We start from the raw sequence: 144,179 nt of genomic DNA, 5'->3' as shown, positions 1-144,179 counted from the left end.
GCGTGTGTGCACACTTTTCATCCTATTTATCACATGTCTGTCATTTATTTCTATCTGACTATAAATATCAAATAACTCTTGTTTGAAGCGATTTGGCTTACCCACCATCTCCAATTCGTGTCATTTATGCTTCACTCGCTGATATTTGCTCACGTGCTCATAACTTTCTGGCCTGCGTCATTTGTCAATAAAACTGTAGTTGCCGCTTCTCTTAGCCTTCTGATTTTACGCACCGTTAAGATTTGTATTATAACAGTTATCGAGGTGAACGATTGGCAAGGCACGGCACTACAAAGCATCAAAGTTTAGGGGGCTGTCTGAACTAGCTCAGAATACCCATGGATTTTGTTCCATTCCATTAGGACTGAAATGAGTTCTGCATTTTCTTAGGAATTGTTCACGGTTATTATCAACTACTGTATGTCGATAATACTTTACCAGTTATTGAGTATGATCCATCTCTGTTTTGGTAAAAGTTTCTAAGGTTGTTGATTGTACTCATTTCTTTATACACTAATTCCTCGCGCATTTTTACGCTCTCGTAAAGTTTTGCTAGGATCAATCTAACAAATTATATTTTACCATGGTCATGAAGGACTCATGTGAGCGATCGGGGTGTCATGTTGCCGTCACCTGTGGTAAGATGTATGACAAATTCAAAGGTTGGTTCCAGGAAGCACACACAAACCTCACAGAAACTGCCTACAATAGACTTGGAAGGTCAGATGGTTGATTGAGGTCGAGTGTAGGCAGGTTTAACTGAACGCATTGCGTTTGTAAGCTTACTCATGTAAGAGTTTAGTTCTATGTTCAATGAAGAAGACGAAGGATCCACGAATTCTCCTGGAAGTCGGAGTGTCGTTCCGTAAACGAGTTGAGATGCCGTGTATCCAATGTCATCTTTCACTGCATTGCGGATACCTAGCAAGATGAGTGGAAGAGCGTCTGTCCACTGTGAAACGTTTGAAGCTGATGATGAAGCTTTTAGTCGTCGATGAAAACGTTCTACCAACCCGTTTGCTTGTGGGTGAGAGGCGGTCGTTTGGAAGCGAGTGATTCCTAATAGTGAGGTCAGACAACGGGAAAGTCCAGATTCGAACTGGCGTCCGCGGTCTGTAGTGATTGTGGAAGGGCAGCCGAAATTTGCTACCCATCGTTCGACGAAAGCACGGGCCACGGTTTCAGCAGTAATGTCCTTAATCGGTACTGCTTCTGGCCATCGAGTAAATTGGTTTACGCATGTTAGGAGATATGAGTATCCGTTTGAATCGGGTAAGGGTCCTGCCAAATCTAGATGGACGTGGTCGAAACAAGCGTCAGGGGTTTTGAAAGAGCCTAAGGGACATTTGTTGTGTCTTATGACCTTAGATTTCTGACAGCTTACACAGGAGCGTGCCCACTCCCTCACGTCTTTATTCATGCCAGGCCAGCAAAAGCGTTCGGCTATAAGTTCGATTGTTGCACGAGCACCTGGATGAGAAAGATTGTGAAACGTATTGAAGACGTTGCGTCGATAATGTTTTGGTACTATTGGACGATCCCTACCTGTAGATGTGTCGCAAAGTAAGGTTTCCTTACCTGTTCCCATCTGCTTAATACTTAGTTTTAGAGTTGTCGAGGATAACTCATGCTGAAGATCAATGTCTTCTTTTTGAAGCTGAGCGAGTTTAAGAAGGTCGATTCCTTGGAAACTGTTCAAGGAACTTAATAATAATAATAATAATTTATTCTCCAATAACAGATTGTTACATGAGGCATGCCAGTTTACAGGCAAGATCAAGTTGTTAAAGAAGTTACAATTTTCACTGTTGAAAATTACTCAGCTGGGTTGATATTTCATAAGATATGAATGTAAATGGATTTCGTAAGAAACACATCAATATCACACTTGGCGCACTTTATGGAGGTAGCGTTGCAACATACAACTGATGGTCGAGAATAGGTACATGCGAAGTTTCGAACTTATATCCCTCCGGAATGTTATTTGAGAATAAATTATTATTAATGTCTGAGGCTTTAATAACGGTGTAGGACGAAGTCACCCATGCCATTTCTGTTTTCGGTGGAGTATCTGCAGGAGGCTGAAAAAGGTGTAAGAAAAAGGAAGGACGAAAAGCAGAGCACACAATTTTCATGGAGGAATAGTTAAGGTATGACCACTTAGTCTATTTGTCTGTTACTGAAGTATTTATTAGGTAAGAACATACTAATGTGTTTGATGATGCAACGGATATTCTAGTTTTACAACTGGATACCAGTAGCACCTTCTATGTTCGGTCGTTCCCAGTCAGATAGAAATCAGAAGTCAGACGAGAGGAGGCAGGAAAGATATATTTGATTCGTTACCAATATATCGAGGACCTTTTCTATGAGCTGGCTAATGAAACGTAGGAGCTGTGTCCCACGCCGAGTCGAAACGTGATCTGGTGCGGATGCATGACCGAAAGCCTTCAGCTAAACAAGTCCACTTAAACAACGTGGTCAGCATCCAATGTCGAACACTTAATGAGCTATTGATTTTGGGGAATTATTTACAGCTACAGATCACTCCCCCCCTAGTGAGGTAGTGATGCCCCTAAGACGTGACCAGCCAGAAGTTTAAACCCAACGAGTTTGTCGTTGGTAAACACTCTTCTGATAGCTTGCTTCGTTTAGCAGCGTCTGGTCGTCTTTCCTTAAACTATGGGACCAAAATGTACAACGTAGCAATAAAGAAATATAGTACAATGAAAATTTCGGTTCCTTGCGAAACTTCGTCGTTCTTTTCCAGCCGTCCTGGAAAAGAGGAAAAATAAAACGTGTGAGTGCATGTCGAAAATACACTCGTACTTGCGTAAGGACACAAGATGAGCGGAAAAAAATAAACTGATACACTTACAAACAGCGTAAAAGCGATCGGGAAAAAAAAGGTTTTCTTTTGGGTTTTTTTTATGTATAAAAATATATATATACGCTCAAAAAAAAAATAAAAATGTTTTTTTTTTATATAAATAAAAAAATGAGCATATTAAAAAAAATTTTATGATGAACTATGAAAGGGTAATTCAAGATAAAGCTTATGTCCTACGTGCAATATTCGTTAAGATGTTCTGGAAATCTTACTCGTCTTCCAGAACGCGTTGTTTTAGGTTTTTCTATCGACGTTGACGAAGTATCAAGTTGTGTGTCGGTTGTCGTGTAGGGTACTACGAGTGTAGTAGCTGTGTCGTTTGCTTGTACCGAAGGAAAATCGACGTAGCTAGGGTTTCCTTCTAGGTACGCAGCTTTGAGTCGATCGATACTGATGCTATCTTTCGTACCGTTCTTATCGATTACATAGTACTTAGGTTCGCGTTGAAGAACTTTGAAGGGTCCTTCGTATGCTGATTCGAGGGGTCGTCGATGTGAGTCTCGACGAACGAAGACGTGTGTACTATGTCGTAATTCGGGTTGAACGAAAACATCAGTTGATTGAGGTCGAGTGTGAGCAGGTTTAACTGAACGCATAGCGTTTGTAAGCCTACTCGTGTAAGAGTTTAGATCCATGTTCAATGAAGAAGCTGAAGGATCCACGAATTCTCCTGGGAGTCGGAGTGTCGTTCCGTAAACGAGTTGAGATGCCGTGTATCCAAAGTCATCTTTCACTGCATTGCGGATACCTAGCAAGATGAGTGGAAGAGCGTCTGTCCACTGTGAAACGTTTGCGGCTGATAATGAAGCTTTTAGTTGTCGATGAAAACGTTCTACCAACCCGTTTGCTTGTGGGTGGTAGGCGGTCGTTCGGAAGCGCGTGATTCCTAATAGTGAGGTCAGACAACGGAAAAGTCCAGATTCGAACTGGCGTCCGCGGTCTGTAGTGATTGTGGAAGGGCAGCCGAAATTTGCTACCCATCGTTCGACGAAAGCACGGGCCACGGTTTCAGCAGTAATGTCCTTAATCGGTACTGCTTCTGGCCATCGAGTAAATTGGTTTACGCATGTTAGGAGATATGAGTATCCGTTCGAGTCGGGTAAGGGTCCTACTAAATCTATATGGACGTGGTCGAATCGAGCGTCAGGGGTTTTGAAAGAGCCTAAGGGACATTTGTTGTGTCTGATCACCTTAGATTTCTGACAGCTTACACAGGAGCGTGCCCACTCCCTCACGTCTTTATTCATGCCAGGCCAACAAAAGCGTTCGGCTATAAGTTCGATTGTTGCACGAGCACCTGGATGAGAAAGATTGTGCAACGTATTGAAGACGTTGCGGCGATAATGTTTTGGTACAATTGGACGATCCCTACCTGTAGATGTGTCACAGAGTAAGGTTTCCTTACCTGTTCCCATCTGCTTAATACTTAGTTTTAGAGTTGTCGAGGATAACTCATGCTGAAGATCAATGTCTTCTTTTTGAAGCTGAGCGAGTTTAAGAAGGTCGATTCCTTGGAAACTGTTCAAGGAACTTATTCGAGACAAGGCGTCTGCGACTACATTGTTTGCTCCAGAAATATGTTGTATGTCTGAAGTAAACTGCGAAATGTAGTCGAGTTGTCGAGACTCTCGCGGTGAGTACTTGTCTGAAGATGAACTTAAAGAGAAGGTAAGAGGTTTATGATCGGTAAAAAGCGTGAATTCTCTTCCTTCGATGGAATGTTGGAAATGCCATACAGCACAATACATAGCTAGGAGTTCTCTACCGAACGTACTGTACCTAGATTCCGTGTCTAACAACCGTCTCGAGAAAAATCCTAAAGGTTGCCATGAGTTGTTAACCCGTTGTTGTAAGACTCCTCCGATTGCTGAGTCAGATGCGTCTACTGCGATACTAATGGGTGCTTGAGTGTCCTGATGAGCAAGCAAGGTTGCTTTAGCGATGTGTTCCTTAACTGTGGAGAATGCTTTACGGGCTATGTCGTCTAAACTAATTGATTTTGCATTTCCACGAAGTTGATCGGTTAACGGTTTCATTAGGGATGCGCATTTGGGTATGAACCGTCTATAGAAACTTACGAGTCCGTTAAAAGTTCGTAAGTGCTTGATCGTGGTCGGTTCTGGGTAATCCAGAATGGCCGCCACTTTGCTCCTAAGGGGTCGGATGCCTTGGGCATCAATAGTGTGTCCTAAAAAGTCTAAGGAGTTAGTTGCGATTTGGCATTTCTGAATGTTGACAGTAATGCCATGCCTTTGGAGTCGATCGAAAACTATGTCCAGATGCTTGAGATGTGATTCTCTGTCCGGACTTGCTATTAGACAGTCATCAACGTACGCATGTACTAAGTTGAGACCTCGGAAGACGTCGTCTATAAACCTTTGGAAGGTTTGAGCCGCATTTCTTAAACCAAAAGGCATTCGTAGAAATTCGTAAAGACCGAAGGGAGTGATGATGGCGGTTTTAGGAATGTCGTCAGGTGCCATCGGTATTTGGTTATAAGCTTTAACCAAGTCGGTTTTCGAAAAGACAGTTGTACCTTTCAAGGTAGCTGTCAAATCGTGAATATGAGGCAGCGGGTAACGATCGGGAATGGTTTTAGCATTCAGACGCCGATAATCACCAGTTGGCCGCCAATCATTGCTGTCCTTTTTAGGGACCATGTGCAATGGGGATGCCAATGGACTATTCGATGGTCGAATTATCCCTAGGTCCATCATGTGGTTGAATTCGTTTTTAGCTAACCTAAGCTTTTCGGGAGCGAGTCTTCGGGCTTTCGAAAATACAGGTGGTCCTGTAGTCGAGATGTGATGTGTAACATTGCTGGTTACACAACTTAATTTCGATTGCGATTGGTATATCCCGGGGTATTTGTCGAGTACTGCTTGGTACAAGGGGTCTATGGCGTGCTTAATCGTGACTGGGGATAACCTGCAACCAGAACAAGGAGTTACGCAAACGGATAACTTAGTGTTTCCGTCTATTAACCTTCGTGCGCGTGTGTCGATGAGTAGATTATGGTGTTGTAACAGGTCTATACCAATGATTGGCATAGAGACATCTGCAACCACGAAAATCCAGTGTATGGGTTTGCGTAAACCCACGTTAAGGTAGACGTACCTTTTACCGTAAGTAGCGGTCGGCTTTCCGTTTGCCGCCTGTAAACTTAAAACAGACTCGCGAAGTCTGTCGTCGGGATTTGCTGGAAGAACGCTAACTTCTGCGCCAGTGTCGACGAGGTAGCGAACTTTCGTAGTCACATCCGTGACATATAAGAGGCGGCTGTGTTCGCCGGCTACGGTTGCCGTTAATGCGTGCCGGCTGGGAAGTTTCCCGAACTGTTTTTCGTGTCACTCGATTTTGGGGTCGGATAATTGCAAGGTTTCCTGCAGTTTCTGGAAAACTTACCGTACTGGTTATGATACAAGCACCAGTCGGGATTGTCTGTCTCTCGTGGTCGAGAGCCAGATTACCTTACGTGAGGCACTTCTACGCGGGGTTTTGACCGAACTACGGTCATCGCGAACTCTAAGATATCGTGTAAGCGTGTGACATAGTTCGGCCATGTCCAGTCGAGGTCGATTGGGGTTTTTCTTTGGCGGAAAAAAACCTCGGCCTTAGAAGATCTAGTGATTTCCAAGATTCGATCGGCAGATGCAGCTAGTTCATCTATGGCATTGTTTTGAAATGAAACAAGCACTGCCTGCACCTGTTGAGGGAGTTTAGACAAGAAAAGTTGTCTAAATAGGCCATCATCGAAAGTTCGTTGGCCGATGACTTCTCTCATTCTAAGCAACATGTCCGTCGCAGAACCATGTTGCAAGTCGATATTGTTAAGGAGTTGGTCTAACCATTGTCGATCAGTTAGGTCTCCTCGTTTTAAAATCGATAGCTTAAGCGATTCGTAAGGTTCGGAAACATCACTAGTAAACATACTAGGTGTTACGTACCTGTTAAACTCGCGCGGTAACGCCTTAACTACCGCGAGGAAACGTGTGCGCGAGTCCGTGATTCCGTGCATGCAAAAATCGGCTTCTGCATAGCAGAACCAGGACTCGATATTGTCGGGCCAAAATGGCGTTAACTGAATCGAAATAGGGGGAATAGAAAAAAAAAATTCGCGAAAAAACAGTATATCACAATATATAAAATTCAAATAAAGAATAACAATGAATAATAATATTCCAAAATGGAACAGACTCACAGTATATTGACTTGGTGTACCAGATCACGTCGGTCTCAACAATGAGGATGCAACGGATATTCTAGTTTTACAACTGGATACCAGTAGCACCTTCTATGTTCGGTCGTTCCCAGTCAGATAGAAATCAGAAGTCAGACGAGAGGAGGCAGGAAAGATATATTTGATTCGTTACCAATATATCGAGGACCTTTTCTATGAGCTGGCTAAGGAAACGTAGGAGCTGTGTCCCACGCCGAGTCGAAACGTGATCTGGTGCGGATGCATGACCGAAAGCCTTCAGCTAAACAAGTCCACTTAAACAACGTGGTCAGCATCCAATGTCGAACACTTAATGAGCTATTGATTTTGGGGAATTATTTACAGCTACATGTTAAAGAAAAATAAGTGTGGGCAAGGTATGAGTGGGTAAGGAACTGTATAAATGAAGGTAGTTCAGAAGGAAGTATGGAATTGTGTAATTATAAAATAAAGTGCTGAGAACAGTATTCCGATACAAATGGCTGTCTCCCTTTTTTTTCGAAGCTGTTTGAACTCTCTTTTTTTTGTTTACAGATTTTATAGGGTATAGAGTGGGCTTCGCTTTTAGCCAATTGTCTAGTTTGCTTGTATTAGGATTACTTGGTAGGAAGTGGAACCAATTCAGATTTTTTTTTAACATGATTCAAAGTGGTATTTTGCATGAATAATTTCTCATCAATACCGTTGGTTCGTGACATTCCACTAGACATAAGGAGCCGTAATTAATATGTTCTGCCCTACAGACACGGATGGATTGAAGTTATCTCCCCACCATCATGTTTGCTGGTCAGTAACGCCACCCTCCCTCCTTTTATGATGTTGGGCTCTCTTACGTTTGTGGTCAGTATGAATATTGCTTTAATCAAGGACCATATTTGGAATACACTGTCTCTACAAGTTCCATGTTACAAGCGAATCAAATGGTAATAGCATTTGTATTATGGGTTAGATATCCATTTAATATATCGTACTACTATGAAGATAACTAATGGTAAAGGTTATAAGAGACAAGTCAGATTATATGTGGTTATGAGATGGTAAGGACTAATAGCAAACCAGAGGATATGAAAGAGGATATTGTAAAATTTTCAGGGTAAGGAAAACAAAACATTGAACAACTCACAAGAATTTAGGACATTTGAGCTTCTTTTGATCGGCCTTAGTTGGTCAGCATCCATAAGATTAGTGAGTTATCTGTCTACTTGTAATAAGAGAAATAAAAGGACATGACACTTAGGAAGAATAATTAGGACTTATTCGAGACAAAGCGTCTGAGACTACATTGTTTGCTCCAGAAATGTGTTGTATATCTGAAGTAAACTGCGAAATGTAGTCTAGTTGTCGAGACTCTCGCAGTGAGTACTTGTCTGAAAATGAACTTAAGGAGAAGGTAAGAGGTTTATGATCGGTAAAAAACGTGAATTCTCTTCCTTCGATGGAATGTTGGAAATGCTGTACGGCACAATACATAGCTAGGAGTTCCCTACCGAACGTGCTGTACCTAGATTCCGCGTCCAGCAACCGTCTCGAGAAAAATCCTAAAGGTTGCCATGAGTTGTTAACCCGTTGTTTTAAGACTCCTCCGATTGATGAGCCGGATGCGTCTACGGCGATACTAATGAGTGTTTGATTGTCTAGATCGCAAGCAGGGTTGCCTGAGCGATATGTTCCTTAACTGTGGAGAATGCTTTTCGAGCGGTGTCGTCTAAACTAATTGATTTTGCATTTACACGAAGTTAGTCGGCTAACGGTTTCATAAGGGTTGCGCATTTGGGTATGAACCATCTGCATAAACTTACAAGTCCGTTGAAAGTTCGAAACTGCTTGATCGTGGTCGGTTCTGGGTAATCCAGAATGGCCGCCACTTTGCTTCTAAGGGGTCGGATGCCTTGGGCATCAATAGTGTGTCCTAAAAAGTCTAAAGATTTTGTTCCGATTTGGCATTTCCGAATGTTGACAATAATGCCATGCCTTTGGAGTCGATCGAAAACAATGTCCAGATGCTTGAGATGTGATTCTCTGTCCGGACTTGCTATTAGACAGTCATCAACGTACGCATGTACGAAGTTGAGACCTCGGAAGACGTCGTCTATAAAACTTTGGAAGGTGTGAGCGCATTTCTTAGTCCGAAAGGCATTCGTAAGAATTCGTAAAGGCCGAAAGGAGTTATAATGGCGGTTTTAGGAATGTCGTCAGGTGCCATCGGTATTTGGTTGTAAGCCTTAACGAAGTCGATTTTTGAAAAGACAGTTGTACCTTTCAAGGTAGCTGTCAAATCGTGAATGTGAGGCAACGGGTAACGATCGGGAATGGTTTTAGCATTCAGACGCCGATAATCACCTGTTGGACGCCAATCATTGCTGTCCTTTTTAGGGACCATATGCAAAAGAGATGACTATGGGTTATTTGACAGTGGAATTATTCCTTATTCTATCATGTGGTCAACTTTGATTTTAGCCAACCTCAGCTTTTCGGGAGCCAGTCGGCATGCTTTCGAAAATAGAGGTGGTCCTGTAGTCGAGATGTGATGTGTAACATTGCTGGTTACACAAGGCAATTTCGGTTGCGGTTGATATATCCCGGAGTATTTGTCGAGTAATGATTGATATAAGGGGTCTATGGTGTGCTTAATTGTGACTGGGGATAATTTGCAACCAGAACAAGGAGTTACGCAAACAGATAACCTAGTGTTTCCGTCTATTAACCTTCGTGAGCGTGTGTCGATGAGTAGATTGTGGTATTGTAGGAGGTCTATACCAATGATTGGCATAGAAACATCTGCAACAACGAAGATCATGTGTATGGGTTTGCGTAAACCCACGTTAAGGTCAACGTAACATTCACCGTATGTAGCGATCGGTTTTCCGTTCTCCACCTGTAAACTTAAAACAGACTCGCGAGGTCTGTCGTTGAGGTTTGCAGGAGGAACGCTAACTTCTGCGCCGGTGTCGACGAGGTAGCGAACTTTTGTGGTCACATTCATGACGTATAAGAGGCGGCTGTGTTCGCCGGCTACGGTTGCCGTTAACGCGTGCCGGCTGGGAAGTTTCCCGAAATCTTATTCGTGTCAGTCGATTTTGAAGTCGGATACTTGCAGGGTTTTCTGCAATTTCTGGAAGATTTACCATACTGGTTATGATACCAGCACCAGTCGGGATTATCTGTCTCTCGAACACGAGATACAGATCGCTTACGTGAAATACTTCTACGTGGGGTTTTTGACCGACTACGGTCATCGCGAACTCTAAGGTATCGTGTAAGCGTGTGACATAGTTCGGCTATGTCAGCCGGGGTCGATTTAGGTTTTTCCGTGACGGAAAAAACCTCAGAGCTAGTCGGTTTTGTTATTTCTAAGATTCGATCGGCAGATGTGGCTAGTTCGTCTACGGCGTTGTTTTGAAATGAAACAAGCACTGTCTGCACCTGTTTTGGGAGTTTGGATAAGAAAAGTTGTTCGAATAGGTCTTCGTCGAAAGTTCTTTGACCTATTACTTCTCTCATCCTTAACAACATGTCCGTCGCGGAACCATGTTACAGGTTGATATTGTTAAGGAGTTGGTCTAACCGTTGTCAATCAGTTAGATCTCCGCGTTTTAGAATCGACCGTTTGAGAGTTTCGTAAGGTTCCGGAACATCACTAGTAAGCATACTAGGTGTTACGTACCTGTTGAATTCGCGCTGTAACGCTTAACTGCCGCGAGCAATCGTGAGCGTGAGTCTGTAATGCTGTGGCCGTTAAAATCGGCTTCTGCGTAGCAGAACCAGGATATTGTCAGGCCAGAAGGGAGTTAACTGAATCGATGACAGGAGAGTAGCCCTTAGCTTAAATACTTAAGGCGACTGTTCCGTCATAGTAATGTAAAGAACGAAAAATGTCTAATTAAAATATATCCGGAAAAACTAGAGAAAAAAAGTATATCACAATATATATAAATCAAATAAAGAATAACAATGAATAATAGTATTCCAAAAAGGAACAGACTCACAGTTTATTGGCTTGGTGTACCAGATCACGTCGGTTTCACCATTGAAGATACGACTAGTATTCTAGTTTGACAGCTAATGACCAGTAGCACCTTCTATATTCGAAGCTTTTACCGCCCAATGGAAATCAGAGGTTATACGAGAAGTAGGAAAGATATATTTGATTCGTTGTCAATATATCAGGAAGCGTTTGTTCTTAGCTAGCTAGCGAACGTAGGAGCTGTGTCCCACGGCGACTCGAAACGTGACTTGGTACGGATGCAGGACCGAAAGCCTTCAGTTAATCAAGTCCACTTAAACAACGTGGTAAGCATCCAATGTCGAACACTTAGAAAGCTATTGATTTTGGGGAATTATTTACAGCCGGTTATGTATAATCAAGTCATTGACATCTAGAATCCGCACCATAGATTTTCCAACATTCTTCACCACAATCACCGTCGCTGGTCGAAGATCATTCCCACGATAATATATAACTTCTGCAGACTCCAAACACCTCATATTCGAACGAAGAATTCTTCCTTTTAATAGCTTTGATGAAGTCTCTTTCGTCAAAGAGTGTTTAGCATTTCTATATAGAAGTAGAAATGTATCTACTCCCCTCTCCAGTTCATTAAATGTTGAAGCAGCAATAGAATCAATAGCAGTTTTCAATATCCTGACAAAATTTTCTGCCTGACCATTAGAACAAGGGTGCCTGGGAGCAGTAAACAGATTTCTGCACCCTATACCATTCAACCAATTAGTGACTGCATCCGCAGCGAAATGAGAGCCATTATCAGTCACTAACATCATAGGAACCCCTTCTCGACTAAATACCTTCCTTAATACTTGGATTGTGAAGTCAAAATTTGATGAAGTTGTGAAAAAGACTTCAGGCCACTTAGAAAAAGAATCAAGTGCATAGTGTTTGCCAAGAAATGAACCACAATAGTCTTCATGAATTCTCTGCTAAGCCTCAAACGATGCTGGCCATGAAGTCCACTTCGAAGGCTGACTTTCCAACTTATGACATTTTTCACAATTGTTTGCTGTACGATATATATCTGCATTTATCTCTGGCCACCAACATGAGTCTTGTCAAGGACTTCATTTTCTCAACACCTAAATGTCCACTATGAGATCTTCAACGACAGATTTACGTCATGATGGAGGAATAACAACATGATCATCAGGAATAGTGGATAACTCATCCCACTTTGAATAATAGACAAGAAATCTACGTTTCTGATTAGCATTCCAACCTTTCCGTATAGCACTGAGTATACATCTAAAGTATTTACGAGTTTCTCTAATGAGCTCTGGACGTCTCACCAGTAAAGGTTGTACTAACGAACAGTGTGAAGTATTAACAGGTCTGTCTTGCAATAATTGTCGAGATATGTAGTCAACGTGTTGAATTTGTTTGTTACTCCTGTGCTGAACCATATAGTCATAGGTACTAGATGAACACGAACGAACGTATTGTATTTGGAACTCAAAATTAAGCAGTCATCATCATACAGACACCACACCATATCAAATATTTAATGTTTTTATTATATAACTAAATCTTGAATATTGTTTTTGTCGATAATAATTATAACATTCCATTTCTTCACACGTCAATCAACTTCGAATTTCTGCTTCGTCTTATCGAAGGTTTTGCCGATTAAAGATTTGTTGAGGTCTCAGCGTCAGATTATTCATCATAGGGTGTACATCTGTTACCCATACATATATTTTCTTCAGTACCATTTAAGACCAACATTTATCTTGAGGAGGAAGATGATATGTTGTCAACTTTAATATATAGCCGGATATAAGCAATAAATGGTGCAAAGATGAGTTATGAGGTCAAAATATTCAGCGATCTTTGAACGTAGCTCAGGCCATTATCTCATTTCTCTGATAATTGTGGTTAGTATCTAGGCTTTTTATAACCCGCGGACACGATTCATGTGTCAAGAAAGAACACTGATTCTGTAAAACCGCTTATAAGTCTTCATAATTTATGTTTGGACCACAACTTAAAAAAAGTTCTGATGGAACCTGGATGCTGAGACTAGTGGGAAATGGATTATGCGGAAACGCAAAAGAGACGGAAAAATACCCGAAGAAAGCGCGCGTATGGTCGATAAGTCCTCGTTGGACTCACGTCCTGAGCATCAGGCAACTCCGCTCAAGTCCAAATGTAAGAAAATATTTAAAACTGTTATCGATGGGAACAGTTTAACTTCACCAAATGTTGTTGTGAGTCACTCGCTCGACCCACATGACACTGTTGTAAAGAAAGCTAACAGTAAGAAGCCGGTAGCTAACCGGCAGGATCTGACATCACGGTCGAAGGCCGTGAACACGACTTTTAAGGAAGTTAAACAGGTACCTAGTGTAATCATCTGGAACTTGGAAGAATCGAAAGACACCGATCCCGCTAAGAGACATGCCCACGACCTGCAGTTAGTGGGATCTCTCATCAGAAATATACTGCCCAATGAGGTCCCAAGGGTACATATCTCGAAAGTCATCAGACTCGGTAAATATGTTGGAGGCGAAACCCAACAGAGAAGGATCCTCAAATTAGTACTCGGTAATTTTGAGGAAAGGGACGTATTACTAAATAACGCACGCAAAATTCGTGACTCAAACATTCGTATTCGACCTGACTGGCCACTTGAGGATCGGATCAAGTGGAAGAATGCCCTAACAGAGTTAAAAAGTCGAAAGCTAAACGGTGAAGCGAACCTTACGATTAAGGGTTTTCGGGTAGTCAGGTCTCGGAAGCATTGGCTTCCAAGACCTGTGTGGGTAGAACGTATGTCTCCAAAAACACCTTAAATATGTGTTGCACGAATGCCCGTAGTCTTCGGAATAAGATGTCTGAGTTAAGTTTGATGGTAGACAAATTAAATCTGGATATAATTGTTATCACCGAAACTTGGCTCACTGTAGATATAGACTGTTCTCCAGTCATTCCAGGCTACATCTGTGTCAGAAGTGATAGAGTTAGAAGTTGCAAGGGAGGAGGCATAATATTATATGTTAGGGACCACTTCTGCATAAACTCGATCAAATCGGAGGCGCATGTAAGTGGTACGTGTGAGGCAGTATGTTGTATAATTAGGTCTAGAAACGGGTTAGTGACTATAGGAGGAATATATCGTAGTCCGTGTTGTCTCGTTGAAGACTTCGTCCTAAGACACGTCTGTTCTTGGAGTAAGGCAGAATGTTGTCTCATCGTTGGAGACTTCAATGCACCCCATATCAACTGGATAGAGCTCAGAGCTCCATGTGGGGGTTTCGATAGCGTCCTTCTGTCATCAATTATTCAGTGTGCACTTGTACAATGTATCGTTAAGCCGACGCATATAGACTTGGAACATAATCCGTCATTGATAGACCCTGTCCTCACACACCACTGTGAAGATATCGTCGACATTCAACACCTTCCCCCACTGGTGAATAGTGACCATGTCGTACTTTCCTTTAAGTTCCGGATACATGGTATAGAATTTGCATCTGCTCCACCCCGTCCTAATATCTGGAGAGCTAATATTCCGGCAATCAGGGACTATGCGAACTCGGTTGACTGGTCGGTCGATGCTGATGGATCGATCGATCATGCATGGAATAGGTTTAAGTCTACGTTCGAATCCGTAACTCAACCGTTTATCCCATGGTCAGCACATAAGCTATCACATTGCCCTCCATTGATTAATAAGGAAACCCGGAAGCTGTTGAAGCGTAGGAAACACTTCTGGGATTTATTCTTGTCAACAGGTCAGGCATCATTTAAGTGCGAATATAAAAAAATCCGGAATATATGTAAAAAGACCATAGCTAAATCCCGCACGGCTTACGAACGACAGTTGGCATACGATAGCCGTACCTGTCCGAAGCGACTGTTTTCGTACGTCAAAAGGCGGACGAAACGTAGTGATGGTATCCCCTCATTACTGTTAAGCGAAAATTCAGCTTTATTGGTTGAATCTGATCTGGCAAAAGCGGAGACATTTGCTAACTATTTCAGTGAAGTCTACTCTACGTGTAGTGTTACAACTACTTGTCCCGTTGACAATGAGATACCAGCCATAGGACCTTTACACGTGACAGAGGATATTGTTCTTCGTTCGATAACTAACCTCAAACATTGTGAGATACCGGGCTCCGATGAGTTACGCCCACGTTTGCTGTCATCGCTTGCGGACATTATCTCAAGATCGCTCACGATGCTCTTCAACATGTCCCTTTCACAGTCTCAACTACCTAGAGACTGGAAAGGCGCCATAGTTAGTCCTATGTTTAAGGATGGTCAGAGACGGATCGTATCTAACTACCGGCCTGTTAGCCTGACCAGCAAAGTAGTTAAGATACTTGAAAAATTAATTCGGGCTAAGCTACTGAGTCACAGTGATTCGTACAATCTGTTAACTCCCGAACATCTCTTCCACGCGTTCAAGAGCATAAAGACTTAGGAGTAACTATAGGTCACAACGTGAAAACTACTACGCACTGCAATGCGGTTGCTTCCAAAGGCTATCGTGAGTTATGGTCGCTTCGCAGAGCATTTAAATGCTTCGACGAGGATATGTTTCGAATTTTATATCCCACCTATGTAAGGCCACACTTAGAATACTGTATCCAAGCAGCTAGCCCTTGTCTGATAAAGGGTACTAACTCACTTGAGCGTGTCCAGCGTGTGAGGACGAAATTAGTAAAGGGTCTTTCTAAACTTCCTTACGATGAGCGTTTGAAACGTCTAAACCTTTTCCCCTTATCTTATCGTAGGACACGAGGTGACCTTATACTTACTTACTTACTTACTTACGCCTGTTACCCCTCATGGAGGAGCATAGGCCGCTCACCAGCATTCTCCATCCAACTCCCTCCTGAGCCTTCCTTTCCAGTTCTTCCCAGTTGCTATTCATCCTTTTCATATCTGCTTCTATTTCCCGGCATAGTGTGTTCTTTGGCCTTCCTCTTTTCCGCTTCCCTTCCGGATTCCAAGTTAGGGATTGAGTCGTGATGCACATTGGTGATTTCCTCAATGTATGTCCGATCCACTTCCAACGTCTTTTCCTAATTTCCTCATCAGCTAGAAGCTGGTTTATCCTCTCCCATAAAACGCTATTGCTGATAGTATCCGGCCAATGGATATTGAGTATTTTGCGTAGACAAATGTTTATAAATACTTCTACCTTCCTGATGATGGTCGTAGTAGTTCTCCACGTTTCAGCTCCATACAGTAGGACTGTCTTGACGTTCGTATTAAAGATTCTGACCTTGAAATTGGTTGAGAGTTGTTTTGAGTTCCATATGTTCTTCAATTGTAAAAATGCTGCCCTTGCTTTGCCAATCCTCGCCTTTACATCTGCATCCGATCCTCCTTGTTTATCAACGATGCTCCCCAGGTACTTGAATGTTTCCACCTCTTCCAGAGTTTCGCCATCAAGTGTGATTGGGTTGGTGTTCTCCGTGTTGCATTTGAGAATCTTGCTTTTTCCTTTGTGAATGTGGAGCCCTATCGATGCAGAGGCTGATGATACATTTGCGGTCTTCATCTGCATTTGTTCGTGTGTATGGGAGAGGAGGGCTAGGTCATCTGCGAAGTCCAAATCATCTAATTGATTCTGAGCTGTCCATTGTATTCCGTATTTCCCGTCATGTTACGTCCTTGAATCTTTCTACCCACTTTGTGCCGAGTATGACTTGTCTAATGTAGATTAAGACCTTGACCCGATAGGCTGACTGGCTTAACCCTGGGGCTAATATGCGTGAGTTCGAAGTGGGGGTAGAGAGACGAAAACTATTCTATCCCTGATTGGCTGGCAAGCACGCGCGCGCGAGAGAGAGAGAAGACAAAGACAACTGGAACGCTAATCACTTCATCCCAACCCCGATCTAGCACTCGAATTCCCAATTCAGATTAGGGTGAAAAGTTACATGAATAAATAGATGACTAAGCTGACCACAACGTACAATAATTAGAAAATACAATTATGTCCAAAACTGGGGGATTATAGTAGAAAATAGGGTACAAAAGATTGCGTCTAAACGACAATAGCTTTAGAACAGAAAATGCTATGGCAATGAATTATGCATCAAACGAAAGCTTATGATCTGTAGAATAGGCTAGGGGCAAAAGTAAATGTTACAGTTTTACAAGCTTTGAATTAAATGAATTAACGTCCCCAAAAATAGCTTCCGTAATTTGTTAAGGCTTCTTGTTTTGCGGTTCACATCACGTCAGTTGTCAAATTCTTCATAATCCAGTCAATCACTAGAAGCAAGAGGAATGGGGAGAGTAGACAGCCTTGTCTGACTCCGGTCCTTACTGGAAATGCATCTGTCAGCTGTCCTCCATGCACGACTTCGCACTGTAGTCCATCGTATGAGTTTTGGATAATGTTGACAATCTTTTCAGGAACTCCATAGTGTCGAAGAAGTTTCCATAATGTTCTCCTGTCCACGCTGTCAAACGCCTTCTCATAGTCGATGAAGTTGACGTATAGTGATGAGTTCCACTCAACTGATTGTTCAACGATGATCCGTAGTGTCGCAATCTGGTCTGTGCACGACCGATCCTTACGGAATCCAGCCTGATGATCCCGAAGTTCGGCGTCTACTGCGTCTTTCATCCGATTCAGCAGCACTCTGTTGAAAACTTTTCCTGACACTGATAACAAACTGATGCCTCTGTAGTTTTCACATTGGCTCAGATCTCCTTTCTTTGGTATCTTGATGAGATATCCTTCTTTCCAGTCCATTGGCACTTGTTCCTCTTCCCAAATCTTCTTGAATAGAAGGTGAAGCATATTTGCAGTTATTTTAGTGTCTGACTTCAGTGCTTCTGCTGGTATATTGTCAGGTCCTGCCACCTTCCCACTTTTGATTTGTATGATGGCCATCTTGACTTCTTCGATCGTTGGTGGAGTGACATCTATTGGAAGGTCAGTGTGTGCTGCTTCGATGTCCAGTGGATTCAATGGGGCTGGTCTGTTCAGCAGTTCCCCGAAGTATTCTGCCCATCTTTTCCTCTGTTCTTGAATCTCAGTGATTGTCTTTCCTTCTTTGTCCTTGACTGGTCTCTCTAGTTTGCTATATCTCCCTGCCAATTTCTTCGTTGTATCATATAGCTGTCTCATATTTCCTTCTCTTGCAGCTTTTTCCGCCGCCGTTGCTAGTTCTCCCATGTATTTCTGCTTGTCGACCTTAATGCTTTTCTTCACTTCCCTGTTTGCTTCTGCGTAGTCTGCTTGTGCTTTGACTTTCTCTGCTCATGTTCGGCTGTTGTTAATTGCTAGTTTCTTCTTCTTCCTTTCTTGAATTTTGTCCAGGGTTCCCATAGAGATCCATTCCTTGTGATGATGCTTCTTAGGACCAAGAACCTCCTGACACATTGAAGTTAGTGCTTCTTTTATCCCTTTCCAGTTGTCCTCCAAAGTAGTTTCTTGTTCATTCAGTAGATCCTGTAGAGCTTGGAACCTGTTGTTGAGAGTTATCTTGAATTCGTGGAGCTTGTCAATATCTCGAAGGAAGGCTGTATTGAACCTTTGCAATGCTGTTTGTCCAGTTTTCCAGTGTTTCTTAAGCTTCAGTCTCATCTTGGCCACAACCAGGTGGTGATCTGAAGCTATGTCAACTCCTCTCCGGGTTCTCACATCTTCCATTGATCTTCGGAATTTTTTGTTGATACAGATGTGATCTATCTGGTTCTCTGTGGTGTGGTCCGGTGAGATCCATGTAGCTTTGTGTATGCGCTTGTGTGGGAATATTGTGCCGCCTATAACCAATTTGTTGAATGCACATAGGTTTGCAAGTCTCTCCCCATTTTCATTTCTCTCTCCTAATCCATGTCGTCCAATTACATCTTCATATCCTGTGTTGTCCACTCCAACTTTAGCATTTAGATCTCCCATCAGGATGGTCAGGTCCTTTCGTGAGCACTTCTCTATAATTGATTGCAGCCTTTCATAGAACTGATCTTTATCATCGTCGTTGCTATCATTGGTGGGTGCATAACATTGGATAACGTTCATTGCGATCCCTTGCTTCTTTGTTCTGAATGATGCTTTGATTATCCTGGGTCCATGAGATTCCCATCCAACAAGTGCATTTCGTGCTTCTTTGGACAGCATTAGAGCAACTCCCTGAGTGTGTGGAGCATTTTCCCCTTCGTGACCGGAGTACAGCAGCATTTCTTCTGTACCTAGCCTTTGTTGTCCAGTTTGTGTCCAATGGGTTTCGCTGATTCCGAGTAATGCCAAGTTGTATCTCCTCATTTCCATTGCTATTTGGCTGGTCTTTCCTGTCTCCCACATTGTCCGGACGTTCCATGTACCTATAAAGAATGTTGCTCTGGTTGTTAGAAGGTGCATCGGTCTCGTGACTTCCGAAGAATCTCGGCTTTCATCATGAGACGTCATAATTATTCCTTCAACTCCCAGGGCAGAGTTCAAATGGTTTGAATTATTTTTTCTGGTAAGCGTTTTTTAGCGAGTTATCTTTTCTACGGGATGGGGTCGCTAACCCCATGCCCAAGCCTCCTCCTTTACCCGGGCTTGGAATCGGCAGTAACTCTAGAAGAGCTACAGACGGAGTTGACCTTATACTGGCATTTCGTATCTTTAATTATGATCTGGGTGTTAATATGTCTTATCTTTTTGCTCCCTCCAGCACTAATAATCTCCGAAGTCATAGCAAGGAGGTTCTGAAACCGCGATCTAATAAACTAAAGGTGGGGTCCCGTTTTTATCATCGAGTGGTTAATGACTGGAACGCCTTATCCGAACAAGCGGTATCACCCCTATCAGTGAACATTTTCAGGGAGAATCTGGACCTTCACTGGAAGGAAATCTGTCAGGATTAACACAGGTTCATCAACCTACTATCCTTATTGCTGAAGACTGAAGACTGGAACCGTTGTTGTTCAGTTTACGCATAGTCGTCAAATTGTCACTTGATAATGAAAACTGCAAATTCAATGATGATGAGTTAACAGTGATTTATTATGATTTCAATATTTTAATATTTCAAAAACTATAAGAAATGGTTTTTTCAGTGTTTTAACAATGCACAAAGTGTCTTTTTTCCTCGTGTTTATTTGAGTTTTTCAAGGTCACTGTTGGCTACGTAGTCATTGCTACTTTTCTTCCTTAGGATATGTTGCATCACAGTCTTCCTCAGTCTAACACTCTTTCATTTTCGTTTTTATTTGAAAGAGAAGTATTATTGTTTACGGAATAATAACAACAACAGTTAATTTATATTTTATTGGCGACCTTTGAGCGACGCTAGAGTGACCTTGAGTGTCCACCTGATAACTAGGACCAAAGGTGGTTATAAATTAGCGTGAGGAATTAGAATAAGGATTTTCAGTTGATGGATAGGTTTAAGAATTAGACTTATGGTTTTTATCACGAATTGATATCAACTACTGTCCCAAATATCTGCCGAATTGATGAGTGAATTAAGAGCCGAATTCCGAGACTTGTTATTCTATACCTGATTGGTTCGTCCATAAATTATAGTCTCTTTGCATTTCAACTATTTAAATCAACATTTTTTTGGCTTTACAGGAAATGGTTCATTCGCCGAGTCAAATCGACATATATCACCATATAAATAATTCAATAATTAGTTTACGGTCCTGTGTAACTCTTAGAAATTGTACTCAAACTTCTTAGAAAAGCGTCAAAGGATAATATACCTGCATGTATAAATATAGATATATATAAAGTATTGGACGTAAATTTAAATTAGATACCATAATGTCATTTTTAGTTTAGTTCCTTTATTCATGTAAATGCGAAGTTTATTCTTCAGATAAGCTCTATCACATAAGTCTCAAGATATTATAAGGAAGTGATCATTTTATTTCACAATTATCGTTGCTTAACACAGTTACTTTAATATTTTCGGTTTTCTAATGTTTCTTGTTATTGATAGCTCTCAAATAGATATAAAAGTATCTATCGGTATAAAAAGTCTGTCCTTTTAACCATCTGGTTGATTGTCTTATATTCTTATAAAGACTTTGCTATTTCTTGCCTCATTTTAATTATTCTGGGAATAGTCTTAGTTTCTTCGTTGTACTTCATATTTACGTTAAGCTTTCTACTGAACACTTCACAGTTTCTGAAAGCTTTTTGCTTATAAAACCAGATGTACAAGATAAAAAATAGCTATTTGAAGTGGGCATTTCTCGTAGATTGACTAAAGACGGAAAAAAGTTCGAAATCACCTCACAGAGTCAGAGATAAGTGTAATTTTGTAAATTCTCTCGAATTGATGTTCTTCAAATTGTATGTTTTGTAAACCTTCATATCTACTTTTAATGGTTGTAAAAATGGTATTCTGTTGATCGTTTTTATTAGTTGCTTGTGTACAATGAGCAAAAAGGTCATTTGCCTATTTGACGTTGATGGGACACTTACAAAGCCACGCAATATTATATCCGATCATATGTCTGGATTTTTGCTTAAATTGTGCTCTAATGTTCCCTTGGCTGTGGTTAGTGGTTCGGATTTCCAGAAAGTTTCGTCACAGATTGGGACATTAGGTAGGAATGTTTATCAATAAAGCTTTTTATTTACGCATGAAGCTACCGAAAAATTTCCATATATATTCTCTGAAAATGGTTTAGTAGTACACAATTATGGTCAGAAAATTAAAAGTACGGTATGTAAGCGAGTGTTCTTCAACGTACTTTTATTTCAGAATATTGTTGAGCATGTTAGTGAAGACACCCTTCAACGTTTCATCAACTTTTGCCTCCAGTATATGTCGAACCTCTGGCTTCCGAGGAAAAGAGGAAATTTTATTGAATTCAGAAATGGTTTGATAAATGTTTGTCCAGTTGGACGAAGCTGTAGTCAAGAAGAACGAGATGAATTTGCTGAATATGATGCGGTAAGGATGATTCATATTCACTGAAAAAGTGGGTCTTCTTTGTATACCTACTGCAAAATAAGCGTTTCACGATCGGCTGTCCAACAGTTTTCCCTTGAGTGTTATTGTCAAATTTTAAAATCGACGAAAATATCGTAATTTGTCCATTTGTTTCGCAGATTATTGTACATTTTACGGGGGCACGTGTGTTGCTTTAAATTTTCAGGTGATCCGTATTTCTTATCGATACATAATATATTACAGCTGCGCCCTGGTAACATGAGAAAAGTTTAGCTGCTATTGCTTGTCTCCTGAAACATTGTAGTAAAATAAAATTATGTTATTATGTACTTTATTCAGGGATTCCAGTCTTGTAACATCTATGGAACGATAGTTACAAGTCATTTTTTAAGATGGTCTTTCTTATACCTCATTATGAAAATATCCCGAACGTTGCTGCTGCCTTGACGTGGTGGTCGGGCTTGCGCATTGTGATGAACCAGTCAAGCTATACTGGCTGGAACAATCGTTCCTCAAGGTCCTACTATGCTAGACAGGTCAGTTGAAGAGCTGTAAGACTAAAAGCAGCAAACCCAAGGTTGGAAGGCGAAGTCGTACTGCTGACTGTATAGAGGTGTGACGGCAGTAAGATGTTTCCTTCAGACAACTAGCATAACAGCGATGCTGCCTTCCCACAAGGAGGGGTGGTTTAGAAAAGGTCCACCCTAAAAATGCACACCTCTCCTTATCCCGTGGGTATCCGTCTCCGACGGTGATATCCCAACAAGTGCAGAGCTAACACAGAAATTACCCACACAAAGGTCGCGTGTGACCGACCTCAAGTAGTTGTCCATCGGGCACTGCAGTCACCTCGCCAAAATAGACAGCCGACGAACTACACCCTCCGTGTATCTGGCGACTCGATGGCTAGTTCTCATGAACTTGCAGGTGTAGGCTTAGCACTTAGTACGAGGGCAGAACAAGCACTATTAGAATAGATCCCCGTTAATAGTCACCTTTGTGCTGTCCGGCTAAACGGCTCCGTAAGAACTCGGAAAGATAAAGACACACGTCGTTGCATTTTCGTCTTTTCTGGCTACGCTCCCACTGACTGCAACCCGGATAAAGTGAAAGATGACTTGTACAGAAAGCTCTCTGAACTTCTTAAAAAAGCTAAGCAAGTGACTTTAATGCTCAGTTAGGCAGTTGCATCTCAAAACAATTAGCAATATAAGTTTACATGTGAATCTGGTACATGCACTACGTTTTATTGGTGATACTAACTGCTTCTGGTTTTAGTACATTCAAATTAGTTTCCGTGATTTGTAAGAGCACTTAAGAACCAAATGTCCAAACCAGCTTAGCACTACTGAATCGTCAATTTAGACAAACTTTGTCCCCAACCCAAAGTACCATTCATGATCAGAACATTTCTATTCAATCATATGAATGAATTCTTGATAATGGATATCATCTAATCTTTTTAGTGCTTATTAACATTGTTTTCACATGAACTTATGTGAACAATATCTGTGCAATTACGAGTGTAATCTCTCAATATTTTGGTCTTTTTGTCTAAGTACATTTACATCATCACCTATCAATGATATGGTAATAGAATAAATGTTTTTTGACGGTTCTATATTTTTTTACTTTAGAAACATAAAATTCGCGAAGATTTTGTCATGAAAATGCGTTCGGAATTTGATTCAAGTCCTTTACAATTCGCTATAGGTAAGCTAATTCATACAGTCAGATGGTTATATAGAAAGTAAAAACCTGGGATAAACATGTATCGGGACACGTTTCTAATCTACACAGTATGTATAGTGGTAAAAAAAGGGTAACTATAGTCGCCTAATGTACAAATGTTTTTAAGCGCAGGGTATGGCTTAAAGTTGGGGCTACAGAACGACGAGTCAGTGATGAATGTTTCGAGCTAATTATTAGGCCTCAGGTCCAAATTCTGCTACTTATGAGACAAATATCCCTTATGATAGTGGATGATTATCATCCTATACCATGAATTGACTGAAGTGGAAAATGTCAACCATTAATTAGTTGTTTAAGGATGACATCCGCACCTCAACGCCTAAACACTAACCGTGTCTTATATATACTAAAGTCTTAGGTACGCACCGCCACCGAATCTCATCTTCTCATTGCTTTCTAGTTCTCAATTTTCTGTAACTAAAACTATGTCGAAATCGAAGTAGGTGAAAAAGGATTTGACCTTGTGTTTTGACACTTTAGAGCTAAATGCCTTGTTATCATCTAAGCCACTGATCGCTCAATATATTTCAGTATTGTTGTTATAACGTGTGACCTGTGTGCCCTGTTAATATATAGCGTGACGATGCCGCCAATTAGAAAGCATTGAATTTATCGATCGGACCAGTGACACATAAAATCCGTACTAGCAGTTGTCGGTCCTGCCATCTTCCTAGCCCAGCCAGTTAAGTCCAGGAAACTAATAACAGCCTCTGCAATATGAATCATTATATTTAAAATATACTGAGTTTACATAACAATCAAAAAGACCACATCGTACCATAAAATAAAAAAGAACATTTGTACGAGATTCAGCCAAATGTGGCTGTGGATGTGGGAGGCAGTAATTTATAGACTGGGGATAACTGAAGAGTCAAGACAACGCTTATAATAAGAGGGATATAGATATGAATAGTTTAGTTAGTTAATCATTATACAGTAAAAATATGCACATAGTATTGGTCCATAAATAGTTTTCATAAGTTACCATTCATAATTCTCTTCAGAATATAACAATTATATTACATTATTTTATGATGTTAATGTACGGTTGTAATCATATGGTTTGTTTACTTTTCTTTTGTAGGTGGACAAATTAGTATTGATGTTTTTCCAAAAGGTTGGGACAAACGATACTGTTTACAATTCTTGGAAGATTACGATACTATACATTTTTTTGGCGACAAAACAGAGGAGGTAAAAGCATTAAAATTAATGGATGTTTACATATTTCATGTCTTCGTATTTTTGTGTACGACTGTCACAGTTAAACAAATTTGTATACAATTAGTAATTACGTTTTTATTATCCTTTTTATTTGTCCATTGTTTGAAAATACACGAGTGAATACTTTTACATTCTGTATCTATCCAAATATAATGTATACTCGAACAAAGTTGTTGGTCAAACTAGATTGAAATGTAAAAATAGGAGGATAATAGTATAATCAGTAGTTTTCATACTGATGACACAGTACATGGGCTGAAATGCTCATTAAGGAATTCTAACCAAGTCTGAGAATATTTTCCATATGTTTTTTCCAATGAATGACCAACGAAGAACCAGATAACGCAAATAATAATAATATTTTTGTGATATTCTAATAAGTTTAAAATCGTATTTCTGACTGATTTAATATCAGTCACTTAATTCTGTATAAGTGACTTACATTAAGTCGCAGAACATCAGAAATACAATTTTCTACTCATTGGGATATCGCAAAAATATGTTTATCATCAACCTTCTAACCAATCCTCAGTTTCTTTGAAACTGTCAAGTTTAACCTCGGTATTGATACCTACAAATAACTCAATGGTAACCTCTACAGCTGACAATGAATGACACGTTTTTAAACTTTGTAAGGGTAATCATTTTCCCTCAAGATAGTAGATACAGATTGCTGATAAATACCAACTAGCATGCGTATAAGGTTAAACAGGGCTTCTTGTCATTATGTTGACCAATCATCTTACATATGTCTTTGGTTTACCTATCATTATACAGTGTATTATTACTTTTTACTTTTATTATTTCTGTATTCTCAGGGTGGAAATGATTACGAAATATTCAGTGACCCACGAACTATTGGACATACTGTCACATCACCGGAAAATACAGAAGCTCAACTCAAAGCGTTATTCCCTGAATATTGTTAATCATGTATATAAATAAACACATAGCAATAAGAAATGACAGCGTTTGGAAAAGAAAAATATAAGTGCAAATCTATTTCTAAATCGTTTTTGTAAACAGAATTTTAGTTTACACTAGGCACAGTTTTGTTTGTTCATTTGTTACTTTGACTTCTTGTTTATACTTAAATATTACTATTGTTTGATGATTGATTATTCCAGTTTGTGCGCGATGATGGTATTTTATAGAACAATAGTTATTACTTTTTAATATTGCCATATCTTATCTTATTTTGTCCTTTTTTTAATTCATTAGGTTACTTTTCCTGTAGAAACTATAATATGTTATTGTATTTGTAATTAGATATTAGTTAGTTGAGGTTTTCTTTTGCCTACAGATTTATGAAGTGAGTGGTGTGATATTGAGATTGTGAACCCGACTCGGTAGTTTTGTCCGACCAACACTGCTCATTCCGTCAATCAGTGAATTCAAAAACTCATTCCACTTTCTAGTTTGACCGCCTCTTAGCTTCCTTCCAATCTATTTTTAGCACTAATAAGCATGGCATGTTGAGGTAGGCGGTAGTTTGACCCACGTTCCATACATCGTAACCACCTCGTTCGGCAGATATTCAGTCTCATCAACCGATTCGCCACCTTTACTTAGAACCCCATAATTAGCCTCAACATTTTTCACTCTGTCGTTTCGTAAAACGCCAGAAATGATTCGAAAACACCCATAATGAAAAGATTTTAGCTTATACATATCTTCTATTTTCGTAGACCATGTTTTACCACTATAAAAGTAGGCTACCGCTCAGTATACTCGTCCTCTAAATGGTAAACGGACATCTCACTTTTGCCAAAAGTGACGCATGATTTCAAAAGCTAGTTGAGCTTTTTGATAGTGTCCCCAGACTTCGTCAGACCGCAACCCACCAGGGCTGACAAAGCTTTCAGGATAAATAAAGCGATCAAAATGTTTAACTTCTCAATTTTCTATTATTAATCTTGTGATAAACAGAGATCAGCTATGAAGCAACGTCTTACATTCAAGGATGGAGAAACGTGCTTGTATTATTGCTCAAGGTGATCAGAAGACTTTTGCATTTTCTCAGAGTTTTCATCAAACAAATTATTTGCCTGAGAGTAGGACGAAAACTACCATATTGAATAAATTTCAAATCGGTAAAGAAAATTCGTCTATGTTCGCTGCGAATTTGCAGAAAGCCTCATATAGGAGATTTCGACGGCTGAAAACAGACAGTCAAATTTACAGTTAAAAAGTAAGTGGTAGAGATAATATACGAAGAGTTAAATCTTCCAAAGACTTGATATTGCGCAAAATATATATCCCAAGAGTTTTAGTCAGTCGTTTCTAGCTTAATATAAGTTTTAATGGACCGTAATGTTAAAAACCTCAGAAACGCATTACCAAATAATGTAAGCAATTTTCGAATAATTAATTTTGAATCCTTTATAATTCTCAATAAAGAGCTGTATACGATCATTGACACTAGAGTTCTAATAATATTAAAAGAAGCCTTAAAACTTGATCTGGCAACTTGTCTTTTCGACATGTGGTTACCATCAGTCCTAGTTAGAAAAGTAGATAAGTGGCTTTAAATAAATATGATCGTAGGTTTCAATGTTTAAAATTTAGTATTTTCAAACTGTCTAGTGATCGGAAAATAAAATTTTTTAGCTATCCAATAATTTTTTCTTTCTAACTCTGGTCGTATTAGATATGACTTATATTGAAAGATATTAAGAAACCGTAAAATGAAATGAAAAGCTCCAGAGTTCTTGCTCACTTCTACTTAAAATTAAAATACTTTAGCTCGATTATGTTGCTTTGACAACGATACATTTATGTTTAACATTATCAGCTCAGTTGAATTTTCATAATCTGTTTCCCTGTTTAGAATGATAAGAAAAATATCATTTAAATGATTAGTGAGATGTATAACTTTCTGTAGAAATATGACCGACGAACTGATAACATTTGAATGAGTTATATATAAAGTTGTGAAATATCCTCATAATGTTTTGCTTATTAGCTAACTCCAGTGATATAATTTTAACGAATCCAAGAACAAAGGCATATTCCAATGATTCCCATAAGAAGAACTTATTGTTCACCCTTTTTGATTGGCACAGAAATCAATGTATCCAGGCATTTCCATGAACTTTGTCGGTTTACGCTCATAACGTTAATTGGTCCTCTATCAGATCACTGTTTCCTTCGTAGTGTTGGTCGCCTTGGTAGCGAGCACTTCCTTTTTGACCCTGAATAAGAAGACTGAAGTGATGATCAGTGTATAACCCCTAACAACTGTGTTTGTGGTGTCAACTTATGACCACATCCTTAATGGGCTCCTCAATAGTAGCCCATTCAGAGGCTTGAGTTGTCACTCTACATAAAACATTGAGTTGAACTTTAAAGATAAATAAGATCTATTCTCTTTGTGCTATTTTTACAGACTGTTATGATGATACTAATTTATATATAATTCCCGCCTTTTATTTCTTGATTAAATTGTCATTAATTCTTACGTAACTCTGTTTTTTGTCAACCGAAAGTAAAATGCAGGATATTACAATTTGAATGATGACTTAGTTTTGTTGATTTATTTTTCAATATTCAAATTTATATTGTTTATCTACAGTGAATCACTTTTACTTCAAACCAAATATTTTATTGAATGGAATAGAGCACAGTAAAAAATGTATTATTTATATTGAAATAATAGTATCAATGAAGTACCTTTTGTTGTGACTCATAATCTAAGGTAGAAATATGATATAATTTCATTAAACACAGTACGAAGACTTGTACAATGTTAATGAGTAATTTGGATGTTAGCTGGTTGATATTATCATATATAGGTCATACTAAATAATTACTTGTTAGCCGAGATAAATGTCCTTGACCTCATAGAATCGCATTCGACTATGAACGCATGTGTTTGTGGCTTTTATGAGTCGTGATAAGTCATTGGAATATGGAGTACATCTACGCTAATACTAAGTAGTTATTTATTGGTAATAACCAGTGTTTTGTCCACTAGGTATGGGTGGTGATCGATTCTAAGCCATATCGTTCAGTCACTGACCGACGTTATCACGCGAGTTTCAACCATGTAATCTGTATCTATCAATATCAATTAGAGTGACAGTAAGCGACTTCACAGACTGATACCATGTTTGGCTGCCCCTGACATTCTTAAAACTTAACTCCCATACCAGCTGACATAAGTTGAGGTAGTCGGCGGTTAGCCATTGATGAAATGTCTAACTTCAACCAATCCACGAAATTGAGCTTCAATTGACTCATAATTTCAACTATATAAAAATACTAAAATCTCCACAAAACACCCTTCTGATAATGATCATATACTCACTAGTGACTGGCTCCATGAGGTATTTCCTGGCGTTCTAGTGAGAAGCAGTAACCAGTGGAGATCAACCAGGTCTGTTGGGAGATATCAACTCACTGAAGACATTGGTGAATGATTGCTCAATTTTGTGGATTGGTTGAAGTTAGACCACAACACCGTTGGATGCCGGCCGGCTCAGTGGTCTATCGGTTGAGTGCTCTGGCGCGAGACTGGTAGGTCCTGGGTTGGAATCTCGCGAGGTGGGATTGTAGTATCGGTTTATATGTTAAGCCCATATACTTTATTCTAGCTTCTGGCCGAGCCAATTCACCTATACATTGAGTCGTATTTTGATCTTGTTCATTATTCGCTTATTAACCTTGACTACTTTTTTATATGAGCGTATATGTATGCACACTTCGTATCTTATTCATCATATGTCTGTCATTCATTTTTGTCTGGCTATAAATATTAATGAACGCTTGCTTAAAGTGAGTTGGCTTCCCAGCCATCTTCAATGCATGTCGTTTATGCTTCGCTCGCTAACATTTGCTCATATGATTACAACCATCTGGTCTGCATCATTTACCAATAAAAATGTAGTTGCCGCTTCCTTTTGCCTTCTGATATTATGCACCGTTAAGATCGGTATTATAACGGTTATCAGGGTGAACGATTAATGAAGCACGGCACTGCAGGATCGTGGATGCGCACTGCTGAGGAGTCCCACAATAGGACGAAACGGCCGTCCAGTGCTTCCAGGTTTTCCACGGTGGTCTAGCTTCAATAAACTCATGATCTCAACTATAAAATTATTTAAAATTATCTAGTCAATCCTTGGTGATGATAATTGCAATACTCATACGGAATTATCATTCATCATTGATGTACTGTTTAATTTGCTGAACCTTTTTCTTTCTTTTTTTCTATTGAATCAGTGTTATGTTACAAAGATCAAAATAGGACATGCTAGTGAATTAAACAAAGTTAAATGTTAAAAATGATGATCTCTTCCATCTATTACGGTATACTTTAACATCGTGTCTTTTTGTTAATTTAGATAGGTCATTTACTAAAGGTCAAAATAATTCGTCAAGTTATAATCAATATAACAGAAATTAAAAAAATCGTGTAAAGAGAAGACATAGAAGTAGTATGCCTTATTTTCGCCCTTGTGAAATAACATAATACTATGTACAAATGTTTGTCAATAGTAGAACGAATAGTTTGACAAAAATTGGGCTTCCAGTATAGAGAAGTCATCATATCTGAAAATTTTATTTGAAATAATCTCAGTTATTGAAATATAAATAATCCCAACGTTTCGTCCAGCACACTTATCTGGACTTCTTCAGAGTAATAATCAAAATCACAGCAGAAATAAATAGCGTTTAACAATCAAATCAAGTCTGTACTGTGTTAATCTAACCATATTTAAATGTTGACTTTGGTAAATAGAATAACTTTAGAATAGCGAAAATCCCCATTCTGAAATTATATATATATGGTAGTAATGATAGTAGTAATTACGTCACATGGATTACTAAATAATATTGAATAACTGGAAGACAGTGTATTATAATATTCAAGATTACTATTCGGAAAGTCAAACAGTTGCTACACTGCATAATATATAATGAGAGCAAAGTATTTTAGTGAAAGGTCAGTATTATTTGAATTATCTAAGAATAAAGAGACGGATGTTGAGAATATGTAAAATACACAGGTGGAAGAAATTAGAAAATAGTTTGATTATTTTTGAAGGGAACAGTTTAACCAAAGTTCAGTTAAAAAAATCATTCCTATTCCGATGACTATGATAGTAAAAGTGGTTGTACAAGCTTCTTTTGAATTCGAAGGTTAGGCTTGTGAATGTGAATTCAAACAGCTTCGGTAATACGAAATAAACAAACTCGTGAACCATGTGGTTAATTTGATGGGATATAGTAGATAACGTTGAAAGCTTTATTTAAATCAACTTAATGTCCTGTGTCCTTCAACTGAGCGAGAATAGAGCTTTTAATCACTCATACCTGTAGTCTGATAATGATGTTATTGAAAACAACTGTTCACTCAAATACTCTTTGTTTTCGAATTTTTCATAAATCTTACTACAGAAATTCTGTAGGATTGACTTAAGCAATCAGCTATCGACATCTAAATAAGTATGTCTACTCGAAAGTATGTCACTTCAATTACTCATAATCTAATTAGTCGTCAATCTTATTGTGTATTGAGATTTCCGATTTTAAACATATCAAAAATATTCTAGGAATTATCACTCCGGTATCCAATCAGCGTATTTCACGATATGAAGACCATAGGACTGCACATATTAATATTTACATATAAGTACCCAATATATCAGTTTGCTTATATTATTACCTGTTTATGTAGTAATGAAACCTTTTAAGTGTTCAGGCATTCATTTTCATAATTAATAGTAGACATTTTGTTAGCTTTAATAAAAGTGTATATTTATCTATGGTGATAAATGTCTGCGTTAAATGAACAAGCATAAATTGGCCTAAGTTGTATATTCTGTTTACTCCATTCAAGAGAACGTCTCACACATCAAATATTAGGTCAAGTGAAATTTTTGTACTATAACTGTACTGTTCATTGGCAACCACTTTATCATACAGTTTTTAACTCATGTTTCATTGCTTAATCGTTCTCTTATTTGTCAGCACATTTATTCGCAGTTTACATCAATAAATCATCTTAGTTAAACAACCATTGCAAACCGAGAAGTAGTGAATAGTTGTTTCGTTATAATACGAGATTCCTCAGTAGTGAGCAAAAACGACCCCACAGAGGATAGAAATCAGGATCTCCAGTCGCGTGCGCCTAACTCCTAGGCTACTATAATAAGTCGGAACCGAACGGTTCATATGTCTAACTACAATCAACTGGCGATATTGACGTAAAACATAGGTATTTAACAATCTTCACAAAACACTTAAACCAGTACATTTTCTGTGTCCAGCCATATTGAACTAATTGTTTTCGTGCTAGTCTACCGTGAGAATCAACTGTTATTGTGGTTAGGTTCATGATCTTGAATGAAAGTTTCTAAGCTAAAACCAATTATTTATTATACAACCATTTGTTATTTATATACATTGATATAGAATCATTCCGGGAAGTCAAGATAGTCTTTTGATTTTAACCGACCTCCATTACGTTATCATAGTGAATCTAACAAACAACATAAGCCGCATAATGATATGAAACTACTTTACCAACTTATCAATATTAAACGAAAGACATTGTTTAATAAGAAGCATATGAAGCAACCACTTAGCAATCAAAGAACTTGAATTTCAAGACACTATTGTAAGTTTTATACAAAATTTGAACAGCTGGGTAGTAATACTAATCCTCATATCCAACACAGCTCAAAAACGAATGCATGGATCTGTACTTTGTAAATAAATCACATTAAAAATATTCTAAGCCAACTAATCACCTGGAAGCGTTATGCTAGGCGGTATAGTGTATATAAGACTGATTTGATCCTTACAGTCTACGTTTCGATAGGCTTTTCTGATTACATTTATCTGTTTTCAAAACATTGACTACATAGGTTCTGTTTTTCCATTCATTGTGCAGTTTGTGACTTCTTGGTTGTCATACTAAACATGAATATTGTTCTTATTTTTGGTCAAATATCCACCTTGTAATAAAATGCTACATAAGAATTTGATCATTTATAGTCTAAAATTGCACTTAATGCTCATTATATATTTGTGGAAAACATCTACAGCAACCTGTTTCCAATAAAAGTTTCTAAATAGGTAAAAATTACTTATTCAGAAGAAAATATCAACACATTAAAATGTAAAATTAACTTTTTGCTCTAAGTTCAATACACAGTGTACCTATAATGAAACAGTTTACCACTGACTAACTAAAAACAAGTATACTTGGAAACTAAAATATCTGAATTTAACCCACAACGGGTAACGATATTATGTAATTTTGAATGCTAAGACATAACACAGGAAGTTTAAGTCAATGATTTAATGATAAGCCGTACTGGCACCATGAGACGAATGCTTAAGATGGAAGTATTAAGAATAAATGAAAAGCAAACGAAATTCGCAGCATATAATTGACTAGTATTTTTATTACTAGTTGTAATGATATTTTTTTAAACATAACTACCATTTATATAATATGTACAAATAAAAAAAACACCCGTTTTTTTTGGGGGGGGGGAATACATATCCCCTTTAGTTGGGTAAACATACAAGTTTAATCGTTCAATCATCTTACCGACTGACTGTCATTAACTAAAGAAGACTATGCAAAGATGGTAAGCAAAGAATTTCCAATACTTTTGTAATTTGAAAAGTGCTCTCAACACAAAGGGGAGGCATTTTTAAAATAATAAATACAACCATAAGGAATAGAATGTCACACGAAATGAAGTTGGATTTTAACAAAAAAATGGGGTATAAAAGTAAGTGAATAATAAATAATACATTAAATAATAATAACAAAAGACTAATGGTGGTAATTTAGAACAATTACACACACACACACACGTATAACACTTGAGATAAAATAATACAGCATCCTCATTTTCCGTTGTTGTTGTTCTTCTTTTTCTTAGAAAATATGAATTAAATTTCGTTAATGGTTACAAAGTTCACTATCAAAAGTATTGATGTGGCTGCTTTTAATTAAATAAATACTACTAATGACTAAAGTTACACTTGCATAACCGAGAAACCACAGAAAACGTACAAACATTCAACTTAACAAAGAGTAAATGAATGAAATTCAAATCGACATTTGAAGATGAACATAAAATTAAGAAATGCATTAACTAATCAAAACATACAAACACCTTTGCATGAACCATATGTGTACATTTATTAAGTGGAGTAATGAATTGAGAGTACATAGGAAAACACGTACAATGTGAAATACAATACGAGTTTCAAAAAAAACATCATCATCACCTTCAGTTATCAGTGCTGACATCATGTAAATATGCTTGTTTGCATCTCTTTCTCCACTGTGATTCTTCTTCTTAACGTAAATGAAACTAATACAGAGTAAAACTTATTTTTACACAAACATTTTTGAAAAAAAGTCAAGCTTTCCGAATTTTTTTTTTCTACACATGTTATTCTGTGTACTTGTATATTCATGGAATATATGTATATATTTACACAAAAATATAGACGAAATAGTTTTTATTAGCCAGATAAACTATGAAAAAATAGTACAGCATTTTACTGAATAATTTTTCGAGCTGTTTTAAATTGCATATTAAGCATAACTACAGTACAAGGCTAGTGGATATCCAGTGAAATATATCAAGAGCGAGCAAGTGAACGAAAGAGAGAGACAGATAGCCAAGCAGAGAATAAGACAGGGAAAGTTGGAAACACATTGGGCTATAAGATACTCAATTTAAATAAAACTACAGGCATTTATATATTCACATTTCACCAGAACTAAATACTAAGAAACATGTAGGCAGACAATAGTTAATTTATTATTATTATTTTCGAAATGCATTACTGCCAGCACCACCGACTTGTTGTCCAGATGGCAAAATCATAGGTGTTGAGGTGAAATTCTCATTATTATTAATATTACTTGTCTGCCCACTAGCTGTTGCAGGCACATAAAATGTTTCCGGATGAAGACGTAAATGATATAAATTATGCGGATGATTACCAAATGTTGTAGATGCATTTAACTGTTGTTGATGATGATGAATTTGATGATTTGTTGTACCGCTACTATTCCCACCACCACCAATTACTTGGCCGATTGAATTTTGTTGAGTTAATAAATATGAATTTTGTTGTGGATGATGTGAAATACCTTGGACAATTTGACGCGATGTAACAACTTGTTGATTATTATTATTATTATTCGTACTGGATTGAGGTTGTGATTGTACTGGAAGACAACAAGTATTTTGTGACTGTTGTTGGGATGGGTGTTGAATAGTACAATTTGAGTCAATAGAGGGGTATAAATTGGTATTAGGTTGTTGTTGTTGTTGTAGGCCACCAGTCATTGATATTGGATTGTTTGCACTACTATTATTATGATTATTATTTATAAGAAACATGTTAGAAGGACAGGTGGGGCTAGCGAATTGTGATGTACCTAATTGAGGAGACTGTGAAATATTCTGTTGTTGTTGTACCGTTTGATTATAATATCCAGTTAGTGAATTTGAGATTGGATGCGATTGAATGTGTTGTGCATGATGATGAGCGACAGTATTAGATGACATTTGATTAGGTTGTGGCTGAAGACTCATTACCTGTAATGACTGAGCGACCATATTTTGTGCAGCTGGTAGACATGATGGTGGCATACCACGTGGATAAGCAGTCACTGCGCCCAAACCTTGTTGTGTAAAACCTGAACGAGAATTCATCACTGCTGCAGTTGATGAATTATGAGCTAATGGTGTATTTGCCTGTTGAGCAGTATAACCCGGATTACCAGACGTTCCTTTGTTACGAGCTGTAAGGTGATTTTTTTAGAAAACGTTAAGTAAAAAAAGACCTCTTCATGTAGTTACAATCACAAAAAAACACTAACAATGAAACTGATGAGATTTTACAACACACGATGAACTATTTGAAACGATCAATATCTTTATCGCAAACTAAACAATATACGTATAAAACACTATATTCAAACTATAAAACAAGGAAGACAAGAAGTGAATGGATTCGCGCTATTAAAAACTAATTATCAGCAACATCACCCAAAGTTTAAAACCACAGATCCATGTTGCCGAGTCGAACTCAACCAAGTAGTTTGTATCTACAAGCATGGATTTAAAAAATCAATCAATGCCCTAATGGAATGATGTCACATTTTAGGTTCGAACCGATCCCAGCTTTCTCTCGGTATATACCTATACCAGTTAACATTGCACATTTGGGTAGGTAGTGGCTTGGCATTACGAAATACTTGCTATAATCTACTTAAAAGATGAATATTCACAAACGAATTGTCAACTTTCCCCAGCACTTTAGGATAGAAGCGTCCTTAAAACGCCTCTGAATTATTAGGAGTTCAAAAAACCATTATTCAGGCGTTTTCATCAAACAAGGTTATGCTATCTGTGTAACTAATGTCCATATTAGTAAGTTTTCAGAAAGGAGATTAAACTCTGAATGATAATAAAGGAAAACTGGAAAATTATTTACTATGACGAACACCAGCTGAGATTAACAGTGCTTTAAAAAAATACTATTTTTTAGATTTCTACATTCGATCAATTCTATCCCTATAAAACAACTATATTTCAGTAGTACATACATAACAGAAAAAAAAAGAATAAGGCATACATTTAACTTTTTCATCATGATGATGACCACGACGAGAAGACTGCACAAGTTGTTGTTGTTGTTGGGATGATTGTTGATTTGTAATTAAATGATCGTTACCATTATTATTATTATTGTTATTATTATTATTAACAGCACCAGTAGTATTATTCATGGAATTTTGATCGTTTCCAGAAAATTTTAATAGATTCCAATCAAAAATAAAATCATAAGTAAATCCTTCACGTTGAAATAAACCACGAAACAAATTTCTTAAATAAGAATAATTCGGTTCGTTATCAAAACGCATCCCACGACAGTAATTAAGGTAGACAGCCATTTCAACTGTAGAAAATATAAAAAGGACCAACAAGAAGGTTAAATTGAAAATAATAAACAGTTTAACAAATAAAAGAGTTTATTCAATCATATGAGGAAGCAGTTCAATAAATGGAAGTAGTATAATATACGTTTGCATATAACGGGATGTATAAACTTCTAGAGTAGTCAAACACAACATTTATAGTAAGTAAATGAAAAAAAAGATAACTGCGACTGGCAGGATAATTTTATCAGCACATTTTTCCGAAGCTAAATCCAACCCACACCTTCCAGTGATACTACAGAGGTCGTGAAGTTTGCCTCATGAATGGTCGATGAACATCGAACTCACCACCTACTCCGTCACAAAAGCCGGATTAACTGATACTGGGCAATCGACTGTGTCCATGTATATGAGTAAGTTCAAAGGACATATGTTGTTTTGATCTGTGAATCTTAACCATGCGTGTAACGCGTACTTGCACCAAAAACCTAAGAGGCACTATTCATGATCATATACATGCTATGGAATGTTAAACTCATAACAAAACGAATGGATAGAAAGTTGCTCATTATTTAACAGGAAATAGATAAGTGTATCCTAGATGTTGATATTAAGTACTGTTGGCAGACGCGTGCCAAAATATGCCCTACATTTGGACGTTGCTTGAACTTCATATATGAATTCTTACAAATTATAACAAATATCACGACTGTTAAGAAGACTGATAATTATTGAAATTTGGTAGCTCAGTAAAAAGAATGTACTAGCATTTTAATAAAGGATGGCAATGAGTCCCAGTTGAAATGAGGATAATAACGTACAACAAACAAGCCGCAAATACTGAGAAGTGTGTAACTACGACTCCACTCCTATTCATTATTCGAAATATGATAAAATCTTGTGTTCTTATTTTGATAAGTACCCCACTGACGATCATTAGATCGACTAAAACTTATTGTACATTAGCTATTAGGGAGACTCAAATGTAACTGCTACCTAGACGTTGTAGTCAGCTTTGTTTATTATAATAACTCAATAAAGCTATATTAGCTGCAAAGCCTGTACCTTTAGGTCCTACTATGCCAAATAGATTGGCTGGAGAATAGTCAAACTGGAAATGGTAAAATAAAGTCGACGACAAAGAGATAATGCTAACTGTCTAGAGATATTTCCCTCACAGAATCAATGACTGTAGGAATGCTGTCTTCCCACAATAGAAGAGGGTTAGAAAAGGTCGATCTTAAAAATATCACAACTCACCTTGCTACATAGAATTCCGTCGCCTGCGGTAATCTCGTAAAATTACGGAGTTAACTCAAAGGGAACTACTTAAAAAAGGTCATGTGTGACCAGCTTCTTACAGCTGTCTTTGAACATTGAGCTCATGGTCTCAGATCACCAAGACCACTCCCCGAAAAAGGAATATCCTTCCATAGTGTGAGCAACCACCAATTAAAAATTTCCCTTATACTTCTAACAGCAATGGAGATAATTTCATTCGCAATAAAACCACGTCATTAAAAAGCTAATGTCATTTATTTGTTAAACTAATCTTTTTAACAATTAAAATATGAACTTATTCAGACAGGTGAATTAAAAAAAAAGCAACTTCTAAATAATGTACCTGGATAACCTTCACATAAAACTTCCACGGGTGTTTGCATTTTCTTTTCGCTAATACGTTCATATTTTTGACGTTTGGTCCCAGCCTTTAAGCCTTGCCATGGAAGACTACCACGTAAGAAATACATTAACACATAACCAAGTGATTCCATATCATCTCGACGAGCTTGTTCTGGAGTTATAGAGTAAATAATAGACATAATATTGATACAGATAGACAATTTAACAAGAATAAGCAATAGCTAAGTTATAGTAATTATTAACTTAATGGAACATATCGTTTATAAAACTCTTCTTTACAGTGACTTAAACTACGAACGCCATTAAATGAGTCTTTAAAACTCAAATTAAATACCTGACAACCAGTCATAAGTGTTCATAGTATTCTCAAGATACTAATGAAGTTCAACTGTAAGTATTCACTTTACTGTATCTGCGTTACACGGAGAATTGTTTGAACTCATCCTATATGTGTAAATTGGTTTAAAAGGTAAGTTGTGTGAACTTAAATAATAAGGTAGAAAGTATACTTTTTGAAAGGATTTTGGCTAACCAAATAAGTCAGTAAGAATACAAAACACTTAAGAAATAGCGAAGTACATAATGTAGTCTCTAAGTGTATATTTAATTCACCAACAATCAGGGATGATTTTTTATTAAAATTCATCAGTTGAACTCTAACAAACGAACGGCTATATTCTTTATAACTTCTTCTTACTATAAGAAAGCGAATATGTTAAACCAAGCAGGAAAATGTCATAAAAAACATTATTATTCCAAACCGAAAAGCCAATAACAGTGATCACAATGTTAAGAATGGCTCAGAATACAATGAAAAAATGTTAGTATAACATTCCTCAGGACTTAACAATGCCCTACAGTTAAGTCAGTCAGTCAGCTACAACGTAGGACCAGGCACATTTATGCATCGGTCCAAGTTGCCATACCTCGTTAGCACAATAAGATGAACACCGAATTCATAAAAGTAGTTAATTTAGTGGTGTTAATAAGGATATAGTATCGGAAGACAGATATGAAGCTATTTTATTCTCAAGGTTTAAGGAAAGATAAAGAGTGTATACACCTAAGCCATTGTGATCGACTCTGAGCCATGTCACCCACAGTCTCCAACCATTGGTTACGATAGTCACACGGACCCCGACCAATCAGTCTATATCTACCAACATGGCTCACACTGGAAGTTAGTAACTTCAAGCTCTGATGCCACGTTTTGGTTTGGCCACCCCTAACTCTCTTCCAACCATCCCCAATACTAGTAAGCATAGCACGTCGTGGTAATCGGTGTTCAGGCATACGTAACACGTGGCCTAACCATCTCAGTCGATGAAGATTCATGACCTCATCAACTGATTTACCATCATTCCTTAATACCCTGTGTCTAACCTCACTATTACTTACCCGGTGATCCCAGCAGATGAGAGTAATATTTCTAAAATATCTGTGATCAAATACTAGTAACTTACGAGTATCTTCTACTCTTAATGCTACAGTTAAGTTCACGTTTCCTATTATTAAACTCCAACATGAATGTAAAATTGATATCATTCAAAGTTTATTGAACTAGGTTTAATAAAACATTTAATTTTTGTTTTTCATTAACAGACAAAACTAATAATAAAATGAATTAGTGATTATGAAAATGCATTAGGTAAGGCAACTAAGATAAATACATCAGAATTTCTATTCCATATACTTGAATAAGTTCAGACAATCAGATAAGGAAGAAAAAAAAGATGAAAGATTTAAAATAATGACACTAATAAGAAACTTTATAAGTCAAGAACTAAATTCAAGTCAAATTTACTATCAAAACGAAACTTGTACAAGATCGGTTTTTGTTCTTTCTATCTTTTAAGGTGATGGATAAATAAATAATAACAAGAAAAATATTGTAATGGTGGATACATATACTACATCTATATGTTAATTGTTTACCACATAAGTCATTATTAAATAGACTGGCTCTATTCATAATAATAACAACATTCAATAATACAGAAGTATTATGAAGGGAATTTTACTCTATAAATAAAATTTATTATAATTTATATGAATGTTTCTAATAGTTTGGTTTTATTTTATAAACAATTTTTTCCAGTAGAAATGACGTATGACATATTTGATTTGTCATTGTAAATATGCATATTATTTGAGTGTAATAGAGTGTAATAGAAAAATTTGCCCCCAAATGCCCTGGTATGGTCGAGAGTGGGGAGAGTCCGCTCCCTCTCTCGAAATGCTCTCATATGGACACGCGTATACAGCCTCTGCCACAGAAGTCCTACTCACTGCCTTCTCGTGGCGGGGGTGTTATTTACGAAATTGAGAGAACGAAAAGCGAATGTCCGGCGCTTTAACCGGGTTGGTGGACACGGAAAGTCCACCTAGGGGAGTTGGAAAACTCTGATTCCAAACCAATGGTGCACATGGGCTCCAGTATCCTGATGGAACAAATGGCGTATGAACCAATCGTTGGTCACCGGCTACCACGGAACTGCATCTCCTCTTGATGCTCCAATGCCTTGTGGATCAGATCTTTAGGTCAAAGGCTCCGGGAGTGGTCCCTTAAGAAAACCATTTGCTTAGATATGGGCACCAAAGAAGTATCACTACCCACATATAAATCAAGTGACTAATGTGGCACATATGTATTCAGTACCGCTTTGTACCAATATTTATGTGTTAAAATAAATAAATAAATAAACGTTCAAAATATTACCCTTTACAAATGAAGAATTACATAGCTATCAGGTAACACATAATAGGGTTTGTTTTCTTTCAATTATATTATCCAACCCAAAGTAGCCAAGCGGATGACGTGTTGGTGTTTGAAGCGAATGGTACTGTGGTGCGAGCCCCGGAATGAACATCAACTCTGGGATGCCAGTACATCCAGCTGACGAGTCCCAAATAGGACGAGACATGCTTCCTGGATTCCACTGCTAGCCACCATCTATCTCCGCTTATAATGCTTGTGATTCAAGGCAATATCGAGGCAATCCGCATAGGATGCACATATGCCAGTAACAACGTAGAACTTCGTACGTACGCACCTACATCAGTTCGAGTTTCCATACCACATTAGCACAAAGATTCAATTGTCGATTTAAATCCCCTGATTGTCGTAAGAGGACTTTTATCCTTTCTTATAGACTGGTACAATCAGTGATTGAGACCAGTTAGGTGGGATTACATCCAGTTCCAGACCTAAGACCTCGGTCAATCTCACTGCTAATACTGGACCGTCATCCTTAAAAATCTCAGGAGTAAACCTGCAGGACCTGTAGCCCTCCCTAGCCTCAGATATCCTATAGCTTTTTCAAATTCGTAAAGAGTTGGAGGACTTACATTAACTTGTCATTCAGGTCGACTGAGGGTCGTAGGAAACCGAAGTGTGGCTGAAGGCCAGCTAAACTAATCCCTAAAGTGTTCTGCACATAGATCCAATCTCTTGGATTGAGAGTGAATAATATGTCAGTAAGAGACTGATCAATTGCAATCCTAAACATCGATGGGAAGATTGGAACAAATAATGCAAAAATGAAGGGACTTAATTAGGTTATGCACAGAAATATACATACGTTGAGCACAGATAATCCTGTTCAATATGTTGTTGTAACTGGAGTTAACTTTAAAAAAGAATATGTATATATGTGTAAACAAGTGAACATAATTTCAAGATGAAATAGTAATAATGTAATAAGAAGACGAAGATTATCAGAACTATGTGATATATTAGCGCAATACATTTCGAACAATCTGATCGTTTAAGGAGACCTTTTATTTTTATATATAAATGTTCTTAACAAGTATATGTGTGATCAGATTGTTCGAAATGTATTGCGCTAATATATCACATAGTTCTGATAATCTTCGTCTTCTTATTACATTATCGAAATAATAATAATTTATAATGGGACTATGTTGACAGAAAGAAGAAAATATGTGAGGTATGTACAGTATTTTTGCTTTGACAGAAGAAAACAACAGCAAAAGAACTTGTGACATGATAATTAGGTCTCTTGTTTTATATGAGATAAACTGAAAATAATAAGACAAATAATTAGCATAATTTACAAACCAATTAATGTGATGAGATCCACATGAAATTGACCGCAGAGGGAGATGATGATGAAAATTATTATAATGTTGGGCAATAATAAATTAAGACTTTAAAAAAGCCTGATAACCCATGATAATAATGATTTCTAGAAATAAATATAATTTAAATCCACAAATAGTCAGTGAAAAGTAACGTGACAAAAGCTGAGTCAAGTGTATATCAGTCAATCAAAAGCAACGTAGAACCCAGAATACACGTGAGCGGTTTAAAGTTGCCAGAGACAATATCAGCTAATAAAGAGAAAATCAAAAGCAAAGGAATGGAAAATAATAATGTTTATATCAGTGAAAAGCCATGTTGTGTTAAAGGTGTGTAGGTGACAGTCACTTTCTGCATAAACTATGAACAGATACTTCTTCAGGTATCTGAACAGAAATCTGGATCAGCGGTGATTTTGAAGACCTGAGAGCGTGACTGCAGAGCCCAAAAGGTATCTATTTAAAGCTGTTCGTACGGCCTTATTGAGAATATTTCTTGGTGTGTTAGCTCCACCATTTGAAATCCTTACAGTTATCGGCAGAAATGTGTGAGGTAAAGTGAAGTGTGCTATTTTTCTAATTTCCCCCCTTTTATTGTGAGAAGAGAGGATTGCAATAAATGCTGGATATTTGAGACAAACACCCTAATGTTGTCACAGAATTGTACAATTAGCAGTACGAAAGCCCTCCGATGATGAGTTTGCTGTATTTAGTCCTGAAAATCTCCAACAAACCTGCCTGATACGGTACGATCTAAAGAAACAGATGTTACAGCCAATATTGCTCAATTGGTCTGACTATCATATCAAAGTGGTACCTAAGATCAGTTAGTGAGAACGTAACTATAAGAAACAGTTCAGGGACAGACAAATCCCATCAAAGAATAAGAATGGAATAGAAATAAGTACAACATTAGAAGAAGTTGAGTTATGACTGTATCGCACGCCAGCAAACGTCTTCACCAACTATTAAGGCCGGATATTTTGTGGACCCAAACCTACGAGTCTGAACTCTCCAATATAGTTCAGAACCACTGCTTTGTGGGTCAGACCTTCAGGTCAAAGGCTCGAAATGTGGCCCCCTAGGAAAACCACCTGCTTCGGTTTTGGCACCCAGGCAGTGTCATAGCCCTCACACAATTGTGTGGCGTATGTATATCTGGTGCTCCCTCGTACCAATATTTAGGTGTTCAAATAAATAAATAAAAATTTAAACTGATGCAATATAATGACCTCATCGTTATTCATTTTCTAGCCTAACTCCATCTAGGCTCACACCGTATGTTGGAGAAAGCGGTATAACCACCAGCATAACCAAACATCAACATTAGGCTCTATGTTCATTATAACTGTCTGGTTAACAGAAATCCAGTAATCACTGATTTAATCATTACAATAAATTATAAATTAATACTATACTGACTTACAGGAAGTTCTTAATAAGTTACGTTAGTGAGTAAAATAGTGTTGGGTAAATATACTGGACTAAAATTTAGAAAAAATTCAAGCACACCTTTTTCTTCTCTCCGAGTAATTAATATCACCCCATAAATTCTTGCGTAATGAACACTTATTTTATTTATAGTTCATTGAAAAGGAATGTAAAAGTGAGTGAAGAAAGTAAGAAAGAAAGCGAGGGAGGGGAAGAGAACGAGAAAAATCTCAACAGATCTGAAATATTGTGTTTGCATTCTCTACAGTTAATTACTTTTATTCGTTATTTCAATTTGCCAACAGAAAACTTGGTTTTCGAGTTATTTTATCCCTACTCGTAAACCTATTCATTCTATAAAATAATCAACTACATAACAAACAAATAACTATTAGACATGACATTTTTATATCTCTTAGTCTTTATTACTCTATTTTCTGATTGATTACATAATCATCCATTTTTATAAATAATACTATATAGTACAGGTACTGTGGAGTAATGCTTCTTATGTTGACAGATATAAGTAGTATGTAGCACCAACAAGAAGAGGAATGCCTGCCATCAGAATTTTAAATTGAGGAGAACAGGAAGGGAAACAGAAAGCAATTATAATAACAATAGAATTGAAAGAATCATTAAGCATGTAGAAGATGACTGAAGGAAAATGTGCAAATAATGCATTTAATGTATGGTTTTTATATTTTATGAAAGCACTCTGTAGTTTTATATTAGACAATAAACTGGTTTCCTGACTAAGTCTTTGTTCACTACAGATACGAGGACATTATGTACATTCTTTAATTTGTCCCGTAAATAACTGAAATAACCCTTTAAGATTGTACATAATTATAGTTAAATTACAAAATAAATGACAAATGATGCTATTATTCTCTTTTTAGATTTTTTTATTTTACGAATAGTTACAAAACAGTAATCGCTGTACATTAACTCAACAATGTCAGTGGTGACGATAAGCATAACAAGAGCAAACGTCATGTTTGTAACTTGGATAAGTTCTCTTTCTTTCACTTTAGATGTGTCCTTTTAACCCAACCTAAATACATAAATTTTGTCTAACATAAATGTAACAGACAAGTAATTGATAACATAGTAACGACTGATTCACGACGATCATATGAGTCATTTGAGCTAGAATACTCTTTGACTAAGAATCCTTCAAACGCTAAAATTAATAACTATGTCAATTAAAAAAACCATAAATGTTAATTACAAAAGAAATACGTCCAAAGAGTTTCAGACCTTTGAGTTATTGACTGAAATTTGATCCGTTTATTCACTGAACTGCAGCTTCGCTATAAGCTATCACTATGCAACGGATACATATTTCTAAATTCAGTCAATTAGCAATACTATATGATCATTATCTAATCTCACTGATGATATTCGTCTCACTACATTAAATATGGCTCAGTCATGAACCCAGACTGCTATCGAAAGAGTTTCAAGTTAAGATGAAATAACAAGACAAAAAAAGTTCCTTAACTGTTTTAAAACAATTTTTAATTGAATTTAATTTGTCATGTCAACAAAATTAAAATCGTATTTCATTAAATAAAGTCATTCTTAGCCTACAAGCTTTCATCGGTCAAAAAATTTACTTCTCCATTTTTATACAACTACCAATTGAGGTAAACACAGAGACATGGGCTTAATCTATCAATAATATTGATATTGAACAATAAAAGTATTAACGATAATAAAGTGATTATTACCATTATTATTATTCTATTGTGTATTATATGTGATTAGTCATTTAACTTAACAGCAAAGAAGAAATGATAAATTAATGTGATACACCGCCATATGATAGATAGAACATGAATCTAAAAAAAACGGGGACTTAAAATATATGTATACTTGCATGGAACATATAATTTTTGGATAGTTGTGTTCACTTGTTTGTTATAAATACACACACAGATGGTGCAATACATATGGCAATATTGTAGTATTCATTATACTCCATTACATGGATACATCATCACCAAATGTTATTATACAAAAAAATGAGGACAATTGAATAAATTTATTGATTATTGTTATTATTATTATTTTATTTTCTTTACAAAAACAATAAGACTTTTCTTGATTTGATCAGTAGTAAAATTTACCTAAATGATCTCAGTAGAAAGCATATAACATACCTCTATTTAATAAGGTTATACCTTTCTGATAAATTTAAGATTGAACTTTATTAATTTATGCATTCGTTTACCAGATAAATTTATTAGTAGGAAATTCAGATAATAATAAACATATAATACTTGTATAACATTCTAATTGTTTTTCAGTAGTAAACAAATAAAATATGATAATTTAAAATGAAAAGTGACATGACTATTGCCCTGGTACGGCAGAGAGTGGAGGGAGTCCACTCTGCCTCTCCAAATGCTCTCACATGGCCACGCGAATATATAGCCTCTGCCAGGGAAGTCCTATTCACTGCCTTCTCGTGGCATTACTGTTGTTTACGAAATTGGGAGGAAGAAAAGCGAATGTCCAGCGCTTCAACCGGAATGGTGGACACGGAAAGTCCACCTAGGGGAGTTGGAAAACGCTGATTCAAAACTAATGGTGCACATGGGCTCCTGTATCCTGAGGGAACAAATGGCGTATGAATCAATCGTTGGTCACAGGCCTCCATGGGACTGCATCTCATTACGATGTTCCACTGCCTTGTTGATCAGACCTTAAGGTCGTAGGTTCGGGGTACGGCCCCCTAAGAAAACCACCTGCTTCGGCCTGGGCACCCGGGCAGTATCACAGCCCTCACACAATTTTTTGTGTGGCGCATATATATCTGGTGCCCCTTTGTATCAATATTTATGTGTTTAAATAAATAAATAAATAATAAGATAGCAGAACATAATTATGCCTAGTTAGAAGATCAATGCTGGGATGAGTTTATTGGCATATTAAATGTGAAATAAATTATGAAAACTTTATAAAGTGAGAAGAAGAAAAAAACAAACAATAAAGTAATAAGAAATAATTATCAGAGAAAATCTTATTCATCTCATAAGTTAATTTCATTTGAACACATATATGATGACGACAACGGCAATGAATCGTCCTGTTAAAAGTAATATAAAAAAACCTGAAACAAAAGTGTGCATTTGTTCACATTTTGCCAGATCAAATCATTACAATAGGATGAAATTAACAAGATAAATATCAGAAAAGTATAAATGAAGTGAATGAACACTAAGTTGTAGACAACCAGTTTACTGTTTGATACAAAATTACAAAGTTCTCTCGTAAAATGTGAAAACCATATTATAAACACTTCATTTGCAAATCTTTCATCATTCGTCCTTCACATCCTTCATGATTTATCGAACTAACGATTTCGTTCTGTTTTCTTTAGTGCAATCTTCTCAACCTTCTTTTGACAGTCATTCAACTTTTGATTGGTGCTATATACTACTTATGTCTGTCAACATAAATAGCAAACACTACAGAAGTAGTGACAGTATTAATCGTAGCAAAAAAGACGATGCATAGACAATAGGATTCGAGAAGGAAAAATGAACTTAAAAAATAAAATTATCCTAAAGTTAGGATCTAAGAGAAGAAAAAAGAGTAAGTGAATCTGCTTCATTCCAACTGATTCTCAACCATGTCACCATCAATGTCTTTAAACACTGATCCCAGTTATCGCACAGAACCTAACCAGGTAATCTGTGTGCATTAACAGAGGAGAGACTGACAGTTTATGACTTCGCAAATTGATATAACCTTTTCGTTTTGGCCAGCCCTTAGCTTACCTCCAAACAAATGTGATACAAAGCTTTCTGAAGATATCTACTGGGGCTAGAAATAGACTCAAATATTTGCTTTCTTCGAAACGGAAAAAGCGTAGCTCATAACTATGTATATGAAAGTGAATTATTATGTAGACAGGCAGAAATATACCCTCGCGAAAAACAACGCCTATTTAATGTATGAATGAATTGAAAAGGCAACAAACTGTTCGAAAACGTGACATATATATCAAATAATTTTCCCGCAACTAATCGTTTACAACATCAAGTCAAATTTTATTTATCTGTTTATTTTCTATTTAAATTTTCAAAGGTAAACAGTCTGTTCCTTCCATTTGTCTACACTACATGCACAAACATACAGACAGATAGTGTACAGATCATACAAATCCTATTAGAAAAGAAACTTTGTTACCTTTAAACCGCATAACATTTTCTAATTTATTGAATAAAACAGAAAAATAAATTTTCTATTCGATATGATCCAACACGAATCATAACTATTTTGTATGAAAGTAAACAAAACCTAACTAGTTAATGGAATTTAGAAAGGATGATGTCTCACGTTTAAGACTAGTAATGAGTGTATAATTTATTTAATATTAACTATGTCTGGAAGCTGTTGACCATTCTTCAGAAAAGCATTTAAAAGATAGGTGAAAGGTAGAAGTACATCGCTGAATTAATGTTTAGTAAACAAATTCCTAGAGTTTTAGAAAATTGATAAATAATGCGTTACATCCTACTTGTTACTAATATAAGCATATTGTCAAAAGCTTTTACTAGTATCACGGTCAGACATAAAAAAACACTAACATTCCGATTCTCTGTACCTTAACTAACCTTGGAAGTAAAACTTCTTCCCATACTGTTGTCGCTTATTTAGGGTTTAAGCGTAACAGATTTCTAAGGAGTAAGAAAGCGGTTAGAAGTCGATGACAAGAGATCAAGTATCAGACAAATTTAACTATATTAACATTGAAATTTTCTGAGATGTTAATTTATTGGTAGTAACTAAGTAGAAATTTATAAACAGTAACCTTTATGACAAGTTAATCATTGTAAAATTGAATGTTCGCATAAAAATGATGAAATTTTTAAATGTATCAGAACATGACTGAAAATCAAGTATTTCAAAAGTAATTATGTGGAAAGATTTTTTTAATATAAACAATGGTACACAAAACAAATTGAAATAGCGTATTCATTGAAAATCACACTTATATATGCAGCACTCATCTATTTAAATACCTAAAAATCCTGAATATCGTACATTTATTGAGTATTGGAAAAATGGATGGATGGATAAAGTCACACAATGCATAACAACTAAAGGCATTTGCATTTTATCATAAATGAAAAAGATACCATTCAAAAGAAAATCTGTAAATCGAAAACACTAGTCAAAGTACAAACTTTTAGAACAAAAGTTTCCCCTCAAAGACAATATTTGATTATTCAAGTGTACTACTTATTGTTATAGATATAAACTATTTTACTGAAGGCTTAGCAATCTTATATAGTTGACAAAATAAAGTTATTATTCAGTAGACATTAAAATGTGGCTTTGTGAAACACAACCATAGTAATTATATATATAAATAAGAAAATGAATTATCCATTAAAAAGCAAACAACTATAATAAACCCTTATTATACTTTTTAATACAATGGAATACTTTTTTAAATTATGTGGACGAACCAACGAAGTTAAGGATAGCAGATCTTGGATTTGGACGAGAAATTCATTAATTCATATATTTAAATAGCATTTCGGCATTATAGATTATGTGAGTTCGTGATAAAAACCTTTACTTTAATTCACGACCTTGATTTCTAATTCTAAATCCCAACTAAAATTGGACATTAACCGACGGAAGACTTTGGGATTCATCATATTGAACGTGTTACAACATATATCACAATAAAATAAATAATTCTATTTCAAAAATATCAAGTGACTAACTAATAAAACTAATTATACAATTAATATATGGTAAAAAATAATGTTTCTCAATGAAGAAACAGAGGGAGACACTTAACTTCAGATTAATATTTATCGAAGAATTATTAAGAGGAAAAGAAAGGAGAAAAAAGCTAATCCATTCACGCTCATATTATTAAAATGTATAATCATTAGTTGATATATTTGTTTCACAACAGACTGATGATGATATTCTGATGAAATAATTGGTCTTTGAATTTTATCTGACGATTTTGATATATTCTGGATGATGATGAATACATTGAATAATTTTTCAAAAAGTGTTCCTGGGGTTTTAAAAAATTTTTCGAATGATACAGCAATTTCATTTTATTAGCCAAATATGTCTGCTAACTACACTATCTGTTCACTTGCTTACATGAAAAGTTCCAATTTCTAACATTTTGACACTCAAGGAGATGTGTCGTAGTGGTTAACTGTATATACTAAGAAGAACATTTATTAGATGATTATTTTTGGAATTTACAGTCTAAACTCAAAATATCTGAAAAGAAAAGTGAACTTAATTATAAAAAATTAATCGACTCATTCACTAAGCACTTGAATATGAGAGGTAATAATACTTTCCGGTTAACCGAACCGATGTACTTGGAGCGGTGTACCAACCTGAGACTTAGTATCTGAAAGTCGAACGCTTTAACCACTCTACAAAGATAACTTTATAACTCTAAACGACTGAAAGATTTCTAGACATTGCATTAACAATACGAAAAATGTGGTTTAGTGTTCTTATCTTTATTCATATATGATGTGGGTGAGATTTTATTGACGATTTACTGGTAATTTTAATGAGTGTTTACATGAACCACGATTGTTATAGTAACCGTAGTATTCATATACGCTGATGAGTTTGCTAAATCCCTTATTACAGTTCTGAGTACTTCTTTAACAACAGTGCAGTAAGGGGATTTTAATTCTTGGACTAGTAAATATATTTGAAAAATTCTTTAGTTACCAAAAAGCTTGTAAACTATATTGTGTCTCTCACAGCTCTCTGAACTCGATTAGTAGTGATCATGAGAGAATATTATCGCTATATTTATAGATGTGTTCCACCACTAAATTTACATTGTCAAATGGTTAGTATTATCTATGAAGTATATGGCGACCTGAAAATATAAGAGTTATGAATTCCAAAAATTGGTATTGAAATATAAACCGATATTTATTTACAAACAATTCAATTAAATACTTATCAACACTATCTTGGCCTTGTATTATTTTAGATTATACCTCGGTATATGTCATAAGCAAGCACTTTCACACTATTAGAAAGTTTAATTTAAGGAGAAAACGATGCTGATGGTCTTCAAGAGAACCGATAACTTGATAAGTTAAATAAAATGAAACACTCAGCCTCAATGAAGTACGCTCGAAATGCCAATATGTTAAACTTATTTCAACATGTATCTACAAAGAGATTCATTATACAAAGGATATTAGACCAAACAGTTAGACTAGAAAGCTATCATCATTCTTGATGAAACTGACGATGTAAAAAATTCTAGCAGCGAAATTATTGAGAGAAAATATGAAATTATCAATTTCATACTACCACAAGCAAAAAAACAAATAACTTACCGGTGAATAAAATTCTTATTCTGTATATATTCTACACGTGTAATTGTTTGATCAGCTAACAGAAGTACTGTTTTTAATTTAAATCTTCGACCGCAAAAATTAAATAAATCTTCTAGACTAGGACCAAGTAATTGGATAACTAGAACATTGTAGTCTCCTTCTGTACCAGACCACTTTAAACAAGGAATTCCAACTGCAACAAGAAGAATAAATAGAGGGAGTATGACACAAACAAAGTAAGAAATATGCTGACCTAGTAGTCGTACTGTTTAACATTAAACAAAAGCAAATAAATGTGTCGTTAGTTACGTAACAGTTGGATAGAATAAGAGCAGGTATTTATGGGTGAGTAGTAAAAGATCCGAGCAGAAACAAAGGCCAAGTCATGGAAAAAAAAAGAATGAATTCACCAAAAAACGACGTGAGAAAGGGGTAGTTAAAATCGCATTGATACTATTATTGGAGAGAAGTAAGGAAAATAACAGGTGAATGAAATATTCTAACAACTATATGTGACATTAAAAAGGAGGAAGGAAGGTAATAAATTTATTTCTGTATTATTGTCAGTGATTTTGATATATTTATTAAAATTTAAAAAATACAGGATCCACTAAAGCAGATAATAATCATCCCATGTTTTCGAGATCGAATGTTGCAAGTGACTTTACGGACTGACTCCATATTATTTGTAGATGAATACCGAAAACCAAGAAGCCTAGAGGTCAATAAGTTCCTGCTGACTGTCACCATTATATTATGTGAGAGAAGTTTAATACACACAATTACAATCGGCATGACTAAATCAAGAATATAACAGATAACTAGAACATTTCACAATTCCACATTGTAATACTTTGTAGTATGACAAAGTTAAGGGTCGATGAATCAAAAGATTTGATGATTATGAAATTCATGACTAATTTTAATCAACTTAAAAAGGCAAACGAGGAAAATAAATTGGATGACCATTTTGTAGCAAATAAGTGTTTCCCTAAAATACCCGACTCCTTGAGACCAATCGAATAATTTTGGGAGATAATGTTTAGAAAAAAATCCAAACTACGAAAATTAATAAAGCGATAAACTTATGATCTGATGGCTAGGTCATACTGACGTTTAGACCTGGATGTGACGACGGTAAAGCAAACCCAAACAACTATCATTCAGAAAGATGTTACTCTCTCATAACGGAACCGATGGGTTGAAGAATATTAAACCTCATCTCAATTCAAAATTTTCCGTAGCAGGCATTATATATATATATATATATATATATATGGATCATCGTTGAGTAATCAATTGAATGGAACTCGTCACTATACTTCAACTTCCTTGACTTTCAAAAAGCATTTGACGCTGTGGAAAAGACCTTATGGAAACTTCTTTGACACTATGGTATACCTGAGAAAATCGTCAACATCTTATGGAATTATTACGACATACTACACTGCAAAGTCGTACATGCAGGACAGCTAACAGATGCGTTCCAAATGAGGAACGGAGAAATACAAGGATGCTTACTCTCTCCCTTTCTCTTTGTTCTGGTGATTTACTGGATTATGAAGACATTCACACCTGACGGGAAGCACGGGATAAAATGGACAACTTGGATGCAACTAGACGATTTGAACTTCACAGATGGTCTAGCCCTCCTATCCCATACACACGAAAAAATGTAGGTCAAGACAACCTGTGTAGAAGCCTCTGCATCAATAGGCCTCAACATACAAAAAGGAAACAGCAAGATCCTCAAATACAACACGGAGAACACCAACTCAATCACGATTGATAGAAAAGCTTTGGGAGAGGTGTAAACTTTCACGTATCTGGTAAGCATCCTCAATGAACAAAGAGGATCCGATGCGGACGTAAAGGCAAGGATTGGCAGAGCAAGGGCAGCATTTCTACAGTTGAAGAACATATTAAACTCAAAACAACTGTCAAACAATATCGAAGTGAGAATCCTCAATACTAACATCAAAACAGTTCTATAGTACGTAGCTGAAACGTGGAGAACTACCACAACTATCATCAAAGAAGTACAAGTATTTCTAAACAATTGTCTAGGCACGATATTGAATGTCCGTTGGCAGGATACCATCAGCAAAAGCCTACTGTGGGAGAGAACAAACCAGATTCCAGCTGAAGAGGAGAATAGGAAAAGACGATGGAACTGGATAGGACACACATTTAGGAAACCACTAAACTGCATTATAAGGCAAGCGCTAATTTAAAACCCTAAAGGGAAACGGGAAAAAGGAATGCCAAAGAGCACACTACGTCGGGAATCGGAAGCATACGTGAAAAGGACGAGTAACAATTAGAAAGGATAGCCCACGAAAGAGTTTGATGGAGAATCCTGGTTGGGCGGCCAATGCTCCGCCGCGAGTGGTAACAGGCGCAAGTATATATATATAACCTGAATGGTTTGATTGTGAAGCCTTTTTTATCGCAAAGAACATAACACCTTGAAAATCCTCCACCTGCACTATAAATCTTTTCTGTCACCTGGTATTAATATTAATTCCTTAATATGCAGACAGAAATATTGAAAATGTACAATCAAATCTATCATGCCCATAGAAAATGAACAATTGTGTAACTTATTCATACTTGTCTAGAATAATCAGCAAGGGTAAATTGAAACATCAATGACAATACAAATAAAACCAACAACACATGATGTGACTGTTTCATTATTCAGTTCAGACAATAATGTGCTACACATAAGTCATATTATATTTAATCGAAATAAGTTGAATACTTTTTTAATCGATTAACTACAAGTGAACAATAAAATGACTTTAATCATATAAAGATTAATTACTATTTACGGTCATTGAAAACAATCTGATCGAAGACTATGACGGATTCAAGTAGTAACTTACGATAAATTCACTAACTACATAAATGTTTATAAAGTTAAATACAGAGATTGTGACCATTTACTACATGATAGTTTACATCACAGAATATATATTCATTATAAATCGGCGTACTTTAATGTGTCTAACAATAAGTACACTTCAGTGATTATTTACTCTTATTTCAAGTCACATGCTCTTAATCGGCTGATAAAAACTACTTGAAATGAGAAATCGAATAACGATAATCCACTCAATACGGATGATCCTATTTCCTGAATAGTATGTAAAATAACGAAAAAACGATCATTTTGTTAAAGTACAAGTTAAAAGATCAAGTACGTAGAATGTAACATCTGATTTATGAATGCAGTAAAAGTGAGATGGAATGAATGAATCAATTACAATGAAATCAACAGAATAACCATTCACAATAAAAAGTGAGGAGTAGTGGAACTTAGCGGACAAAACATTCGAGGTTCAAACAGCAGTTGAAATCATAACACATTAGCAGTGTGACTGAAAGTAGAGGACATAAGCCTAAAACTCGCAAGAATCAGGTAAGTTATTTGAATGTAGGACTGTAGTTCATTATATATTTACAGGTTCAATTGTAATCCAAATTAACTGAATATTGGATTACATTTATAATTGTTTGGAGTAATATGGTTCACGACCAAACTAAGCAATAATACTTATATTATTTTCCTATACGATGATTTGAACTATGTGAACCTATTGTTTTCGAGAACGTTTTTGTCCAATTCAGTAATTGGAAGTTTGAAAAGCTCATTGCACTATGTCTCTCTCTCTGGGTATAGAATAAACACCTAAAATACATACAGAGTTTGGGAGAAGCGAATCTACTTAACTATTACTGAACCAGCAAACATAAAACAAACTTATATCTCATGTTTGTTCTCTATATCAAATGTTGTTATTTATATCAAATTGATCATGCGTGTAAACTGGTGTGAATTCTGTAATAATTATTTTCAGAATATACTATACTATTACTACTATTATAATAATCAGTTACAACTAATGCAGAGCTTGACAGACGTGCGACGGACTAAGTTTCTATACAGACTACGTTGGTACCACAAGACAAAATTAACAAGATGAATAGCGAATGAGTCGAAATAACGTACTAATGATATTAAAAAAGACGTGTTGCGTATGCCCAACAACCACCTACCTCGGCGCGAAATGTTAAATGGAGTACAAGTAGGCTGCAAGAAAGCTACAGGTGGCCAAACCAAAACAAAGCATTAGTTCATGAAGTCACTGACAATTGGAATTAGCCATGTTAATAGGTGCAGACTATCTGGTTGAGGTCCGAGTGATTATCGTACCCAATGGTCAGAGACTTAGAATGAAATGCCTCAAAATCGTTGGCAATGGCGTAAGTGTATCAATTATTTGTGTTCTCCAAGATTCTGGGCTTCTGAATTCCACATAATTTCTTGTTTTTATTTCACTAATTTATAAGTTCTTAAATCATATCTTCGATATCTAATCTTTTCTATAAACAATAATACTGTTACGACTTCTACTCCTCTAAGATTTCACTTAACAATTTCATCTCTATGTGCTAATAGGGTATGGCTACTTAAACCGACAAGTTACGTACTAGATACTGCGTCGTGACTGACTGCAGTTCGAAATCTAAGAGGACGTGGAGTAAATGAAACTGAGACACTGAGAATGATTCTGAGCCATGTCACCCAACGTCTCTAACTATCTGCCACAAAAATCATATAGATCCCAACAAGGTTATCTGCACGTACTTATGTGTTTGAATACCAATAAAGGCTTTTTCAGTTTAAAAAAACATACAAAACTTAAAACACTACTTAAATATCTCATTAATTTCGGGAGGACAGTCTATGTAATTGAATCGCTCTATAGCACTATTAAATTGAATTCCAAGGAAGGTTTAAAACACAATCGGTTTAGATAAACTCTCGTTATCAGACTGATGTTCTGTTAGCCGAATAACAGAAATGAATATAGCTAGCCAAGCTCTAATTTCATATCACAATCAAATTAATTAATTAACTGGCAATCACATGTCATTCATCAGTTGATGTGCTTTCATACCACAGGTTGGCCGGTCCTACGCACTTTAAACACAATTTAAAATAGGCAAAGTTAACACGAGTCGTTAAATGTTTCAAGCCAGTTTACTCATGCAAAGTTGGGTAAAGCATAGGAAATTACAATAATCGTGTACACAAAGTATGTTGTAAAAACCTCAAAAATTAATAAAGTGGATGAAAGTAAAACTGATTTCTTTAATAAGTGCTCATCGAATTATCTAAACATCCCTTTTAGAAATTTTCCATAAGAAAATTAGATCGGTTCAAAATGACGATCTCCTTGACAGTAAATGAAATCACAACGTAAGATAAACAAAACGAAAAGAAACCAACATATTTGAAATTTAATTACACCAGAAAAAATCAAGTAAATTAGAGACAAATTACTTACCACCGCCTTGCATAAGCTTGTATATTTTAGCTTCAATTTGAAGCTGTGGATGTTTTGCTTTGACACATTCTAATTTGATAGCTACCTCTTCATCATTTGTGATATCGATACCTACGAAATAACAGTAATAATAGTGATAAATTACTGTAGTTTTAAGAGCATGAAAACATGAATATGACAATGAAACGAATATGTTAACACCACATAAGAACAGCATCTAACCTAAGGAAAGAAAATGATTTAAACAAAGCGAAACAAATCAATTAAAGGTCTAATAAAATGTACATTTTATTTTTTTTTAAAGTTGCTTTGGAGACGACGATAACAGGCCTTTTTGGTAATGAATAAGCGTCAGATATATAAGATAAAATCAGAATAGAAGTGATCAAGTTCGAAATAAACAGTGTATAGCTTAGATATCTGAAAGCACAAAGTAATGACCACTACATACAAGCTTAGAGTGATAACCGAATCGGTAAACAGCTTGATATTTATTAAAAGCAAAAACTAATTCCGAGGTTGTTTGTGTTAAAGAGACTTACACACACTTAAATACATACAAAAAGTTGGGGAATTTACACCACGGGTCAATAAAATGAAGAAAAACTAATTAACACCATATACCTTATGACTGGTGGTTTGGTGTGGCATAGTGTGGATATATATATATATATATGAAGTACATGCAAATTGATTTTTCAGCGTAATAGATTTTGAGGTGAAAACAATACACTGATAAACATTGCACTACAAGTTCGAACGCCCAGTCCACTCATTTCAGTATGTGTGATGGACTCTATTCACAAGATTGTTTATAAAAAGTATGTAGAGGAACATGTCATCGAAGTTCCAACAGGAGTCAGATGAAGAAGAGATTTTCAGTACAATCAAATCATGGTGTATGCAGAACACATCAAAGGATGTAAATAGATAATTGAAGGCTAAACATATGTACTATGCAATCAGTCCGTAACTTCTCACAATAAGTGTAGGTTTCTTCTGCCTATTGACTTTTTTTATATAAGTGGTAAGTAAAGTTGTAATTAATTTTCTTCCCCTATTTATAATGAGCACACTTCAGAAAATAGTAGATGAAAATTTATTTTTCAACTGATAAATTAGTTTGACATTGCAGACATGAGAAGGGTGTTTACATTAGAATCTAATATATAAATGGTTAAAAGTATCAAAGTACGCAGTTATGACTCACTAAATGAATGTGTACACACGTTCTAAAAATTAATAGTGTATCAAAAATGTAGAAAACAACATATTCTTTTCTACACCGTAGCTGTACTTCACAACACCAATAAGTTTTACGCATTACTAATCTAGAAGTTGGATTCTTATTATGTCGCGTATAACTTGAGCGCTCGAACGCTCGAACCTTTCCAAGTCACAAAATGAGAAGACAGAAGACAAATGGAAGGAAAGCGATTCCAGTGTCAATTATGGTACAAAACTGTCAGGTATTTATAGTTTTTAGGAAAAACGAAATCATCATTATAGTTATCCAATCCGTACCCAGGGGGTTGGGGGTTATTAGCATTTGTCCAGTAGGGAAGCTACACGTAGTGATTTTGGAATATTCTTCCAAAAGCTGATTGGATGGAATATGTTCGGCTCCTTCTGGGCTTCTTAGAGCTTCCTCAAGCTCATTATATATATATATATATATATATATATATATATGCCAAATGATCACAATTTTCATATTTTAAATTGTACCAAAATAATAAACGAAAAGCCAGTATAAGATAATTTACTATCTAAGGTCTAGACACTGATAAACGTCAAACCGCTAATAACCATAGATTACCGCTAAGTAAACAAAGAAAATTGAAATTTTTCAACCATATCACAATATGACACTATCTTCTTTAACCAATGGACAGGATTATAAACAATTGGTCAGATAATGAATACTTTTGTTCAAAGCGTTGAGTTTGTCAAAAAAAATCTAGTCAGTGAATTATGACAAAGCAAAATAGAGAAATTTTTTCTATACAGAAATGACGTTAAACGGTACCAAATGAAAATGAACAAAATTAACAGACCTAAATGGCTGTGTGTGTTTCATCTGAATACGAAGAATCAACGGATAGTTAGGGTCAATGATGATTGTTATTCAAATCGATTACCGAAAAATGTGAATTCAAGGCAAAACCATGTGATAAGTAGGACTAAGTACAATGAAATTCCACTCGATTAGGTAATATTTCCCGGGAAGTTTATCTTTTGTTTAGATTTTAGATGGAATCCATCTTTTAATTGTTACGCAGTTACGGTTAGTCATTAGTAAACCCTACTCCCTGATTTCATGCTACCTGGTGCTCGCCAGCACGGTCCAAATGTAATCCTGAGGGAACAGATGACTTCATGGGAATCGAACTCGAGTCACCTAACTTCACAATCGGCGATGCCACCAATGAACTATTTGGTTCACAACTGACTTCCTACAAAATTGAGGAATTTACAGATGGTTGGTCACTCACCAGCATTATATTTGTCTTGCTATATGACGCTTACCGAATTCTACAGATCAGGTCGCATCGTAACCACAAATCTAAGTAGTTCGAGACACATTAATGTCGAGATAGTTGGTTGTAGAGAATAGGCTGCCTTCGATTCGTTGGACAGGACTGTTCTCTGGGATTGTCTATTGAAGAAGGGTGTGCCTGAGAAGTTCATTAACATCTTAAAGGCCCTGTATACGAACACCTCAGGCAGAGTGAGGGCATACAACCACCTTTCTCCATTGTTTCATTCAAGCAGTGGGGTTAGGCAGGGTTGCCCGATCTCACCATTCCTCTTCAACTTTGCCATCGATGACATCCTGGAAACAGCTCTGATGGATGTAAGTAATGGCGGTGTGGATCTGCTGCCTGGAGAACGACTTATCGACCTCGAGTATGCGGATGATATTGTCTTACTGTGTGATAATGCCCAAAGCATGCAATCCGCACTTAATCAGTTGGCAATCAGTGTCCGCAGGTACGGCATGTGCTTTGCACCCTCCAAGTGCAAAGTACTCCTACAAGACTGGCAGGATTCTCATCCTGTACTCACCCTGGATGGTGAGCAGATTGAAGTAGTTGAGAAGTTCGTGTATCTAGGTAGCTACATAAGTGCTGGTGGTGGCGTGAGTGATGAGATTGATGCACGTATAATGAAAGCCAGAGCGGGTTATGCCAATCTGGGCCATCTTTGGCACCTTCGTGATGTTAGTCTGGCAATAAAAGGTCGGATCTACAACGTGTCGGTGAGAGCAGTTTTGCTCTATGCTTGTGAAACCTGGCCTCTTCGAGTTGAGGATGTTAGACGACTCTCTGTGTTCGATCATCGTTGTCTCCGAAGGATTGCTGACATCCAGTGGCAACACCATGTTAGTAATGCAGAGGTTCGGCATCGTGTGTTCGGGCGCAGAGACGATAATTCAATTGGTGTTACCATCTTGAAACACCGACTTCGGTGGCTTGGACATGTTTTACGAATGTCGTCCCAGAGACTTCCACGTCGTGCATTATTTGCCGACTCTGGGACTAGTTGAAAAAAAGCGGATAGTTGGTCAGTGTATGACATGGTGTCGTGGTATGAAAGAAAGCTGCAAAGGGCTAGCTTCTGTTGGTCCTTCACGACTCCCTGGTTGGGGTCCGAGAGATGGTGCAACACAGTGGCTAGAGACGTTATCAGATATGGCTCAGAATAGAAGCCAGTGGCGATCCTGCTGTAACCTTCTTTTACTTTCTTCATAAAGCGTGGTTCTAACTTTCTTAACTGAAAGAGTCTTCTGGTTGTACATTTCAGTCCGCCTTATCTTTTCATCCCTTCTCTTCCTACTTTCATTATTTTGTGTGGCGCATATGTATCTGGTGCCCTTTTGTACCAATATATATGTGTTTAAATAAATAAATAAATAAAAACCAAGGCATACACGCAATCTTGAGAGAATCGATTATCCCTATAGAATTAAAACCCTTCTATAGGTAAAAGTGATTTCGAATCATTTAGACTAATATTTATATTGCAAATTTATCGACAGAACTCAACCAGAAGCATGCCCCCAAATGCCCTGGTGCGGCCGAGAGTGGGGAGAGTCCGCTCTCCCTCTCCACATGCTCTCACATGGCCACGCGTATATAGCCTCTGCCACAGAAGTCCTACTCACTGCCTTCTCGTGGCCTTACTGTTGTTTACGAAATTGAGAGGAGGAAAAGCGAATGTCCGGCACTTTAACCGGGTGGGTGGACACGGCGAGTTCACCTAAGGGAGTTGGAAAACCCTGATTCTAAACCAATGGTGCACATGGGCTCCAGTGTCCTGAGGGAACAAATGGCGTATATATATATATATATATATATAGAGAGAGAGAGAGAGAGATAAATAAATAAATAAATAGATAGATGTACCGAATCGAAAATAGAAAAATATTATGAGTAACATGAGATTCTATTGTTTCGATTCGACACAATTCAAACCAGTACGATTATGAATAATTCATAAAGCTTAACAAGATATAATAATCTAGCTACCTAAATAGTTTAGTGAATCGATCATTGAACAAAAAGTTACAGCTGAAATGGAACAAGTAGTAGGAAAAGATGGTAGAAAAAAGGCTAACAGTTTTTTTGCAAAATGTTTATGCTCGATTTCTATAACAAACATGAATAGGAAAATTAATCACATCAATGTTTACTTGTCAAACTTTCCACACTTTTGAACAAGGAGTCCCATTTATGTCAAAAAATGATCTGCAACTTTTCTTCATTTGAAGATACTCGACTTTTATATGTAATAAATCACCGAATATTACATGTTCGGCAAGAGGAAATTATAACATGTATGCTGAAATTTGAATGACTTCGGTGTATTTTAATCCTCATTATAGAAAATCAAACTAATTCCTTTTTTTAAACGATGAACAACAACAATGCTAATATGTTGAACAAAAAACCAATTTAAATTTACTTAGTATTGTTTGTATGGATCTTCCCATTGATATTTTTAGGACTGCAACTGGTCAGTCTCTAATTGGCATATGTGCATACTGTGTGTATTGCCTCAATATAGCCTAAATTCACAAGCATGGTAAACAAAGATGGATAGTGGTTAGCAGTGGAATCCAGGACGCGCATTTCGTCCTATTTGGGACACCAATTTGTTCGCCTAATCAGATCCTTGAACCAATTTTTTTAACTTACATCAGGCTTATAGTAAATTAAGTGAAATAGATTAAATTTATCCAAACAGTTAACTGTTTTATAATACGTTGAATAATAATAATAATAAGAGACTAACATGAAAAACTTATACCAAAAACAATCACTCATTTACATAAACTAACATTTTATATGATTACAATATAGTGGGGTAAAGTACTTTGTTCCTTATTCGTACAATTAGATATTTAAACATGTAGAATGATAAACAACCGGAAATCGTTAGTGCTTCATAGGCTCATGGTTATGGAATTAGCAATTAATCATAATAATAATGATAATAATAATAATAATAATAGTAAACAAAGACCACTACTAGTATCTATACTACAAAAAAAAATCAACAAACGACTAGTCATATTGATTATTACTCCACTACACCTAACTTTATACTTAGATGATATGGAAAGACAATATTTGCAATCAATCAATACATTTTCAATGGTTACACTAGTCACGAGTTTAAATAAACAACAATGAAAAAACGAATGATAGAACACATGTTTATATTTTTGTATTCGCATACACGCATACACACTCATTTTATTTTGTTTGTAACGTGTGCTTATACACTCAAAAAAAAAAAACTAATTCTACTATTCTTTGTAAAATTGAAACAGGTATTTATTTTATAAACAATAATTATTACCTTGAATAAAGGTGACAGCAACAAGAAAAAAGAGTGAATTTTTTTTTCTTACAAAACAACAGTCAAACCATCTATCTAATCAATAGAGAAATAGTGTTGTCTAATTGAAAAATTAAAATGTCACTCAAATGATTGGTCTAGACAACGAAAAAAAAAACACAAGGTAAACTATGATGCATCCTGTCACCCTGGAATATTGAGTGGGAACCTAAACACAAGATTAAATTTACTTAAGGATATAATACACCACCGATAGTAGGGAAAATAATAAGTTAGTCAAACACTAGTGCAAAACGGTATTGTCATTTTTAGTGCTAATTAAATTATACGTAATTACAGGTGATGAGTACTTTGATACTAATGTATCTGATGTTCAATGTATGGTTGAAGGCTATTTAATAAAAAAATACTTGGATGGTAACAAAAGAGCATCTTTATAGGAAACAGATCACAACAAAGGAAACTTTTAGATTTAGCATACGACTATATATTTAAACAATGAAGAAACTAAATTTCAGGAAGGTGTGGGTATTTTTTATTTCTGAGCGTAATCAAACTTATGAATGACAGAAAATACAAAACAGGTTAGACATGGTCTCAAAATTCATAAACAAACATTTAACACTCAAGTGTCCCAAAACAAAAAGCCTGGAATTGATAGTATTGATTTTTTTTAAGAGTACAGACACCCAGCTAACCACCTCGCATGCTCAGTGTACGAATGGTTAGAACATGCTCACTGTTCTCATTACAACTAATCAACGTAAGCGGATGATTACATAAGGTACTAGAAGATTCCAATTTGACTTTTATAAAAATACTGTTGGTTTTGCTTCTATAAATTTTGTTCCAACATTTTTGTACAATATCTTTTATGTCCATATAATTATTGTTATTAATTTGCACGTCAGACCCAGTAGTGCATTTCCTATAGAGTATAGACAAGAAATAACTAAATGAATTTTAGTTCGACACTAACGTTCTTCCGGTAACGAGAAAATCGATTGATGTGCACTTTGCATTCAACAAGTAACTACTTCGATCCTTAGGCATCAGAAAATTAACTCGAACTAATTATAATTTCAGACAATCCATACACCCTCGCTGTGTAGACATAAAACATTACATAAAAACATCATTTTAATTAGACACTGACATAAACGGCTTGATTAAATAAATTATTAATAATGGAAGCACATCTTTGTTGAGTGTTAGACTACTAACAGTAATAACTAGATACAATGGTCAGGCTTGAGTGTTGTTCTGACCTAATGGAGATTATACTAACTAGAATGTTCATTTCTTGTAACTCGTAGATGATATGAATGATAGTTTACGAGTGATATAACTTAAAATAGCTGGTATTATAACGCAAATAATTCGGATTGTGAAAGGATTCAGGAGCTAATGTCGATTGCTGGTTGAACAAGAGCGCAACAACACGGTGTTTCGCTTAAGTATCCAGCATATCCAGTCATAGTATCTTTATGTTCTACGGAGGAGGGGGCTAAGAAACGTTTATAACTGGATGGCCACCAATTTTATGTCCACGAAGTTTAATTTTTTATACTTGGAAGATGAGGAACCACTGCAATTCCCACGAAGCGAAGTAAGAACACCAAGACTGATACAAGTGAAGATTTATTAACCCCAAAACACGAAGACTCTAGTCGAAAATATATACCGATTTATACACCTATCAATTGTTAGTTAAAAATAAATCACGTAAATCTCATGCTCCATGCCATCCTGAACATAGTTAACGATAATTTAATGTCCTGGTACCGCTGACGGTGGGGAGAGTCCGCTACTCCTCTCGAAATGCTCTCACATGGCCACGCGTATGCAGACACTCCCACGGAAGTCCTTCTCATTACCTTCTCGCCACGGGGTGTTGTTAACGAAATTGAGAGGACGAAAAGTGAATGTCCAGCTCTTTAACCGGGTTAGTGGACACGGAGGGTCCACCTAGGGGAGTTGGAAAACCCTGATTCTAAGCCAATGCTGCACATGGGCTCCAGTATCCTGAGGGAACAAATGGCGTATGAACCAATTGTTGGTGACCGGCCACCATGGGACTGCATCTCCTCACGATGCTCCACTGCCTTGTGGATCAGACCTTTAAGTTGAATGCTCCGGGTGTGGCCCCTTAAGAAAACCACCTGCTCCGGTCTGTGCACCAGGGCAGAGTCACTAACCACAAATAAATCAAGTGACTTGTGTGGTACATATGTATTCGGTGCCCCTGTTTAGCAATATTTATGTTTAAATAAATAAATAAAATCAGGTTGAATTAAAATATGCACACAATAATTTAAGAAACACACTTTTACTTGAATAAAATTGTTAGTATTAGTATGATTGTCATTATTATTCGACACTTAACATGTGAGAGACTTTGAAAAGCAATAATTAGCATTTAGATCCTTAGTATGGCAGATTATTCACTTGAACCTACCTAAGTAAATTTCACCAAATGATCCACTACCAATTTTACGACCAAGGCGATATTTATTGCCGACTCGTAATTCCATTAGCTATAAAATCAAATAAACAATTGTTTTATTTTAGCGAAATAATTACATGTTAATAGTAATTAAAAATTAACTATACAAAGACGAAGACACATTTACCAAGTTATTTATTTACTTATTTAAACACATATATATTGGTACAAAAGGGCACCAGATACATATGCGCCACACAAAATAATGAAAGTAGGAAGAGAAGGGATGAAAAGATAAGGCGGACTGAAATGTACAACCAGAAGACTCTTTCAGTTAAGAAAGTTAGAACCACGCTTTATGAAGAAAGTAAAAGAAGGTTACAGCAGGATCGCCACTGGCTTCTATTCTGAGCCATATCTGATAACGTCTCTAGCCACTGTGTTGCACCATCTCTCGGACCCCAACCAGGGAGTCGTGAAGGACCAACAGAAGCTAGCCCTTTGCAGCTTTCTTTCATACCACGACACCATGTCATACACTGACCAACTATCCGCTTTTTTTCAACTAGTCCCAGAGTCGGCAAATAATGCACGACGTGGAAGTCTCTGGGACGACATTCGTAAAACATGTCCAAGCCACCGAAGTCGGTGTTTCAAGATGGTAACACCAATTGAATTATCGTCTCTGCGCCCGAACACACGATGCCGAACCTCTGCATTACTAACATGGTGTTGCCACTGGATGTCAGCAATCCTTCGGAGACAACGATGATCGAACACAGAGAGTCGTCTAACATCCTCAACTCGAAGAGGCCAGGTTTCACAAGCATAGAGCAAAACTGCTCTCACCGACACGTTGTAGATCCGACCTTTTATTGCCAGACTAACATCACGAAGGTGCCAAAGATGGCCCAGATTGGCATAACCCGCTCTGGCTTTCATTATACGTGCATCAATCTCATCACTCACGCCACCACCAGCACTTATGTAGCTACCTAGATACACGAACTTCTCAACTACTTCAATCTGCTCACCATCCAGGGTGAGTACAGGATGAGAATCCTGCCAGTCTTGTAGGAGTACTTTGCACTTGGAGGGTGCAAAGCACATGCCGTACCTGCGGACACTGATTGCCAACTGATTAAGTGCGGATTGCATGCTTTGGGCATTATCACACAGTAAGACAATATCATCCGCATACTCGAGGTCGATAAGTCGTTCTCCAGGCAGCAGATCCACACCGCCATTACTTACATCCATCAGAGCTGTTTCCAGGATGTCATCGATGGCAAAGTTGAAGAGGAATGGTGAGATCGGGCAACCCTGCCTAACCCCACTGCTTGAATGAAACAATGGAGAAAGGTGGTTGTATGCCCTCACTCTGCCTGAGGTGTTCGTATACAGGGCCTTTAAGATGTTAATGAACTTCTCAGGCACACCCTTCTTCAATAGACAATCCCAGAGAACAGTCCTGTCCAACGAATCGAAGGCAGCCCTGATATCAAGAAACACTACGATTGTTGGCCTGCGATAAGTATGACGGTGTTCTAACATTTGGCGGAGGGTGAAGATGTGATCAATGCATCCTCGACCAGAACGAAAACCAGCCTGCTCCTCGCGAGTAAATCGTTCTCGGGTTTTAAACAACCTACGACGAATGACAGAAGCCAATAGTTTGGACGCAATCGGAAGTAGACTTATCCACCGATAGTTGTTACAGGAACAGCGTGAACCTTTTTTAAAGATAGAGGCGACTATCGACTCATTCCATGATGTTGGAACACTTTCTAGCTCCCAAACCTTTGCAAACAACACCGTCAGTTCCTTAGCCAGAAAGTCACCACCATCTTTAAAAAGAGCCGGAGGTAAGTCATCTGGGCCCGGTGATTTGTAACGTTTCAAGAGTTGGAGTTCCTTGCGGACTTCCGCCTCGTTTGGTGGATCAGTCGTCACCGGCCATGGGGGGCAGGACGAACTGGTTGATGTTGCCGGAGCAGCAGGCCAGTTGAACTGCCCTTCGAAGAATTCCGCCCATCGTCCAAGACGTCGACGGATGTTAGTGATTGGCATCCCGTCATCCTCACAGATTGTTTCACTCACACCAGACTTCTTGCTGCCAGTGGCTCGGATGAGTTGGAAGAGCTTCCGGCAGTTACCAGATGCAGCTGCTGCTTCCATCTCATTAGCACGCTCCGACCACCAGGCTTCTCGGTCCTTACGCAAGCTTTGCCCGATTTCATTACGTAATAGCCTTCGTTTGTGGTCATACTCACGGTCACCCGGAGTAGACGTAAAAAGTTAAAGGTGAATAGTATTCGAAAAAGATATCCACAACATACATAAAACCCAAAACACTTAGTTGTGACTAGTAAACGAAACAGAAATTACGCCATAGTTCCCCAGAATAGTCGGAAATTCATAGTTAGCACTTTGTAAAGGTACTTCTCATATTTCATATTAAAAGCAATATGGCCACGTGACTAGTGGTACCAGATGTGTTGATTAGTTTGTCAACTCTTTGTAGCACATAATACCTTGATAAATTTGGCAACTATAGTGACTATCCCACGATTAACAAAAGGAAAAAACTTATTCTTGATAGAGAGAGCAATAACACATGTAGGGATATCAAATACACAGCCCAACTTATGAGCTAAATCACAAGATGCACTTAAATGTGTTTTAAACTTAAGTGAACTATCAGTAAATGATATTTATCCCAATAACTAATGATGGTTACTTAATACAACTACATTCTGAGCACCCACTTTTTCAGTAAGGACCAATTTACTATGCAGAGATGTTCTTTGACGCAGCAATCACAAACATAAACTGACTAGACTGTCAGTACCCACCAATAAATGAGAGCGACTTTAGACTGATACTCCTTTTGTAAAATATAATTATCCTTTGACTATGCTTTAATAAAATCACGTGTGTCTCCACACCAAAAAACCCAGGGAAAGTGAAACTGAGATGTCTCATGGGGATCGTTTGAGACTAAACTGCCATTAGTACATTTAGTTAGAAACCCTTAACTAAAATATCAAACAAATTTTCATTTCGAGACACCCTATAGTGATTTCTAGTTTGCTGTATAGATGGCAGTAACGGCTGTTAGAAAACTTCAGCATAAAATAATGATAGATTGCGGAGTTTTAACCTATGTTGGGTCAGTGAATCCTTAGTGTGGAAATATTAAGGATGAAAACTAACCTAGTGATTTTGAATAGTGAACAATAAAATCAAAAGATAGAACCGAAAGCAACAGTAAGGAGTTGTTTGAAATCAGGAGAAAAACGGAGCCTTATACGTAAACAGCTTTTGACCCTGTCATCGGAAAAAAAAGGAGTCACTGACCTACTTAGACTACGTGATTCACGGGGTATAACACTGATAAACAGTTCAAACGATATACATATGCCCCAGGTTGTGGGTTACTTAAAAATGAATGACTACAAACTATTCACCAGCTCTACATATGGGTTCCGTATCATCCGCCCTCAAATGCCCTGGTACGGCCGAGAGTGGGGAAAGTCCACTCTCCCTCTCGAAATGCTCTCACATGGCCACGCGTTTATAGCATCTACCACGGAAGTCCCACTCACTGCCTTCTCGTGGCATTACTGTTGTTTACGAAATTGAGAGGACGAAAAGCGAATGTCCGGTGCTTTAACCGGGTTGGTGGACATGGAGGGTCCATCTAGGGGAGTTGGCAAACCCTGATTCCAAACCAATGGTGCACATAGGCTCCAGTATCCTGAAGGAACGAATGGCGTATGAACCTATTGTTGGTCACCGGCTACCATGGGACTACATCTCCTTACGATGCTCCACTGCCTTGTGGACTAGACCTTAGGTCAAAGGCTCCGGGTGTGATCCCCTGAGAAAACCACTCGTTTCAGTCTGAGCACCTGGTCAGTATCACAGCCCTCACACAAATCGAATGAGATTTGTGCGGCGCATATATCTGGTGCCCCTTGTACCAATATTTATGTGTTTAAATAAAATAATAAAAAATCCGTATCATCCATCTGTAGATTAACTCAAGACTAATTCTATACGGTTATTAAAAAAAGGTACTGAGACGGTCTACCCCACAATGATTAACTTTAATGTCACTAAACGAAAGCTGGGAAGGACAATACCGGTCATACGAATGATGGATAAAAAGTGTAGACGAACGACTTAAAAGCTCTACCTCGAGAGATTTTGAGAACCAACTTGTTTATTGACGTACCATTAGTGGTCCGTTAATCTGACTCCAGTTTGAACGAACGGATACACCATGAATATAAATCTTTTGTTCGGTTTCCTATATTAAAATCAGGTTAATCCCGCCTGACCGCCGGCGGTAATAAGACAAATGCGAATTGAGTCAAGTGAATTTATTTCAGACATTCATTTACTAACAGACAAAAGTGAGAAGCGGAAAGGCGAAGTGGAGCGCAGAAGGCAACCGTGCTAACTTCATTTGATAAGGTGTGACTCATTATCTATAGCCAGGCAAATATAAGCTAAAGACGTGATGAATGGAGTAGGCAATACACGTACATATTTAAAATAGCGTTAAAGGCGAGTAATTGAAAAGTATACTTCTCATGAGGAGAATGTTATTATGATGGCAAAAATGACTAAATAGTCACATTCTATCTGAGGTATTAAAGTTTGTTCATAAGCTAGGATGAATCACACAGGCACATAGTCGTGCTAGACACTAATCCTTCATATGCTTCTCCCTAGTACATAAACTCGTAGTAAAAACCACATGCAAGGTGCAATGTGGATCAATTGGCTGCTTAACAAGCTGCGACACCCGTCACCCTGGTAGAATGCGTGTGCTATTAAAGGATGGATCTATCCATATCGAGAGATGGCCTTTATAGAATACCAAAGGGACTCAAAATAGCCAGTCCCTTTGAATTTGATCCTGAGTCGTAGGAACAATTAGAAGGCCCTTATGAAGAAACACGAGGCGAGTTTTAGTTTGCTAAAGATTATTTTTACTGCAAATATAACCTCATTACAGGACGACGATAGTCCAAATTTACAAAGATCCAACGAAAGTTCTCATTACTTAAACACGGATTACATGCTGAATTCATCAATTGCATTGTCTCAAATCAGTGACAAAAAACCCAGGATGTAGCCAGAAATAACTTTCTGGCAAACAAACGACCGAAATATGATAAAAAGTTAACGAACAATGCACTTAGGAAAGTATGAGCTATGAAATGGATGTTTTACTTGTTTACCCACCTGTTATAAGAACTTTATGATGCACAAATTTACTAATACAAATAAAACAATCTTCTACTGACACTCTTAGTGAATACAAAAAGTTCAAAAAATACAAATAACTCCCGAAATCGGCTAGACCAAGGACCCACCAAGAGCTACCTGACCAAACAGACCGCCAGCCTTGCGAATGATGTTAACAACAATGTTAATGTAAGAAAAATGGATTACAAAATTTCAATGACTATCTGTGAAACCAGCACTTGGATGCCCCTAGGATCTTCGAAGCTGTGATTCTGGCTTTAGATAACAGTCTTGTTCTCTAGTGCCATCAGAAGTATTTGTCCGAACCACTCCTATGCATTACTTTTGATCGACATAATCAATAAACCTTGAATTCACAAAATAGGCAAATATATCTCATTTTAGTTGGAAACTATGCCTGAGTTTTTGTTGTTGGCCATTTAACTGACCTTACTACTTGAGCCGGTCCTTACGGAATCCATCCTGTTAATTTCGAAGTTGGACGTCCACTGATCCTTTCATTCGGTCCGATAACATTATTGAAAACCTTTCCTGGTACTGATAGTAATGTGATCCTTCTGTAGCCCTTACGCTTGGTGAGATCTTTTCGAAGCTTGATGAGGTATCCTTCTTTTCAGTCTGTGGTCACTTCTCTCCCCAAATTTTTCCTAAGGCATCTGTGCTGTTACTTCCATGTCTGACTTCAGGGTTTCAGCTAGCAGGTTGTCTAGTCCTGCCGCTTCTTCATTTTGGATCTGCCTGATGGCCATGCTGATTTCCTCGATTATTGGCAAGGTAATATCTATAAAAAGGTTCATGTGTACTGAATCGATATCCGGTGTGGTCGATAAGGTTGATCTACTCAAGAGCTACTAAAGGAGTTTCGCATGCCTGACCCACTGCTCAGTGATTCTCTGCGATTTTCTGCCTCTTTGGTATTTTAGCAGTCGTCCTGGTTTACCGAATTTCCATTCTGGCTTCTTCCATTTTTATATAGTCGCTTCACATTACCTCTTCCAGCTTTTTCTTCCATCATTGCCAAGTTTTCCACTTACTTCCGCTTGTCAGCTCTGATGCTCCTCTTCACTCTGTTGATTGCTTCTGTATATTTGGTCTGTTCCTTGACATTTTCTGCTCCTGTTCAACGGTTGTTGATTGCTATTCTTCTCTTTCTTCCTTACTTGAATCTTGTCTTGGGTTTCGATGGAGATCCATTCCTAATGAAAATTCTTCTGATGGCCCAGAACCCCCTGACACGTTGAACTTAGTGTTTCTTTGATCCCTTTTCAGCTGTCTTTCATAGTAGTTTCTTCCCCCTGAGATCTCGCAAGGCTTGGAACCCGTCGTTGAGAGTTATTTTGAATTCGTCGAGTTTGTCAGTATCTCGAAAGAGCGTTGTATTAAACTTTCTACTGCTACTTCTCCAATTGCTAAGTGTTACTTTAGCCTCGTGATTGTCAAGGAATCCCACCTTTCAACATGAGGCGACATGACTGTTCTGAATAAGTTCCAGTATCTCATGAAATTTTGATGCTGACGCTTTACTTATCCTTTCCTATTTGTTCCCCATATTTCTTCCTTTTGTTTTATTAGATCATATTATCCTTGGTAGTAAATACTGAAGGCCATCTTGAATCCACTAAGTTTGTTAACATACGCAAGATAAGCTATATTGAACCTTGTAGTTTTTTCCACCAAATTGTCCGGTGCCTTTTTGACTTAGCTACGAGCAAGTGTGATTAGAAGATACATCTTCTGATTTCCCTGTTCCTACTTCTTTCGGAGAACTTATTATTTTAATGATGCCAATGTGATCAGTATAGCCGGATGACATCCATATGATGTTTTAAAGACAAGGTCGCTTATCTCACAGCCAAACTTTCTTTACCTTGGATTGCAACCAGTATTAAATCAAGACGTGATTCAGGCAAAGTAAGTTATTTGACTTCAATAGACACATGTTCTTTTATTGACTATTAGTGGATGGGACAGAACAAAACACTAAATAAAGAGGTCAACCCAAAACAGCATCTACAATAACTGACCCCTTGACGAACGGTTTGAGAAAGGTAGTTTGTTAGGATAGGTCTATAACTTTGTTGCAACAAACAAATGGGTCTTTAGTATTGACCTGGGGTGCCGTGATTTTCTTCAACATGACCCACCATTAGGTTGGTTTTTTGAACCTTGTAGCTGTAAATCAATCCTCAAAATCAATAGCTCTGTAATTTTTCGACATTTGGATGCTGACCATTTTAGTTTTAATGGACTAAACTAGCTGAAGGCTCTCAGCCATGCATCCGCACCAGATCACGGTTTGGAACGCCGTGCTCATTACCTCCTGCGATCACTAGCCAAATTAGATCAGTCACTCCTCCATATGTTGATAATCTATCGAACATGTCTTCCAACCTCCTCGTTTCTAACTTTTGATTTCACTGGGTGGGCGTGATTCAATTATAGGTGTTACTGGTAAAGTTTTGTCAAGCAACAATGCCGGTGGTATCTTCAACCTAATAAAAGTAACGTCTTTATAAGGTCGCTCCCAGATTTTTGGTAGTCGAAGGATAATGTCCTATCACTACATTTCAATCTTGATGGGATTTTTCTCCAACAACCGAATTTCATCTGTTTAATTCTTCAAATCCCCTTTAACAGAGACATATTTGCTTTTAATGAATGATACACCTAAACACTAAGAAAATTGACAGGTGTCGATACAGTGTGCTTTGATGTTAAGTGGATATCATATAACTTTTTTCGTCACTTTAGCTGTTTGTCGTATTACTGTATATTACAGTAAAGCCTGATGGGGATCTAATCGAAAACAATATTTTTCGCCTATATATGTTGTTTTAAATTACAATGTGGGAGGTTTTCAAATCCAAAAATATTCATGGATAATGTCCAGATAATGGTCGATCAACTTGTCTGTCTGAAAGATGGAATAATCCTTTTAAACTTGTAATTATTGTCCACAAACAACTCATTGGCACACACGTGTTTTAAAGTGACCGTTTCGGTTTTCTTCAGAAATTCAGTCATACACATGTTTCACTAAACTTCGCATAAAATTTGCTGTGTTTATCCGATTCTGTAGAATTTGGAAGAATATTGAGTTGACTTCAAAGAAAGGAAGAAAAAAAAATTGAATGAAAGTATCGTGAAACATGTAAACGCATAAATGATAACAAATACTTCTAGTTCATTATCATTGAACTTGAAAATGAGTTTCGTGTTGACCGTCTAAAAACATAGCCTTCTGCTATATACAAGTTTGTTTGTCTGTTTTAGACAAACTATTCCGTATTAAAAATTTCAGGAGGAAGTCAACGTAATCTTAAAAGCAAACGAAAGCTAATAAATCCATAAACACACTAATGTACACTATGAGGATTCACACGTCCTTAGTCTCATTCTACCAGAGTGATTTGGTTGACATGTCTACGAATATGGTTAGTGTGTTCATTCAGTAATCAATGCAGGATTGTTCACAGACATTTGTTTTCTGACCCAGTGTATCCGTGAACGAAATATTCACTATCGCAAATTATGAAACCACCCAAATTTATGTCACCCTGTAAAAGGTCCGAGGCTTTGTTACAATACTTTCCTGGCACGTATATACCAAAATCTTGTTTGAAGTAACTAATGACTCAAAAATATTAGATGAAGCACTCAGGAAAGCGACTTCTGAAATGTGAGGGAGCTGACAAGCCTCTGGCAAACACTTTCCTTCATGTATTGAGCGGCGACAACTGATATGTTATCATCTACCATGTTATTCACACATTTCACCGATACTGCTTATTCTGATTCTATTTTAAAGGATTGATATGTGATATGTGGTTGATACGTAGCGTAGATTACCATTTCGTGGTATCCAAACACCATGACTACTTTGATGACAGTGCAACACAAATGACGCTATTACAGAAACATATTTGTAATAGTAGGCACGTGGGACAGAGTGCGACCACTACTGTTGCATGTGCCAGTCTATGGAGTGTAAGTAGCTGATGTGTATTGGTTATTGTTGTCCTTGACAAGGACCAGTGAACTGCTTGATATTTAGTGACCCAACTGCTGGATGATTTGGCTGGGACCCAGTAACATTTCACTGGCGTTACAGGTCTGTTCTTCTAGTAGCATATATACATGTACACATATCTGCTTGAACATAAATACCACAGGTATTCATGTGCATCTTTATCACTTTTTCTCCTTTTCACACTTCTTAGATCTGGTTTACTGTCCTTTTACAAATATTGGGTCACGCCTACTCAAACTGAGTTGTCATATTCGCTTTTTCACTTTCTCATCTTTCTGTCTGAGCTACTATGTGCTTGAAGCAAATTTACTCGATAAATTGCCTAAGGCTTTAAATATCTACGTTGCTATTAATGGGATACATCGATAGAATATATGCCGAGTGAATAGGGTATAAATTTCGATAAGATCTATATAATTCGACCATTGTTCAGTCAGACCGTGGGCACTGTGTTATCTTCACTCCAAGCTTAATAATGTTTCAGGAAAGGAACCAAACTAGCGAGGAAGTGAAAACAATAAAACGAAGCCACTACACATTTCGACATCACTTGTTCTTCGGTGAAATAATAATGTGACTATTCAGATTTCCGTCACAAAAATCTCACACATTGGACGCTTAGAAGGTGATACAAATCTGAAATCATTAAAACATGGCAAGCCATTAGGCTGTGAAAGTGTTCGCCTACTCACACTAAAACAGTGAGAGAACTATCCTTTAGTCAGTATTTCACCTGTTTAAGCTTGCACTAGAACCACAATAGCTGCTGCAGTGGTGAAAGAAAGTGACTATTTCTCGCACTTTCACAGGACGTAGAAAGAGAAGGTTTCAATGTAAACATTTTTTATCTATTAAAGTTCATTCGAATTCGGGTAAGGGACATAGGTAAAACGTCAAGGAACCTTTCTGAGCATGGAACATACAAATGTCACTAAAATCAGGAATTATTGTCATGCTATTCGTTTCTCAATTTTCTTCAGATCATCCAACACCTTACTTCAGGCAGTCCTGAAAGTAAATGGGAAAAGATGGGTTTTACTGATTCTCGCCCACCGAGTCTACGGGACCACGCTAAAAATCGTATGCTCAAATAAACTCAGCAGTGTTGCGAAATCGGACAGCTTGACATTCAAAGTCTCTCAAGCGACCTATCGAAACGTTTTCTTTACCTCATGTTTATGAACAGTATGTCAGGTTACTTCAGTACCTTGGTTGACATTTACGGCTATAAAACCAAACAACGTAATAGAGTGATTTTTGGGAAAGAGCGCATCACCTTGACGTAAGAGAACCTTTTCCTGAAGCTTACGAAATTATCGCTTGATTTCAGAGGAAACGGAGGTGGCATTACTTTGTCCAGATGATTTCAATATAGATATATTACAAGAGAACCAAATAAGTAATTCACATCATGAACTACAATTCTTCTTCATATATTCTCATGCCCTTGACTGCACGTTATCTATGATTTTCATCGAATTTCAGTATTAAAGGACATCATCCTCATTCTATTTATTCTTCTCACTCCTCGTATCTCGTTATTCTATCTTAACCCTATCAATCAAAGCATTATCTAGTCAGGAAATAAACAAATGGGTCAAATGGTTCTGGATGGAATAGAATCTTTCGCTTAACGGACTTCCGTATCTAGTTAGTGGATCACCAATACCTCCAGGCAGGAACCTACGTTTATTATCGATAAAAAAACAAAAAGAAGGAAAAGTTGACAAATCATGGTGAGATGCTGTCCTAAGTCCATAAGAATATGTCAAGTATTCTCCTAAAGGACTCTTTAAAAGTCACTTGTACTAGCTCATCTGGCGGCTAACTCCGGCATTTGACTACTCTTAAGGAGTAGGTGTGTCAACAGTCCGTTCTGCTGTTGTGTCTCCAGTTTGTGATGTCACCCACAAGTTTTTTAGTGAAGCTAAGCTTGAGTAGGTCTTTAAAAGGATGTCCAGAGGTGTTAAGGATATTTTAAGCCATTAGAAGGTCACCTTTATGACACCTATACTCTAATGGGTAAAGGTTAAGTGATTGGGGACGCCCTTCATATTGCTTCAGTTTGAGTCCTCGAGCCGATTTCGTAGCTCGCCGTTGGATACTTTCCCGAGTGTCCTTAACGTTTTTGAATGAGAGAGGAAATACTATGTTTCGGTACTCTGAATGGGGACGAATTAAACTGCTGAAGATTATGTGTAAAGTTCTCCCGTCAAACTTTCCAAAAATGCGCTTTAACGTTACCAGTGCAAAGTTTGCTCGGAAGACATTTTTGCCACAGTTAGCGTAAGACTTCAACTCCGCCTGTAGCTCCTGCAGAGGCTACTGCCAGTCCCAAGCCCGAATAAAGAAGGAGGGCTGAGCATGGGGTTAGCGACCCCGTCCCCTAGAAAACCAACTCGCTAAAAGAACGCTAACCACAAAAAATTACTCAAACCATTTAAACTCTGCCCTGGGAGTTGAGGGAATAATTATGATGTCTCACGATGATAGCCGAGTTCCTTCGGAATTCATGAGGCTGATGCACCTTCTGACAGCCAGAGAGACAATTTTAATAGGTACATGGAATGTCCGGACAATGTGGGAGACCGGAAGAGTCTTCCAAATTGCTGCAGAAATGAGAAAATACAACCTGGAGGTGCTTGGAATCAGTGAAACACATTGGACGCAGGTTGGACAACAACGACTATCTTCAGGGAACTTCTGTTAGACTCCGGCCATGAAGAAGAAAATGCCCGACATACCCAAGGACTGGCATCGATGCTGTCCAGAAAAGCACAAAATACACTTATTTGATGGGAATCTCATAGACAAAGGATTGTAAAAGCCTCCTTCAAAACAAAGAGGGAATTATAATGAACGTCATCCAATGCTATGTACCTATCAACAATTACAATGAAGACGTTAAAGATCAATTCTATGGTAGGCTGAAATCAATCGTTGAGAAGTGCCCAACAAGGGACTTAACCATTCTGATGGGAGACCTAAATGTCAAGGTTGGAATGGACAACAGCATATATGAAGACATAATGAGACGACATTGACTGGGAGAAAGAAATGAAATTGATGAGAGATTTGCAAACCTATGTGCCTTCAATAAACTGGTCATGGGCGTCACCATATTCCCACATAAACGCGTACACAAAGCCACATGGACTTCACCGGATCACACTACACAGAACCAAATTGAACACATCTGCATCAACAAAAAGTTCAGAAAGACGATGGAGGTTGTGAGAACTAGTAGAGGAGCTGATATAGCATCAGATCATCACTTGTTGATCGCCAAGATGGAATGGAAACTCAAGAACCACTGGACAACAGGGTGGACAACATCACAAAAGTTTAATATGGCTTTTCATCAGTATACTGACAGACTCAAAAAATTCAAAACAGCCCTAAGCAATAGGTTCTGGGCTTTCACGATCTACCACGAACTACCATGGAGAACAACTGGAAAGACATCAAGGAAGCAATCACTTCAACATGTCAGGAGGTTCTGGGCTACAAGAAGCACCATCGCAAGGAATAGATCACTGTTGGTACACTGGATAAGATTCAAGAAAGGAGGAACAAGAAGGCAACAATCAATACCAGCCGAACAAGTGCAGAAAAAACCAAGGCACAAGCCGAATACACAGAAGCAAACAAGAAAGTGAAGAGGAGCATCAGAAGCGACAAACGTAAATATGTGGAAGATTTAGCAATGACGGCGGAAAGGGCTGCAAGAGAAGGAAACATGAGACAATTTTATGGTGCAACAAAGAAACTCGCCGGAAATTATCGTAAACCAGAACTACCAGTGAAAAGCAAGGGAGGCAAGGTAATCACCAACATCTGAGAACAACGAAACAGGTGAGTAGAGCACTTCAAAGAACTCTTGAATCAACCAGCTCCACTGAACCCACCCAACATCAAAGCAGCACCCATTGACCCCCCAATCGATGTTGGCCCACCAACAATTGAAGAGATCAGCATGGCCATCAGACAAATAAAGAGCGACAAAGCAGCAGGAACAGACAACATTCCAGCAGAGGCACTGAAAGCAGATGTAGCAGCAACTGCCAAGATACTACACATCCTCTTCAGTAAGATTTGGGACGAAGAACAAGTACTAACAGACTAGAAAGAAGGACTTCTGATCAAAATACCAAGAAAAGGAGATCTCAGTAAGTGTGAGAAATATAAAGAAATCACTTCTCTCTCAATACAACGAACAGTCTTCAATAGGGTATAGTAAACAGAATAAAGGACTCCGTAGACGCCCAACTTCGAGATCAACAGGCTGGATTCCGTAGGAATCGATCGTGTACAGACCAAATCACAACTCTACGGATCCTGGTGGAACAATCAATTGAATGGAATTCATCACTCTACATCAACTTCACTGACTACGAGAAAGCATTTGATAGCGTGGACAGGACAACACTATAGAGGCTTCTCCGACACTACGGCGTACCTTAGAAGATAGTCAATATCATACGGAATTTCTATGATGGATTAAACTGCCAAATCGTTTATGAGGGACAACTCACTGACTCATTTGAGGTAAAGACCGGGGTCAGGCTAGGTTGCTTACTCTCACCCTTTCTCTTTCTCCTGGTGATCGACTAGATTATGAGGAGGTCAACATTTGGGAGGAAGCGCTGGATACAGTGGACAGCTAGGATGCAGCTGCACGGTCTAGACTTCGCAGATTATCTGACTCTTCTATCACACACGCAACAACAAATGCAGGAGAAAACGACCAGTGTAACAGCAGCCTCAGAAGCAGTAGGTCTCAATATACACAGAGGGAAAAGCAAGACTCTTCTATACAGCACAACATGCATCAATCGAATCACACTTGACGGAGGAGCTTTCGAGGATGTAAAAACGCTTGCATACATGAGCAGCGTCATTGATGAATATGGTGGATTTGACGCAGATGTGAAGGCGCGGATCGCCAAACAAGAGCAGCATATCTACAATTAAAGAACATCTGGAACTCAAAATAACTGTTAACCAACACCAAAGTCAGAATTTTTAATACAAATGTCAAGACAGTTCTACTGTACGGGGCAGAAACCTGGAGAACTACGAAAGCCATCATCCAGAATACTTCGGATCCGTTGGCCAGACAGTATCAGCAACAACCTACTCTGGGAAACAACAAACCAGATTCCATCGGAGGAAGGAATGAGGAAGAAGCGATGGAAGTGGATAGGGAACACTCTGAGGAAAGCACCCGACTGTGTCACAAGGCAAGCCCTCACTTGGAATCCCCAAGGCCAAAGGACACATTACGCCGAGAAATGGAGAACGACATGAGAAGGATGAGGAAAAATTGTATAGAACTAGAAAGGAAGGCCCAGGACAGAATGAGTTGGGGAATGCTGGTCAGCGGCCCATGTTGTATTAGGATTAACAGGCATAAGACTTCAAGTCTCAGGGTACCAACATTCCTAAATCATTTTCGACTTGGGATACTTCTAGAGAGAAGTTCCCTAAGTTGTAACTGTAGTCTATAACATGTTCGGACTACTTTACGCTTCGAAGTGTTAAAGGTAAGTCCATTGTCATCCCTCCAACTTTCAAGTCCAGTCAGACCCTCCTGAAGTGCCAGGTTATCCTCTTGGTTCCGTACTTCTCCACAGAGTTTCACATTTTCAGTGAAAATTAATAAATCTGGCGATACCTACTGTGGAGGATCGTTTATATAAATGAAGAAGAGAAGAGGTCCTAGTACTGAACTCTGGGATACCCCACAAGCACAAATTCATAGCCTGAGAGAAACTGAAGTTAGCCCTGACCTTAAAATGTTGAATTTTTAGACATGAAGCAAGCCAACCAAGTAAAAGTGGTTTAGTATCCAATAAGACATATATAATGGACTCTGACAAAAACTTTTGAGAAATCAAGGTATATGACGTCAACCTTCCCCTTGCGATCAAGGATGGTTATTCATCTGTCCACTACAGTCAGCAGGTTGGTTATACAAAAAGACATAAACTTAAACAATTCATAATTAAAACAAATTTCAGGTCATTTATATTTATGATTAACACAGTCGATCGATAAGGAAAACCTATCGAACAACACTTCATATCTAGAATCGATCCCCTAGAACAAGAGGGTGAGAAAGAGATTAACTGGTTCATATTATTTCAAGGCTCAAATAGAGGATATTGATTGTTTGGTCTCACTAATGAGACCTTAGGTATGCCCTTGAGGAACTATGAGGCTGATTTGACAATCGGTTGCTTTTGGATTGAAGTCCGTTCCCGCTGGGATATTGAATCCTAGTGTGTAATGGAGTCGTGGAAAAGACTTACTGATGCTCCAATCTCACGGGTTAACCACCAAGCAATTTGTTTGGAGGACCGTATATTTGTTTTCGGCGGTTTTAATTCTCAAATGTTTGATCTAGACTACAATGAGCGTCAGATAGACACCTTTATGTGGGATATTCGTAAGCTCCATTTTCATTGGTGTGATTTCGGTAGACAAAAATAGATGGGAGCAGCTCCCTTACCCTCTATTGCTGAAATCATGGGACTGTAATCTCAAATCTTGGGGACCTGATCCCATCCTGGAAGTAAGTTAAATAACATATAGTCGGATAAGTATTCTTATTTTCGATGTAAGTTCAGGCAAGCTAACTTGATCACTTAGCATCTTCTCACTCTTGCCACCACATGAACACATGTAGAACGTTCTCCATATAGGAAAGCGCTTGATAGCTACTCAGACCGAAGGGGTATACTCAATCTCAATAATTAAGTTAATTTTCGGGCGTAAATATTCATATTCTCAAAAATTCTCCTAGGTTCTAAGACGTTTACGGGTTCATTGAAATGGACGTATGTATTTGCTCTTTCCATGTCTTCGAGTCTGCAGTCAGTGGGCTGACTTAGAAAGTATGGGCATTCAGTTCGTAGGTATAGCACTAGCTATATTTAGAAAATCAAACCACATCGTGTTTATGTAGTTGATATCCTGTTGGTTTGATTTGTGTGTAAACTTGGTATTCACTTAAGGTTTCAGGTTGAAGTTTTTTGGGCTTTAAGGAACATGCGTTTACAATATTTGAAATGTCAGTTATACTATGTATGAGTGGGTCACTGGAAATCTACGTTTAAATGTTTGATTATTCAGTCCACACTAGTTATTTAGCATAGTCTTCCGACCATTATTGGATGACGGTACTAGTGAGTATGTTTAGGTCATTTGTTAGTCAATAAAATTATGGCGTGACTGTTATTCATCATGTCATCACGAAGTTGAACAGTAGTAGCCGTAAAAATTAACACTACATTTAACAGAAGCTCAACAAACAAGTCAAAAGTTCAACGCTCTCTACCCGCCACTTTTTGGACAGCCGGATAGTATCACCAAACTGGGTGGTCCAAAGCCGAGTGCATGAACATGTACTCGGTAAATAATCCATTGCAATTTACCTATGGTACTCAAATAATAGTTAAATATCTCAACATTCTCACGTGGACGAAATTTTCAAGTCATGATCAATTAAGTGACTGAAATAATTGTCAGAATGGGGATTTATGGAGATTTTAGTAATTTTAGTAGTTACATTCATGAGTCGATCTAAGCTGGAGTTTCAGTGAGAAGCCGCGACCAATGGATTCCAGTCCGTGTTGGGTGGAGACAATTATCCGCCTCAGACAATGAAGGGTTGCACAAGATCATGGATCATGCCCCTAAATGCCTCGATACGACCGATGGTGGGAAGAGTCCGCTCTTCCTCTCGAAATGCTCTCACATGGACAAGCGTTTACAGGCACTCCCACGGAGGTCCTCATTGCCTTCTCGCCACGGGGTGTTGATTACTGAATCGAGGGGTTGTAAAGTGAATGTCCAGCTCTTTAACCGGGTTGGTGAATACGGAGGGTTCACCTAGGAGAATAGAAAAACCCTGATTCTAAACCAATGCTGCACATGAGCTCCAGGATCATGTGGGAACGAATGGTGTATGAACCAACTATTGGTCACCTGCTACCATGGGACTGCATCTCCGGATCATTGGTCTAGAGGTTAAGGGATCGCGCGCAAGACCGAAGGTCTCGGATTCGGGTCCTGCCTGTGGAATCGTAGGTGCGCACTGCTGGGGAGTCCCGTACTGGGAATAAACAGCCATCCAGTGCTTCCACGTTTTTAATGGTAGTCTGACTTAGATCGACTCTTGAATTCAACTACTGAAGTAATTGCTGGGAAATCCAAGACTTGAGACTACATAGTTTTGTTTCATTTAATTAACGATTAAACAAATTAATAATAACACAGGTGAAAAAGTTACGTGAATAGGTCTCAAATACGTAAATGGAGAGACAGTCGGGTATAAAGGTTGATATGTATCGGCACTAACACGTGATTAGTCACTAAGTCCTTTCAAGATTTATTTCAGTTCTACTCAGAACATGCTATGAGACGCCTGGTAGAATAACATTTTTGGTGAATTGCATCAACTGTGACCATATCTTGTTCATCTTATTTAAAGTCAAATTATTAAAAAACAAAGTTGGATATCACAAAAACAGATTTTATCCCAGATTTTCCAACACACCGTATTCCAATTGCTCAACAATCTTTAGAAAGAATAATCTCTCATAATACACTTATTTTACTTTTGATTACATTGATTGCCATTTTTTCTGTATTGTAGAGTAGTGGTTCTATCCAACCTAGTCTTAGATTTGGTCATACTGTTGTTGCTTGGCGTGGTCGAGGATGGCTTTTTGGTGGAAGAATGCAGCAGCAAGTATGCCCTAATCAGTTGTACATGTTCGATCCTGGTTCAAAGTTTCTCCTCCAGTCGGTTAGTCGGCCTACATTGTCCGGTAGCCTAAAGTTAAATCATACTATCAATGCTAAAAAGTTTCATCCCCCCTGTTGGGCTGAAGTAAGAGGTACGGTTGGTAGTGTACCGAGTGCTAGAGATGGTCATTCAGCTACTGTTTTAGAAGATGCAATGTTTATATTTGGTGGCTTTGAGGATGTCGTAAGTTTCTTCACATTGATTGTAACCTCAGTCATGCGGTCTAGTTTACCAATAAATATCGAAAATCGTAGGGCATCAATTTCCATGTTTTTTTCGATTTTCATCGCAACTGAAATACTGTTTTTATCTTATTCTGAAATTAAACTCAATTATCGCTGTTAAATACAATACACCTTATTTTATACGATATTATTATCATACCTTTTAACTAAGTTATCAAATAGCTATTAAATAACATCACGTTTATCTGGTGTCTATGTAGTCGTGTATTGACAGTAAAACTTATCTATGGCTATTATAATTAGTCGGAAAGCTACCAAAACTTTTGGTCACTTCGTTTGTAATTTTTCAACTTGAGTTAATTGAATTTTCAAGTTCCATTTGAAACAAAGTTTGATGAAACTGTAATTTCTCATACGCGTTTCTAACTGAGGTCATATGAACAGGATTTATTAGGCAGGTATTCTCTCATATTTTTAATACATATGGAAGTTAACTTTTGTATGCGATCGTAGCATATCGTAAATAACTCACCAATCAAAAAATGGTAATATCGTCTATCCGGAATCTGAATCCTTAAATTGCATTACGTAATGTAGCTAGAGTCCACGTATTCGTGAATAAGTGTTCTCGAACATTTAATCAGGCTTGGTGAACAAATATAGGACCATTTTAATGCGATTACCTTCTCATTACTATATTTATCCACTCCATTGCTTTTGCCTGGGCTTTTGAGAATATATTACATTGTCACGCAGAACACCGAAGGCAATTAGTAAGGTTATAAAATTAGTCTTTTGATTTCACCATAGACATGCTCGTGAATAGGTATTTAAAGCTTTCCCAAGCGTTTTATCAGATACTTACCACCCACTCCATCAATATCTTTCTTGTATGTCTGCTGGCATGACGAGACGCTGCTGCATTAGAACCCGTGCACTCAAGAAAAATTCATAAACCGTACAATATCGTATTAAGCACAACTACCATGCAACAAAATGGTTGTAAAAGCTAACCTAACAAAGAGCTCATAATCAAGTCTGCTGCTTATTGACCGTTTCATAGGCTTTCTTACATATATATATATATATATATATATATATAGGAAGGGTAAGACAAAATCGTTGAGATATTGTATGCTCACAATTCCATATCTGTACTAAACAGATGATATTGAATAAAGCAATCATCATTGTTATTATTATTTACTAATATAGAGGTATTTCCCAACAACCAAATAACAACTTTCAATTTAATATTATAGTTTTGTGACATCTCAACGTGTAAAAAATTGTATTTTTGACGCTTCATGGCTTAATGTAAATCACTTCTTCAGCGTAAATAAACAAGTGTCAATTTATTTTTGTGATAAGCCTTTCGCTTGTGACTACATTAACCTTTTATCTACTGTTGTAAGGCTTGCTATTCTTGTATGGTTTGTACTATTTAAACACTTACTACATGTATTACATATCCTCGTATGATATCGTACCAATCTTTTGTTTGATGTAAGGACGGATAAACTACTGATAAGTAATCATCTCCAATCTTTTCATGGCCTGTCTTAGTCTATCTTTAGTAATATACAAAGCCTGTTTTACAGTCATATTACGTAGTCTAAATTTGATATGTAAATGTATGTCTAATCTCTAGTATTTTTTCCATTTTGCTGTATGTCTATTGGACTTCTCTCTTAATTGTTTAAATAGTTGTCTAAGTTAAGAAATAATTTTATCCTCGTAGTTGTAGGTAAACTAAATGTTCATATGAACTCCCATTGTTGTGACTGATGCGATTCAGCCATTTTGAGGTGATACATAGATCATTAGCGACACTTCATGATCGTCACGTTATATTACGAACTGATTTAAACTGAAAATATTAACCGTTGTTTTATGGGACCTTACTCACTGTCAGATCTGAAAATCTGAAGTTCCATTTCTTATAGGTGTTATAGGTGTGCATTACTAAAACTAAGACAGAACGGCTGCTCAATGCATTCTAGTTCTCAGTGGTCTTTCAATATTACTTAATTTGTAGAAAGCTATCTCAAAATCGAGTCGATTCCCTCGGCCATAAAACTAAGTACATTTATTAAACTATGAATAATAAGCCTTCAAAAATAAGATTCCATTTTTCCCCACTGAAACATTTCACTTATCAAATTCTTCTAAATATTTTTTATCTTTTAGTTTGATAATTATGACAATTCAGTTTATCGACTGGATTTCATCACTTGGAATTGGACTCGTATAGAAATTCGTGATGATTTGTTATCATTTTCAGATCTTTCCCTTAATATTCCATTGGACACGAATAGAAGTCGACAAGTCGGTATAAACTCGCACGAATATTCAAATTGTACTTGGGATGATAGCGTATCACATAATCAAACACCCCATCCTAGAACTCCTTTGCCTCGTGATTTCGCATGTCTTACTAGTCACCAAGGTCGTATATTTCTGTTTGGTGGACGAAGTAAGTCACCTAATCATCCATCATCTGATATCTATGATTCTGCTCTATGGGAGCTCATTCCTCTTGTCAGTGTATCAGACTGCTCCTCTTCTGATACGGCGAACATCTCCGAAGGACAGAAGCTAACTCCAGCAAAATGTAGCTTTTGTGGTGTAGAAATGATCAATTATTTGGGTACTACTTCCGGTGGGTTATTTCGCATCCTGTGGGAAGAAGAAACAGGAAACTGGTGTGGGTATGTGTCGATCAATTTAAGCCATATATACGTTATTTAATATATATATATATATATATATATATAAATCTGGTTAACTCATTGTTTCAATGATAAGATATGTGGTCTCCAAACATAGTTCCAGATGTTTGCCACAAGCAGTTTTATAGCATTAGTTTGCCTCTCTTTAATACTGTCTAAACGGGGCAATTGTTATTCTGGTGGAGCGTAAACAGAATTTAGATTTTGACTGCATCTGGAAATATCAACTCTGAGCTGTGTCATGTGAAGTCTAACCGCTGATTACGATAATCATCCGAGCCCAACCAAGTAGTCTGCACTTACCTACTTGGCTCAGTCCAACAGTCAGTGTCTTCATGGACCCATGTTATGTCTTGGCTTGGGGCTACCCTATTTGTTCTTTCAGCCTACTATACAAATCACTGCTTGTCGAAGTAGGCACTGGTTAAGTATACGTAATACATATGTTCCAACCACTTCATTCGATAAAGATCCGCTATCTCATCAATCCATTTGCCATACTTACCTAGTAATCTACGTTCAACATTAGAACTGCTAACTCGATGGTCTCGAGATATACAAACAGTACTTCAAAGACACCTATGATTGAATACTAGTAACCTAAAAATATTTTCTGTTTTTAAAAGTTACTTTTCACAGTTATAAAACAGAATGGAGCAAAACGTTACGCTGTATACACATCTTCTAATCAGCAGACAGATTTCTCGCCGCTTTCTGGATTCGTCCCGAGATTTCGTCGCACACCAACCCACAAGGGCTAGGGGGATTTCCAAGATAAGTCAGTCAGTCACAACGTAGAACTTCGTACGTACGTACATCAGTTCGAGTTGCCATACCACATTAGCACAGAGATGAAGTTGTAGATTCAAATCCCATAATGGTAGAAGTAGTAAGAGTATAAGCCAAGATAAATGAATGGATTGACACACTCAACTATATCACTTCCTACCGTTGGTTCAGGCATTAACCCAGACCTTTCCTAAAGCAAGATTTTTCAGTTGGAGGGAGAGAAATACATCTCAAACATGCTTGTATTATTGCTTAAGGCGGCCACAAGACCCTGGATTTTTTAGCGCCTTTGCCAAAAAGTTCTATATAATCTGTGTATCCCATGTCAATAAGAGTATCTTGCTATGTCCTTATGCATATACGATTATCGCGAAATATGATTTCCAACTTAGATACGCTGACTTATACGACCAAATTAATAACCCATACAGTGTGGGCAGCCTAGAGTTCCGATAAGTCCTTTTTCCACCTAGTCATGCCTGTTAATTCCAGAACGTCAATCTCAGCCTCCGCGATACGAATCATACATTTCAAAAGTACTTGGTTTGTATACAAGCAAAACCAAACCACATCACACCATAAAATAGAAAGTAACTTTTATACAAGATCAAGCCCAAAGTGGCTGTGATTATAAGAAACTGTGACTAATAGATTGATAATAACTTCAGAGTAGTAAAGCTTATAATGGAAGGAACATAAATATATATAATTTGGTTTATTAGCAGTTATACAGTAAGAATATATGTATAATATTAGTCCATAAATAGTTCTCAGAAGTTACCCATAATTTAATCTTCTCTAGGACGTAACAGATCTTCCAATAGATCGATTCCTGATAAGTCAGGTGATAAGTGTTGTCTTCAAAAGAATGTCTATAACAAAGTCAAAAAGTATGGAAAACGGATAACCTTAACGAACACTGCTTGAAATTATTAACTCCGATGACAATTCACCATAACCTGTGACTTGACCATTAGTGTCTGAGTAGTAAACATGTACAAGGTCAATGTGCTTTTTTGTACGCCTTAGAATGACAGACATCACCATAAAACCTGTCGATCTATGGAGTCGAATCCTGCCTTAAAGTCAAGAAATTCAACTACAGTTTAGAGTCAGTAGGTATTTCTTTGTTCCAGAACCTGGCGAAGGCCAAGAATTCGGTCTACACATTCACGTCCAGGTTTGAAATCAGACTTATTTTTCCGAGTTCGCTCTTCACGAGCCTTGTTAAGCACTGGACAATTATTGAGGCTAACACTGTAGACACTGTTTATTTATTTATTTATTTAAACACATGAATATTGATACAAGGGGCACCAGATACATATGCGCCGCACAAATCTCATTCGATTTGTGTGAGGGCTGTGATACTGACCAGGTGCCCGACCCGAAGCAGGTGGTTTTCTTAGGGGACTACACCCGGAACCTATGACCTAAAGGTCTGATCCACAAGGCATTGGAGCATCGTGAGGATATGCAGTCCTATGGTAGCCGGTGACCAACAATTGATTCATACGCCATTTGTTCCTTCAGGATACTGGAGCCCATGTGCAGCATTGGTTTGGAATCAAGGTTTTCCTACTCCCCTAGGTGGACGCGCCGTGTCCACTAACCCGTTTAAAGCGCCGGACATTCGCTTTTGTTCCTCTCAATTTCTTACACAACACCCTGGCGACGAGAAAGAAGTGAGTAGGACTTCCCTGGCAGAGGTTATATAAGCGTGGCCATGTGAGAGCATGTGGAGAGGGAGAGCGGACTCTCCCCACTCTCGGCCGTACCAGGGCATTTGGGGGCGTAGATACTGTTAGTCAAATTTATTTCTCTGTAATTACCATAAGAGGATTTTTGTCCTTTCTCATAGGTTAAAACGATCACTGATTAAGACCAGTCAGATAGGATTCACTCCAGTTCCCGGACTCTTGTTAATGCCTCAGTTAATTTAACAGCCAAAACTCGACCACAATCCTTAAAGAATTCTGGGGTTAATCAATCAGGGCCTGTCGCCTTTCACTTGCTTTATATGAGCTATGGCTTTTTCTATTTTTCAAGAGTCAGAGGATTTATGTCAACATTGTTTGGTAAAAGTAAGCAACGAAGTGATGGCTAGGAAATAGTTAGACTAATTTTCAAAATGTTCATCCCGTAGTTCCGGTTTTCTGGATTGAGAGTGGATCATTGCCCCATCTTTTTCAGAAATATTCTGTCTAACATTAATGGTTGTTGACTTGGTAATCTAACTTTTCGCTTACCTGCTTTTTTTCTTTTATGCTTGTTTAACAGCAGTTTCGAAGTAACTTATTATTCCACTTGATTGTTACCAGTAAAATCTGTTGGTTATATCCTTAAAACATTCATGGATATTTGTAGGATATTTAAACCCAATAGCTGCTTGCTTAGTTCATTGCCTTTTGGTCCTTAATAATTCCCTTATGTGAGATTTGTCTTTGACATTCGCTTGAGCTAAGAATAGGATAAAAATTTGTTTCTTTATTGTTAAGTATATTGAAGTTAGAGATGATTCATTCGGAAGTCGGTAATTTAGATACTGGAGTTTTTTAGTTTACCTAGTTTAAACAAAGCAAGTAATTACAAGGACCACTAGGATGTATATAGATTTATCCCACTAGCATGTTCAAAAGTGCCACTAGTTTAAAATGTCATTATAAAGCTTATCTATGTTTTTAGTTTGTGAAACGGGTATAGTTTTTGAAATGAAAGTCACGAAACTGAAATGTACATCTGTTTTAAATGATAAATTTAGCTTTATTGGGATCCTTACAATTCTTCCTCGTAAGGTACGAGTGACAATTTATGCTTATTTTCGTTACTATTCCATCCACTTTTCTATTGTCATATTTTAAGTTTTAAATTTGTGTGTATAACTGGTTTCCATTGATCGAAATGCATCTACCTTTGCGTTAACAGTTTCAGAGAACCATGCGTTTAGTAATGTGTTTTCTGATGCGGTTTGTCGGAAATTGGTTTTGAAGGTTTTGCGTGTTATTATTCGTCACAAGTGTTTATTGCATTCTCAGGATAATTGGTGTGGCAAGCGGACGAAACTTAAATACCGAGCCCTTCGAACAACAACCAATTATCTAATATTATGGCCACATTAACTCACAGGCGACTTAGTGGTTAGACTAGTAGGTCTCATAGGCGAACCCTTCCCCACGTACCTCGGTTTAGGGGATCTGATAGTTTTATTAAAATCCGAGTAGTGGAAATTGCATTTGATAAATGAGTTACATTAAACATTTGTGGAAACTTCTTTGACTGAGGCTGTAGGCTACACAATTTTGGATCTTTAGAATGATTTCAGTTTCCTTGGAGTTATAAATACCTCCTATTTATCAATACGAAGACCGATGGAAATATACTTAAGGTTTTCTTTTTGGTTGTCATAAGCTGTGAAATATTATTTACCGTACGACAAAGTATCTGATCACGTATTTCTGTGATCACTTCTCAGAAATACTGTATTGATTGGATTTAGTCAACACAAAAGGTCAGACAAGGTTAGCTTGTTCGTTGACCCGTAACTAGTTGATGTTTCTTCAGAATATAGAGCAAATCTTCGTCCATGTAGCTGGATTTTGTAATAACTTTGAGTAACTTATTCGCTTTTTTGTCCACTCCTTTTTTATAGACCTGAATTTTGGGCAACTTCTCCCCCTCGTCCATGTTGCTTGTGGAAATTTATTCATAGTAATGTAGAAAACAAATCATATACACCACAAAACTATAAATTACCATCAAACTATCATTCCCGTTGGTCAAGTGGTTATGCAGTTTGGATAATTCGTCATCCTGGTCATGGTTTACAATCGCCAGAAGTTCTGCTTTCACAAATATTCAGTAAAGTTAATGGATTCACATATGATTCCAAGTCATCATTTGTGGAATCATCTTCATCATCATCAACATCATCAAAGTTAAATTCACCTTACGGACGTAGAAGTCTTTCACATTGTAAATTGATCTAATTTTTCTCACTGCACTGAAATTTTCCCGCTATAAAAATTTTTACGGTATCATAGGGTTATACAAGAAGTTTTCTCGTCGAAATGCTATTTCGCCAACCAGAAATATGCTCGTTTACTTCAATTGGACAAGTAAATTGTGTTTAGGATGGATGAAGCATCTATTTAAAAAATAAAAGTCATTGATCAGTTTGTAAATCTGTTGTGATACAGATAATGTGTTCATCTACACTCTGTTTCGATATGTAACGTATTTTGGAACAGATGGATTGGAAATTGAATATAAAGTATATCTATCTAGTTCTTAGCTACTTCTGCTAATAGTTTTAATAAATGAATGATTTCTAGCTGTTATCTGTTAAATGTAGGAAAACCAGGTAAAAAGATTTCAGCCAGTCAGTCATACACAACGTAGAACCTGTCACATATGTTTATCAACTAAAATTATCGCAGCTAAGTATAGCAGGATGCCAGAGTAGTGACAGTGCTATTTGTAGTAGAAAAAATTAGGCTCCAAAAATACAACTCAAGAAGATATGTATTCGCGTCATAAAATATTTTTAGAAAACTTAAGATCTAAGCAAACACAATGAATAAGTGTAACCACTTCATTGCTAACAATTCTGAACTACTTCACTTCCTTTCTTACCATGGACTACAATAGTCACACGGACACAAACTAGGTAATCTAAAAATACCTACACAGTTCAATCCAATAGTCGATGACTTCATGGACTGATGCCATATCTTGGTTTGGCCGACCATAGTATTCTATCAGCCTACTATACCAGCCATCATTGCGCATCTAGGTGGGTCCTCGTTGAACGTACGTGATACATGTCCCAGCAATCTCAGTCGATAAAGATTCACTACTTTATCAATCGATTTGCCTTAAATGGCTAGCATCCTACGTTTAAATTCAACACTCCTTACTCACTAGTCCTAACATGCTTGAATAATGCTGCGAAGGCTTCTATGATTGATTGCTATTAACCTGCAGCTTTTTAGCTGGCTGCTGCGTACTTATGTTTATATTTCGTGGACAGTTTGACCTGATTACAATTATTGCAACGATTACTCACGGTTTATAATATTTTCAAAGTTTGAACGAGGTTGTCAGAATGATTTATTTCAAACATTGACTCAAATTACATGACCAACGAATAGCTAAGTAAGAAAATGAATGAGTGAAAATAATTTGGCGAGTAAATATGCATGTATATGTATTTGTTTCTTTCATTATTTATTTAAACACATAAACATTGGTACAAAAGGGCACCTTGTATATATGCGCCACACTTCGTCATTCGATTTTTGTGAGGACTATAATACTACCCCTGGCGCCCGAACCAAAGCTAACCATGTATGTATGTGTAGATGAGTAATTGTCGATCCATTATGTATGTTATGAACGAGAATACAGATGGGGACAATCAATGTGTTTTAATACGAAATTATGGAATATCTTGGTAAAATACAGTAACCGTACACTGAATACTTCATTTTCAAATTTCCATCATTTGTCCTTCATAATGTATGGTTCTTTCAGTTCACATTTCTTTTCTATTTCCACTTCTATTCTCTCCAACTCGATCTTCTTAGCCTTCTGCTGCCAGCCATTCAACTATTGATTAGTGTCACATACTACTTACGTCTGTTGACATAAGTGGCATACACCACACATACACCTAACGTTTAAGTGTAGTAACTACACAGTGGGACTCATGGTGAATCACACACACGTATTCAGAAGCTTACTGATATGAAAGCTAATTATGTGGTAAAATACTCGAATAATTAATAACTAAAACGATATGATTTATCTGTTAAAAATTATCTCAAAAAGGTTTAACTAGTTTGGACGTGTGAAAACTTGTACGTGGGTAAAGGTACTATAATTTACTCTCCTTTGTTTCTCAACTTGACAGTCTTCTGTCTTACTTCTGATATGTGGTGTGGCAACACATATTTGTTCCAAGTATTTTTCGATTACGATTAACTGACTGACTACTACTAAAAGATAGAGGTTTTGAGTGGATCTGGACTACCTCAAAGGTAAAGTATTTTAGATCGTTTTCTGTACTCTGTCGACCATCGGCTATAGTTTATTTCTTGTTCTTGCTAACATATGAGTTTCTACACTTATCTTTGAACCATTTATTTTTCTTGGTAAGGGTTAGGTAATTATACTACCCTATCGTCAAAACTAAACTAAATGAGACTGGATTTTGAATTTGCAGCCAGCTGATCGGAAGTCGTGTACTTTGACGACTAGTTGAAATATCCCATTAATTTCATTCGAAATCATTATGATAATCATTTTTTTTTAAATTTAGAATTTAAGTGTTCCTAAAGGGACCACTTAAGATTTTGTGTTAAAGTTATGAGGCTGTAAGTATGGCATTCATAGATAATTAAATGTTTATATTCTCGTTAGAGTTTGCATAGGTTCAGATTTAGTTTACAGTTAATCATTCTGACTTCTTATCTTTTATCGATTCTGGAATAAAGATGTAAACGTTTGTATGATTTAGATTGGAACTGAGCCGATTGTTTATACTTCGACTCGATGATATAACTCAATTGTCTGGTTTCTGTAGACATATTAATTATCACTTCAATTGTCCAAGCATTATCTAAGCTTATATCAATATACGTGTGTAGCTTATTGTCTAATTACCTAAAATATACTTGGTTCTGTTATTTGTTTTAGTTTTCTTACATCATAGCTTCCAAAGTATTTTGGTCTGTATAGAGTTAATGTCATATCCTTACTTTTGCATTATATGTCGTACATTGAGTAACAAATTTCCAAAAAATTACTTTGGTAAATTTTAATTAAATACTTAGGGTCCTACAATGGTAATTTATATATCGCCTTTGGTGCTATTCGGTCACAGACAGGTCGAAGTCTCCAGTTACACTATCAAGACGTTTGGCGTTTCAATTTGTCCACCTTGTCTTGGATACAACTTTCCTATATGCCTAGTATGAAATCATCGAATCTACACATCCATCTACCGTCTGCCCGTAGACGTGCTGTAGCGTGTCTATATGTGGCTCCACCTAGTACTCCTTATCGTGATTATAATCCCACACTAATTAGACAACATCCTCGGGTATTTGTATTTGGTGGAACACAACCAAGGGCACTTAATGAGAAAATATCTCTTATCAGCAATAATGGCCATAACGATTCACGGTCTATCAACGAGTCTTCAACGTCCTATGGGATGTTTCCTCACAGAAGTTTATTCAATCTGAATTGGGGTTTGTGCATTTTACTACTGACCTTTCCTAATTTTTTTCATAAAATAATTTGGGATGTTTGTATTCATGGTATTTGTTTGCTACTGGGATAGAAAAAGCACATAACAAACTTCACGAAGTACAGATATTCATATTATGAAATGTGTCTGTATTATTATAATGACGTAACAAGGTTGTATTGAGATTATGGTCTCATGCTGGATACTAGATATCGACTGGGTGCAACACTTGACCATGTAATACTCAAATTAGTTGTTTAATCAGAGACCAGGTATAGGCCAAAAAACACAGCATAAAGCACTCAATAAGTGTAGTCGATTTTGCACATAAGACGACAGCCTTATGTGTTTATTGTAACCAAATATGTTTGTCCCCGCTTATCAACCATCCGTGCCCTACTTTCACCGGATCCATTAATTACACTTTCCGTCATAAAAATTTTAATCTTAGGTTGGTTTTTGGAAAGAAAAATTAGAATATCACCTATTGCCATGTAGGGGAATCTATGAGCATATATTTCCTGTGAGAAACACTCCCTGACAAAGCTTTTTGGTGTCAGATAAAAGCTCTCGGTGTAGTATAAAGTTCATAATCATGTGAAAACTAGCTTTGTTTAGGGCTAAGAGATCTCGCCTTTTTTTCTGCTTTTCTCAGTTTCTGAACAAACTCAGAGCAAAATTGATGAGCATTCAGTTTTAAATGAATTGGTAAGCAAGTTCTGAAACAGAAAAATATTACCATAGTGATGAGATCTTCCATCTCTAAAGATAGTTTCACAGAAAATTACATGAGAAAAATAAATAAGGTCTGTTAAATTGTAAACATGAGAAGTATGACAGGTTTAGTCCACATTCGAAAGTGAAACGTGAAATAGTAAAAATTCTTGTTGCATCCTTATGCAAATTATCCAAATATTTAACCTAGTGATTGTGAAATCTCATAATTTAGTTCTGTCAAATTTTAATGATCTTTTTATGTTCCTCCTTTTGCCTATTTTAAAAAAAGGTAATAATCGAACTCAGAATGAAGTACTTGGCTTGAGAAGAAACACTTCCTCATTGAAATCATTTGTTTCAATTTTATGCGTCCAATCAAATTCTTCGACTTCTGATCCTGATCATGGTAATATCATATTGTCGAATTCTACCACGAATTCATCTCTGTCTACTTCTGCAACACAATCGTCGTCCTCTTCATCACCATCAAATACACCAGTGACAAATTTCTATCTTATTATTATCATTCCATCCTATTTATGCAATTCTCATTTATTAAATGGTTTGAGTCCGTTGCTAATTAATGATTTTATCCGGTTGTCTAACTTATTTCTTATAAGCTTTGATGAGTTATCTCAATTATTTAATCTAAAAACTAACACATCTGATAATAATAATAATAATAATAATTCGTCATTTATTAAATATCTTCAATCTATACTTCCTCATCAATCCAATCACATGAATGCACATAGTACTAGCAACAACACCAGTATTAATAATAATAATAGCAATAATAATAATGTGACTGCCGATGAAACGATTCATCTATTTCATTTGGCCTGGTTAATTTTAACAAATAATAAGTTCTCCGCTCATAAAACCAGTCATAATAACATTAGTAATAATATCAGTTGTGAAAGGAATTATATGCCCTGTCCATTGTCAAGATTTCATATTATTTTCGTTGCAAACTGTTCCATGTCACCTAGTAGTCTTTTGTTCAAGTACGTTCATTAGTTTTTATTTGTGTGAATTCATCGGTTAATTAGTTTATTTTTTCATCATTGCGAAGTGATGAGTTATGCTCATAAAACGGACATCTGGCGCTTAAACCAGGTCGGTGGGTACAACGGGTTAACCTAGTAGAGTTGAAAAACTTTGGTTGTGAACCATTGTTGTACATGGGCTCTACAATCCTCAAGGAACGAATAGTGTACGAACCTACTTTTGGTAACTGGCTAACATATGACTCCAGCTCTTGACGGTGCCACATTCCCTAGTGAACTAGTCCTTTAGGTGAAAGACTCAGAGGTAGTAGCCTATTAAGGAAGATACCTGCTTCGTTTAGGGCTCCCTATCAATATACCAACCCAAACACAAAAAATTTATTTTATTTGTGTATACTTTTTTTCGTACCCAGTTGCACTAGATTTTATATGGATTAAATAAAATCCCAAAATGGCGAACTTTATTGTTGTCTGTTCATTGTGGCAATGTCTACAACGTGGTTAAAGTGCTAGGGTTTTAGGAACTTACATTTTTTACCATCAAAATAGTGGTCATGCCACAAAAAACCCGATAAAATTATTGGTCAGTAATGTTATAAGAGCTTCATTGATTGGTACAATTACTGAAATGATAGTTGGTTTGTATTCTCGATTTCCCGGATCCCAACTGTCTAGATTTCAGGTGACAGCCACTAGTTAAATAATTGTATATATACTCGACAACCAAAACTGTTATTAATTTTCTTAACTATTCAAAATATAGCACGACCATGATTTACTTTTCATTCAAAAAGTGGGAAAACCAATTATGTCGATAAATATCAAAAAAACAATCAATGATTGTTTACTTCTACTCATTATCGTCTGATTGCACCATAAATATCAACGACTACAATCAAGGAATTTTACAAGTACACTTTTAGTCTGATTTCTGCGTCTTACGCATGAATTCTGCTTACAGTGGTAAACATTTTTCACATTCAGTAACTAGCCGGACAAATCTTCTATATAACAGGGGGGTTAAGTTAATAAAAACTTAAAGAACTGGTTTAATATACTGCCAGCAGCATTTTTATCCCATCTGTTTTTGTCACTCACTACTGCTTAATATCATCGTGTAGATTTCGTGGCAGTCTATATTCAAGCTGTTTTCTTTCGGTTGTTGAGTTTCAGCAGTAATTTAGTGGTTACAGCCCTTAGGTTTCAACACAGATACCTGTGTATCCTGGGAAAGGTACTACTTCCAGGACTTGGCAGTAAACACTCGACAAAGCGATATATGTTCTCTGGATTTATTCTTTTTGATGTTCTTATCGGAGTTATAGGATTTTCTCATTTAGTCATACAGATTTGTTATTCTGAGATTATGGCAAAGACTTATAGTTCAGAAGGATAATTTTGGTGAGCTGTGCGGTCTAATTCTGAAACTTTCTCTGTCTTTCTAGACAACGTTTTTAGCACAAGCTTCAGATAGAACTGGATTATTCGAAGTTTTCCACATATAAGTAACAGCTTGTTTGGTCGACATTGATTTCAATAAGACAAGAGTTAATAACAGTCAGTCAAGATCAATGTCAACCAAATAAGCTGTTAGTTATATGGGGGGAAATTCGAATAATTCAGTTCTATCTGAAGGTGGCACTAACAATATTGTCAAACCAACCAACTAAATAGACACAACTGCTCCTGAAATTTTTTTTCGGAGTATTTTCTACTTGTGTTATTATTGTCTTTTTTGTGTTTTAGCTCCGAAACAAATCAAAACTACAAACCTGTAATATTAAAACAATACACATTTTATCAAAATTCACATGAAATAATCCATTTACAAAATCCATGTTGTATTAACCATGCATCTGATATATACACATCATCACAGCTAATTAATATCTGTCTGAAATCAGTGATTTATGCATTATTCGAAGCGGTAGAACGTGGATTAAAATATACTCATTCCAAATATCCCAATGCAACAACTAATTCATTGTCATCAACAGTGTACAATCCTACTATGTTTCTGAATGATGATGACGATGATCATGGTAACCAACATTATCATAATTTCTTAACATATAAAACATTTTTTATATACTCTGATATTGATATGGAAGAATTGGAAAATTATGCAACTCATGTATATATTGATGTTAATCAGATAACATCTATTGTTAATACTAATACTTTAGAAGTCATTTGTGATGACATTAATACTACTAATAATAATTCATTCTTCTCATTATCATTTACTTCAAAATCGATTTATAACTCCAATATTCTATCTTATCCAATTAAAAATTCTGTACAACAAACTGTAGCATCTGTTTTATTGAAATATTTAAATTTCATTCAAAATTCATTTCATTTAATATTTGAAGATAATAAATTGTTATTAAATCAACAAGAAATTTTACAATCTTTGTACACAGATCCTGTTCATTCATTCAATGAAAACAATAGTAATATATTTTCGACGCCTCCCATACATTTCACAATAAGAGGTAAGTATTTATCAACGGTAAGTGTTTATAGTGAGTATGAATTTTTTTCAGTCAGTTATAATCAACGTATAGCCTAGTACACATGTGCATTGTCTCAAGTCCACATGTCACATGAGATGAGTAGTAATGGAGTCAAAATAATTCCACCAGTAATTTTAGGGAGAAGACTGAACATTAAGGAAATGGTTCATGAGGACGGAACCGAAAAGTATGTATAAAGAAATATTGAAATTCAAGATCTAAAGTAAAGAAAAGAGTAAATGGACCTGGGCCACTGTGGTTGATTCTGAACCACGTTTTTAATTGATCGAACGAAGATCTATTTTATTTATTTATTTAAACACATAAATATTGGTACAAACGGGTACCAGATACATATGCGCTACACGAATCAAATGAGATTTGTGTGAGGGCTGTGATACTGTTCAGGTGCCCAAACTGAAGCAGGTGGTTTTCTTAAGGGGCCACACTCGGAGCCTTCGACCTAAAGGTCTGATCCACAAGTCATTGGAGCATCGTGAGGATATGCAGTCCCATGGTAGCCAGTGACCAACAGTAGGTTCATACGCCATTCGTTCCATCAGAATACTGAAGCCCATGTGCACCATTGGTTTGGAATCAGGGTTTTACAACTCCCCTAAGGGAACTTTCCGTGTCCACCAACCCGGTTAAAGCGCCGAACATTCGCTTTTAGTCCTCTCAATTTCGTAAACAACAGTGATACCACGAGAAGGCAGTGAGTAGGACTTCCGTGGCAAAGGTTATATACGCGTGGTCATGTGAGAGCATGTGGAGAGGGAGAGCGGACTCTCCCCACTCTCGGTCGTACCAGGGCATTTGGGGGCAAACCAAGATCTAGCATTAGTTCATGAAGTTATTGACCATTGAACTGAACAATGTAAGTAGGTGTAGTCAACGTGGCTGGAGTTTGAGCGATCATTGTACTCTATGGTTGGAGACAGCTGATAACGTAAATGAAAATCAGCCACAACGACGCAGATCTATTCACCATTTGTATTCTCTTAGACTGTCAGCCTTAAGATTATCTGTTACTGTTTCTAATTCACGAATTCATCTTATCGAGCCACATTGCCTATGTCTAGTGTATATTTATCAGCACCGATATTGTTATTACCACTACAAAGGTACTCATCTTAATAATTTCATCTTGCTATGGTGATATAAGGTGTGGCAACTTAAATTAGGTCACATAATTGAAAGCTATCAACATTTCTGCTTATGACTGATTAAGTTCATTTGCACACGATATCAATGATGAATTGTTTTTAAGCCAACGACTCTTACCACTTTACCTTTCTTCCCATTTATTGTCTAATGCTTAACCATGTTAAAGTTGACTTTAATTTTTTTGTGTTTATAAAAATTAAATGTAAACTTTTTTTCAAAAAATATCGTTTTCAATCCATAGATTCGTCTGCTGGAAATTCAACCAGTCATATTTCCAGCAGATATTCAGAGTCATCTACATCAAATAATAATAATAATTCGCACGTTGTATCAGGATCTTCACATTATTTTCTCAGTGAAAGACTAGCTTTAGAAATGCTCAACAATGAGAATATTTTCAATTTTACAGGAATTGGCATGTACAGTGGTGGCAGTAGTAACGATAATTTTTTGACTTATAATCCTCCACCTGCAACCGTTGAAGATGAAATTAACGATGATAATGATGATGACGATGACGTTGATCATGATGGTGTTGGCGATGATGATTACGATAATGATGATTCTGATTTCTCGGACATTCATTGTATACCTAATATAGGAGTTTTGTCGAAGGGTACAGAAAGTGAGAAATTAATTGTTTTTGTATATCGTATCTAAGATTTTCTTTATAAATGGTTTAATTTCAGAGTGTCAAAGCATTCACTAGTATAAGACATTGATGAATATTTGAGTCTGATAATATATGTTTCTAGATATTTATAATTATCATACTCATACATAAATTGCCACATCACTTTCCAGACGTGGCAGCAGAAAACCTAAACATGTAGTGTACTTCACAATAGATGGATTTTGACCAGCACGGGAATCCAGAATTCTTGCTTCGTCCTACTCGTGACTCATCAGTTGAATGCACTTATACCTCAGCACTAATATTCACACGGATTCTTTACTATCTAATTATTTACATACTTCTTATTACGTAATGATTTTAATGTTTTGTGATGACTATTCTATGTTTATTTACCCACGTTTGACCTCCTATTTCCAATGTTTAACTATTGATAAGACTTTTGTTATCGTAATTTAATGTTACTACTATCAGTACACCTGTCTTCCCACTATCCACTTGTACTTTTAACCATTATGCTCGGTGACGTATTCTATTTCATTGTGATTATTATTGACTCAAATAGCCTTAATTGGTATAACATTTTCGTATAAATATTCATGTATATTAGAGTAAAGCCTGATGACGATCTAATTGAAAACAATATTGTTCGCTTACATGTGTTGTTCTAATTTTCACAATGGGAATCTTTAATTTTTGAAAATACTTTATATAAGAATATCTTGTTATACAGAATAAAATGTCATAGTGGGCAACAAAACAAATACCATACTAAGTGATCACCAAATTGGTATTGAATAAAGATCATAATGAGTAATCAATCTAATTTTGATTTTATCATCCTGTCATAACAAACTAATGGCGGGGCGGGATCGTGGATGCCCACTGCTGAGGAGTTCCATAATAGGACGAAACGGCCGTCCAGTGCTTCCAGGTTTTCCATGGTGGTCTAGCTTCAATTGACTCATGATGTCAACTCTATAATCATTTAGTATCATTTTTTCTAATGAACAAACAAACCGTAACTTTATCTTTATTGGCAATTTTACATACATATTCCTACAGGAAACATGAGTTGCAGTTAACATAATGTATTCATAAAGAATCTAAAACTCTAATACAGTTAATCCCAAGTTCAGATAATATACATTCATTCATCGCTAATGAATACATCATTATGGTTTAAGTTTGATGTATAAATAAATAACTCACAATTCATATATATAATCTTGTTCTTGATTTCCTTTACAGAGCTGGTAGAATTGTCTGACTGTTACACTTTCAATTTCGACACTAGCCTTTATGAATTGTGTCTTCGTAGTTCATCTGATCTTGCTCAAGAACCTGTTATATCGCAGATTTTACCATCAACTATAGTGTACGTTAAAATTAATTTTTTGTTGATCTTTTGACTGTTTTTTTTTAACCTAACTGGGTTTTTTAGTTCATTTTTATATGGTAGGAATTGATTTTAAATTTCCTACTATAACTGGTCTCATCCACCAGCGTCCATAGTACCTGTGTGCTCATGCCACTTGATTGAGCTGTGCTGTTCAGGTTGTAAGAACCCTGCATGCCGTCTGGTTCTCTTGAAAACCAGAGTATAATATCCCTCTTGCAGGGTATTTCCAAAACTGCGAATCGTGAACTATGAATTGTCATAAAGTTGTTTTTTTCTCCATCTCTGACTGGTCACTTTGTTTCGCCTTCACAAATTTTGTCGTTCGTATTATACTTTGAAACCATAAATTAAACTTCAGCGGTAAGGGTTACATACCTTAAATGATCATTAAATCTAGAACAATGCTGGTAATTATTTCCAGAGTTGTTGACATTTTGATTAGCAAATTTATAGTAAGTTGGTTAAAATAGTTAAGCACTTATCTGAAAAATTATCATTATGCAGTAAATAACTAAAAAATCTTAAGTGACTTTATGAGAATATTATATTACTAAATACTTGTAAGACTGTGAAAAGCTAGTGGTATTCATCGAGTAATCGTTTCATGGTTCGCATCTCAGCTATGCACAGCACCTGTTACAGAAAAACTGAAGATACCTTCTCACTTAAGTTTTAGTGGTTAAGTTACGGCTTATGTTCATAACTCAATGGTTACAAATAGAGTTCTCAAATAAATATATTCCTTTTTATGGAGTAGAAAAGTTGTGCTTAAAGTATTTTCCTTTGAATCCTGAGGTTTTCTCTCAGATCGCCAAGATCACTATCAACCTAGTTCCTTTCCAGGTACATTAAGGAAAAGTATTTTCTCATAGTGTAGGCAACTGGGAAGCGATTATCGCCTACATACTTGTAATAGCACTCACAACTGACGTAATGACTTTACTATGTTCTACATGTGATAATAAAACTGTTCTATAATTGGCAACAAACTACCTATTTCTTTTTCACATGTATGCTAGTTTTTATTCAAACATAAATTTGACTCTGATGATTATTCCATACATAAGTGCTAACTATCAGATAGTTTTATTTTGTTGCGATCTGTTCTACTGAATTATTCAGTCATTTTGCGATTTATGTAATTTTTTACCGCTTTTTTGTAGGAATGATTTGAAACATCTATATTCACCTCATATTTACTCCATACGTCGGTCACGATTCGGATAATGTGAATAAGAAAGATGACAAAACCTCATTTTCATATTTAATGTTCTAAAAGTGTCATTTATAAACTGTTTAATATTCTGACTTGTAAACCTCTCGTAATAATATTGTGTACATTCATTTTCCAAAAATGTTTTATAATTACAAATTCATGATTTCACCTTCAAGGCGTAATCCTTCTCATTTTTATCTGTTGTTAAACATTTCTCAAAAACATGTTGAGGCGTTAGTTTAGTAATTTCAATCACTTGTTCTGCTGTTGGAAAACGAAATAAACGAAAGCATACTCACAGATTATAATGTCAATTAGGGAAGCTTTATGGTTTGTTTGGAATAACGTGCAACCACAGAGTGAAAGTAACTCATGAAGAAAATAACTCAGTGAAGTTGGTAGAAATTTCGACAGTACCATATTTTAGTTGTAATAGTTTCAGTGGATTCAACTTTTCTTAACGAGACTTTGTCTTGAATCTACAATTTTTTAAACATTTTATGATGAGCAGTAATTGAAATATCGATCGTGGACCGTCACCCATGTCAAACGTATCTACAGTCACGTTTCAGTATATAGAAATCATTTAGACGATTATTTCGAAGACCTCGGTTGGTTGCCCTTACTTCTTAGCTTACAAAAGATAACCGAAAATTTATGTTTTGTTTGAAATAATTCCTGTCACATTTAGATTCTGGATACTTTGCGCTGCTGCGTTTGAGTGACCTCAAAGGTAAATATGAAGATCAAACTTTTAATATTTGATTTTCAATTACTTCCTAATCAGCCGACAGCGCTATCGCTGAAGTTATAAATTATAGCTAAAGTTAAGCTCTTGCTCAGTGATCAAATCAGTCGCTTTTCAACCAATAGGTCATAATTATGAATCTCACTGTAACTACTTCTGCCGAGGGCGGAGAGAGTCGGCTCTTCCGCTCGAAATGCTCTCACATGGACACGCGTGTACACACACTCCTAGGAATGTCCTACTCACTGCCTTCTCGCAAGAGGGGTGTTGTTTTCGAAATCGAGAGGGCGAAAAGCGAATCCGGAGCTTTAACCGGGTTGGTGGATATGGAGGATCTAACCAGGGGAGTTGGAAAACCCTGATTCCAAATCAGTGGTGCACATGGGCTCCAAGATCCCGAAGGAAAAAAAATGCATATGAACCAATTGTTGGTCATCGGCTACCATGAGACTGCATCTCCTGATGTTGCTCCACTGCGTTGTGGATCAGACCTTTAGGTCAAAGGCTCGAGGAGTGTCCCCCTAAGGAAACTACCTGCTTCCGTCGGAGCATCCGAGCAGTATCACAGCCAATACGCAAATCAAGTGACTTGTGTGGCGCATATGTATTCGGTTCTCCTTTGAACCAACATTTATGTGTTCAAACAATAAAATAAATACTTCGGTACGGACTCTGGGTAGAATCAATAGTTCTCACAAAAGCAGGTGAGCACATAACTATATTATTAAGGTGAATAACTGAGCCTGGATCATTTGGTCTCATTTCACAGAAAACTGATTACAGCGTTATCTGGGCACACCTATCCGATATAAGCTAAGCACAAAACCTTTATGGGAAGCAAAACAAAAACACTTTGTGATTTAGTCAAACACTAGTCTGAGATGTGCAGTTTGAAGAAGCTGCTGCAGTTCACAAATTGTGGTTGTTTGAATTAGTTGTAAAGTTTCGCCGGATTATCTAAGTGAATTTGTTGTATTCCGTGATTTACCGAGTTGTATTTAATCTGAATTAGCGCTTAAACCGGTTCATTCTTTTAAATGATGGAGCACACTACTGCATGAAGGTAATAGATAACATTTGACCAATATATAGCAATAACTACTAATTTCTGAAAAGCTTTTACTGACCGACTCGTGAAAAATAAGTTCGTATTTTTTTATGCCTAACTATTGAAAATCATTGTGTTTGTTATCTTTGAGAAATACTTATACGTAAAAACTGTATATTTGTTTGTAAAACATTATGTAAATTCTGTATTTTTATCCGTAAAATCTTATTGTAGTATAAACGTAATTCAATAACAAACGACATCAGTAAACACATCTTCATTGACGGGATACGCTTATGGGTGTGTTTGCCATATCCATTTTTCTTCTTTTACTAGTTGTTGGTGATGCTCTATAATCTTGGCTGGGATTGAATAACTGACAACAATTCCAAAAATATTTAGCTTGTTAGGAATATAAAATAATTTGTACTACACATTTAAAATAAGAACGTGCATGATCCCAAGACATCTACTATGAAAATAAATATTGACACTAGATAACTTATTTGGTAAATACACACAATATTCTATAAAAAAATTCTCTCACAATGACACCCGTTATCTAATTAACCTCAAGTACTGATATAAAAGAAATGTTTAAGAATTACTTACATATAGTTTAAATCTAGGCTTAAATATGAATTAACGAGAAAAGTGTAGAATATAAAGCTTTTTTATTATTAATGAGGGATTCTTCCCATTATCACGTCTAAGTTTGCCACCTAATATTTCCTCAGTTTGACCAAAATGGAAAGTTGCCTTGGTTTCTGAAAAAGGGATATACTACACAATACTACTAGCTCTTACTGTATTTAAATGTTTCTAAGTATATGCGTTTGTAAAGCATAATGCTTCTATTATGTTACGCTATCATTCTTGGCACATTTCAGATTGTTAGAATCAACATTTTTATTTATAAAAGCTTTGTATATCCAAAATCATTACAGATAGTACGGAAAAGGAAAAGCGATATTGCTTCTTCCAGCCCTTCACCAAGAAATTGGTTTTATCTTTTTATAACTGTCTGATTCAATCATAAATTTAATCTGTCCAAAAAATCCTAATTACTAAATGATATTCATAGTTTAGTGGATGTAGAGTTTCAAAAGGTAATAACATGAAACAGTTGTCCACTAAGTATTCACAGCTGTGGAATTCGAGACTGCTTATGTCAAGAAAAGTCAACGTAAGAACGTTTAGTGAATTTGATTAGTATGAAAGATCTGTTTGGGTAACCTGAGCATTTTGAATTTACGAAATAAGAAGATCCGCTGTCATAGGCGACTCAATATACCTTGCTTTATAACTAGCTACGTTGACAGAATTTTAGACGTACCTCATCGTATTCCTTTTCTGATGTAGACTTTGATGCATCGTGAGCGCGTTTCTAAAAATAAATGACCGAATACATGAATAATGATTTTCATCATCAATGAACACTCTGATACTTGAAAAAAAAAGTAGGTGAATGGTTGCTAGAAAAGCTAAGGAGAAAATTTGCTCTGGTTTTTCGAAATAACCTTAGTCACTGCAGTATGAAAGTTCATTTACCAGTAAAACCACATGCTAAACATAACTTTCTTCAAAAACGTCCTGTACCTTAGTTGATCAAGAACTTTGTCGTTTCCGACAATCTGGTGTAATCCAACCAGTCAACTACTCTGCATGGGCCTCGCCTGTCTTAGGAAATAAGAAGGCCAACAAAACTATACTCATATGTATCGACTTTTCAACCGGTTTAAACGCTGCACTGGATGTATATCAGTATCCATTTTAACTCCTGAAGGCTTATTCGTTAAGCTTAGTGGTGGAATATGTTTCGCAAAAATAGACTTCTTATGTTTATCTGCAAGTTGAAGTAAATGATGATGATAGAGAGCTTCTAACCATAAACACTCACCGAAGCATATTTCAATATATCTCCGTGCCATTTTGCATCAATACCGCAAATAATGGATGCGATGTTAACGAGTATACGCGGAACAGCAGCTTATCCAGATGTTATTGTTATGGGTTCAACTGACAGCGAAGTTTCCGATCGACTGAGTCAAATTCTTAGCCGCGTGTTGGAGTATGGTTTTCAACTACCTGGAGGAAAGGATATCTTGTTCATGCATTCGATAAAATCCCTTTGTCTTGTCTTCAATAAGAACGGTAGTCGACCAGACCCAGCCAACATAGAAACCATTCAAAAGATCCCTGCACTGACTGATGTCCCTTCAATAAGATTCTTTCTGGCACTAGTTAATTATTATTAATTTCTCCTTGAAATGCGTCGAGTGAGAGGTTTCCTGGATAAATTACTTTCAGAAGACAAACTTTGGCGATGGTCAGCAGAATTTCAAGCGTCTTTCGAAAAATTCATATCCATGCTCAACTCGAAACTTCTCTTAGGAAACTTCAATCTCAGCTTGAGAATTGTTGCTGCATCTGATCCCTCTAGTCATGGAGTCGGGACACTGATGTCTTATGTGTTTCCAGATAAATCAGAGAAGGCGATTGCTCATGCTGCTAGATTACTCACATCAGCCGAGCAGAACTGTAGCCAGATGGAAAGGAAAGCCCCTTCAATAATTTTCGGTATTAAACGATTCCAGAAAATGCACTACGGCTGAGTTTGCTTTACTGACAGACCACAAATTTAAATTTTCGGTTTCAAGAAAGAAATACTTTTCTGTACGGCTAGCAGGTCAGAACACTGAGCGAAAATGCTTCTGAGCTATGACTTCATTCTCAAGTATCAGTCAACAAGTACTGTCGGTCGAGCCGACGCTCTCCCTCGACCGATTGAAGTTCAACACACTGGGACAGAGGACATGATCACTACCTCCATAACACTAGAACACGAAGTACGGAATGTAGTCGTAGATACCATTTGAAACACTTCTGTGTCCTCAGATGAATTCAGAGAAGAGACTCCTCGAGACTCAGTTCTACAAGAAATCAAAAAGTCCCACCTAGAAGATTAGCCCTTTGAGATAATCTCTAGAAAGCTTTGGCGATTTTATCAGCGCAGACAATCTCTCTCAATCATTGATGACTGCTTTCTGTTTGCTGAACCTGTCATAATCCCAAAGAAGCTGCAACCAGCAGTGCCTGAACAGTTGCACGCAGGACATCCTGGAATAAATCGGAGGAAGGCGCGAGCGCGAAGTTATGTGTAATGGCCACGTTTAGACACCCAACTGGAGCATCTATCCCATCCGTATATTAAATGCACATTAGCAAAAAAAACCGCGCTGCAGTCATGGCCAACACCACAGTCATTGTGGCAGCGTATACAATCGGACTTCCCTGGTTTACTTTACGGACAAACTTACGTTTCGATAGTTATTAAATACAGCAAGTGGTCAGAAATTTTTCTCATGAAACATTCAACTGCAAGCTGTACAGTCAGATAACTATGTCAACCAATCATTCTTTTCGGGTTTTCAAAAATAGTAGTTAGCTACCATGGAACACAGTTTACATCTATTATCTCCTCAGAGTTTTGTCGGCAAAACTAAATCAATCATATCCGAACACCTGCATTCCATCCCCAATCTAATGGCTAAATCGAACGCTTTTTTGGCACATTTGAAAATGCTCCACAAAAATCAAATGTAAGGACCACTAAAGAGATTTCAGAGAGGTCCCTGCTCATCTATCGTTTTACACAAAATCCTCGGAAAGTTAACGGGGTCTCTCCACCAGAACTTCACTAGGCAGGAAAATACGGACGCGTTTCGATACCCGCTCTTGGGCCTCAATGAAACAGATCTATGGAGAAGCAATCCACTCGATATCATGGCACAAAGATGATTGTTCAGCGTAGGGTCAAAAAGTACTTACTACGGAATATCGTAGCACACATCCTACATAGATAGCTAGTCAAATTTTGCTAAAGAAAGGAAATTTGGTTCAGTAAGTGCCAGTTGGCTAAGAATTTTGGGTGCGTCAAGCTTACCAGCTAAGAGCAACTTCGATCCCCAGCAACCGTGTCTTTTCAAATCAAGCCGCTAACACATCTCTTTTGAGCAGATTTGTAGGATCTGGTGTTAGGGCCCAACTGCAAACACGTGACTCATTTGTGCTTTAGATTTATCCACCTTTTAGGCAATAAAGAAGGAGTACCGGAAACTGGCCTGTCTGTTTCTGGGGTTTTGAGTTCAAAGGTGTCCAGCGGAACACCGAGAGGTATTTTATGTGGTTGACATTAATTGCACGGCCATTGTGATTTACTACCGCCCATTTACTAGAAATTATAGGGTGTGATTAAAAATTTTACGAATTGGTGAACTTGTTTTTGAAAATGTGTGCTCAAGTGGTAATAAACAAACATTTTGTCACCTGTGATAACTTTTTAATTGGCTGTAAAATGTGCATCTTTGTAATCTAATTAGTTCAAATCGGAATAGCATAAAGTGCTTGATTGGATGTGAGAATTCGCATTTTTACATTTGAATTTTATTTAGAATAAATAATTATGTCTGACTGTTCCATTCGAGTTTTGATAAAAATTTGAACTTCGAAAAAAAAGACACCAACTCCATTTCACTACCCTGATACACTCCTATCAGTGAATGCATGTAATGTCAACAGCAAACGTTTTGTAAGTGAGCAGCTTGACCAAATCATAATCTGAATTTTTTAATGTCATTTGTAAATGACATTTCAAACGCTACTTATTTAGAAAGTCTGGAATTATTTTTTCTAATCATCGGTTATCTTTGTTAAGCATATGTTAAACGGTATGTACATTTTCCGTCATATGTGAATATTATTCTTTCAATGTCAAGCCCGAAATAGCTAAACGTTACAAAAATAACTATTTTTGGTAAGCATTTGAAATATTGGTTGCATTAAGTGTAAATGAACAAGCCTGAGTCTGACGAAATAAATTTCTATCTCAATTATACTACTTAAGACGAATAAGGTCAACTGTGTAAATTAATATTTAGGTATACTGACTTTTAATTTCAATGTAATAAATAAAGCCCTACATTTATTTATCAAGCGTCAAAATGAGAATTATCAGGTGTTCTACGGATATTTTTCCAACATACAAATTTAAAATACGGCTTCCGATCTCTGTGAAAATGTGAATCTCTCACCGCATAATGGCAGAATGTAGCTCTTTCGTAAGTTCTGATGGTGCTCTTTAACGCTTCAAGTGATTGGAACGCTACGAGATACAATGTATTCAAAAATACCTTATCCGTTTCTGTGGCAACGTGAGAAACAACAGACCTTGTACTTTGTACGCTACTACCGTCCATAATGTGAAGAAAATGTGCTTCGTCGACAAGTACTGACATTTTATGCCAAATTTAAATTATAGCTAACTTAAAACTAGCCGTTTGATTGGACGAAACGGAATTTACAAAATTGGGAAATGGGATGAAAAAAATTTGTTAAAAAAATACAAAAATGGCCATGCGTTTAATGATATTCTAAAAAACGTGCACAAAATTTGTAGCGCTAATAATTTCGCTGTATCGGAAAGATATCTTAAGTGATTGACGATGACGGGTAACCGGATAAGAAAGAGGTTTAGTCATAATCATGGCACATCGACCGAATATTCTTGTAACCTGGTTGGCGTTACCGATTAAAACCATCACACAGCTTTGATCCTCGCATCACTGACTGAAACAACAAGCTGTTTAACACGTACTGCCAACGACAACAAAATGTCCTCAAATATGAAAAGCGTGGATGGCTGTCACCATCAAGTATAATCTGGATTTAGTAGACGTTAAAATTCCATTACTGACAGAGGTTGAATTTGGTTTAACATGGTAAACTGACAACTACATTAAAGAAACGTTTGCTCAGTAGATCTAGGTTTTGTTGTAGTTCATACTCACAATCCGACACATCTTCTTTTGGTGTGTAAATCTCCAATGTTCTTTAAGCTAGTCAGTTTATTCTGATTTTCTGAGTAGTAAAATTTACAGAAATAACTAGATCTTCAAACATAATAAATACTTACGTTTTCAAAATTACAATTGTAGTATTTAAACGATACGTTGTACTCTAAGACATACTGAAAACTGTTAATTATGCTATGCTAAATTCTTAATTTTAAAGTACACATAATCTAATAAAGTACTTTGCAACAATGTAAAACAATTGCTATTTAAGATTTTATTACGTATGAAGAAAGTGGCGAAACCTTAAATTACTTGTACAAATTCGCAGCTAAATTCTTGATTATTAAAATCCAGAGGTGTCAGTAGTTTTCTTTACAGCTTGTGCATATATTTTACCTGTCGAACACTTTCTGGCAAATTCAATTTCGTGATCTGTCGGTGAACTGAAGTAACATAAATATTTTCCTTTTACAATTGAACGCTCTCAGTTCATCACACAGTTTTTTTAAGTAGACACATTTCTAAAAGATCATACTAGTTGCTAGTTTTGTATTCATATACGTTTTAATTGTAGTAATATATTTCAGATATTAGAACTATTTTCAGTTGGTGTCTAAAAATTAAAATGGCATACTCAAAGCACACTCACCCCGGGTGTTCGTCGAATTGTAGTAGGTTTTTGAGCGGTTAACATTTGAGGAGAAACCTAAATTTGTGAAAATATTCCTTTTTTATTATTCAGAATTAAGTTTATATGATTTTAACGAAAACCAAATGACCGAATGGAAGTATTCGATAATTACTCGGATTTGTTTGATTTGAAGATGTGTTCCAGTAAAGATTGACATAGGCTAGACAACCACTGAAAATCACCGAACGCTGGTCACCCGTTTCATTCCAATCTGGAATTCCGGTTGCGTAGCTTTGAGAAATTCTAAATTAGATAAAAGTTATCTAGTACATCTTGATTAAATGATTGTAATGGAAGTTTTATATTAAGTATTAAAACACCCAAACAATACATATTGTTGTGTTATTTCATTTCAAAACACTATGTATTGTCTATCTTATTACAAAATTGACTCCCGAAATGTTCATTTATCCAAGTATTACTTACCATTGATGTTTTATCATGCAAACTATTGTGAGAGAAGAAACGTGGACACACAATATTTTCTAGATATTCTTTCTCAACAAGCTTTTCACCTCTGAAATAAAGCGAATAAATATTAATCAACTACGGTTATTATTACTGTTTAACTCAAGAACTGTTTTGACATATCCGTATTTGAAGCTTCTGTGTGGTTTACTTAGTAATCCAATTCCCTGACTACTTAATTTCACTAGGTTTTTATAATTTTGAACTGGTAGCTGCTGATATATAGTGATGATATTCTAGAAGGAAGAACAGGCCTCATGATTATGGTAATAAATAAAAATGTAATTCCAAAATTTCGTATTACAGCATACCATAGCCTTTTTTTTAGAAATCATACATTTTAAATGTCCCATCATATTAAAAGACTAATATATGAACGGAGAATATTCTTCTCAATAAATTCTCTTCAAATTCCTCAATTATATTGAAAATAATAATCCAAAAACTGGCCTGGTCTTAGACAAAATACATTGTCTAAAAGTATGACATGTGGAATAAAATATGTAATGTTAACTTGATTAAGCTTATACGTCAAATGAACTCGTGAGATCAATGATTAGAATAAATATAGGTCAGATAGGGTGAGAGAAATAATAATTTAATAACAAATCCGATCAAATTTTTAGTGGAAAAATTATACATTTACTTATCAGATTTTATGGATACTCCTAATATGTTACGTAGTTGATGAGCAATGTAGGGGATATTTTCAAGTGTCATCAAAACTCCGAAAAAATCTCAACCTTTGGTTTTTTTTATATGGGCTTATCTTTAAAAAAACATCTTACCTTCGTGGTCCTGCTCCTTTAATAACTTGCTCCTTGATTAAACGATTAAATAATCCACGAGCCACGGTATACTCTATTCCAAGACTTCTAGCTATGAAAGCGGGTGAGACTGAATCTTCGTTGAGACACAGTGCTAATACACGTCGAAAGAGGCAAGTAGCCTGGAAACATTTTAAAATTACTTACGGTTTTTGCTCAAACTTTACATATTTATGGAAATAAATCGGCACTTACCATTATCTTATCAATTTACTTAAGTTATTTGTAAGTGATTTTAGCACTTAAAAACCTGTGAAAAACTTTATTTCTAGTTATGTATCTCTTTATAAGTCTCAAACAAGATGTCAAACAAATCTACACAGAATTAAGCTCAGATATGTCTTGTTGTAAGAGATGAAAAATTGTACCGCTGGATACTGATACACTTTATAAAACGTTAAATAGAAGTCCACATTTCACCAGTAAAACTGAGCTTGTCATAAATGCAGTTTGTAATTTTGAAGTATTTTTTAGGTTTGCCAAAAAGAGGACAGTTTATTTAACTTCATCGAATTCCTTTCATATTCATAAACAAATGCTCATTAAAAGAAAAATTAATAAGTATCCTTTTTTCATCTACAATATAGTTGTAAAAGTTAGAATAACTTAATTTTTCTACATTACCCTAACCACTCACTACTAACTGACTGCTATCTTTAACTCTAATCAACACAATTAATTACTCAGTAACGTGTATTTACTTCAGAATAGAGAATACTAAATGTCCATTATTTTATAGCGTATACCTTACATCGTACCTAAAATATAAAACAAAACATTCAAACTATTTATTAGGATGTTAGATCTATTCACTTTTTAAAATTTTGTAGATAAATATAAGATTGCTCTCTAATAAAGTTAGCAAATTTAATCTATTCAAGATACTAATACTAAATCCCATTCATAGTTAAAATGGATTTTGGATTAAAAGTAAAGAATGTGTGATGTTTTTCTGCTTTCTCGTAAACGGTATGATTGAATCCATATTATAACCAATGAGAGTTAAGTTTAAAGTTCAGTGAATAATGAAATAAAGGTAAAAACAAATGTTTACAAATCAATTTCGTAAAACTTAGTCTGATCAATAATAAATTTTGTGGTTCTTATACCAACAAAATGTTCCTCATCCAATAGATTTTACTTGTCTAATTAATAGTTCGTTTAAATGCCTTTTAAAGGGGAACTCAATGGCTATAAACGAATGATAGGATTAATAAAATTTGCATCCAAAGTTTTCGAATTAGTGTTTTAGTTGATTACAGAAAAATATAGTTTTCTGGCTAAGGCTGTCAAATCTTCAGTTGACTGATTTTAACAGTCCCAATATTTCTTTTCAGAGGAAATTAGGATACCTATCGACATTTATTATTTAGCTTGAATATAGATTTACCTCAATCCACTCAAAATGACGTTCATAAATATGTCAATTGTTTCTTACTGAAATTTAAGAGAATAATCAATTCTTTGATATAATGCACGTTTTAATCTACTTTCACGTAGTTCTAATCCAGGAAATTTCACATTCTCTAACATTCATCTATGTGTTTCCCGAAGATAAATCAAATCTATATTGATCGAACTGGTATTTTTATAAAATGAAGACTAAATATTATTATAAATACTACATTTGAGTAATAACAAGATATCTGTGTTTAGACAGAGAATAGAGGATATTACAATCGATATATTAAAACTCATTTCAAATGGATATACAACACTGAATATTGCTCTATTAATCGAAAAATAAAAATATGAACTTTTATAGTCTTAGGTATATCTGTTGTGAGGATGAAAACTGATAAATTCTATTCACTTGCAAATCCAACTACCTATCCATTGTGTCACTGAGAAGCTTCAAAATAAGAGGTCTAAGTTAGTTAATGTTCTTTCTAAAATTTATCCCCAGCGTTTTTCAGGAAAGCTAGATCATTAGTTTGAGAATTTATGAAAGACCAGTATTTTTCTACAAAACATCCGATTTCAGTAAAACATTTTGGATATTGATGTCGATCATTTTAAAGTGTTACAATTATGCGATATATCATTTGAAACGTTCCAGGGAAATTAAATGAACAAACTTTTCAAATCGTTATCAAAGATGAATAAATACTTCTTAAGAACAAAAAACAAAATTTGTCACTTAATAAAGAGTCAGCTATATTGTAAGAATACGACTGCCGATAACGAAAGAGAATTTTTATTTGTCCTTATTTGATGATGGATTTTAATGCGATAAAATCCAATGATAAATTACACTCTTGTAACTGAATATTGGTGTTGTTAAGGAATTACTAAACTAATTCCCTTGTATAAAAGATTGGTATTAAATAAATAAACTTTTACACCTCAGTTGATTTTCTAATTATTATTGTTAGCTTTTGCAAGTAACAGGTTTAGTTTTTATAGATTTACTGTTAAATTAAATGATCATTCTAACCAAAGCTTTTTACTAGGCCACTTTGAAAATAACCAACTAAAAACACACTAATCAGTTTAACAAACTACCTTTCTAGCTTCAACACTCAAATTTTGAATAGTTTCATCTGTAGTTCCGCCAGTTCGAAGAAGTTCAGGCTAAATGATTCAACAAAAATAATTCCAAAGTTAAAATAACTTAAACTATACTATTTTTATCATATACATATGGAAAATAGAGATTTTAATTACACACGTTTAAAATCATAGAAATCACTAATATAAGGGATTTATGGGTGGTCGATTAATAATTTTTAAAGTCCTAAAATATATACCTTTGACGATTGTCAAATATTCTCCAATCGACAATGAACTAGTTTTATTTTACAGTGATTTCAAATACAAACAATTGGTAACTCATGCACATAAATTCAAGTATGAATAATTTTGAAACACTATGTTAAACTGTAAGTTAGATTTGTTTTAACTAATTCATGTATGATTTATTAATAATAAGGTTGTTAATGGTGTTTAGCTTAAGTTCGAAGTATATATAAACAACAAACATAAGATGATAAGTAAATATCAAGTAGTATGTTCTGTAATATATTTTTTATTTCAATAAACGTATTTCTGCACGATCATGTTCAGTGTAATAGAGGTATTTTTCAGTATGAGCAGAGAGTAAAATTATAGTCAGTGCATTAAAGTATGCACGAAATAAATGACCATACTGAAGTAAAAATCTCCTCGATTTTTTATCTTAGTTATACTTATATCTTTATTAGAGAGCATTTGAATTCAACAACAGGAAAATTCGAACCCTTTCTAATAAGGATATAAATATAATGCACGTTGAACAACTGAATGCCAACTGGACTCAGTAGCTCAGTGTATAACGCGTTTGCCTTTTGAAGCTAATGTACCGGGTTCGAGTCACTATTTGAATATCAGCGAGTCCTGGATAAAATAAAATGCACATACATAATTCCACTGCAAGCAAAACATTTTTCAGTATAATTGATTTTTGTAGAAATTGAAGAACATTTATTAGCTGCATTTTCGAAACATCTATTAATTTATTTCAAACATCACCATCTTCACAAACTTATAACTTTTTATAGCTTTCCTCTGCTAATAAAAAGCTCTTAGAATTTTACGTTACGCTATGTTTGTAAAATGTTTAACTTATCATTTATTTTACACCTGAATTTACAATTCCGGTACTAAATTTTCACACTGAAAGCTACATCTTAAAAATTGAATGCGGTGGTTTAACACTTTCAGATAATGTGGAGAAGAGACGGTTAGAATTCTTTTTCATAATTGGATATTTTAAACTGAACTGAATAAAAAATGAATATATATTAGTTAGATGAACATTCACGTAATGCTTTTATAGACATAAGGTTTCCTGAAGTAGACCTTGTACTCTGTACATTTTAGACATAAACTAGTTAGCCATAAAGGCTTTTTAAGTGCAGAAAAACTCAAAATTTGCTTCTTTTCACTCAAAAGAGTCAAGTGAGTTGTAATTCAAGACAAACTATATGGGCACGTTTATTTGTTCAAGCCTACCACTTTCTTACTGAGTGCAGACTGTGTCATAAAAATACTAATCGTATCAACAAACGTTTGCAAAACGAATAAAAATGGTTTCACTCATTTAAAAAGAATAAATAGGTATTACCTTCAATTTAGCGCAGATCTCACAAACATGTGATGTAGGAACGTCTCCTTCTTGCAGAATTCGAAAGCAAACAGCATGTTGCCATTTGTCACATCCATCACATAAAATCATCACACCATCGTCCTAAAGAAATCAAAACCTTTTTTGTTTATAGAACTTTCGTTTTAAAGTATTATAACAGAACAAAATATAACCAAATAAGTTATATACATGTATCTTGACCACTTAGGAAAACTGAAGTTATTGCCGTCCAATATTCATTTAGTAAATTACACAGTTAATCAAACAGCACTACAGTTAAGCACTAAAATTTCTCCTTAATGTACTGTAAGTAAAAAACTATGGTAACAATCCTAATCTACGGTAAACATGAAGTCGTTTTCAAGCTATTCGTCCTAATATTGACGAACATTCGTATAAATTAAATAATGTTTTAATTTTCACCATTTATTATGAACCCTTTACAATAAAATTTGCTTAAGTGTAAAATCACTTACTGTTTTACGATAAAACCTATTACTATACATTTCTAATTATTTCCATCAGTCAGGAAACTTCTATAATCAGTCACATTTCTATCTCATACAAATCGAATATACTAGTCAACTATTGCAGTGGTAAAATTATTCTGTGAGTCAAGTTACCATTTATCGGTTGACGTAATTATTAATCTTTAGAAATACCAAATCACAAAAATCAAAAAGCAATTGCACTTTGCTGCTATTTATAGAAATAAACTTCCATAAGAAAGCCTGATTCAACTGTTCACTCTTTGGGTTATCGAACTCAATGAAGTCCAATTCAGTATGAATTACAATATGTACTTATCTTATTGAGACCAAAACGATCTAAATCTATTTGTTTGTACTATTGAAACAAATCAAAAACAAAATGGCAATACCAAGCGTGCAAGTAGTAATCCAATGAATATGAACAGAACAATTCTCGATTCAAAAGAAACAATATTTTAGACTAAGTACGCTTTAGTTTCAAAATACCTAGATAGATTTGAAAAATGGTATTAATATATATCTTATTTACTAGCGTATATGCAAAATCTAAGCGAAACCAATCTTTTAGCTTCATAATCCACCTGCTTGAAAAGTAGAGGTAACAAAAATAATGACTATTTTGGGACTCAAGTGTCTTCTCAAATTTCGTATGGTTTTAAAATTCTCTTTGAAATGTGACAATCTTATGAACTTTATATGATAAAAAAGAAATATTCAATGAGTAACATAACTTTAAAAATTTCATAATAAAAAGAAGTTACATAGATGCTTTTTAACCTAAACAGAAGTTTCTACTACGTAAAAGGGGAAAAGGATTCACCAAAATTAAATGAAGTCATAATGTTGACGAGTTCATTTTAGAATTTTCTCTCAAACAACCAATACCGATCCCTAGAACTTTTTCTTTGATTGATGTAAATAAAAGCACTGTAGAAATAGTTTTTAATCTGATAGATTAGCGGTATGAAAAAATTTCATTCAATTTTTGTGCATTTCTAGGTTTTGAACAATTGTTATATTTAGTGGAACAACTCTCATTATTTTCGTTTTCAGTTAATTTTTGTATAAAATTAAATCCACAAACCTGTATTTTATGTGAATTTGCAGAATGTTTCAGCATGCACTTCGAAATGTTACAACACAGTGCCGTCAATTATTGTTTCTAATGGCAACTTAATCTGAATAAATTACTTGAAAAAAATTGGTAGTAGATTACTTAAATTATTATTTTTATGCTAAACTGATCAGTTTTTGAACTAGAAGACTGTACATGATGCAACCCAAGCTATAAAATTGCGAATAAGTTTTGATCAGTATTATTCATCAATTGTACATTTAGTAATACGGTGAAAATTTATTTACAACTTAAGTAGTTGTTTCCTCAGTAATATGAAGAAAAGTCAGACACAATGCTTATTTCAAATAATCGAAGTTTATCACATCACAAGAGATAGCCAAGTAATATTTCAACCTCTCGCTTAAATAAAACCAATTTTGGTCAGAAAAAACACCTAGTTATTACGCGTAACCAGTTAGAGTGACGGTTATACCTTTAAGTATATGTAGATCACCTGAAGTTTTTTGTATGACACTTAGACTACTGAAACAAAATATACGAGGGAAGAAATGTAACTTGGATTCTATTAAAGCAAAGTTAGTGGATACACACTTCGAAGTGTTCAGAAATATTACTACTGACAAATTAGCAATATAAAAGTATGAACGTAAAATAATATGATCCTCCTAGATATTCGTCAATTCAGCCATATACAACTTAAAACCTGAAATAAATATAAATCAGTCCAAATTACTACGATTTGCATTAATATAGGAGAAATGATTGGATCATTAAGGTTAGTAGTGGAAAAAATAAAGAAATTTGGTTTGAAAATAGTGAGTGAAATCTAGAGATGAGAAATATAAACTGCTATCACAATCCAATGCTTAGTGGAAGATAAAAACTGAATTCAACTGAACCCCTAAAAATAAATTATAGTCGTGTCGCTTAAGTCTTTTAGCCATAGAATCCGGTGGTCTTGCAGACTCCAATCAGAGATAAGTTAAGAAGACTGAATTGTGCTAACTTTTTTCTTAACATTTCGTTTGAGGTCGTTAAAAGATGCCAATGTTACTTTTATGGTTCGATGGATATGGTAAGCTGGCACGTGATGGACACCTTTTACTGTCACTCTGTGTCAATCTTATTCTTTCATAAATACATAACTGACACATTGATCTTCTAACCGACCTCTCTAGGGATTTCCTGTTGCAATTTTTCTGTGTCCTGCAATTCACAGACGATGTGTAATCGCTCAAAAGCATGATCAGGGTCCAGATATGTGCTCCAGATATAATGGCACCTATTTACCAAATAATTGCGGTTTCAGACGTAGTTTTAGAAAGAGTAACAACAATTTGTGGACTTGAGTAGATCACAGTAAGGATAATTGAAGAGAAAAATAAAACCAGAGAAGAACGGGTCAACAATATAAATAATAAAGATATCATGAAACGATGAAATGAGTTTCATAGTGACAAATGTTTTTGGAAACAAGAGGTCAATTAACACTTCTCGGTTGTTAAAACTCTAATTAGATTTGGAATGATAAATATTTTGTTATTCATAAAAACAAAATTGGGTATAAGTAATCACGTACTGACTTTCTGGATTTATACAAGAATAGTGACGTTGGTCGATAACTGTGTTTACGTTAAAATTCCATCGGAGTGGATAAAACGTCTTTGGTGTGTTACTTCAGCCAGAAGTTTGTTGTAATTTTTGACTTTTAGTTCCATTATTGTTCACTTACCTTATTTACACCACATGGGCAGCGAGCTTCGTAACTTTCCGATTCATTTTCATCAGATACAAGTGTTTGTTGTTGAAAGGATAAACTGAGATCATCGTTTTCATTCACTTTACTTGCGTTCAGTGAACCTAACTGTCAAAACAAGGGAAATATATACTAAGATACAGTTTATTTGTACAGTGTATTTTTCTTCAGAAGTTGGTAGACTGTTTTAAGCAACATTTCGAGGTTTTTTCGCATTTCATAAAAAACACAACCGTCCCAGTCCTTATTCTTTGAATAGATTAACAACTTTGAATTTAGTTGTTCTTAAAAATTTCTTTACAAAATAAATAAATTAATATATTTGTAATATCCCGATGAGTAGAAAAACTAAATTTTCTGATTTTATTTATTCTATAAGGAAGTGGCTTTCACTGAGTCACAAAACATCAGAAAATTTAATTTTTCTACTCATTTGGATATTACAAATACATTAATTTTTTATAACAATCTACCCAATGCTCAGTTTATTCGAAATTATCGAGTCAAACCTTGGTAATCATACCTACAAATTCTTTACAAAACGTTTGATAACTTGTATCGTCAGTTTAATGCCACTCGACCAATTCAAAAATAGGATTCTTTTGATGTCCTTTCCTGGTTACTTTTAGACCAATGAACTCGATTCACACCTTTTTATTACTTTAAAATGACAACTATTCTAGCCAGTATGAGGTGAAACCAACAAATTCCATACATTTGGCTGAACAATATAAAAATTAAGGCCCAGTTTGTACAGTTTACCTGTAAATGGGCATGAATCAGAAGTAGCATTAAAATCAAACGTCAATGATTTGAGTTCTTGCAGATTAAAATATCCGCACGGTATACACTAGTTTACCAATTTTTAAATGATATATACGTCGACACAATTTGTTACTAACTTTTCAGGTAATTATTTTAAAATCTGGTCATACACTTGTGCTGTTAATTTGTTTGCATTTGTTTATCTACAAGCTATCATAATTTTCATTGTTTTTTTTCAAAGTCTTTATTTTGAACCAATGAGTTTTATCAAATTATATTTCTATTCCAATAATTTCTATTTAATCATTCAAAGGATCCAAGTTATTGTCATAGATTTTAAAACTGAACAGTTCATTTAAACGTGTAAAATGTACACATCATTTGAAGTAGAATATATAAGTTTGTGTAGGAATAACTGATTGAGTCTACTGTATCATGTTATCGCTCTATTATCTACTTATATTAAGTATGATATCATCTGACAACTGCACAGTAAACTATGTAGTTCATTAGATTTTCCGATTATCTTGAATTAAATAAACTGATTATGGTCTACATAAATAAACAGCTGTGATTCAAAACTTCAGTGGTAACAATAAATTTCTAAATTATTTTAACAGCTAAATGCCAACAAAATACTCTTAGTAGTTAGTTCCTAACCAAGATTCTTCAAATTACAAACTAAATTTGAACGTATATAACAAAAGAAACTTAAATTTTGTTATGAATAAGACAAAGTTCCATTGGCTTGCTTAACTCATAATACGAATACTGAGTAAAATTCTAAAGCTAACCGAAAGTTCATGGATGCTCTCATCTTCTTGTGTTGATTTAGTAGATTTCACAGATCCGGATAATAGTCGTCGGCTAGTCTGTATATGCATTTTGATGCTACGACAACTTCTCTTTATAAAATAACACGTACCTGTGATGAGCCTGGTAAGGTAATATTAGTTCAGTAAAATATGCTAACATACAGTTTTCACATTACCGAGCCGAATATTAATGTTATCTTCTTCAAAGTTGAAACTGACATTATCTGCACGCTTGAATCCAGGAGGAACGTAACTCTCGGGTGTAACTAAAATTAAAGCGTAGATTGCATGTGTATTATTAATTAATTTTATGGTTCAAGTATTTACTTTGCTCACTGTTTACTTATTTATTACTTTACAAACAGATAAACATGTCGTTTAGAACTAGAAATTTAAACTTACTAAAATACATCGCTCAACCAAGTGAATTTAGATCCACAATCAAAACTCATCTTATGAATGCTTACTGCTTTCGTACAATGAGAATCTGATTCTATTTTCGAAAGTTTTACAAAACTATTTGAAATTCTTTTCTTCATCTTTCATTGACTACTTGTAACCAGGTAAATAGTTTAGGAAGATTTTTCGAACAAAAATGACGGTTAATGTTTTTTATGATTAAAGTCAGTTTTGGCAATTGGCCACTCTTATTTTCATGTAATTAAGATTTTAGGTTTAATTTTTTTACTTCAACTTACAATCAGTTTTTTTTAAAAATTGTCTACTTTTTTACTAATCACTGGTTACATCATAACAGCTTTACAAACAATGGCCTAAGGTTACGTGGTGTTTCACTGTGCACACACAAACATGTAACATTTAGTTCATTTGCCTGCAGAAGAAAACTAAACAGAGATATTAGTTGCTTTAAAATGAATTTTAATCATTAACTCCAACAGACAAATGTTTTGGTTGAATTGATAAAATGGATTTAGATAAATATATAACCACTAGAGGGTGACTTTAATAAGTCAAAAATGATATGAAATAAGCAAATACACCGTTTTCAGTTTCATTTTCAAAAAATTGTGCTCAACCTCATCAGGATAGGGTTAGTCTCATAAGCTCTTTTATTCATGAAGACGTATCTATATAAGCTAAAGATTTATTTCATCTCATCAACCATATCTAAGGAAATACTAATAGCCTTTTGGAATATAATACTTAAATTCATCAACAAGTGTACTAAAGCTCATAAACAAAGCCTATACAAATCAAAAACCAAATATTGGAGTAGTAGAATCTAGAAATAATTCATTGTTGCGTGAAACTCAAGCTCCATAGAAATATGGTTAATAATATTTGCAAACTTGAGTCTTTTGCTGGAGCTGTTACCTTACTTCGAATAGGGTAATGCAAATGGAGGCGCACAGCTTGATATATGTGCTACCGAATAACTTACTGCATCATATCTCGTTCCCTCTTTTCGTGATTTGTGAAATGTAAGTGATGGAATTTAGTAATTGACACTAAGTACTTAAATATACCTGAATCTTGGAAACGTTTTTTTCAAGACGGTTTTTTGTCAGAAAGGTAAAAAACCTGATCATTGCTTTTTAATGGTCTGGTCCCTTTTCATTCCATCAAATATATCGTGATCATCAAAAGGCTTTATTTTTTTGGTATCCTACATGCAAAATACTATCAGTCTTTACACTAATAGTATAACAGCCATCTCCTTTAAAAGAAATTCACTCCTGTCATTGTTGCTGCCGATATCACATGCACTGACAGCATGAATTTTTCTAAAACTAATCAGTACATAACTTTTGAACACATCGTTTCAAAATAAATAGAAAACAATGGGTTAAATAAGAAATATACTCATTAAGATAATAGTCTAAATTTTAGATATTTTACTCACATTATTAAGCATAAATGTAAAAATCAAATCCAATCAACACGTTCTTAAAGCACATTAGTGAAATGATTACGCCTCGTGCTACCAACTCAGTTTTAAACCAATTTGACACTACATATGTCGTTATGCCATGACTGCACCCACAACCGCCTTTGAAACTGCACAGCACAGATGTAAAGATAATAAATGCTTTTGTGTGTTGCAGGCATGTAGCGTGATATTCCGGTCATAATGTGACATAAGCAGTAAGAAATTTCTAAGAAAAGTGCGAGTAGTATGATATAATATTCACAAGTCTTTCCTCAGATTTTCGATTAAATATTCATTGCTACAACTGAAGATGAACCAAGAACAACTCCTTTCAAAACATTTTGTTCCCACTTTTGCTTTTGCATTGACTTCAGCGGATTATCGTGTGCACATTTGTTAGAAAATTATTACGTTTTCAGTGATATGATGGAAACAACTACTGTGAATTAGCAAAAGCTGATGAGGATATCTTCACATCTATTTAGCATTTATTTGTTTCTCAAACCAAGGATTTCAAGACGTAATTCACAAAGCCCAATTAATTTGTCATCTTTTTACTCATTAGTTTTAATCAGTGTATTTATTTTGATAGTGTAGCTGTAAATAATTCCCCAAAATCAATAGCTCATTAAGTGTTCGACATTGGATGCTGACCACGTTGTTTAAGTGGACTTGTTTAGCTGAAGGCTTTCGGTCATGCATCCGCACCAGATCACGTTGCAACACGGCGTGGGACACAGCTCCTACGTTCATTAGCCAGCTTATAGTAAAGGTTCCTCGATATATTGGTAACGTATCAAATATATCTTTCCTACCTCTCCTCGTCTGACTTCTGGTTTCTATTCGACTGGGAACGAACGATTATAGAAGATACTACTGGTTGCTAGTTGCAAAACTAGAATATCCGTGGTATCCTCAGTGGTGAGACCGACGTGATCTGGTACACCAAGCCAATATACTGTGAGCCTGTTCCATTTTGGAATATTATTATTCATTGTTATTCTTTATTTGAATTTTATATATTGTGATATACTGTTTTTTCGCGAGAATTTTTTTCCCGGATATATTTTAATTAGACATTTTTCGTTATCTATATTACTATGACGGAACACTCACCTAAGGTTTTTAAGTTAAAGTGTATTCCCCCTATTTCGATTCAGTTAGCGCCATTTTGGCCCGACAATATCGAGTCCTGGTTCTGCTACGCAGAAGCTGATTTTTGCATGCACGGAATCACGGACTCGCGCACACGATTCCTCGCGGTAGTTAAGGCGTTACCGCGCGAGTTTAACAGGTACGTAACACCTAGTATGTTTACTAGTGATGTTCCCGAACCTTACGAAAATCTCAAATGTTCGATTCTAAAACGTGGAGACCTAACTGACCGACAACGGTTAGACCAACTCTTCCATAACATCGACTTGCAACAGGGTTCTGCGACAGACATGTTGCTAAGAATGAGAGAGGTTATCGGCCAACGAACTTTCGATGATGGCCTATTCAGACAATTTTTCTTGTCTAAACTTCCTCATCAGGTGCAGGCAGTGCTTGTTTCATTTCAAAACAACGCCATAGATGACCTAGCGGCATCTGCCGACCGAATCTAAGAAATCACTGAATCTTCTAAGGCCGAGGTTTTTTCCGTCAAGGAAAAACCCCAATCGACCCCGACTGACATAGCCGAACTATGTCACACGCTTACACGATATCTTATAATTCGTAATGACCGTAGTCGGTCAAAAACCCCGCGTAGAAGTGTCTCACGTAGACGATCAGCCTCTCGACCACGAGAGACAGATAATCCCGACTGGTGCTGGTATCATAACCAGTACGGTAAGTCTTCCAGAAATTGCAGGAAACCCTGCAATTATCCGACTTCAAAATCGACTGACACGAATAAGATTTCGGGAAACTTCCCAGCCGGCACGCATTAACGGCAACCGTAGCCGGCGAACACAGCCGCCTCTTATATGTCACGGATGTGACTACGAAAGTTCGCTACCTCGTCGACACTGGCGCAGAAGTTAGCGTTCTTCCAGCAAATCCCGACGACAGACTTCACGAGTCTGTTCTAAGTTTACAGGCGGCAAACGGAAAGCCGATCGCTACTTACGGTAAATGGTACGTCTACCTTAACGTGGGTTTACGCAAACCCATCCACATGATCTTCGTTGTTGCAGATGTCTCTATGCCAATCATTGGCATAGACCTGTTACAATACCACAATCTACTCATCGACACACGCTCACGAAGGTTAATAGATGGAAACACTAAGTTATCTGTTTGTGTAACTCCTTGTTCTGGTTGCAGGTTATCCCTAGTCACGATTAAGCACACCATAGACCCCTTGTACCAATCAGTACTCGACAAATACCCCAGGATATACCAATCACAATCGAAATTGCCTTGTGTAACCAGCAATGTTACACATCACATCTCGACTACAGGACCACCTGTATTCTCGAAAGCCCGTCGACTCGCTCCCGAAAAACTTAGGTTAGCTAAAAACAATTCGACCATATGATAGACTTAGGGATAATTCGACCGTCGAATAGCCCATGGTCATCTCCATTGCACATGGTCCCTAAAAAGGACAGCAATGATTGGCGGCCAACTGGTGATTATCGGCGTCTGAATGCAAAAACCATTCCCGATCGTTACCCGTTGCCTCATATTCACGATTTGACAGCTACTTCGAAAGGTACAACTGTCTTTTCAAAAATCGACTTAGTTAAGGCTTATAACCAAATACCGATGGCACCTGACGACATTCCTAAGACCGCCATCATCACTCCTTTCGGTCTTTACGAATTCTTGCGAATGCCTTTTGGCTTAAGAAACGCGGCTCAAACCTTCCAAAGGTTTATAGACGACGTCTTCCGAGGTCTCAACTTCGTACATGCGTATGTTGATGACTGTCTCATAGCAAGTCCGGACAGAGAATCACATCTCAAGCATCTGGACATTGTTTTCGATCGACTCCAAAGGCATGGCATTACTGTAAACATTTAGAAATGCCAAATCGGAACCAACTCCTTAGACTTCTTAGGACACACTATTGATGCCCAAGGCATCCGACCCCTTAGAAGCAAGGTGGCGGCCATTCTGGATTACCCAGAACCGACCACGATCAAGCAGTTACGAACTTTTAACGGACTTGTAAGTTTCTATAGACGGTTCATACCCAAATGCGCATCCCTTATGAAACCGTTAACCGATCAGCTTCGTGGAAATGCAAAATCAATTAGTTTAGACGACACAGCCCGTAAAGCATTCTCCACAGTTAAGGAACACATCGCTAAAGCAACCCTGCTTGCTCATCAGGACACTCAAACGCCCATTAGTATCGCAGTAGACGCATCCGACTCAGCAATCGGAGGAGTCTTACAACAATGGGTTAACAACTCGTGGCAACCTTTAGGATTTTTCTCCAGACGGTTGTTAGACGCGGAATCTAGGTACAGCACGATCGGTAGGGAACTCCTAGCTATGTATTGTGCTGTATGGCATTTCCAACATTCCATCGAAGGAAGAGAATTCACGCTTTTTACCGATCACAAACCTCTTACCTTCTCCTTAAGTTCATCTTCAGACAAGTACTCACCGCGAGAGTCTCGACAACTCGACTACATTTCGCAGTTTACTTCAGACATACAACACATTTCTGGAGCAAACAATGTAGTCGCAGACGCCTTGTCTCGAATAAGTTCCTTGAACAGTTTCCAAGGAATCGACCTTCTTAAACTCGCTCAGCTTCAAAAAGAAGACATTGATCTTCAGCATGAGTTATCCTCGACAACTCTTAAACTAAGTATTAAGCAGATGGGAACAGGTAAGGAAACCTTACTTTGCGACACATCTACAGGTAGGGATCGTCCAATAGTACCAAAACATTATCGACGCAACGTCTTCAATACGTTGCACAATCTTTCTCATCCAAGTGCTCGTGCAACAGTCAAACTTATAGCCGAACGCTTTTGCTAGCCTGGCATGAATAAAGACGTGAGGGAGTGGGCACGCTCCTGTGTAAGCTGTCAGAAATCTAAAGTCATAAGACACAACAAATGTCCCTTAGGCTCTTTCAAAACCCCTGACGCTCGTTTCGACCACGTCCATCTAGATTTGGTAGGACCCTTACCCGACTCGAACGGATACTCACATCTCCTAACATGCGTAGACCGTCTTACTCGATGGCCAGAAGCAGTACCGATTAAGGACATTACTGCTGAAACCGTGGCCCGCGCTTTCGTCGAACGATGGGTAGCAAATTTCGGCTGCCCTTCCACGATCACTACAGACCGCGGACGCCAGTTCGAATCTGGACTTTTCCGTTGTCTGACCACACTATTAGGAATCACGCGCTTCCGAACGACTGCCTACCACCCACAAGCAAACGGGTTGGTAGAACGTTTTCATCGACAACTAAAAGCTTCATTATCAGCTTCAAACGTTTCACAGTGGACAGACGCTCTTCCACTCATCTTGCTAGGTATCCGCAATGCAGTGAAAGCTGACATTGGATACACGGCATCTCAACTCGTTTACGGAACGACACTCCGACTCCCAGGAGAATTCGTGGATCCTTCAGCTTCTTCATTGAACATGGATCTAAACTCTTACATGAGTAGGCTTTCAAACGCTATGCGTTCAGTTAAACCTGCTCACACTCGACCTCAATCAACTGATGTTTTCGTTCAACCCGAATTACGACATAGTACGCACGTCTTCGTTCGTCGAGACTCACATCGACGACCCCTCGAATCAGCTTACAAAGGACCCTTCAAAGTTCTTCAACGCGAACCTAAGTACTATGTAGTCGATAAGAACGGTACGAACGATAGCATCAGTATCGATCGACTCAAAGCAGCGTACTTAGAAGGAAACCCTAGCTACGTCGAATTTCCTTCGGTACAAGCAAACGACACGGCTCCTACACTCGTAGTACCCTACACGACAGCCGACACACAACTTGATACTTCGTCAACGTCGATAGATAAACCTAAAACAACGCGTTCTGGAAGACGAGTAAGATTTCCAGAACATCTTAACGAATATTGCACGTAGGACATAAGCTTTATCTTGAATTACCTTTTCATAGTTTATTATTTAAAATTTTTTTTAATATGCTCATTTTGTTTATTTATATAAAAAACAAAACAAAAAAACAAAACATTTTTTTGAGGGTATATATATTTTTTTTACACATAAAAAAAAACCATTTTTTTCCGATCGCTTTTACGCTGTTTGTAAGTGTATTGGTTTACTTTTTTTTTCCGCTCATCTTGTGTCCTTACGCAAGTACGAGTGTATTTTCGACATGCACTCACACGTTTTATTTTTCCTCTTTTCCAGGACGGCTGGAAAAGAACGACGAAGTTTCGCAAGGAACCGAAATTTACATTGTACTTTATTTCTTTATTGCTACGTTGTACATTTTGGTCCTTTAGTTTAAGGAAAGACGACCAGACGCTGCTAAACGAAGCAAGCTATCAGAAGAGTGTTTATCAACGACAAACTCGTTGGGTTTAAACTTCTGGCTGGTCACGTCTTAGGGGCATCACTACCTCACTAGGGGGGGAGTGATCTGTAGCTGTAAATAATTCCCCAAAATCAATAGCTCATTAAGTGTTCGACATTGGATGCTGACCACGTTGTTTAAGTGGACTTGTTTAGCTGAAGGCTTTCGGTCATGCATCCGCACCAGATCACGTTGCAACACGGCGTGGGACACAGCTCCTACGTTCATTAGCCAGCTTATAGTAAAGGTTCCTCGATATATTGGTAACGTATCAAATATATCTTTCCTACCTCTCCTCGTCTGACTTCTGGTTTCTATTCGACTGGGAACGAACGATTATAGAAGATACTACTGGTTGCTAGTTGCAAAACTAGAATATCCGTGGTATCCTCAATAGAAAATAAAAATAGACTTTTAGTTTTTTTTATGTACTTAAGGTTGAAACTTTCAGTAGAAATTCTGTTCTAGAATACGTCATTTCATTATTGGACCAGGTTTATTAACGTCTGTGAAGCCAAAAACGGTATTCTTTCATCATTTTCAATTTGCGACTTTCAGACTAGTGAGTTTAAAGACCCACTCAGAGTTTTAAAAATGAGTAAGTCTTGGCAGTGATTTAAAATAAAAGATGTCAGCAAGATTTGAAATATTCACCTTGATAGCCTACGAAATTTACTTAATAGACCTGATTACCTTCGTCGTAATACTGCAGCTTCATCGTTATCATTAGTTCTGATGGTAATTTAGATAGTCTTTCTCCAGCAGTTTGAATATTTTTGAGTAGACTCAAAGTAGCTTTCCGAGCTTCAATTTCAGAGAAGTCTGAGATCTCGCATAAAGTGCTGGATTCTCTCTTGTTTTCAGTTTTCAAATCAAGTGACAGCTTCTCTTGACCATAAGAAAGTCTGAAACAATACGATTCAATGATGTTATATTCACAAAATTCGCTGGGATGTAAATCTTTGTCGGCAGAATAAAGCGCAATGGTCGCTGATTTAAGCTATACAAACTCTTATTGTAGTGTTGAAAAGACCTACAAAATGACGGTCAATAGCATCGAAACAACCCTTAAGCCAATAAACTATTTTAGAAGAAGCAGGTAACATAGAGCTTTCCTTCAAAATCTTTAGCTCGATCCCTGAAATTTTGTACGTTAATATTGTTTTTTACCTTCTAGTTGTTTGTCATGGAAGGCGGATTCAGGAAAAATATCCCTGAAATACAAAACATAAGATACTGCAACAGCAAACAGCTTTTTTATAAAAACTAGGGACTGGATTTCGACTCCTAGCTCGTTAGGAAACATTTTTGACCACTGTCAAAGAGATTAAAATAAAGCCGATGTTTACATTTCCAATATTCTGTTTAACTGCTACAGCTGTCGCCATTATACTGCCAGCGATAAAACGTTATCTCATACGAAAACGCAGCACCAGGGGATATTTAAAACAAACCTTCATAGACAATTCATAACAATAGTAGTTGGGTGAATTTTTTGACTGTTTCGAAAACTGTGTCTTTGTGATCGTAGTCTCTTCATAAGGGTGTTCACATATAGACTTTTTTTCATTTAGATTTATGGTAACGTCTGGCCTTCAGCCATACGATGTACAAAAGGAAAACCCTAGGCTAGCTTTTACGTTTGATGGTTTTCAATCTTTTGACAGTGAACCTTTGAGTCTAAAGTTAGGCCGTAGCTAAGAAGCCAGCCATCCTACCATACTTTAATTGGCTGTGGGATCATTTCGAGTAAAGAAACTTGAAAATAGCATTATACAACTCTTCTCCATCCATTAGTTACATGCGGTATGATGCGTCTCAGAAAACCCTTTGAATCCGTCTCCTGTTCTTAACCCATATCCATTACATTTTTGACATGGTTTTACTTTGTCGAACTCTTTTACAAGTTCGTACATTTATAATTCCATAACATCTTGCCACATTCCTAAGTTTCTATGAAATATTACTGATCCGCTCCTCGTTTTTCAACGTGACATTGTAGCCCCATAGTGCCTAGGCCCGGCCTTGATACACGAAAGCCAAATTTCACAAGCACTGAGTAACTGGCAACTATTCATGGTTCTTTCCAGTCATAAAAAAGGGCTACTACAAAAAACGCACTGGTAAGTTGAGCCTGATATGTGTGGCAAAGATATTTCTGAATCGAGCAAAACACTTAAGAATGATGAGTTTGAAAGAGTATTTCTGACTGGTACATAAAGATTAGATGAACTTTCCGCAATACTTAATCACAACACTCTCCAGCAACAAAAAAATTAAAATGCAGGAGAAATTAATGACCAGTGTATATTTAGCGAAGACTTCTTCAGACAAATTTCCTTGTTCAAGCTTTCACAAAATGTATAAGCAGTCCCGTTATCTTTTCAGATAACACACCTGAGGAACTAAGTATGGCCGTTCATTTTCTTGAGGTCATCAGAACCTCTCTCTCGATCATGATACAAAGGAAACAATGAACGCTTTCTGTTAAACAGCCAATCAGGATCTCGTTATTTTAGTAGCATAGCTTCTATTAATCGCTGATTGGTTGGGGCTCTTTATGAGCCTCTGGAGGCTCTGATAGAGTTTACTGTAAGCCGACTTAACACCTCCCCTTTTTTTTGAAGATTCGAAAGTTAGATTCTGATTTTAAAAAAATTATCTGTAATTTGAAAACTCTCCAACACTTTCCTCCCCCACGAAATAATGTTGGATCTTCATATCTCCAATTTACAATAATATGACTTTATTTAGAACACATTTCTCGTATTGAATGCAGAATCCAATAGAAATGAATAGATGATGATGAATGATATTTGATTTTAGGTCATCGGAATTTGGCTTTTCTGAAACATCTCCATCAAGTTCCTTAAGATTTTCACTAGAGGATATTAGATAACTAGGGGAATCGGCATCTAATAAAATTGCATTGGATTTTTGATCACCATCTGATTCGACCGATTTATTTTTCTCATCTTCATAAGAATTTTCATCAAAATTATGTGCATCATTACGCGAACCCATATCTGGTAAACTGACATGAGAAATTAAATATGAAGCTGATTCATTATAAGCTTTTGTCTCCCGATGATTTTGAATTACATTTGGCACAATTTGTTTCACTGTACTGTTCCAGTTATTTTCTGGATATGCGTCCTTCCAGTTTTCTTGGCCAATATCACGTAAACTGTAGTTCTGTTCTGACTGAAGTTTGTCTTCAGTGATGGGCGGATTTAATAGTGTTTCATTTGACTCTAGACTCGGGGCTTTGTCTACGGAACCTTCTTTTTCTTGCTCATCTGATACTGTCACAGTTTCATGTGCATTTGGCAAGATATTGTCTTGCTCTGAACCGGCCAACTTACCCATTTTGCCTTTTTCATCAGATATGAAGGGAATTGAACCCTCAGCTGGGCGTTCTTTTGAGACGGCCATTTTCGCACCATTATCTGCATTACAAATAAATTCTTTATTTCTTGAAATATTTTGTTTAGTGAAAAACTTGTCCAAAACTATTTCAAATAGTTGCTGCTGGAAGGCTAACATCTGCTGATGTCGCTGCAATATTAGCTGTAGCTGTTCTGGAGAAATTGACATTTTTTAATGCGAATAATAATAATAATAAATCCAAAAAAAGAACACCGGCAATTATTATGGATTATTTAATTCCAAAATGACGTCACCGGCTGCTGTATTTTTTCCAGAATCCCCGTCGCCAATTTGTTATGTATTTGACCTAGGCTGTAGCCAATTGTTACGTCTGACCGATTGTGAACGCTATATTTGCTTCCCTAAGCTAGTTCCGTACCCCCGAGCTAGAACTATACACCGACTTGAAGACCAGAGAGAAGGCACAAAGTGTGTGGGAAGCGCTTTACTACAGGATTCATTCATATACAGAAAATACAGGGGTTTTATAGTAATTAAGAGACCTTGAGTTTTCATAGTAGCAGTGTGTTAAACACTTTCGTATAGCAGTCCATTGGACATAATGCCTCGAAGCTGTTAAAAAAACGGATTAACACGCTCGTCAGTCCTAGTACTGCTACTGTAACGTCTGGAAACCAAGTAACACGTGCGAATGCCATTTGTAGCCAGTAGATATAGTACACTGTTATACATCAAAGACGTGACGCTGAAAGGGATCATTGAAAGAATCGAATGAATCATCAGTGTGAGATGAAGTTACAATCTGACCTCCAAGTAAAACACATCCTCTACTTATATAAACGAGGGTCCGAGCGAATTCATGCACTGAATCTGTGCTGATGCGGATTTTTCGACTTCTATTACTGACACAAATTCTGTTACAGTATTGAAACCCACTTACTAACCTTAGCGAATGAAGGATAGTGAATTGAGGCCACGTTATGTTCGTACGTTGTGTCGTCATCAAGTCAAAATTATTGTACACTCTAACTTCCAGACCATACTATACAAATGCCCCAAACTACACAAGCTGAAGTCGAATACCCCGCGTACGACCGTAAATGACGCACGCTAAATACCAACAACTGGACCACTCGAGTTTTCAAAATCACCTTTTTGACTCCTGTCCAGCTAAAAATGGGGGAACATGGGTCCAAACACGTAATGGATTTGAGAATAATCCGGCAATAGAACGGTCATTGAATCACACAGTTGCATTTGTTTCCTAAGAAGGACACAAAGTACTGGGGAACTATCACTTCCTGCAAACAACTTAAGCCAGAGACGACTTTGGACTTTTATCCCCTTTCTCACATTCATGACTTGACGACCACTTAAAAAGAAGCGACCATATTTTTAAAATTTAACTGCATCAAGACATATAGTCAATTTCCCTTAAAAAGCGATAGCATCTCTACGGCAGCTACTATAACTCCCTTCGGCTTTTAGTAAGATTTCCAGTCCACTTACGTAAGATCCTCTCTGGAAGTTTTGTGTGTGAACATCCTTTCACATATACATTGTTGTCTTTTATTCCTCTCGACTCCTTAAGCTGTAAATTTCGTTGGCATTTTGATTCTAGTTGAGGTTGTACATTGCATGCAAAATATCTCTAAGGCAATTAGTACGTTGAAACACTCCTACACAAACAGACCAGATGGTGTTCTGGCTAGCATGCTAAAACGTGGAGTTGATGATATGTGTGTTTTATTACTCAAACTATTTACGATATCACTCTCTACAGCGCATTACCCTACTGCCTGGAAAACTACACACATCATTCCCAAAATTAAAACAGGACCTGAAGCAAATGTTGCAAATTACCGACCCATAAACATAACTTCAGTGGTGTCTAGAGTGATGGAAAAAGTAGTTGAGGCAGCGGTAGTCCAACATGTAATTACTAATAATCTCATCTCGGTCTCCCAACATGGATTTCTTAGGTCCAGATCATGTGATACATGCCTAGTGGACTACATGAATGATATAACTCTGAAACGAGACAATGGACTCCTTGTATCAGTCATATTTTTAGACTTTAAGAAAGCTTTTGATAAGGTCCCACACAAAAGACTTCCAGCCAAACTACGGTCCTTCGGAATCAACAATCCACTCTATTCATGGTTTGTTTCATTCTTAAAGGGACGTAAACAAATGGTAAAGTACAACGACTGTCTCTCATTACCTAGACCAATAACTAGTGGCGTCATCCAGGGAAGTGTATTAGGCCCACTCTTGTTTCTCATGTATATAAACGATATATGTAACACAATAAAATTCGGGAAACCACACTTATATGCTGATGATCTCAAAATAGTATACAGCTATAAGCCTGAGGCTCCAAGTGAAAGTGTATCCCTGATTCAAGATGATCATAATAACCCCATTATCTGGAGCAGAAAGTGACAAATACCATTTAACCTTCACAAATGCGGGATCATGCACTTTGGAAAGCACCCCTATGAACCCCAACTTTACCTAAATAAAAGTAAAGTCTAGACACTTAAATCAGTACACGATCTAGGGATTGATTACACAGGAAGTCTAGACGTTGAAGAACATGCCTCCTCTATTATTTCTAAAGCTAGACGGTTAATTGGTTTCATAATGAAAACTTTCTTCACGACAGAGGCTAAGCTTACCCTTTACAAAATATATGTACGACCTTCCCTAGAATACTGCTCTTTTATCCTGTGTAATATGAACACCGCAGACAAAATAAGAGATGTTCAAAGACGCTTTACACGTCATCTGTTAGGGAGTGATTCCACTGTAGTTAACACAGGTAGATGTAAGCATTTCTCTTTAGAACCTTCATGGCACATAGGCTAAGGAACAATCTGATATTTCTCTACGAAGCAGACAGCGGACTATCATTCCTAACCTCCTGCCCAAGTACGATCCATGACCCAGCCTATAGACTGAGAAACAATGCATATACACTACTTACAGTAAAACACCAAAACAAATGAGTTGTAAGTTTTTTACAGTGAGGTAAATTTTATTGTGGAACAGGTTGCCAACACCTATCCGTAACTGTGACCGTTTTACTACTAACCCTGTTACTAGGCTCTAAAGAGCTTCACCAACTATTCCTTGGACTCCCGCACACTAATGAGGCACTTTATTATGGACCGCCAGCATACATGATGGTGAGGAGATAACTTCAATCCACCCGAGTATATAGGGCAGAGCATGTGACATTATGGCTTCTTATGTCAAATGGGATGTAGCGAACCAACCGTACTGATGCTCATATATTTATGCAAAATACCTCTGTAAATCGTATTTAAAACGCTGAATTGGTTGCACTTCTTACTGAGTAATCCCATTACAAGGAAACTGGACAATCCGCTAAAAACGAAGCCTACTCCATACCCTATAAAAGCTAAAAACAAAAAAGGGTTCAAATAGCATCGAAAAAGAAGGGAGACAGCCATTTGTTTCAGAATACTGTTTTCAGCACTATATTTTATAATTACACACTATTCCATACTTTCACCTTCTTTCTGAACTACCTTCATTTATACAGTTCCTTATCCATTCATACCTTGCCCACACTTATTTTCTTAAAGACATTAGAATACTCTTGCTTAATAAGTACTTCAGTAACAGACAAATAGACTAAATCGTTACACCTTAACTATTCCTCCGTGAATATTGTATGCACTGCTTTTCTTCCTTTCTTTTTCTTACACCTTTTTCAGCCCCTGGGAGATACCCCACCGAAAACAGACATGGCACGGGTGACTTCGTCCTAAACCGTTACCAAAGCCTCAGATATTCCAGAAGGATATACGGTTGAAGCTTGTAAAAGCCCACAACTTTGCATGTATCTATTCTCGACCATCAGCAGTATGTTGCAACGCTACCTCCATAATGTGCGCCAATCGCGATATTGTCAACATGTTTCTTATAAAGTCCATTTACATTCATATCATATAAAATATCAACCCAGCTGAGTAATTTCTACAGTGAAAATTGTAACTTCTGCAACAATTTGATCTTGCCTGTAAACCAGCATGCCTCATGTAACAAACTGTTATTTGAAAATAAACTATTATCATTATGTTTACTTTCTTGTTTTAATTTTCTTTACATTTTCACTACATTTCCATGTTTTACCTGAGCCACGTCTACCTTTCTTAACTGATATCTGGTTATGGAGGCTGTAATATCGATTGCGTTTCCTTGAATTGGCTGAAATTGCACATTTCTGACTGTGAATCGAATAACTTTCAGAGCCGGAAACCTTGAGTGTCATAAAAAAGTTAAATGCTATTATCAAATCCAAACCCATAACATCCAAACTAAGTTTGGGTGAAGAATAACTGTCCGTGGATGTAAAGACACTCGTGTACCTCAATCGAAGTCAGAACAAGATGATTGAGGTGACAACGGTTCTAAATTTCATCATAAATACAAATGTACAATTTCACCTGAACAAATATTACCACTCAGTTATTCAACCAATAGTCGTTCCCACAATAATCGATCTAGATTACAATAAATAGACAAATTGATAAGAACTATGAGAAAATTAATCAACGCTCCAAAAGATAAGTGTTATTCTATCCTTTCTGGATATATCAAGTAAAAATCCGTTCAATAGGTTGCTTTATAACACAAAGTGTTTCAAATTTGGGGAAAGTGCTCCAATTCACTACGAAAATGAATGATCCCAGTCAAATCAAGCAACACAACCTAAGATGGAACAGTCAATATGGCAGCCGCTAGGATAAAATATCAATTAAAACAACATACATGCAGTTCAAGAAGAAACATAGAAACTTAGTGGAAGCGACAGAAAAAATGAGAAAACTAATATGAAATGAAACATTACAAACTCAAATGGCACAAAAAAGATTAACAATAATGTACAAATAAGGAAACCATTAAGAACAAGTCGCAAATATATGCATGGAGGGATTTTCACGCACGAAACCTTCAAAATGGATCTTACAACTATCTTTCTAACAATCTGATCTATCCAAAAGGCATAGAATAGCATTCCTATATTGTTTGAAACATTTATTTGTTGCACTTGGTAATTCTCTCACAAACGTTATCTTTCTACCTTCTTAATAATATTTAGATTTAACTACTGATGGGGCAGTTTATGTCGGATAACTGAGTGGTAAATTTTGTCAAGGTAATAATGTGTCTTCAAGTTTATGATCAACTTGGGACCGTTATTTATCCGATCAATTTCGGTTTAGACTGGGCGATAGCGAGTATCTAAACTAAGCACCTCAGTTACTCCTCATTTTAAGCTGATTTAGTTTGAACACCACACTTCAGACCAATACAATCACCTCAAACTATTGAATGCCTCATCCGAAACTTATCCAAAGACCCCAAATTTGTACATACGTACCTTACAACTACCTTATTGTAAGCTCAGGCAAAAAGAAATCCAAATCCAGGGCACAGATCTTTCGCAACAACTTCGAAACGTGTTGTTATTAAAAACACAACAAGGTCACCTGCTTACAAACTTTATTCAAATGGAAGAAAACGCCGCAGCACACTTAGATCTTGGCCGATACTGATGATACATACTGAGTGATTGCCAGTTAGATGTTATCAGTTCAGGAATAGATATCTGAATAATGTTGATTCTTTTCAGTGCATATTGCCAGCTGTCATGATGTCTCTGATGGTGGTACTTTATTGTAACTTGTAAGGCCAAAGGTCGTTGACTTTTCACACACGCGCCTGAATAGGTTATACGATTACTAGGCACAATGATGTGTTTAAAGAAATAAGAAAAGGAAAACTTTTTTGAAATATTTACACGACAAGAATAGTCAGCCCAGATATTCAAGTAGACCACCAGATGCCTATTGCAAGGCAGTTTGAAGTAATTTCCAAGTCTTGGCTTATGACGACTTCTAGCTTATTGTGTGTCTCAGCAACAGGAAGCTCAACATTATTGACAGTGTATGTATTTATATCACGGTAACCAATGTGCATCACATTTCACTTGGAAGCATTTACCCGCAACTTCAAAATGTTAGACCAATCAGATGAAGTCTCCAGGTCATTTTTAAGCTCTATACTATCACCTTCGTTTCTTACTGCTCCCTATACCTCGAGACCACCAGCATATGGCGAAACTGACGATGATAGGACACTGCGAAGGTTATTTACATATAGGACGAACAAAACAAGTATCAAAACTATTTCGTGAGGCACTCTATCAAACACAAATTTCCAGCTGAAAAACTTCGAGTTCACCCATACTCTTTGTTGACGTCAAACTAGTAGTCTTTTTACCCACATAAGTCAGTTGGCTACAATCCCGATGTTACATAGCCCGGATAACAGCCAGTTGTGATGGACTTCGTCAAAAGCCCTAATAAGGTCAATAACGACTACATACACAGGTAACGTTCAACCTTCATGGGCTACTAATACGTCTGTGAAACAAGAATAACCTGTTCTAAAGGAATGATGCCTTCTAGGAAGGATCCGCTTTTCGTCTGGTTACCTAAATAACTTCTTTCAAATAAAATTCTCTAAAATTTTAGCAACCACACTCGTTAGGTTTATTGTTCGATAATTCTCAGGTTCATGCTTCGTATCTGTTTTAAGATAGGAATTCTAGAGCATTCCTCCAGTCTCTTGATAATCTACCCTGAGTTACGGATACTTAACAAAATATAGGCTTAATAAATTTGCGAAAAGTATTCTAATTCCTTCAACAAATTAGACAGCATTTACCGGGTACCAGTACCTTAAATTAAGCTTATTTAGCAGACCAAGGACACTTAGTTCTTTAGGAGTAACCGTCCAGAGTGTTTATGGAGGAAGATGTATGAACCGAGGGGGGACACGATCTCCACAGTATATACATTTCTAAAGTAAATTGAGAATATCTGGACCTTACCATGATCTTCCTCCACTAATGATGTGTAGGGACAGTAAAGTGTTACTAAGTCCTAGCAAAGTCATTCGACATTTCGGTCACCGAATATCGAACAGATCATCGATCCCTGTCAAAGTTAAGGACAACCAACTCGCATCAGTTAATCGTATGTCATGGACCTGCGCATGCGGTGGTGGTCTTGCTATCTTCTCTGTACTCATTCTTACGAATACATTTCCATAGTCACGTCCCTTGCGTTATATGGTCTTCAAAGTAGCCATCATACTTTGATATGTTGAAGGGGTAATCCACGTTAGATGCTTACCGCGAGGTGTGGCTTCGAAGTTAGGTAGTTCGCCATACCTTTCCCGTCTAACTCGAGCAGGCCTCCAATCATTCCACAGGGATCATCAAACGTTGATGGTCTACAGGTGTATTACTGCTGTCATATCACAGTGTTGCAATTTCGTCATTTCTCTTAGTCCCTTGGTTTATTTATTTATATAAGCGTCCACTGTATTCCATAGATTCCTCAAGAAACTTTACTGCACATAATCCTCTGTACTTACAAATGATTGAATTGCAAATATTTTGAGATTCTAGATACTCAGATTTTGTCTCATCGGTACCTGGTAAATTAAATCCCTCTTTCATTATTTTATGACAATGTGAATACTGGTCAGAGAACGTATAGTTGTGAGCAATAAAATATAAAATGTAAACGTGAGAGATCTCAATTAAAACTGGAAATAAATAAAAGGCTACGTAACTTTTAGAATAATGAGATTGACTGAAGTTCGTACCTCTATTCTAGAATCACAAAGTATATTGAGGCGCTGGATTAGTTCACTCCTACCTGGTGGACAGGTCATCCTCTTTTCACTCCTTTAAGGGAGCAAGATAAAAATTGCACGGAACATAACCACTACTGCACAGGCCACACCACGCTGCCTATTCGTCTCTGAGCGTTAGCCTTCATTGACTAAAACCGTTTTTCATTCATTATGTCCCAAACAACCAATAAAGGGGAAATAAAGGCGAACAAAGGGGAAATAAAGCGGAAAATGCATTGGAAAATAAGTCGTAAATAAAGGGGAAATGCATCGAAATGTCTGCTTTTTCGCCTGTCCGGGGGAAATAGAGCGTAATTTCCCCTTTCTGTCGCTCTGTTTTTCAAATGTCGCTAAATTACCGATTTCTCCCCTAAATATCCGACGAATAACCGACTTCTCCCCTAAATATCCGACGAATAGCCGACTTCTCCCCTAAATATCCGACGAATAGCCGACTTCTCCCCTAAATATCCGACGAATAGCCGACTTTTCCCCTAAATATCCGACGAATAGCCGACTTTTCCCCTAAATATCCGACGAATAGCCGACTTATACCTTCAACATCCGCTACATTCACTGCTTTACCACTACATACACACTAATGCATTTAAAGCAACCGCCTCCTGTGTTCGCTTTCATTCCCACAACACAGCACACGAATTATGTAAAGTACGTAAAACATGGTATAATTTGCAAATTTTTATTGAAAACAAAAAGTTCATCAATGTACAAAGTAATGAGCAGTTGGCAGATGGTAGAGTATCAATGCTCCATATGTAATTGTCATTGTCACGGACCAGGCATTTCACGTATTCTTTATCTCCACCAGGCCTGTTGTACTATGGAAAGTCAAACAATTCTTGTGAATTCTAAAATGTGATAAAGAAAAACGTTATTGAATCTAGGAAACTTGTTTTGCACAACAAGGTACTTGGAGCTGGACTTACGGTTATATCCTTGATTACGAAAGACTGTTCCTATAGATAATGCAAAAACAGTAATCACTTTAAAGCCGTACATACGTGTTCCTTGTTACGTCGATGACGCTTCTGGACTTTGTCTCTCATGTCGTGGAAATAACTTTGCGTAGCCATGTCATAGAGTTTCGCAAGGTCTTTCTCGTTGATAGATGACGACAGGAAACGATTAGTCAGTGCACCTGAAGTTTAAAAACCCTATATATCTTACTTCGTGCGCAGCTGTAAAACCTGCACTTCTGAATCGCTCTTTTTGATGAAGTACCCAGCAATGTGAAATTAATGGCGACTTCCGGTTTCATGATGTACGACAGAATATATCGCATAGAGGTTTTAGGATCGTCATCCATTAGACGTGTCAACATAGCCATCTGTAATAGGAATGAATGATAAAAATCATGTTGTGCTTACAAATCTGTCCCTAACGTCTTTGTGCTCTAGACAAGCGTCCAAAGTTCCCAGTTCATTTGCTGATTTGAGACTTTCTACAAGAAGCGATAATTTGCATGTCTTTAACTAACCGCATTTGTGAACAATACTGCACTTGAACATAGACCAATTGTCTTCCGGTAGGTCATTGTTTTGCAGATGAAGGTCAATGTTCTCCCTCGGATACAGACAGCGTTTTTCTCCAATCACCCAAAGTCCCGACGCAATCACGAGATTACTTTTGCTTTGTGTCTTAACGATTACGTACTTATTGATTGGAGACTAAAGATATCATTGTGCCGGCTTAGTATTCCCTCCGTATATCCCTATCATGAAAACATCACTAAGTCTGGGTGCAACGATCCTTCCTAATACAGGTCACAAATGTTGACTGGAGCTCCTTGACATAGAAAGGCCATCTACATTAATATATAATTGCAGACTGTCAAAATCGCAAGTACACAACCAAAGTTCGACATATCTTAGGAGGTTAGTTTTCAATCCAAGATGGTAGTAAACCCCGCTGCTGATGGACTTAGGTTGTACACTTGTGCATGTTCTCAAGATACTTCTAATGCTCGTTGGCAAGTCTGGTACGATAAGGCGAAATTCATTCAAAACCTTGTCTGCATCCCGGATACTCAGATAGGTGGATGTCATTAAATGCATTAGTATCCTGTTAATCTTCTCTTTGCGACTCAAAGGCTTTTGACAGGGTAAATCGATGGTAGAACATTCTATAATAAATTTATTAGCGTATGAACTTCAAACACGTACCATTATCTTCCAGAAGCCTTTCATTGGTACAGCTTGTGGAAGGTAATACAGTTGAAGGAATCTCATGACAATTATTTTCTCTGTCAACTGACATAGTTTATACATATATAGTTGCTAAAGTCAGTTACCTGTAGTTGTGCTTTCATTAGCAAAGTTACTAAACGAAAGCAAGTCATGTCTCCTCAGAAAATCGTTACGTAATTTATTCCAACGTCTGTTATAAGTAGTTCTATGACATCCGAGGACTCTTGACAAGTTCACGGTTGCCCTACGTCTACGAGCTCTATCACTGAATTCGCATAAACTCATGTTATTAGACTAACAACATAAACAGTTAGAAGGAACTAAAAACACAGAGCACGTCACTCACTTGCATCGTGTAAATAATTTGTGATGGCGGCCAACCATGTCGGAACACCTTAGCTAAACAACAGAGAAAGTAAGTACAAACGCATCACATACAAAAGCCTGTGTCCGTATTTTATTGCATGAGTAATAATGATGAAATTCATGAATTTAATGTAATAATTCGTTATTTTTGACATACTCAGCAAAATGTTGTTCCTTATTGCGGTTCATTCAAATGTTATACGTTACGACAAATTGTCTACAAATATCCCCCAAATATACGACGTAAGGGGGAAAAAGCGCTTTTTCCCCTAAATAACCGACGTGCAGGCGAAAAAGCGACATTTCCCCTTTATTTACGCTTTCGTCCGCTTTATTTCCCCTTTGTTCGCCTTTATTTCCCCTTTATTGGTTGTTTGGGGTATTATTATTATTATTAGCTTTATTCAATATTATATTTTTGGTACAATATAAAATTCTCAGCACAAAGTACTTCAACAAGTTTCCGTTTCTTACTTCTTTGTCCTTCCTGACGATAAATATTGAGTGATCGCCAGTTAGAAGTTAGCAGCCCAGTCAATCGACATCTGGATAGTGTACATTCTTCTCGCTGCATATTGCCAGCAACCACGATATCTCAGATTAAGCCTTCTGTAACCTTTACAGCGAAAGGTCTTACACTTTTCAGAAACACACGAAATTAGATAACTTGTTGAAATATCTAGATGACAGGAACAGGTAGCCCAGATGTTTAAACAGGCCGCCATTACTGTACTGTTGACTCTTGGCATTTTTCTCTCATCGGCATTTAAATAGTAAATGTACAACTGTCAGCGACTTTTGTGTGTGGTAACGAAAAACTTCTGAAACTTGACAGTAAGCGTACAGTTCCATCAGACCTATCCCCAAACAACCCCTCTGTCTTTATCCATATACTCACTACAAACATGGAACCACAAATCTGACAATAATTCTAAACGCTATACAGTTTCCAGTGTCTAAAAGTTTAAAATGTTTAGGCGGTTTCCTTATGTGCTCAGCATAACTAAAATTTGCCCAACAAAAGTATCGTTGGATGTACACACGTATACATGGATACGTTGTGCATTCATCTGGAAAACAGAAATCACAATAGTCTTGAATAATGCTGCATAATTTCATAGACGAACTTGATAAGTTATGCTTCATCTGCGCCGTATAACGCCAACATAAGTCGGATTTATATTTAATAGCTACAGTCACGTGAGGCAAAATATTTCAAATCAACATTTATCGACCCATTTTTCAAACATTTACAGAATTCCATTTATAAATATAGGCAGTGTAAATATACCTGATTAATTAATTTTGAGAAGTCAGTGGGTTGTCTGCACTAAGAAATAACGCTGATATGAGAGAAATTGATGATTCTATTAACAAACCTCCAAAATTTAATGACGGTCTATGTGGGACATGTTGTTCAGCTCAAGGCTATGGAACTCTTTGCTTTATTTGTCTTATGCCAATATGTGCAATTGAAGAAATAATCAAAGACACAACCAAGATTAAGCGTCCCTTTTCGTACCTATTTGCTTTC

At 36.6% G+C, this 144,179-nt stretch overlaps 5 protein-coding genes across 5 annotated transcripts in view; 3 read left to right on the top strand and 2 right to left on the bottom strand.

The window, feature by feature from the left end:
* The first annotated feature begins 21,447 nt into the window (after positions 1-21,447).
* Positions 21,448-26,241, top strand: Smp_087860 (phosphomannomutase). Its single transcript, XM_018798032.1, has 6 exons — positions 21,448-21,633; positions 21,676-21,752; positions 21,792-21,983; positions 23,621-23,696; positions 24,820-24,929; positions 25,778-26,241. The coding sequence occupies exons 1-6, from the start codon at positions 21,462-21,464 to the stop codon at positions 25,886-25,888; spliced, it is 738 nt and encodes a 245-aa protein (XP_018653014.1). The 5' UTR covers positions 21,448-21,461; the 3' UTR covers positions 25,889-26,241.
* Positions 26,242-34,702: 8,461 nt separating this feature from the next.
* Positions 34,703-65,199, bottom strand: Smp_169950 (serine/threonine kinase; the record flags this gene model as incomplete). The annotated part of the gene is given in 8 exon segments (XM_018798030.1): positions 34,703-34,725; positions 34,786-35,751; positions 36,726-36,911; positions 38,516-38,666; positions 38,671-38,686; positions 51,441-51,633; positions 56,798-56,908; positions 65,124-65,199. Coding segments are annotated over 8 exon segments (1,722 nt in total).
* A 15,434-nt stretch (positions 65,200-80,633) lies between these two features.
* Smp_169940 (kelch-like protein) lies at positions 80,634-103,035 on the top strand. The gene is made up of 11 exons (XM_018798029.1): positions 80,634-80,875; positions 80,910-81,001; positions 83,087-83,422; positions 85,615-86,135; positions 90,595-90,917; positions 93,779-94,198; positions 95,204-95,510; positions 97,671-98,452; positions 99,852-100,235; positions 101,496-101,622; positions 102,810-103,035. Exons 1-11 carry the CDS (start codon positions 80,716-80,718, stop codon positions 102,871-102,873), a joined length of 3,516 nt encoding a protein of 1,171 aa, XP_018653012.1. The 5' UTR covers positions 80,634-80,715; the 3' UTR covers positions 102,874-103,035.
* A 2,929-nt stretch (positions 103,036-105,964) lies between these two features.
* Smp_169930 (hypothetical protein) lies at positions 105,965-130,327 on the bottom strand (the record flags this gene model as incomplete). The annotated part of the gene is made up of 13 exons (XM_018798028.1): positions 105,965-106,045; positions 111,163-111,219; positions 111,631-111,721; positions 112,461-112,621; positions 115,005-115,073; positions 116,605-116,727; positions 119,927-120,058; positions 121,510-121,587; positions 121,693-121,796; positions 129,633-129,899; positions 129,973-130,077; positions 130,110-130,254; positions 130,289-130,327. 13 exons carry the CDS (start codon positions 130,325-130,327, stop codon positions 105,965-105,967), a joined length of 1,452 nt encoding a protein of 483 aa, XP_018653011.1.
* A 13,666-nt stretch (positions 130,328-143,993) lies between these two features.
* Smp_087820 (hypothetical protein) overlaps positions 143,994-144,179 on the top strand; it is a gene marked incomplete at both ends in the record, with an annotated part of 411 nt that continues 225 nt past the window's right edge. The window contains one exon of the mRNA XM_018798027.1: positions 143,994-144,179. This exon is cut by the window's right edge and continues 225 nt beyond it. Coding sequence (XP_018653010.1) covers positions 143,994-144,179 — 186 coding nt within the window.

The sequence above is a fragment of the Schistosoma mansoni genome, chromosome 6, assembly GCF_000237925.1.
Source record: "Schistosoma mansoni strain Puerto Rico chromosome 6, complete genome".
NCBI classification, from domain to species: domain Eukaryota; kingdom Metazoa; phylum Platyhelminthes; class Trematoda; order Strigeidida; family Schistosomatidae; genus Schistosoma; species Schistosoma mansoni.
Note: the sequence above shows the minus strand (reverse complement) of the source record. Positions and strands in the feature narration are given on the sequence as shown.

What these genes read in the sequence shown, in the direction of transcription:
- Smp_087860 (XM_018798032.1), top strand. Translation starts at nt 21,462, where the DNA reads ATGAGCAAAAAGGTCATTTGCCTATTTGACGTTGATGGGACACTTACA. An exon ending in TCCTTTACAATTCGCTATAG is followed by an intron (nt 23,697 to 24,819) that starts GTAAGCTAATTC and finishes TTTCTTTTGTAG; the next exon opens with GTGGACAAATTAGTATTGAT. An exon ending in TTGGCGACAAAACAGAGGAG is followed by an intron (nt 24,930 to 25,777) that starts GTAAAAGCATTA and finishes CTGTATTCTCAG; the next exon opens with GGTGGAAATGATTACGAAAT.
- Smp_169940 (XM_018798029.1), top strand. Translation starts at nt 80,716, where the DNA reads ATGGAGTCGTGGAAAAGACTTACTGATGCTCCAATCTCACGGGTTAAC. An exon ending in CACCTTTATGTGGGATATTC is followed by an intron (nt 80,876 to 80,909) that starts GTAAGCTCCATT and finishes TGATTTCGGTAG; the next exon opens with ACAAAAATAGATGGGAGCAG. An exon ending in CTAATTAATGATTTTATCCG is followed by an intron (nt 95,511 to 97,670) that starts GTTGTCTAACTT and finishes TTTGTGTTTTAG; the next exon opens with CTCCGAAACAAATCAAAACT.